Here is a 144,179-nt window from a genome sequence, read left to right on the forward strand (position 1 = left end):
TTTGCAAGACTGGGCATGCTCAGAAAATAGAAAACACAGGGAAAGTTAACCATTACATGACATCACTTCTGCAGTCGGCGGACAAAATTCTTGTGCTGTCCTTGCACTTTTCAGCAGACACCGACATCCCGGGGAGAAAAGAGGAACATTTGTAAGCCGACCATCGGTACGTGTGTACGGGGCTTAAGTGAAAATGTTCAAATTGGGCCCAAAGTGTCACTGGATGGATTTAATGCTCTCCTCCCAGTGAATATCATTTCAGCCTCTCTGCTTGCTTTACTACCCTTTGTGATCATATCTCTGGTACACGCATTTATATTTTTTATGGTGATGGCTGTCTCTATCATTCTTTATGCATAGATTTTTTAAGGGGACACTTTTCCTTTTTTCTTCACTGGACATTTAGAGATACGTTTTAGTTTTGTTACATTTACATCCCCTGGCGGTATTACGCTATATCTTTTTCTTTTGTTTTGGTTGGATCACATACCCACCATCCATAAGAAGTCCTGCCTTCTCTAATGAGGATTCCTACTAAGGATTATGCGATGATTTCAGCTTCCTATTGACATTTAAACTGACCCCCATTGGCTTGCTTGACTTACTTACCATACGGTATTGTAAGGTCACGAATTGTGGTAAGCGCATATTATGAAATATCATCTCTTCCATCGTCTTCCAGTCATTTGAGTGTGACTCTACCAGCAGGAACACCATTGGATGGACTTCTTTTTCTTTAGATTACTCTTTCGGACTCACTAAATTACATGTTATGTCCACCATCTACATATTCACTTTATTGTGTATCACTATTATAGTACTAGTTCTCATTTTGTAGCGCTGCACTTATTTATTTTATTTCTATATCCATGTATCCCATGTTTTATCTTTGCACTGTCATTTGAATAAAGAATCCTTGATTGGATTGTGTATAGCTCCCTCCCTATACTCCAGCGAACAAATATGTATGTATGTGTATGTATGTATCAGTGGCGGAACTACCAGGGTCGCAGCAGTTGCGACGGGGCCCTGGCGTTCCACCACTGTAGGGGGGCCCGCCACCTCCCGGGAGATGGTCATTGCACTCTCTAATCTGCACACACTCCCCGCCCCGTCGAGTGCACTGTCTACACTCCCCACCCCGCTGAGTGCACCGTCTGCACTCCCAGGCACACACTCCCGTCCCACCCATACTCACGGGCACTGACATTCACACAGGCCCCGCCCATTGAGTCCCCTGGAGAAGAGCGATGCAATGTCGGGACTCGGGAGACTCAGGGCAACAGAAAATCAGCTGACCCAGGCCGGCCCAGTGAAGTGAAGGAGCAGGAACCGAGTGATCTGCAAGTGAGTGACACTGATCCCACCTCTCTACTAGCACTGCCACTGATTCCCCCACACCACCCCCCACTGCCCCCCCCCCCCCACACCACCACCGCTGCCACTGATCCCCCCCCTACCACCACCACTGCCACTGTTCCCCCGTACACCACCCCCACTGTCCCCCACTCCTCCATGTCACAACTACTGCTGCCACTCATCCCATTCTCCCACCACCACTACTACTCATCCCCCCTAACCACCACCCTTGCCACTGATCCTATGCCCCCTCACCACTGCCACTCATCCCATTCCTGCCACCACCACTAATCTTATTCCATCCCATCTCCCCACCACAGCTGCCATCATCCCATATCCCCACCACAGCTGCCATCATCCCATATCCCCACCACCATCACTGCCACTGATTCCATCCCCACCCAATTTTTGTTTATTAAAAGTCTTGCAATCAACACGCATAAAATCAATATACATAAATAAATATATACATATTTGCATGAAAAGGGAAAAAAAATACGTAGTAAATTCTGCTCTCACACAAAGAATGGCTTTACAGCAAAAACAAAACTCACATCATGAACATTTCATTACCGGGGAAAATAATCCTAGTAAGACTCACACAACCACACCACCCAACCCCATCCATCCTCACCCAACCACCACTCATCTCAGGGGCATAACTAGAGGGGTCACAATTGCAATGGCCAATGTGTTGCCCCAGTACACCTGGATTGGGGGGGTGGGGCAGATTATAGAGGGAAAATCCCCTCCATTTTTCTACTGCAGCTGCTAAAGGCCAGCTTCTCCTCCTCTCCATCCCATAGGCATTCAGAGACTGCAGGAGGCAAATGGAGGGGGATTTGTTCCTCTATATATCCCCCTACGCCACCCCTCCTATCCAGGTCCTGCTGCCCTCACGCCCGGGATCAATGGGAAGGGGCCTGACCGGGGGACAGGGGCCTTCATGGTTTCTTGCACCAGGGCCCTGAAGGTTCTAGTTACGCCTCTGGTGTGTGTGTGTGTGTGTGTGTGTGTGTGTATATATATATATATATACATACATACATACATACATACATACATACATACACATACACACACACACACAGTGCCTTGCGGCCCCCTTGAACTTTGCGACCTTTTGCCACATTTCAGGCTTCAAACATAAGGATATAAAACTGTAATTTTTGTGAAGAATCAACAAGTGGGACACAATCATGAAGTGGAACGAAATTTATTGGATATTTCAAACTTTAACAAAAAAAAAAAAAAAACTGAAAAATTGAGCGTGCAAAATTATTCAGCCCCTTTACTTTCAGTGCAGCAAACTCTCTCCAGAAGTTCAGTGAGGATCTCATTCTGATGATAAATAGAATCCACCTGTGTGTAATCAAGTCTCCGTATAAATGCACCTGCACTGTGATATTCTCAGAGGTCCGTTTAAAGCGCAGAGAGCATCAAGAACAAGGCACACACGAGGCAGGTCCGAGATACTGTTGTGGTGAAGTTTAAAGCCGGATTTGGATACAAAAAGATTTCCCAAGCTTTAAACATCCCAAGGAGCAGTGCAAGCGATAATATTGAAATGGGAGTATCAGACCACTGCAAATCTACAAAGACCTGGCCATCCCTCTAAACTTTCAGCTCATACAAGGAGAAGACTGAGCAGAGATGCAGCCAAGAGGCCCATGATCACTCTGGATGAACTGCAGAGATCTACAACTGAGGTGGGCGACTCTGTCCATAGGACAACAAATCAGTCATATACGGCACAAATCTGGCCTTTATGGAAGAGTGGCAAGAAGAAAGCCATTTCTTAACCACTTAAGCCCCGGAGGATTTGGCTGCTAAACGACCAGAGGGTATTTTGCGATTCGGCACTGCGTGACTTTAACGGACAATTGCGCGGTCGTGCGACGCTGTACCTAAACGAATTTGGCGTCCTTTTTTTCCCACAAACAGAGCTTTCTTTTGGCGGTATTTGATCACTTGTGCGATTTTTTGATCACGCGCTATAAACAAAAAAAGAGCGTAAATTTTGCAAAAATAGCAATATTTTTCCCTTTTTTTTTATATGAAATTCCCCCAAAAAAAATTGTAAAAATCAAAATTTTTTAATATTTTCGGCCAATTTGTTTTATGCTACCTATGTTTGGTAAAAAAAATCGCAAAAAGCGTATTTTGATTGGTTTGCGCAAAAGTTATTGCGTTTACTAACAAAGGGAAAGATTTTTGTCATTTTTGTTGTTTTTTTTTTAACGCGTAATGGCGGCGATCTGCGATTTTTTTTGCGGTACTGCGACATTGCGGCGGAAAGATCGGACCCTTGACTGACATTTTTGACACTTTTGGGGTTACCAGTGACATGTCTACAGTAATCAGTGCTATATATATGCACTGTTACTGTAAAAATACACTGGTAGTGAAGGGGTTAACTTTATTTGAGAGGGAGGGGCTGTGTGCGTCCCTAGGGGCGTGATTCTAACTGTGATTGGCTGTGGCTTCAACTGTATGCAGAGTGATCAATGGATCTACATAGTAGATCCATGTGATCAGCTCTCATACAGAGAGGAGAATGACAGGCAGCTTGTTTACACAAGCTGCCTGACTTTCTCCCTCTCCCCCGCCGATCGCAGAGTGGCCGGCGGCGATCGGGTCCGCGACCACGCGGGAGCGCGCCTCCGGCGGCGCGCGCTCGCTCCCTAAACCCTCACAGGCGAGCGACGTAGACCTACGTCACTTTGCCTGTGAGGGGCTGACCGCCGCCGTAGATAGTCGTGCGGCGGTCGGCAAGTGGTTAAGGATATCCATAAAAAGTGTTGTTTAAAGTTTGCCACAAGCCACCTGGGAGACACACCAAACATGTGGAAGAAGATGCTCTGGTCAGATGAAACCAAAATCGAACTTTTTGGCAACAATACAAAACGTTATGGTTTGGCGTAAAAGCACCCTGAACACACCATCCCCACTGTCAAACATGGTTGGTGGCAGTATCATGGTTTGGGCCTGCTTTTCTTCAGCAGGGACAGGGAAGATGGTTAAAATTTATGGGAAGATGGATGGAGCCAAATACAGGACCATTCTGAAAAAACCTGATGGAGTCTGCAAAAGACCTGAGACTGGGACGGAGATTTGTCTTCCAACAAGACAATGATCCAAAACATAAAGCAAAATCTACAATGGAATGGTTAACAAAAAAACATATCCAGGTGTTAGAATGGCCAAGTCAAAGTCCAGACCTGAATCCAATCGAGAATCTGTGGAAAGAACTGAAAACTGCTGTTCACAAACGCTCTCCATCCAACCTCACTGAGCTAGAGCTGTTTTGTAAGGAGGAATGGGCAAAAATTTCAGTCTCTTGCTGTGCAAAACTGATGGAGACATAGCCCAAGCGACTTACAGCTGTAATCACAGCAAAAGGTGGCGCTACAAAGTATCAACTTAAAGCAGTTGTAAACCCTAAAAAATAAAAAAAAAAAACCTGCATCGCATACTAGCCCATTATGTGTAACTTACCTTAGAACGAAGCCCCGACACGGACCCCCGGACATCGCTGCAGGCGCTGCCATGATCCCTCGCCGTATCTTCCGGGTTCGGCGGCTACGGCGCGGTGATTGGCCGGAAGAGACGGCTCCGGCGCGATGATTGGCCGGAGTCGCGATGACGTCACTCCCGCGCATGCGCGCGTGAGTGATTTTCCGGCAAACTAATTGAAGGTCCCCCCGGACCTTCAGAGCGCATGCGCCGCTCGCGCAAGCGGCTGCATGCACTGTAAAGATCACCTAAACCATGCCGGTTTAGGAGATATTATTTGTACCTACAGGTAAGCCTTATTATAGGCTTACCTGTAGGTAAAAGTGGCAAAAAGCGGGATACTACCGCTTTAAGGGGACTGTATAATTTTGCACGCCCAATTTTTCAGTTTTTTATTTATTTGTTAAAAAAAGTTTGAAATATCCAATAAATTTCATTCCACTTCATGATTGTGTCCCACTTGTTGATTCTTCACAAAAAAAATTACAGATTTATATCTTTATGTTTGAAGCCTGAAATGTGGCAAAAGGTTGCAAAGTTCAAGGGGGCCAAATACTTTCGCAATGCACTGTACGTGCGGAATAGCAGCTAAGAAGGCCACCTTCTGCGACAAAGTGCGCAGAGGAACTTTTCCTCGGCTGTGTCTGTGTTAAAAAAGGAGAGCTGTTCACCAGCTAGACTGTGGGGATCCGCTTGTCTGAGGATCTCCAGGAGACATATCTGGGAGTTTGCCACAGACCCCTCTTGTGGATATCCCTACAGCTACTATTGGTATCTCCGTTGAAGGGTGAGTGCGACCCCTTGTGGACAATCGGAACACGAGCCCTTGAGATTTTATCACAACGATTTTGTTCACCTATTTTTTTAATACAGCTGGTTTTTGGAACTTTTATCAATTTTATTATTATAATCTGTCAATTCACATTAAATATTTTCACCAGCACTTTGTGTCTTAACTTATCCAGCCATAATTTTATTTGCACGATTTTTATTGATCCAATACACCTTTGCACTGGCACTTGATTTTGCACTATTATTATAGAGTGACACTCAAATGGTCTGGATACATCACTGTTTTATTACATATTTATGAGGTAGCGCCGATTCCAACTACTCCCCCCTTTCTATAGTACCAAATTGAGGTCCCACAGAGGCACCAGGGATCTCACCAACGGAGCCAGATGACAAACTCCCTGCACAAAAAAAGTGTGAACCAAGGACTTCACCGCCAATGGCCTTTGGCTCTGGGCACCATCAAGGGTCAGATTTCCGCTTTGGCCATATTTTTTGAAACGTTGGGCTACACCAGAAACTCCAACAGACGAGACACAGAAAAGGAACATGGAGAAACCCGAGACTCACACCAAGAAATGTACGCCTTCCAAACTATCATAAACCTTCCTGGAAGTAGCTTTCAATGGCATAGGAATCACTAACTGACAGCCCTCTGTCCTTCAGCACCAGGCTTTCAATAGCCAGGCCATTAAAGCCAGCAACTGTAAAGCAGGATGGAAGATTGGTCCCAGAGAGGAAGTTTCTAAGGGACATCTGCTACCCGCCTTACCAGGCCATAATCCCAGATCCAACGTCTGCTGAATGAGATAGTCCACTTTCCAATTCTCTACCCCCGAATGTGCACAGCAGAGAGGGCCGGAACATAGTTTTGCCCACCTCAAGATATCAGCCACTTCTCAGGCACCAAGGTACTCTTTGTGCCCCCTTGATGATTGACATATGCCACAGCCGTAGCATTGTATGATTGTATCCGCACAGGGCATCCCTGCAGACGATCCGTCCATGGAGACAAAGTCTGATCACCCGAATCTCCAGGATGTTGATCGGCAGCCTGAACTCTAGAGTCCAAACTCCTTGGGCTGAGTACACTCCCAAGACAACCCCCCCCCCCCTCCAGACAGACTGGCATTTGTGGTGATTACAGTCCAATACAGGGGAAGAAAGGACTTTCCCAGACAAAGGGCCAGGGAGCAGAGCCACCATAGCAGAGACTTCCTCAATCCCCAACAGGATCAAAATTGTCCAAAAACAGCAGATCCTTGTTCCATTTGGTCAGAATCTCCCTTTGCAGAGGTCTGGTATGAAAATGCTCAAAAAAAACAGAACAGTCTTGAAAGTGGAAACCATCAGACCCAGCACTTGCATGCAAGTCCTGAGCGAGAACCGATGGTTGGACAACAGGAGCCAAACCACATCCTGTAGCTTCAGAAGTTTTGCCCGTGGAAGAAACACCGGGGCTGATCAGTGTCAGACCCAAGTAGTCAAGCTGGGTGAACGGAGTCAGTGCAGATTTCTGAAAATTTAGTGTCCAGCCGAACTCCTGAAAGTTCACACAGTAAAATGTCCAAGTCGGCCTATAGAGCTGAGGAAGACTCTGCACACAGAAGCAGATTGTCCAGGTAACGCAATCCCCCTTCTGTCGTAGCAAGGCCAGAACTGGTGCCAAAACCTTTGAACACCCAAGGAGCTGAGGCGATACCAAAAAGCTAACGCCACAAATTGATAGTGCTCCTCGCCCACAGCAAAACAAAGAAAACGCTGATGCCCGACCTACATTGGAATATGAAGGTGAGTGTCCTTGAGATCGATAGAAGCCAAAAGATCCTCTTGATGAAGGAAAGCTACTACCATGCGGATGGACTCCATCCAAAATTTCTGAACCCGCACAAAGTGGTTCAGAGCCTTGAGAGCCAAGATCGGATGAACCTTGCATTCCTTTCCTGAGAGCCAAGATCGGATGAACCTTGCATTCCTTCCTGGGAACTGTAAACAGATTTGAATAAAATCCTTGAAAACATTAGACTCTGGAACCAGCTCAATAACTCCTTGTGCCAACAGGTCCTGCACTGCCCCGTAGCCGCTCGTGAGACAGGCGTAAGTTAGATGGAAAGAACCATGCCAGAGGCAAGGACTGATACAACTCGTGGACCCATCTGTCCTGAATGGGGACCCATCTGTCCTGAATGAGCAATGTCAACAGATCCAGAAAAAGGCAAAGACATCCCTCCCCATCCCAGATGCAGGTAAGGGCGCCCCTTCAGGCTAGTGAAGGCTTGTCTGCAGAACCAGAAGTGCGCACTTTGGACTTACCATTCCAGGGTCTCTTGAAGCCCCCTGCAAAGTTATGTGTGGATCTCAAACCATTTTCCTGCGATCCAGATGGACAAAAAGGGCCACTTGTGAGCAGAGAAGACCACAAGGTTCCTTGCCTCTAGCTACCTGCAGAAGTAATGTACTCTTACCTCCAATAAGATCGTTAACCCATCTATTTTATAGAGGCCCCGAACAAACAAACAGTCACCTACAAAGGGTAGATCAGTCAGCACCTTTTTAGAAGCCTGCGTCGGCCAACCAGTACTTCAACCATATCATGCAGCGAAGAATCACTGCCGTCACAGATACTATACCCTGCTGGCCAATGGGGCCGCATCCAAAGATGCATCACAGATGTACTGTAGCCCCTGGATCAACGGATCCACCAGCTCAGGAGGGTGTTTAATCCCTTCCAGATCCTGGCATAAAATCTTTGCCCATTCTGTTAAGGTCTGAGATACCAAGGTGATAGCAAACACCGGTCTCAAAATTGACCAAGCCACAGTGAAAAGGTAACAGACCAGAGCCTCAGCTCTCTTGTCCACAAAATCCTTAAAGGATGGAGAAAGTGTGGCCTTCTTTAGAATGGAAACCTGAGTCCACTGACGGTGGAACCATCAGTTTCTTCACAAGAGACTCCTCAAAAGGGATATCTCCTAGCGAAGTGCTTAGGTATTCCAACCATGCATTTCAGGGAACCCCACTGACTAGTGACAATCTCGTCAAAATACGCAGGAAAAAGGTGAACACCTTAGTCACCTTGAAATATTCGCAGAGGTGCCAAAGCATCACTGGTATTGCCAACTCAGTATCCGCTGAGTTTTCAAACTTTAAAGTTTCCTGCACTGACACAATCAGGGCCTCCACCAGCACTTTCATGCACGGCTGCAGAGGAATCATCCTCACTATAAGAGCACTCAGCGTGCATGGACGCAGATCAGTGGGCTGACTCTCGTCCAGAGGGTATGGGGGGGGGGGGCACTTCTTGCTAGGCCTCCTTTGCAGGGCATTATCTACTTTGGATACTAGTGACTCCAGGGCTGCTGCCAGGGCAGACAGACCCAGAGGGTCCCGCAGCTTCCAGGACAGGGTCAGGTGGTGATGCACGCTCCAGAGGCACCATTGCCAACAAAGGGTAAAGCAGAGCTGTGCACAAACAAGAGAAAAGCATTGGGGACGGGGACGGGTCCCCCCCCATGTACCACAAGAATCAGCGCACTGACACTACAGGCATTTATCCTCTATGGGGAAACCAAAAAGATGGCTGCCGAAGCTGGGAATACAGAACCCATGGCAAAATGGCAGCGCTGCATGGGACCTGGGACCCCAGGAAAAAGGTCATGCACCAGGAGGAGACACCCCCCCCACAGCACCCAGGTGTGGCACTCCCAAAAGAGGGGCTGACAGCAGCACCCCACCAGTCTCTAGCCCAATACCAGACAAGCCCCCCTAGCCAAATGCACCCGTGCCCCCCCCAAGGTACTCTGCGACTCCGATCATGACTGCTGTCGTGACCAGGTCTATGCGTCCTCGTCCAGTGGGGCTATGTCACGACCAACCTAGCGCCAAATGAATAGTTGGGTCACACTCGCAGGCCAGACTGGGAAAACCATAAGGATCTACAATATCCAGTGCGTCTCCCCCCAGTCCGGCTGTTGATTGTAGTTCACATAGGAATAAAAATACCGAAAGGAATAAAAATACGGGAAAAAAAGTAAAAAAATTCAATTTAAAAAAGAAAAAAAAAAAAAAAAAAAAAGACTGCAGATCCCACCAGAGAACCAGGTCCTTACTCCTGACTAGGCAGAAAAAAAACTGAAGTCCTATAACAAGAAGTGATTGTTTACCCTCTGGGACTGCCTCAGGAGCGTAACCAAAAAGGTTTTCTGCCTAGTCCTACTCCTAGAGAGCAGCATAAAGCCCAATGGTCTGGAAGACATGGAGCTGTGTCCTCCAGTGAACAAAAAAGAAATGGGATTTTTATCTTACTGCAAAATCCATTTCGGATGTTCATTGGATGGACACATCTCCTGATCTTATTAACCAACCGTTATACTGCCCCCTACAAGAGTAAGACAGCAGAAAAAAAGATGGACTACGCCTATGGGCAGTCCCAGGGCGTCTCAGCAATAGGTGCTCAGTTTTGTTAGTATCAGAAGAATTACAACTCCATAGAGGGGTGGGTGCTGTCAGTCATGGAACTTTAGAGAAATTGATTTTAAAAAGGTAAAGACAAAAACTGGAGCCCATCTGAAACATTGCACCCTAAAAAGGAGGCCCATGAACAGCAGCCTGCAAAACCTTGCGGCCAAAAGAAGCATCCGCAGATGCCAACACATCCACTTTATACGACGCGACCAGGTGGCCGTCTTGCAAACCTGTCACTGGTGACGGATGGCCCAGGAAGCACTGGAGCGCATAAGTAGAGTGCGCCTTGACAGGGAAAGGAAGAACCCAACCCTTGATGGAATAGGCCTGAGTCACCAATCTGTCTGATCCATCGGAAATGGTCACAGAGGAAACGGCAAAAGGATCCTTTTTAGAGGCTCATCCGTGAGCACAAATAGCGAGTTTTTTATTTTTTTTTTAGGAAGTAAGAGACTCCATAGCTGCCAGGTACACCCAAATTGCCCAAACTACATCCAGCGCATTCAAAACAATTTCCTTAGGATGTTTTGGCCAGGAAAACAGGACAGGCAACAATTTCTTTGTTCAATGGAAATCAGACAACCTTTGGAAGGCACAACGGACAGGGGCGAAGCTCCATCTCTGAACCACCAAGGTGACCGACAAGATGTCGCCAAATCGACACCCTACGTGCAGAGGTGATTGCCACCAAAAAGTCCACCTTCTGGGACAGCACAAGCAGGGGAATTTCCCAAAGTTTTTTAAAATGAAGGCTTCTGAACATTGCACCAACTTGAGGTCCCAAGGAGGTAACGAAGACCGCACTGGAGGAGCCAAGTGTCAAACACTCTGAAGACAGATAAGCACCAGGTAGTGCGTGGCCAAAGGTAGTTGAAAAAAACACTGCCAAAGGCCAACACCTGGCCCTTGCTGGTACTCTGAGCCAATTTCTGCTCAACCCCCTGTTGAAGGAAGATCAAGACCCGAACCACCGAGAAAGAGCGAGGGTGAACCCCAAGAGACTCCCCACGAAATGTACATTTTTCCATGTACAATGATAGATCTTCCTAGAGGTAGACTTCCTGGCCTTCAGCAGCCTTGGAATCACCCATGCAAGCAAACACTTATCCAGCACTCGGCACCACAGCCAATGCCTCAAAGCCAGCGACTAAAGCAGGATGAAAGATCAGCCCTTGGGACAGATGATCCTCACTGAGAGGCAGTCTCCAAGGGACGTTGGCGACCAACACCAGCAAGCATCTAAAACGTATGTGCTTCTATTGTTGGAGACTCACAGAAATTAGAGTTAGGTCCACAGAAAATGGGGTGTCTTGCTAGGGCTCTGTGGCTTACGCCAATATTTGCATGCGTGTGCAACTAAACCTGTTTTTAAACGCATACTGTTGGGCAGGTCAATTTGGTTGGTCAGTAAGTTGGCGCTTGGAAAACTGAATTTTTGTAAAATCTTACCTGTAAAATTCCTTTCTCCGAGTCCTCCGACAGTCGCCGCCTCTTCATATTCGTCACTATGGGGACGTCCCAAAGCAGTTTAGACATGAGGGGTGGGAAACGCAGCCACGCCTAAGGCAACGCAGTACCCACATCAGAAAAAAAAGGAACCTTACCAAAGGAAGGAAACCAGCTGGGCAACATGAAAAAATTGCTCAACAGGAGCAACAACCCAGGAAAAAGCAAATAACCTAGGGATAAAAAACATCCCAAACAGCCAAGGGCCCAAAAAGAAGGGACCCTAAGGCACTGCCGCACTAAGAACCTTGCAGCCAAAGGAAGCATCTGCCGATGCCTGAACATCCACTTCGTAGAATTTTGAAAAGGTGTGAACGGACGACCAAGTCTCCGCCTCACACACCCGGGCCACAGAAGCCCGATGATGACAGGCCCAAGACGTACTCAGAGATCTGGTAGAGTGCGCCTTCACAGGCATGGGGGGGGGGGGAACTTCCCCTCCAAAGCATATGCCCGTTCAATGGCCTGTCTGATCCATATGGCGATGGTAGAAGCCGACGCCGCCATGCCCTTCCGAGGTCCCTCAGGAAGGACAAATATAGAATCCGTCTTGCGAAAGGATTCAGTCGATGACAGGTAAACCCTGATCGCCCGAACAACTAAGGAGTGTAAAGCCACCTCCTTTGGGTGTTTAGGCTTCGCGCAAAGCGAAGGCAAGATGATGTCCTCATCAAGGTGAAATACCGAAATCCTTCTTGGAAGAAAAGACGGGTTAGGTCGCAAGACCACCCTATCCAAGTGAATCACCAAATACGGAGATCTGCAGGTTAAAGCTGCCAGCTCCGACACTCTGCGAGTCGAAGCGATCGCCACCAAAAAGGCGACCTCCTTGGACAACAGAGACAACGAGATCTCCCTGTTCTTTTCAAAAGGAGCATGTCGCAACACGGACAGAACAAGGTTCAAGTCCCATGAAGGCAAAGGCTCCCCCCTCGGAGGGACCAGGTGTCGCACTCCTTGAACAATGGTGCTAACCAAGGAACTAGACGCCACAGGGCGTGGAAAAACGGCCAGTGCAGAAATCTGACCCATAATCGTGGCCAACGCCAAGCGCTGGTCCACGCCCGTTTGAAGAAAAGCCAACACTCTAGACACCGGGTATGAGCGAGGGGAATACCCCCTGGACTCACACCAGGCAAAATAGTCCTTCCAAGTACGGTAGTAAACCTTCCCCGAAGAGAACTTTCTAGCCTTGATCAAAGTGTGAATGACCTCAGGGGAGAGACCCCTATCCTTCAGGATCTGGGTTTCAACAGCCAGGCCGTCAAAGCCAGGGACTGTAAAGCAGGATGTAATAATCGGTCCATGAGACAGAAGATCTACACGAAAAGGCAGACGTCACGGAGCGTCGACTGCCAGATTCACGAGATCTGCGTACCAAGACCGGCAAGGCCAGTCTGGCGCCACCAGAATCACCGTGCGCGGTTTCGAGACCAACTTGCGAAGGAACCTGGACAGCAGCTGAATCGGTGGAAATGCATACATCAGTCGATACTGATGCCACGGAGCCACTAACGCGTCTGCCCGAGGATCGCGCGTCCTTGCCACGAACCTTTCCACCTAGTTGTACAGACGAGACGCGAACAGGTCCACATCCGGTGAACCCCACTGCGCGCACAACATCTGGAAGACATCCGGGTGGAGGGACCATTCCCCCTGGTCCAGGGTCTGGCGACTCAGATAATCGCCTGCCAGTTCTCCACCCCCGGAATGTGAACCGCCGTTATCGCCGGGACGTGTGTCTCGGCCCAAGACAGAATGTCGGCCACCACCCGAGCCGCTCGGGCACTCCTGGTGCCCCCTTGGTGGGTGATGTAGGCCACCGCTGTGGCATTGTCCGTCTGCACCCAAACGGACGGCCCTGCAGCCTGTCCGTCCAACGTCTAAGGCAGAGAGTTATCGCTCGCAATTCCAGAATGTTGATCGGAAGAGAGGATTCCCCCTCCGACCAAGTACCCTGGGCGGACAGAAAGCCCAGAACACCACCCCAGCCCGACAGGCTGGCATCCGTGGCGATCACCGACCACGAGAATGGGTGAAAAGACTTGCCCCCCCGACACCGCCGGGGACTGTAGCCACCACAGAAGATCCCTTCTGACGCGATGGCTCAATGAATTCTGGAGATCCAGAGATTGCGGACGCCCGTCCCACCTGGTCAGAATCCCCGCTTGGAGATCCCGCGTGTGAAACTGGGCGAAGGGAATCGCCCCGAAATCCGAGACCATCAATCCCAGACACCTCATGCACGTCCGGAGGAACGAGCACTGAATGTCCCTGAGGGACCTGACTTCTTCCTGAAGTGTCCTGAGCTTGTCGTCCGGCAGGAAGACCCACGCCTGAACAGAGTCCAGGATCATTCCCAGGCAGGGAAGACGAACCGACGGGCACAGCGTAGATTTTGGAAAGTTTATCGTCCAACCAAACTCCAGTAGAGTCTGCATCGCGACGGACAGGTCGTTCACCAGACCCTGACTGGTCGCAGACCGAACCAGAAAGTCGTCCAGATACCCCAGGCCCGAGATGCCCTGGGCTCTCAACAAAGCCAGAACCGGCGCAAACACCTTGGTGAACACCCGCGGAGCCGAAGCGAGACCAAAGGGTAACGCCACGAATTGGTAATGATCCTCCGCAATGGCGAATCGAAGGTACCTCTGGTGACCCCCGAAAACGGGGACGTGAAGGTACGCTCCTTTCTGGGCACAGCGAACAGATTGGAATAGAAACCCCAAAATCTGTCCCGATGAGGCACCGGGACCACCACTCCCTGGACCCACAAGTCCCGCACCGCCAGGTGCAGATCCTGCAAGCGCTCCGGCGATAGCTGAAGATCGGAGGGAAAAAATCTGCTTGCTGGCCGAGAGAGAAACTCAATCTTGTATCCTGATCGAACGAATTCCTGAACCCACCAGTCCCGAACGCGGGCCAGCCAGGGTTGAAGAAAACCGAGCAAACGTCCCCCCACACCAGAACTGGGTGAGGGCGCCCCTTCAGGCCGCAATGTTATGGGCAGCGGACCCGGACTGGCCGGACTTCTGCTTACCCGTCCACGGCTTCTTCTGGGAGCCTTGGCCTTTAAAGGGCTTGCCCTCGTAGTATGACCAAAAGGCACGAAAAGACCCCTGAGAGGGTCGAAATTAGGTAGTTTTCCTACCACGAACAACCTTAGACTTGTGAGTCTGGGGCAAGAGCGTGCTCTCACCCCCGGTAATACCCTTTGTCAGAGTATCCAAGGAGTTGCCAAAAAGGCGAGATCCCGCATAGGGTAAATTAGCTAAAGTCTTGCGAGAAGCTCGGTCAACAGACCAACATTTAAGCCAAATCAGACGGCGTGTCAACACCGCCACACTTTGGACCCGCGCAGCCAAAGGGACTAAATCTAAGTCCGCATCACACAAATACATGACACCCTGATGAATTTGATCCACCATAGTCAATGTTGTCGGCGGGGCAGAGTCAGCCACCAGGATGCGCCTGAGCACCTGCGCCCAATCCGCGACAGCCCAGGCTGCCATAAAGGGAAGCAAAAATAGGTTTCAGCATTGAACCAGTAACCACATAAGTATGGCGAGCAAGAGACTCTAATCTCCTGTCCGTGGGGTCCCGGAACACCGGGGTATCCTCCGCCGGAATTGCAGTGGACTTATTGAAAAACTGCCACCGCATGATCCACCAGATGATCCCATAAGAGGACAGCAAGGCAGGAGGACATGGTTCATCCCACAAATGTAATGCTTGCTTGATAGAAGCAGCCAACTCATCCATGAGTGCAAGCTCTTCAGACGAGCCAGGTGGGGAATTATCAACCACCTCTACCTCAGCCACCCCCTCAGACCCCACAAGGTCAAGAGAGGAACGGGACCCTGAGAAGGGCACTCCAGCCATGGCAGCCCCATCGCCCTCTGATCAGAGGAAATTGATACTCCGGACCTTTTTGTGGAACGATCAGCCACCAGCATCTGCACCTGAGCAGCTAGGTTTGCCACAACAGTAGCCAAATCAGCCCCCCGCGGGGGAAGCAGCAGCCCCCAGACCCCCCACTAAAGTGGGAGGAAACTTGCTTCCTGAGAATCCATGCCCCAGTGAGTTTTTAGAAAAAAAAAAAAGGGGTTAATGTCCCTTTAAGACCGCGGCGAAGCGTCTCCCACCGCACACAAACATACACTGACCCCCACAGGGACAATGAAAAGACACTGGGTAAGGAACACAGAACAAAGGAGAGGTAAAAACCTGGAGATCACACAGGCTTCTGCTGCTGCCGATCGCTGTCCCAGGGCAAAGGAAGTGATGCAATAACTGCCCGCCCCACAAGCCTCATGCAAGGCTACACAAAAATGGCCGCTGAGGAATCCTCATGTAAATGGGGAGTGAGACTGACATGCGGTCCGATCGATGCCAAAATGGCGGCGCTTGGCGCCAAAACTCCGCGCCCTGCTGCACAGGATCGTTACCAACATGTTGTGAAAAAAATGGCGGACCGCCGCATCGGTCGCCGCACGGTATGGCACACACAAGCACCGCATGTCTCACACAGCCTGTCACACAGAACAGAGCAGGAGAGCCCCCCCCCTGCACAGCCCACAGAAAGGCAGCAGTTCCCACAGGAATCTGACAGGGAGCCCAAAAGTGTTCACACACAAACCACAGCATGTCTCACACAGCCTGTCACACAGAGCAGAGCAGGAGAGCCCCCCCCCCCCCTCACAGCCCACAGAAAGGCAGGAGTTCCTACAGGAATCTGACAGGGAGCTCAAAAGCCTTCACAGACATGCAGGGTCACACAGTCCCAGACTGACACCCAATACAGACATGTCCCCACATAGAAATTTACTCACCATCCGGATGGCGTGGGGAGCCTTCCTTTGCGATCAAACCGCTGTACTGAGGACAGGGAGAGTGGCAGCCAGGACGCAGTGAAACTGCGGTGCGAAACCGCAAATGGCGTCTGGTGAGGTAGCCACCTCACCGCAGCATCCCTGCAGCGAACAGGGATGGGTCGTTCAAATGCCAGGAAAACCTGAGCTGAACGCTCAACGGCAGGCTGGGAAGCCACTGGCCCACAACCTGCGACCAAGGGGGGCCAGCACGAGACCCAGCCCGCACGATCATCTTCATCAGAAGAACTAACTAAAGCTGGAAATAAACAGCTAAGTAAAAGAAAGAGAAAAAACTTCAAATAAATTCAAAAAAGAGAAAAGTGGCTGAGACCAAGAGCCCCAGCACAAGGACAGCCTGCACTCCTGAGCTAGGCATATGAAACTGAGTTGGTATGCAAGAAGTGAGGAGGTATTGACTGAGGGGACCACCCCCTGGGGGTGGGATATGCTAAAAGCTTTGATATTAATATATTCTGTTGTCTAGCACTCCTACGGAGCAAAGGTCAATACCCATAGTGACGAATATGAAGAGGCGGCGACTGTCGGAGGACGTAAGAGAAATTTGTTTTTTTTCATATGCGTTAACTTTCCAATGCTCCTTACTGCAGTGACCAGTTACAGGTGAGGGCAGTAACCACTTGTTTGGCGCTTTTTGCTAGCCCACCACCCGGGACACAAAGGACTTCCGTCAGGGCATCAGTGGGTGGCTGCCTGGGGGAAAACCACTTAATCTAGATCAGTGGCCTCCAAACTGCAGCCCGGGGGCCAGATGTAGCCCTTTGCTTGCTTCTATCAGTAGATAAAATAGTGCCCCAACAATGGGACATAATTCCTTGACAATGAAGGGACACAGTTCCTCCCAATGACCCCATTATTGGGGAAAAATTAATTCCAGTGACAACGATAGAGCAATTCCTTCCAATGGCACTAAAGATAGAGTATCGTTTTTGCCCACTGACATCAAGATCTTTTCTACTCAGCGGCCAAAGTCTGGCCCTCCTAGAGTCTGAAGTACAGTAAAGTGACCCTTTGATTAGAAAGTTTAGAGACCCCTAATCTAGATCATGGAGCCTGGAGCCAGTCGCCCAGTCCAGCAGTTGATTGTAGATCTCGCGGGGGGGGGGGGGGGTGGAAGAACCGAGAAAGCAGAGAGCTAGGTCCTTAACTCCTGAATAGGCAGAAAAAAAAAAAAACTGAAGTCCTAAAGCAAGTAGGGAGTATACCACCTGGGACTGCCCATAGGTGTAGCCAAGTCTTTCTTTGTTGTCCTACTCCTGTAGGCGGAAATATAACCATATGTTTCTGAATAATGGAGAATCAGTGTCCGTCAATGAACAAAAGAGAAAAAGCATTTATTCACAGAAATCTGTTTTAACAAAATTACAAAAGATTTATAATCGCAGGACCTTTTCATTTAATTGAAAACAAAAATATAGTGACTTGACAATCCCATATAAGATTACCTGAAAAAAATATCCCTTCATTTTATGATGGCTTCTGCTCATTCCTTTGGTTTATTTTCACGTTCTACAAAAACGGAATTTTTGTAAAATCTTACCTGTAAAATTCCTTTCTCTGAGTCCTCCGACAGTCGCCGCCTCTTCATATTCGTCACATATGGGGTATTAGACTTTGCTCCGAAGGAGTAGCTAGGCAACAGAATATGTTAACATTAAAGCTTTTAACATATCCCACCCTCAAGGGGTGGTCCCCTCAGTCAATACCCTCCTACTTCCTGCAACCATATCTCAGTTTCAGTGGAATAGCAGTAGAGTATACAACCAAACCCCAAAAGAGGGGCGGGGGCGGCGACTGTCGGAGGACTCAGAGAAAGGAATTTTACAGGTAAGATTTTACAAAAATTCCGTTTTCTCTTACGTCCTCCGACAGTCGCCGCCTCTTCATATTCGTCACATATGGGGACGTCCCAAAGCAGTGCAAACATGAGGGGTGGGAAACGCATCCGCGCCGAAAGGCAACGCAGTCTCCGCATCAAAGAAAGGAACCTTACCAAAGGAAGGAAACCAGCTGGGCTACAGGAAAAAAACAAGTGCTCAACAGGAGCAACAACCCAGGAAAAGACAAATAACCAGGGGATAAAAAACTTATCCCAACAGCCAGAGGTCCCCAACAAGGGACCCTAGGGAATTGCCGCACTAAGAACCTTGCGGCCAAAGGAAGCATCCGCCGATGCCTGAACATCTACTTTGTAGAATTTTGTGAAAGTGTGCACGGTCGACCAGGTCGCCGCCTTACACACCTGGGCTACAGAAGCCCCATGACGACAGGCCCAAGACGTACTCGGAGATCTAGTAGAGTGCGCCTTCACAGGCACAGGGGGAACCTTCCCCTGCAAAGCATAGGCCTGTTCAATGGTCTGCCTGATCCATTTGGCGATGGTAGAGGCCGACGCCGCCATGCCCTTCCGAGGACCCTCTGGAAGAACAAACAAGGAGTCCGTCTTTCGAAAAGACTCAGTCGATTTAAGGTAAACCCTTATCGCCCGAACAACATCCAAAGAATGTAATCTCCCCTCCTTTGGATGTTTAGGCTTCGCGCACAGCGAAGGCAAGACAATATCCTCATTAAGATGGAATTCCGAAACTCGCTTCGGAAGAAAAGGATTAGGTCGCAAGACCACCTTATCCAAATGAACAACCAGATACGGAGACTTGCAGGACAAAGCCACCAGCTCCGACACTCTGCGAGCCGAAGTGATCGCAACCAAAAAGGCGACCTTTTTGGACAACATAGACCACGAGATCTTCCTGATCTGTTCAAAAGGAGCACAGATAGAACGAGATTCAAGTCCCAAGGGGGCAGAGGATCCCTCCTAGGAGGAACCAGATGCCGCACTCCCTGAACAAAAGTGCCAACCAAGGAGTTGGAAGCCACGGGACGTTGAAACAGAACGGCCAGCGCAGACACCTGACCCTTTATCGTAGCCAGCGCCAAACGCTGATCGACACCCGTTTGAAGGAAGGACCGCACTCGGGAAACCGAGTACGTGCGGGGTGAAAACCCCCTGGACTCACACCAGGCAAAATAGGCCTTCCAAGTATGGTAATAAACCTTCCCCGAGGAAGACTTCCTCGCGTTGATCAAGGTATGAACGACCTCTGGGGAGAGACCCTTCTCCTTCAGGACCTCGGTCTCAACAGCCAGGCCGTCAAAGCCAGCGACTGTAAAGCAGGATGGTATATCGGTCCTTGAGACAGGAGATCGTCTCGAAGAGGCAGACGCCACGGGGCGTCGACCGCCAGATTCAAGTGGTCTGCGTACCAGGACCGGCGAGGCCAGTCCGGTGCCACAAGAATCACCGTACTGCGTTCCGGTGTAACCTGCGAAGGAACCTGGACAGCAACTGAATCGGTGGAAACGCGTACATCAGCCTGTACTGATGCCACGGGGCCACTAACGCGTCCGACGCGTCTGCCCGAGGGTCAGGCGTCCTTGCCACGAACCTTCTCACCTTGTTGTTGAGACGAACAGGTCCACATCTGGAAGACCCCACTTCGCGCACAACATCTGGAAGACAGCCGGGTGGAGAGACCATTCCCCCTGATCCAGGGTCTGGCGACTCAGATAGTCCGCCTGCCAGTTCCCCACCCCCGGAAAGTGAACCGCCGTTATCGCCGGGACATGAGTCTCGGCCCAAGACAGAATGTCAGCCACTTCTCGAGCCGCTCGGGCACTCCTGGTGCCCCCTTGGTGGTTGATGTAGGCCACCGCCGTGGCATTGTCCGTCTGCACCCGAACCGGGCAGCCCTGCAGCCGGTCCGTCCAGCGATGAAGACAGATTTATCGCACGCAATTCCAGAATGTTGATCGGAAGGGAGGACTCCCCCTCCGACCAAGTTCCCTGGGCGGACAGAACGCCCAGAACACCACCCCAGCCCGACATGCTGGCATCCGTGGTGATCACCGTCCACGAGATAGGACGAAACGACTTGCCCCCGCACACCATCGGGGACTGGAGCCACCACCGAAGGTCTCTTCTGGTGCGATGACTCAACGAGATTTGAAGATCCAGAGATTGAGGTCGCCCGTCCCACATGGACAGGATCTCCGCTTGGAGACCCCGCGTGTGAAACTGGGCGAAGGGAATCGCCTCGAAGGCCGAGACCATCAATCCCAGACATCTCATGCACGTCCGCAGAGACGAGTGCGGAACGTCCCTGAGGGACCTGACTTCCTCCTGAAGAGTTCTGAGTTTGTCTTCCGGCAGGAAGACCTTCGCCTGCACCGAGTCCAGAATCATTCCCAGGTAGGGAAGACGAACCGACGGACTCAGTGTCGACTTTGGAAAATTTATCGTCCAACCAAACTCCTGCAGAGTTTGCATCGTGACAGACAGGTCCTTCTCCAGACCCTGGCTGGTCGCAGACCGAACCAGAATGTCGTCCAGATACCCCAGTACAGAAATGCCCTGGGTCCTCAATAATGCCAGAACCGGTGCAAGCACCTTGGTGAAGACCCACGGAGCCGAGGCAAGACCAAAAGGCAACGCCACAAACTGGTAGTGATCCTCCGCAATGGCAAATCGAAGGTACCTCTGGTGACCCTCGAAAATGGGGATGTGAAGATACGCATCCTTCAGATCGATGGAGGCCATGAATTCCCCCGGAACCAGGGCAGCCACCACCGACCGCAGGGATTCCATGCGGAACTTGCGAACCCGCACAGAGCGGTTCAGAGCCTTCAAGTCCAGAATTGGATGAACCTTGCCCTCCTTTCTGGGCACGGTGAACAGATTGGAATAAAACCCCCGAAATCTGTCCCGATGAGGCACCGGAAACTACCACTCCCTGAGCCCTCAGGTCCCACACCGCCAGGTGCAGGTCCCGTAAACGCTCTGGAGACAGTTGAAGATTTGAGGGAAAAAAATCTGCTCTCCGGCCGAGAGAGAAACTCGATCTTGTAACCAGATCGAACGATCTCCTGAACCCATCTGTCCCGCACGCGGGCCAACCAGGGCTGAAGAAAACCGAGCAAGCGTCCCCCCCACCCCAAAACTGGGTGAGGGCGCCCCTTCAGGCCGCACTGTTATGGGCTGCGGATCCGGATTGACCGGACTTCTGTTTACCAGACCAGGGCTTCTTCTGAGAGCCTTGACCTTTGAACGGTTTGCCCTTGTAGTGCGACCGAAAGGCACGAAAGGACCCCTGAGGGGGCCGAAAATTAGCATGCTTCTTCCCAGAAGCCCCCTTAGCCTTGGGGAAATGGGGCAAGAGAGTGCTCTTACCTCCGGTGATCCCCTTAATCAACACATCCAAGGACTCCCCAAAAAGGCGAGACCCATCATAAGGCAGATTGGCTAAGGTCTTACGTGAAGACTGGTCCACCGACCAACATTTCAACCAAACCAGGCGGCGAGACAACACCGCCACGCTGTGCACACGTGCGGCCAACGGGACTAGGTCCAAGTCCGCATCACACAGATACATGACACACTGGTGGATTTGATCCACCATATCCAGGGTCGCCGGCGAGGCCGAATCAGCCACTAGGACGCACCTAAGCATCTGCGTCCAACTTGCGACCGCCTGGGCCGCCATGAGAGAGGCAAACAGAGCCTTAAGCATAGAACCCGTAACAGAATAAGTATGACGGGCAAGAGACTGGAATCTCCTATCCGTGGCATCACGGAACACAGGGGAATCCTCTGCAGGAATCGCAGTGGATTTGTTTAAAACCGCAATTGCGTGATCCACTGGGGGTGGCACACACCACCTTTCATCAGTGGAAGGCGAGAAAGGATAACGCAGCTTGAACCTACTTGGTACAGCAAAAGGTTTGCGCAGATTGCGCCATTGTTCCTTAACAGCGCGCTGAAAATCATCATTGCAGGGAAAAACCTGCGGCGTCCTGCGTTTTCTCTGCGTCCCATAAGCCGCCAAGGCAGCGGGGGGATACACTTCATCCTGCAAACGCATCGTTTGTTTTATGGAAGCAATCAATTCATCCATGATTGCAAGCTCTTCAGGCGAGCCAGGGGGAGAATTATCAACCCCTTCAACTTCAGCCTCCACCTCGGACCCCACTAGATCCAGGGAGGAGCGGGACCCCGATAAGGAGGCCCCCGCCATAACAGCCCCATCACCTTCACCCTCAGAATCAGAGGAAAGAGAAACTCTGGGTCTTTTAGTAGATTGAGCAGCCACCAGCATCTGCACCTGAGCAGCAAGGCCAGCCACAATAGTGGCTAAATCCCCCCCTGGGGGGGGAAAACAGCGGTCCCCTGGCTTTCCACCAAGGCGGTAGGAAATTTGCCCTCCTGAGAATCCATTGCCCCTATTACAAATGCCGGATAATAAAGGGTTAACTGCAACTTTAACAAGCGCGGCGAGCGCAGCCCACCGCACCACACACAAGCACAATGAGACCCCCACAGGGACAATAAAACTGACACAGGCAATGGATAAGAAGGATATAACCTGAGGAGACCCTCGCCGCTGCTGCTGCCTCGATCGGTGTTCCTGGAGAAGAGGAAGCGATGCTGCCAGGGCACTCTATGAAAGCCTATGGGAGGCTACAAGAAAATGGCCGCCATGCATGTAGAACATGCGGCCGGAGCGAGTGTAGGCAAAATGGCGCCGCTTGGCACCGAAACCGCCGCTACACAGTACAGTAATGCACACATGCCATCCATGTATAAAAAAACATGTCAGATCGCCGCAGCGATCGCTGTATAGTGCCCAAACATGCCCCACAGCACACAGCTTCTCACACTGACAAGGCTGACACACACAGTGTCACACAGCTCCCCCCCCCCTTGCAGCCCACAGCATGCAGCCGAGTGATAGGGAGACAAACAGTGTTAACAGAGGCAGGTTACACAGTCCCAGACTGACACCCCCCCAGACAGACAGGTCCCCACATAGATACACTTAACTCACAATGGCGTGGGGGACCCGCACAGGCGAACAAGCCGCTGCACATGAGGCAGGGAGAGTCGCATACAAGACACACAGAATGGGGGTTAAGAAACCGCACAGCGTCCAGTGAGGTAGCCACCTCACCAATCATCCCTGCACCGAACAGGGATGGGTCGTTCACTGTGCCAGGAGCGTTACCTGGCTGAACGCTCGATGGCAGGCTGGGAAGCCACTGACCCACGACCTGCGACCAGGGGGATCAGCCCGAGACCCAGCCCGCATGATCCTCTTCATCCGAAGAACTAACGCTGACAAAAAACAGCTAAGTAAAAGTAGAGAGAAAACTCAAACAAAAAATCAAAAAAGAAGAAAGTCTGGGACACAAAGCCCCAGCACAGAGAGAGCCAGCCACTCCTGACAAGCTAGACATTGAAACTGAGATATGGTTGCAGGAAGTAGGAGGGTATTGACTGAGGGGACCACCCCTTGAGGGTGGGATATGTTAAAAGCTTTAATGTTAACATATTCTGTTGCCTAGCTACTCCTTCGGAGCAAAGTCTAATACCCCATATGTGACGAATATGAAGAGGCGGCGACTGTCGGAGGACGTAAGAGAAATACATATTCCACATGGTACCATGCTGTCCTCCTCTCTGCCCCTCTGTAAAATGTGACACAAGCTGTGCATATTCACAGGGAATAGTAAATATATGTCACAGAATACAGAAGTAAATGTGAGATTACCCAAGAGTAAATAGAAAGAAAAAAAATTGAAAAAAATATTTTTGACCACTCAAAAGAAAAAAAAAAAAAAAAAAAAGGAAGCAAAATATTTTAAAAGTTTATTAGGAAAGTTCAAACCTGCTCTTACAGTTTAAAAGTATTACGAACACTAAAAATGAGGCAAATATAGAAGCTAAACTATAAAAAAACATGGAACAGCTGTATGTGTATAGAACAAATAGAAACTCTAAAGAGTTCTGTGGAATCACTTATTTTTTTAAATAAGCACAGGTTTTATGCCAGCTTGAAAGCCTAAGAGCCGGTTCACACTGGGGCGACTTGTCAGGCGACCTGGTCGCCTAACAAGTCGCCTGCCATAGATTAGCACAGGACCCGTTCTAATAGGAGCGACACAAGTCGCTCCGACTTAGAAAAAGGGTCCTGTACTACTTTGGGGCGACCTGGAGCGACCTGCATTGACTTCAATGATATGAAGTCCATGCATGTCTCTCCGAGGTCGCGGTGCGCGCTGTGCACCGCGACTTCACAGGTCCCCCCGGCAAGTCGGGTTCGCCTGTATGTGAACCGGCTCTTAAGGTATTACTAATTCTGCCAAGTACATTACGAGGTTTAAAAAGGGTCTTCCTACTAGACCTCCGATTTACTCTTTAAAACACAGTAACACCGATGCCACACAGGCGCTGTATTCAAACCTATCAATTTGTTTTAGGTAGAGTAAGCCAGTGTTAATCTCTTGTCAGTGGTTTACTACCTTCTGTTATCTCCAGTCCTACCCAGACAGCATAGACAATGTGGCCTTAATTCCCTGGTTCCTCACTTCCAAGCATTTACAGACACAAATAATGAATTCAGACCACCAATACCATAAAACTGGTGTCCTCTAGATGATTTTGCATTAGAATATAGAGCGAGTACCAAAAAAGAGGAAGGGGGGGGGGGGGGGGAGAGAATCAGCGTTAAAAATTGCAGTCATTTTAGGCAGAGTTCCAATCTGCACACTGGGACTCACTGATTACACTGGCCCTAGCCATCTAAATACAGTAGGACTCAAAAGTCTCTGAAGACGTCTCAATACCAGACGTCTCAATACCAGTTTTATCTCTTGTATGCAGAGAAGGAGAGAGGAGGTGGGGATGAGACAAGAGCCTGGGGAAAGCAAGGTAATGCTACATGTGCATCAAGCAGAAATCCATGTTAACCGAAAGATGTAATGTAAATACTACTTTTGCCATCTTTGCAGCCAAGTTTAGTCAAACAGAGCAGTAACATACTGTGAATCCAATTACAATTTATTGAGTAAATAAAGCCAACACAGTCTATGTTTGCCTCCCCCCCCCCCCACAACCAAGAGCACCTGCAACAACTGAAATAAATACAATACATTTACATAGAAGAAAGCAGAGATCAATCAGGATACAGAATGGGATCGCCTGAGTTGATGTCAAGTGCAACATTTAGGCTATTGCCACACGTGATTTTACATGTGCACCATGGTATGGTACAGCATAGTATCAGTATCCGATTACACAGAACCAGTTTCAGATATTACTCACAATAGTGTACTCCATATGATATTGCTTTCTGCTACAAAACCAAACCGGGGAGACGAAGGGAAAAAAAAAAAAAAAAACACTGACAAGCCTAGGGTGACTGTTCAAGCACTGATAGAACCTCCTTTTAAGTTACAGTGGTTGGCTGAAATGAGGTTACAATTGAAATATGAAGATGTGGATAAGACTTGTGTGAACTGTCAGTTCTGCCTTCTTCAGTGTGTCACTGTGCTAGGGAGACTATCATGCAGCAGTGACAATGAAAGTCCTCAGTTTCCAAACCAGAATGCATTAGATGCACCAGTGCATGAGGATGGGACTGTCTCAACACCAGACTGGTTGAGAGAACATCAGAAGATAACTTGATTCCACTTCCAAAGCACACAGATTTATTACAGTTTAATAGTAAAAGTCACACAAGATTACAATGATAAAAACAGTTAAGGGGGGGGAGGAAAAAAAAAATATTTATACTCGACAAAACATGCAGCAAAAACACCCTGCTGCTAATATGGTAAGCTGCTGAGCTGACTTGTCTATTATAAACAGAGCAGTGCCACTATTTGGAACAATTTATACAGTGTGTTATTGACCTAGACACACCAGCTCATTTCTCTTCACACCACTGGTTTTCTTTGCGTACCTAGAACACAAACAAAAAGTTAAACATTAGAGAAAAAAATAAAAGGTCTGCACTGTTAGGACCCTGAAATCCAGGAATGTGCAACAAAATTTCTAATCTAAATTAACAACCATTTTGATCACCGACAAGTTAATATCAGCCAGTTAACATATCTCAAGCATTACGTTCTAGGCCCCATTCACCCTTAGGAAAAGGGCTTCTTGGGATCAGATCCAGGAGACCTACAGTGGAAAGGGGCGAGGGAGACTGACTAGCTAGGGGAGGGATGAAGACACATTGAAAGATACCCAGCTACTCACATAAAAGCTCATGAAGCAATTACATGCTGATGATTGGTTCTGGACACAGTCTATGTCCAGGGCTGAGCAAGAACTGTTTGTATAGCTGATGGCAACCAGATTTTCAAGTTCAGAAACATGGACAAATGATGCCTGTAATGGTCGTTCATACTGGGCACATAAATAGCTGTGTGTGGCAGCAATTTTGCTCAGGTCACAAGTCCTCCATGCCATTTTGTCATAAGGCATAGAACAGTGATCTCTATCTCTCTCCAACCCCCCACCCCCCTTACCCTCCTTCGGCTCATACAATCCACAACCTCTTCGTTGCATGCCAGACATCGCTTATCTGCCTGTTAACAGGACTAGAAGAACCTAATCCTAAAAACACATCTCAGGGCCCCTTAATGTCTGACTTGGCACCTTCAGTGACTAGAAAGTTGAGACATAGGGTCATAAATACCTTAGTTGGAAAAACTAAAATACACACATCTGTCTCTTGGTAGTATCCATCATTCCAGCATGTGTCATAACTTCTGAACTCATGACAGCATAGCAAGAAGAAAATCAGTCAGTCATTCACCATCAGTTATTGGTAGTATTCTGAGCCCAAACATCCCTATAGTAGATGTTATGGGGAACCAAGGGAACCCCCTTAGAATCCTAGGTAAAGTTGAAATATAAATAGGACAGGTCTTGGATGTCTAAGTGAATTTCACACTGGACAATAATCTGCACTTCGCAAACTGGAGATATTCAGAAATAGGATTACCTATAGAAAACTGTATCTGAGACGTGGTCATGAATGTGGTAACCTCCCACCCCTTAGACCAGATGGCCTCAGTCAACACCCCCTTGATGTGAAGAAAAGTGGAATGCATCCACATCTTGGGAGTTCTAGTGTACAATCAAGCAAAAGACCTGTTAAGTTATGAGAGCCAACAGATCACAAGAATAAAATGTGCTGAAACAGGACTTGCAAGTATTTTTCACACTTATCTTCTGTGCTTGTCTCCTTACAATTTTTTTTTGTATACATTTCATGCGCACCATTTTTACCTTTTCATTACTAAACTATATTTTGAAAAAAAAAAAAGTGTTAAAAACCTCTCTAATGTGCTACCGCCATCTAAATGAATCCCTGTCTCTTGAAGAGCGCTACTGTAGTATAACTGAATATACCCGTCGTGGTGACAGCATGTGTACAGACGTTTATTTTTAATGATTGCTATTGTTAAGATTGTGAAATTTTCCTGCTTTTCGGTAAAGCAGGTGATCGCAGTTTAAAGGCTCAATTGCCTAATTAACTTAACCCAGTGAAATCACTTGCAGTCTGTTGGCAATTGATTGTGGTCCCGCAAGCTGGAAAATCTTTGTGCCTCTGCTTTGTAGGTACAGGCAAGTGTTATTGCTGCGCAAGTAAAAGCGCAGGGTGAGGTAGACCAATCTGTCACGAGTTGGTGAGAAGAGCAGTGGTCTGGCCCCGCATATCACCACAATGCCCACTATATTTAGTTGGAGAAAAAAAAAAAAAAAAGTCTTACTTGTGCCTCTTCCTCTTCAGTAAAGTCATTTTTTATGTTGAAGGTCTTCCTGATTTCTTCTGGCGTTTTGCCTTTAATCATGTTAGCCACTGTTTTGCAGGTAACATCAAGCAGTCCTTTGATATCCAAATAGTTGGCAGCCTAGAGATGAAGAGGGTTAAAAATGAATCTAATAATCCTAATACTATATCCACACACCATGTGCCATGGGAAGATATAAAGTGAGAAAGTTCTAGCCCAACACATACCAAACCACCTAGTAAATTTACACCATACTCACCAGAATAAGTTCAAAAAGTGTTCCTTGGTCAACTTTAAGAAATTCTTGGTCCCATACAGGAATATCATCTGTTCTCTTTTCCTTATTTTCATCATCCTCGGGTGGAGGGGGGTCATCTTTGTGATGAGTACACCACTGTATAACCTAGAAAAAAAATGGTAAAAATGTTTTTTTTTTTTTAAAAGCTGAATTTTTTGTAAAATCCCTTTCTGAGTCCTCCGACAGTCGCTGCCTCCTCTAAGTCATCACTATTGGGTATTGACTTCCGCTCCGCAGGAGTAGCTAGGCATAAGACTTAGTCAAAAGAACAAAGGCATTTGCATATACACACCCATGGGGGCTGTTCCACTGGTCAATACCCCCCCCTGCAGTGACCACTCCCAACTCAGTTTGGTAGCATAACAGTAGGTAATAACACAACCCCAAAAGAAGGGCAGGGGCGGCGACTGTCGGAGGACTCAGAAAGGAATTTTACAGGTAAGATTTTACAAAAAATTCCGTTTTCTCTTACGTCCTCCAACAGTCGCTGCCTCCTCCAAGTCATCACTATTGGGATGTCCCAAAGCAGTGTAATAATGAGGGGTCGGAGACGCAACCATAGAAAAGGCAACGCAGTACCCACATCAGAGAAAGGAACCTTACCAGCATAGTAAGGGAACCTTCTGGGCAACAGAAAAAACAAGGCTCAACAGGAGCAACAGCCCAGGAAAGCAAACACCAACAGCCAGGGACCCACAAAAAAAAAAACAAAACACAAGGGTCCTTCATGGCACTGCCGCACTGAGAACTTTGCGGACAAAGGAGGCATCAGCTGATGCCAGAACATCTACCTTGTAGAATTTGGAAAAGGTGTGCACCGACGACCAAGTCGCAGCCTTGCACACCTGGGCCACCGAGGCACGATGCCAATAGGCCCAGGACACACTCAAGATCTGGTAGAGTGCGCCTTAACAGGGAAGGGTGGAACCCGTTCCTTCAAAGCATGGAACCCGCTCCTTCAAAGCATAAGCCTGTTCAATGGTCTGTCTGATCCATTTGGCAATAGTCGCTGCAGACGCAGCCATGCCCTTCCGAGGTCCCTCAGGAAGGACAAAGAAGGAATCTGTCCTACGAAAGGATTCCGTAGACGACAGGTAAACCCTGATTGCCCTGACAACATCCAAGGAATGCAAAGCAACCTCCGTAGGATGCTTACGCTTCGTACAAAGCGAAGGCAGGACAATGTCCTCATTAAGGTGAAACTCAGAGACCACCTTAGGAAGAAAAACGGAATGTGGACGCAAGACCACCTTATCCTTGTGAATTACCAAGGAGAGCGGCAGGACAACGCCGCCAGCTCTGATACTCTGCGAGCCGAAGTGATCGCCACTAAAAAGGCAACCTTCTTTAGACAGCAGAGGCAATGATATCTCCTGGATATTTTCAAATGGAGCATGCTGCAACACGGACAGAACCAAGTTCAAGTCCCATGGAGGTAAAGGCTCCTTCCTGTGAGTAGCCAAATGTCACACACCTTGAATGAAGGTGTGAATCAAGGAATGAGACGCCACAGGGCGTTGGAAAAGAACAGCCAGTGCAGACACCTGGCCCTTTATCGTGGCCAGCGCCAGGCGCTGGTCCACCCCAGACTGGAGGAAAGCCAACACTCTCGACACCAAGAGCGAGGGGAGAACCCCCTGGACTCACAACCAGGCGAAATAAGCTTCCAGGTACGGTAATAGATTTTACCAGATGAGGTTTTCCTAGCCTTAATCAGAGTAGGAATGACCTCAGGGGAGAGATCCCTGTCCCTCAAGACCTGGGTCTCAACAGCCAGGCCGTTAAAGCCGGAGACTGTAAAGCAGGATGGAAGATCGGTCCCTGAGACAGTAGATCTTCTCGCATTGGCAGGCGCCACTGCCAGGTGAACCACGTCGGCGTACCAGGACCGGCGCCACCAGAATCACCAGGTGCAGTTCCAAGGCTAACCTGCGGAGGAACCTGGATAACAACTGAATCGGAGGAAAGGCATTCATCAGACGATACTGATGCCAAGGGGCCACCAACGCATCCGAGGTGTCCGCCAGAGGATCGTGCGTTCTTGCCACAAACCTTTCCACCTTTTGGTTTAGCCGAGATGCTAACAGATCCACGTCCGGGAATCCCCACTTCGCACACAGCATTTGGAAGACCTCCGGGTGCAGGGACCATTCCCCCTGGTCCAGGGTCTGGCAGCTCAGATAGTCGGCCTGCCAATTCTCCACACCCGGAATGTGAACTGCTGAAATTGCCGGAATTGTCTCGGCACAAGACAGAATGTCTGTTCACCTCCCGAGCCGCCCGGGCACTCCTGGTGCCCCCTTGGTGGTTGATGCAAGCCACCGCGGTAGCATTGTCCGCCTGTACCCGAACAGGACAGCCCCAAAGTCGGTCCGACCACTGGAAGAGACAGAGCTTGATCGCCCGCAATTCCAGCACATTGATCGGAAGGGAGGATTCCTCCTCCGACCAAGTGCCCTGGGCAGACAGGTTGCCCAAGACTCCACCCCAGCCCGACAGGCTGGCATCCGTGGTAATCACTGTCCACAGTAACGGACGGAAGGACTTGCCTTCAGACACCACAGAAGATCCATTCTGGTCCGGTGACTCAATGAGACACTCAGATCCAGGGACTGAGGTAGTCTGTCCCACCTGGCCAGGATCTCCGCTTGGAGAGACCGTGTGTGAAACTGAGCAAAGGGTATCGCCTCGAAGGCCGAAACCATCAACCCCAGGCCCCACATACAGGTTCTGAGTGATGAGGACGGATTGTGCCTGAGGGACCTGATCTCGTCCTGCAAGGTCCGGAACTTGTCCTCCAGCAAGAACACCTTTGCCTGAACAGAATCCAGGATCATTCCCAGATAGGGAAGACGAACCGATGGAGACGTCGTCGACTTCTGTACGTTGATGGTCCATTCGAACTCCTGGAGCGTCTGTACCGTGGTGGACAGATCGCGCAGGAAGTCCTGGCTGACACTCGACCTTAGTAGGAGATCATCCAGATACCCCAAGACCACAATGCCCCGAGCCCTTAGCAGGCCCAGAACCGGTGCCAGCACTTTATGGTAAAGACCCTTGAAGCCGAAGCGAGACCGAAAGGTAACGCCACAAACTGATAGTGGTCCTCCGCTATTGCAAACCGAAGGTACCTCTGGTGACCCTCGAAAATGTGTAGGTACGCATCCTTCAGTGCTAAAAAGGCCAGGAATTCCCCCGGACTCAGGGGAGGCCACCGAACGAAGAGATTCCATACGGAACTTTCAAACGCGCACTAAGCGGTTCAGTGCTTTCAGGTCCAGAATAGGATGCAATTTGCCCTCCTTTCTGGGCACAGTGAACAGATTGGAAGCCTGTCCCGATGAGGCACTGGGACAATCACCCCTGGGCAAGGAGGTCCTGCACCGCTTGATGCAGGTCCTGCAGACGCCCTGGAGGCAAATGAAGATTTGAGGGAAAAAAAAATCTGTCCGCCGGCCAGGAAAGGAATTCGATCTTGTACCCTGATCGAATGATTTCCTGAACCCACCTGTCTGAAATTCGGAGCAGCCAAGGTTGGAGGAAACCGCGCAAACGTCCCCCACCCCTGAAACGGGTGAGGGCGCCCCTTCAGGCAGAGGCGGGTTGACCCACCGAGCCAGCATTGCCGGACTTCTTGCCAGCCCAGGGCTTCTTCTGGCTACCTTGGCCCTTGAATTGGTTTTGAAAGGCACGAAAGGACCCCTGAGTGGATCGAGAAGTAGAACCCCGCTTGCCACGAAAGGACTTGTTCTTCGGGTTCTGGGGCAGCAAGGTGCTCTTGCCCCCCGTGACGCCTTTTACCAAGGTATCCAAAGCCTCGCCAAAAAGGCGAGAACCAGCATAGGGAAAATCAGCAACTGTTTTCCGAGATGACAGATCAGTCGGCGGTTAAGCACCGCAACACTAGAGAGACGCGCTACCAAAGGGGCCTCATTTAAGGCCGCATCACACAAATACATGACTCCTTGGTGAATTTGATCCACCATAGCCAGCCTGGCAGGTGGAACAGAATCAGACACGAGGTTGCTCCTAAGCACCTTAGTCCAATCAGCCACCGCCTGAGCCACCAAAACGGACGCGAAAACAGGTTTGAGCAAAGAACCCGCCACCGTGTAGAAATGGCGGGCTAGAGACTCCAACCGTGTGTTCGTGGGATCCCGAAAAACCGGGGTCTCCTCAGTAGGAATCAAGGTAGCCTTGTTTAACACGGCCACAGTGTGAACCATCTGTGGAGGCACACACCATTGCGATTCTGTAGCCGGTGCAAAAGGATAAAGCAGTTTAAACCGACTAGGTACCAGGAATGGCCGTTTCAAAGTGCGCCATAGTTCATTAACAGTGTAATGAAACTCAGCGGGGCAGGGAAAAACCTGCGCCGACTTGCGGGTCCTGTGTCCCAAATGAGGACAATTCCCGGAGGATTGGGCTCATCCTCCAAATGTAGGGTTTCCTTAACAGAAACAATCAATTCATCCATGGTCGCGCGTTCTTCAGGCGACCCCGGGGGAGAATCATCAACCCCCTCCACCTCCCCCTCAGACCCCAGCGGATCCAAGAATGAGTGAGACCCTGAAAAGCCGCAGCAGCCATATCACCATTTGAATCAAGAGGAGAGAGATAATCTGGGCCTCTTTCTAGCAGTACATTCAGCCATCAGCACCTCCATTTTGGACACTAAGGACGCCACTACAGCGGCCAAATCAGGCATAACAGGGGCCGCAGCAGGACTGGGGTCCCCCACCAGGGCTGGAAGGAATTTGTTGTCCTGAGAATCCATTGCCCATGGTGAAAAATAGTGCAATAAAAAAGGGAAACTGTCCCTTTAACTCCGCTGCGGAGTGCACAGCCCACCGCTATGTGAACAGTGACAAAAGACCCCCAATAGGAGAAGAAAACTGAGCCAGAAATGACAAAACCGAAGGTTATGGAAGAGACAGTCTGCAGAGCCCACAGAGTGTTACCACCTAGGTCGCTGCTTCAGAGGAAAAGGAAGTGAGGTCATAAGAGGCTGAACTATAAGCTGCAAAGGACTCAGGGAAAATGGCTGCCCATAGAACTGAATGGGAGACTTCGGGAAAATGGCCACCGAACATGTGCAGAACGATCGTTCTGCCACACGCAAGATGGCGCCAAAACAGCATGTAATACAGCCCACAGTGAAGCCAACATGCTTGCCCAAAGTAAAGATGGTGGACCGCGCGGTTTTTCCCCCGCTGCGGCCACCACACACATCGTCTGCACCCCCAGTGAAGTGACACAGGGAAGGGGGCTCCCACAAACACAGCACCATAGCGCAGCGTATGTACAAAAAGACCCCACAGGGATCACAAACAGGGAGGCCCACACCGGCACAGACATGGGGGACACACAGCAACACAGAATTGCCGCCCACACAGAAGTACTTACCTGTACCAGATGGCGTGGGGAGCCTCTCAGAATGGAGAGCCTCTGTCCTCATCTGACAGGGAATGCCGTTAGCCAGGGACAATACACTGCAGCACCGCAGATGTGTCCAGTGAGGTAGCCACCTCACGGCTGCATCCCTGCTGCGAGCAGGGATGGGTCGTTCATAATGCCAGGACGAACTACGGCTGAACGCTCGATGGCGGGCTGGGGTTCCCTCTGCCCTGGCAAACCAGGGCGGTCAGTCCGATTCCCAGCTCCGCATGAATCCATCTTCATCCGAAGAATCGACTAAAACTAAAGCTGACAAAATAAACAGCTAGTAAATCAAAGAAAAAAAACTGACATTTTCAAAGAAAATCAAATAAAAAAGAAGGATTAGAAAGGCTGAGACTGTAGCCCCAGCACAGGGAAGCCCAACTACTCCTGACGCTAGGCAGAAAGAAACTGAGTTGGGAGTGGTCACTGCAGGGGGGTATTGACCAGTGGGACAGCCCCCATGAGTGTGTATATGGAAATGCCTTTGTTCTTTTGACTAAGTCTTATACCTAGCTACTCCTGCGGAGCGGAAGTCAATACCCAATAGTGATGACTTAGAGGAGGCGGCGACTGTCGGAGGACGTAAGAGAACATAGAATTTGTGTAAGAACTTACCGTAAAATTATTTTCTCTGAGTCCTGAGAGTCGCCGCCCAATGGTATTAGCCTTCACTAATGGGTAATGGCGCACTCTGCAGGAGCAGGCTAGGCAGATAATTGATCAGGTTAATACAAAAAAAACTTTGTACCTCAGCACGCCACTAGTGGGCCATCCCTCAGCCATTATTCAGAACCCAATCTGATATTACCTCAGTTTGTAGCAAGCAGTACCGGAAGGCAACAACCCCCACATCCAAAAACCAGAGGGGTGGGGGCGGCGACTGTCAGAGGACTCAAAAGAATTGTACGGTAAGTTCTTACAAAAATTCTATTTTCTCTTACGTCCTCTTGACAGACGCCGCCCGATGGTATTAGCCTTCACTAATGGGACATCCCAAAGCAGTGCAGGTATGGAGGTGTGGGAAAGCAACGCAACCAATTTAGAAGGTAACGCAAATAACCGGGCTAGTAACAACCTGAGCCCACAGGAAAAAAAAACTGGAGCCCACAGGAAAAAAAAACTGGAACAAACACCCCGTAAGGAGGGACAGAAAAATAATGTCCCCTTAAACAACTGCCGCACACAAAACTTTGCAGCCAAAAGAAACATCCGAAGATGCCAAAACGTCTAATTTGTAAAACTTAGTGAAAGTGTGCACGGACGACCAGGTCGCCGCCTTGCACAACTGAGCCACAGACGCCTGATGGCGAAAAGCCCAAGAGGCACTAACGGCTGAAGTAAAATGAGCCTGGAAAAGGAGGAACCTGACCCTTGATGGGTCAGGCCTGAACAATCGTCTGTCTGATCCACTTAGAAATGGTTGCCGCGGAGGCGGCCGATACCTTCCGAGGTCCCTCAGGAAGAACAAAATCGAGAATCAGACTGCCGAATAGACTCCGTGGTGGACAGGTAGACCTTGACCGCCCTGACCACATCCAGAGAATGCAAGGCAAACTCCTTAGGATGCTTGGGTCATGCACACAGTGAAGGCAACACGATATCCTCATTGAGGTGGAATGAAGAAACCACCTTGGGAAAAAAAGATTGACTCGGTCGCAGAACCACCTTATCTCTATGAAGTACCAGATAAGGAGAACGGCAGGACAAGGCCGCCAATTCATACACTCTGCGAGCCGACGTGATTGCCACGAGAAAGGCAACTTTCTGTGACAACACAGACCGAGGAATCTCTCTGATATCCTCGAAAGGAGGTTTTTGTAACACTGACAAAACCAGATTCAGATCCCAGGGAGGCAAAGGAGCCCTCCTCAGGGGAGCCAAATGCCGCACCCCTTGAATGAAGGTGCGGACCAAAGAATGCCACCCCAACGGTCGCTGAAAAAAGATGGCCAAGGCCGACAACCGACCCTTGACCGTAGTCAGCGCCAGACGCTGATCAACGCCCTGCTGCAGGAAGGCCCAGACCTTCGCAACCGAGAAAGAACGAGGATGAAAACCATTCGTTTCGCACCAAGCAATATACGCTTTCCAAGTGCAGTGATAACTCTTCCTTGAAGTGGCTTTGCGAGCCTTTAACCACTTGCCGACCGCCGCACGACTATTTACTGCGGCAGTCAGCCCCCTACAGGCAAACCGACGTAGGGCTACGTCGCTCATTCCCGCCGCTCTGGGGCGCGCTCCCGACACCGCTGATGGCTTGATTGGGTTCAGAACCGATCAGTCATCAGGTCCAGACCAATGATTTTTGGTCTGGACCCATTGATCGGTCCTGCCCAATCAGATTCTATGCTGAGCCTGTGTAATGTAAACACAGGCTCAGAAAAGACCTGCTCTCCCCTCCCATGATCCTTTTTGGATTCATCGAGAGGAGAGAGCACCAAACACACACACACACACACACACACACTTGGATACGCACATTTAACCCCCGATCTCCCCCTACCAGTTAACCCCTGCACCCCCTGTCAACACACACTGTATACTGTATATAGCATTTTCCTATATACCTAGATAAGTGTGATTTGTGACCAGGTGTAGCGCTTGCGGCCATTCCTTTTACATTTAAAATACCCGCCACACCGCCCCAATAAAGATTTAACCCCCTGATCCCCCCGTCACATTGCACACTAACAAACAAGTAATATACTGTTTTACTGTATTTTCTATTTTTCTATTAGTGCGATTGTAACTTGAGTTAGCGCTAGCGACTTAGTTTCTGTTCCAAGGAGGTTTAGGGTCCCCGCCACCCACCCCCAAAAAAGATTTAACCCCCTGATCACCCCTACACCCCCTGTCACAACACACCCTGTATACAGTATATAGAATTTTCCTATATACCCGTACAAGTGTGACTTGTGACCAGGTTTAGCGCTTGCGGTCATTTCTTTTATCCTTAGGATTGGCAACCCACTGATTCTACAGCGCCAGTACTTCCCCCATACACTGCCCAACCTGAAATACACGTGGAGACAGCTGGTTTTACGCCCCTAAACTTTTTTTGAGCTGTTCTTCACGGAAGATCTTTTCAGATCTATTGTGGATCAAATTTATATGCACAATTCATCGCCACCAACCCAAATTCGCCCCTTGCCAGACAATTCGCCTAGAAACCTATAACGGTTCCCGATTTTAAAATCTTTCTGGGCCTTTCCCTCAACATGGGCATAACCAAAAAGAGTGAATTGCGGCTATATTGGTCCACTAGCCCACTTCACCATATGCACGTGTACTCTGCCTCCATGTCCAGGGCGAGATACGAGCAAATTCAGCGATTTATGCATTTCAGCGACAATTAAATTGGTCGTCCTCTGGGAGACCCTGAATATGATCGGCTCCACAAAATTCGGCCCCTCATAGGCCACTTCAATCAGGAGTTTGCAGCCTTGTTGTTGCCCAAACAAGTTGTCTGCGTTGACGAGTCCCTGATTACATTTACTGGCCGCCTTGCTATGAAACAGTACCTCCCCAGCAAGAGTGCCAAATACGGGATCAAGCTGTACAAGCTCTGTGACAGGGCCACAGGCCAGTTAGTTTCCGGGTCTATGAGGGAAAAGATAGCACTGTGGAGCGCGCCCCCCCCCCCCCCCCCAACTGCCCAGACTACATAGGGAGCAGCGGCAAGATAGTTTGGGACTTGGTGTCACCCTTATCCGGAAAGGGGTACCATTTGTACGTGGACAACTTCTACACAAGCGTGCCACTATTTAGTCACCTTCTCGATTTACAAATTGGCGCATGTGGCACCGTGTGACCTAATAGTCGGGGCTTCCCCCAACGGCTTGTAAATTCCCGTCTTAGTTGGGGGCGAGAGCCTGCTTGAAAAAGGACAAATTGCTTGCAATGAAGTGGAGGGATACACGGGATGTTTTTGTTCGGTCCTCCATTCACCCAGACACGACAGTCCAAATTTCTACGGCAACTGGCGTTATGGAGAAACCCCCCTCTGTCCACGAATATAACCTTAATATGGAAGGGGTGGACCTTAATGACCAGCTTTTGGCGCAGTTTTTAGTTGCCCGTAAAGCCAGACGCTGGTACAAAAAAAGTGTCTGTTTATTCCAATTGGCTATGCCTTTATCCTATACAGGACGAACTGGATCCTTCCGAGAATTCCAGGAAGCGATCATTTAAGCCTACCTGTACCCAGGAGGTATGCCTGCCCAACTGCCCCTTTCAGATACAATGAGCCGGCTGCATGAGAGGCATTTTCCGAATGTCCTGCCGCGTACCCCTATTTAAACTCACCCCCCAAAGAAGAGGTCATGTCTGTAGCAGGCGCGGATTTAGGCGCGACACCCATTATTGTCCCACCTGTCCTGACCAACCTGGTCTCTGCATCGGGGACTGTTTCCGTCGCTACCATACACTAGTAGAGTTTTAGTGTAGGGTACACAAACACAGGGTCTCAAAAGATTTTCAATGGCTAATCGACATTTTGAGAGACCAAAGCTGGAAAAATCGCAGTTCACAGAAAAAGTGCTACCAAAAAAAAAAAAAAAATCCAAAAACAGTTGTTGTGTCAGTCATTTTTATGTTCTTCTACTCTTCCTACTGTACTTTGTTTTTCATTCTTTTGTTAACCTCTTGCAGGTACCCGTCGGCTGCCACATTGATTTTATATATTCTGACACAAACAGCGTTTGCGCACAGCATATACGGATACCTCTGATGGCAGCAGCTGTGGTAGGCCGATTTCACCGCTGCAGTTAAAATACCATTAGGTATACATGGAATATTGTCATGTATACCCACCATTAAATCAGTGGGTTTGGCTGTTTGGGCGGTTAATGGTGTGTAATACTACACAATATTCCTGTGGTGATTTCCGTTAGGTTCTCTTTTTTGTTTCGTTCAGCCCACAGGCTGCATGGAAAAAAAAAAAATAAAAATAAAAAAATCGACACTATTTGCCAAACAAGGACCAGCAATGTACTGGTACGTGGCTGGACTTGAGTGGTTATACCAGGATGAGTACCTGTCACTACAGATTGCTATCATAGGGGATATTTAAATTCACTGTGATAACATTAAAAATGATTTAAAAAAAAAAAATCAAGCCCCTCCTGTCCCCCCGTGCAAAGGTGCACGCAAGCGTAGGTCTAGTGTCATATGTAAACTGCAATTGCAGCAAGCATGTGAGGTATCGCCACGAACGCCAGGTCGAGGGCAGTGATTCTTGCAGTAGACCTCCTCTGTAAGTCTAAAGTGGTAAGCTGTAAAGACTTTTAAAAAATGTACGTAGTTTGTTGCCGCTGCACAGGCGTGCACAATTTTTAAAGCATGTCATTTTTGGTATCTATGTACTCGGCATAAGATCATCTTTTAAATTTTACCAAACAATTTGGAATTATATAGTGTATTAAATTTAAAAAAAATTGTATTTTTTTCGCAGAAATTGCATTTGGAAAATCTGTGCACAAATACCGTGTGACAAAAAAAATTTGCAACATCACCATTTTGTTCTATAGGGCCTCGGCTTTAAAGAAATATATGTTTGGGGGTTCAAAGTAAATTTTCAAGTAAAAAAAAATATTTTTTCATGTAAACACAAAAGTCACAGAAAAGGCTTGGTTTTCAAGTGGTTAGTAGGGTGTTGTGTGGCTAAGATTGAGCATAAAATGCCGGGACAGTTCAAACACCCCCCCCCAAATGACCCCTTTTTGAAAAGAAGACACCCAAAGCTATTTGCTGAGAGGCATATTGAGTCCATGGAGTATTTTATATTTTGCCCTAAGTTTCGGGAAGGTGACAATTTTGTTTTTTACAGAAAGTTGTCACTAAATGATCTATTGCTCACGCATGCCATGGGTATATGTGAATTGACACCCCAAAATAGATTCTGCTGCTTCTACTGAGTACAGGGATACCACGTGTGAGACTTTTTGGGAGCCTAGCTGTGTACGGGACCCCGAAAACCAATCCCCATCTTCAGGTTTTCTAATGGCGTAAATTGCTTATTTTACCTCTGCACTACCTGTCACAGTTTCAGAGGCTCTGAAATTTCAAGATAGCACAACCCCCCCTCCCCCCAAACGACTCCATTTTGCAAAGTAGACACTCCAAGCTATTAGCTGAGAGGCATGGTGAGTCCATGGAATAGTTTATATTTTGCCACAGGTTTTGGGAATTTTTTTTTTTCTTTTTTACACAAAGTTGTCAGTAAATGATATAATGCTTACACATGCCATGGGTATATGTGAAATGACACCCCAAAATACATCCTGCTGCTTCTCTCGAGTACAGGGATACCCCCCCCCCCCCCCCCCCATGTGTGAGACTTTGGCAGTCTAGCAGCGTACAGGACCCAGAAATCAAATCTGCACCTTCCGGCTTTCTAAGGGCGTAAATTGTTGATCTCACTCCTTACTACCTATCACACTTTTGAAGGCCATGAAATGCCAAGATGGCCCAAACCCCCCCCCCCCCCCAAATTACCCCATTTTGCAAAGTAGACACTCCAATCTATTTGCTGAGAGGCATGGTGAGTATTTTGCAGCTCATTTATTTTGGAAAATGAATAAAAAACAGGAAAAGGCTTTTCAAATTCCAAAAATTTGTGACAAAAAGTGAGATCTGCAAAACACTCAACATGCCTCTCTGCAAATAGCTTAGGGTGTTAACCCCTTTTCGGAAACTAACTTGGGGGGGGGGGGGGGGGGATTTGTGCTGTCTTGGCATTTCATGGCCTCCGAAACTGTGATAGGTAGTCAGGAGTGAAAACAATTTACGCCCCATGGAAAGCCTGAAAGTGGGGGATTGGTTTTCGGGGTCCTGTACTCAGCTAGACTGCAAAAAAAAATCTCACATGGGGTATCCCTGTACTGAGGAGAAGCAGCAGAATGTATTTTGGGGTGTCATTCCACATATACCTATGGCATGTGTAAGCAATTTATCTTTTAGTGACAACTTTGTAAAAAATAAAAATAAAAATTAATTTTCCCAAAACTTGTGGCAAAATATGAAATATTCCATGGACTCACCATGCCTCTCAGCAAATAGCTTGGGGTGTCTACTTTCCAAAATGGGGTCATTTGGGGGGGGGGGGGGGGGTTGTGGTATCGTGACATTAGGTAGTGAGAAAATGCAATGAAAAATGTACGCCCTTTGAAATTCTGATGGTGGGGATTGGTTTCGGGGTCCCGTACACAGCTAGGCTCCCAAAAAGTCTCACATATGTGGTATCCCTGTACTCAGGAGAAGCAGCAGAATATATTTTGGGGTGTAATTACACATATACACATGGCATGTGTGAGCAATATATCATTTCAATGCCCACTTTGTGTAAAAAAAAAAAAAAAAAAAAAAAAATGTTTTTAGTCATTTTTCAAACACCTGTGACCAAAAAAAAAAAAAAATGGATTTTTGTAAGAACTTACCGTAAAATCCTTTTCTCTTAAGCTCATTGACAGACGTAGTCTTCTTGATTCTCAAGAGCTGGGTTATGTTGTCTCCGCAGGAGTAGGACTAGGCAGAATGACAAAACGTTCTGGCTCCACCCTAGGGGGCAGTCCCTGAGGGTATATCCTCCCTCTCTCTGCTACAGGGAATCAGTTCTGTTTAAAGCAGTACAGAGAAATTAACCCAACCCAACTCAATGATAGAGGGGCGGGTACTACGTCTGTCAATGAGCTTAAGAGAAAAGGATTTTACGGTAAGTTCTTACAAAAATCCATTTTTCTCTATCGCTCATTGACAGACGTAGTCTTCTTGATTCTCAAGAGCTGGGACATCCAGAAGCAGTGCCACAAATGAGGGGTGGGATTGACAAAATCAAATCCAATCTAGAAGGCCCAACCGGTGCCAAACTAGAAGTTTTAAAGGCTCATTATAAACAAAGAATGAGACTAAAGAAAAATTTTCCAACGGAAAAAAAACCCTCGAGGTAGACCACTGGTCTCCTCAAATTGCGGCCTGCAAAACCTTGCGGCCAAACGAGGCATCAGACGATGCCATTACATCAACTTTATAATGTTTAGAGAAGGTATGCACCGACGACCAGGTAGCCGCCTTGCACACCTGGAGCACTGACGCCTGATGGCGAAAGGCCCATGACGCACTAAGTGCCCGAGTGGAGTGCGCCTTAACAGGGAACGGGGGCTCCCGACCCTTAATAGAATAAGCCTGCACTACCGTCTGTCTGATCCATCTGGAAATGGTCGCGGCAGATGCAGGCAACCCCTTTTTGGGTCCATCTGGGATCACAAAAAGTGAATCCGTCTTGCGAAACGAGTCTGTCGTTTTCAAGTATACCCTGATCGCCCGGACCACATCCAAGGAGTGCAAAGCAAATTCCCGAGGATGACTGGGCTTAGGACACAGGGAAGGTAATACAATTTCTTCATTCAGATGAAATTCTGAAACTACTTTTGGTAGGAAGGATGGATTCGGACGAAGAACCACCTTATCTCTATGAACCACCAGATATGGTGAACGACAAGATAATGCGGCCAGTTCTGACACCCTGCGTGCAGAAGTAATAGCCACCAAGAAGGCCACCTTCTGGGACAACGTGGGTAGAGGAATCTCCCTAATATCTTCAAAGGGAGGTTTCTGAAGAACCGACAACACTAAATTAAGATCCCAGGGGGGTAACGGCGCGTGCACTGGCGGAGCCAGATGTCGCACCCCCTGGATGAAATTCCGCACCAAGGAATGAGTAGCCAAAGGCTTCTGAAAGAAGATGGCTAATGCTGAGACCTGACCCTTGATAGTACTCAAGGCCAGTTTCTGCTCAACCCCTTGTTGCAGAAAAGCCAATATTCGACTAATCGAATAAGACCGAGGACGGAACCCCAAAGGTTCACACCATGCAATGTAGGACTTCCATGTGCGATGATAAATCTTTCTGGAAGTCGCTTTCCTTGCTTCAACTAGAGTAGGAATAACTGAAGCTGACAAACCTTTGTCCTTCAGCACCTGGGTCTCAATAGCCAGGCCGTTAAAGCCAGCGATCGTAAAGCAGGATGGAAGATCGGTCCCTGAGACAGTAGATCCTCTCTGAGAGCAAGTCTCCACGGGACGTCCGCCACCAGTCTGACCATGTCGGCGTACCAAGCTCGACGAGGCCAGTCCGGAGCTACCAGGATTACTGGGATTCCTTCCTCCTCTACCCTGCGAAGAAGTCTTGGCAGTAACGCGAGAGGAGGGAAGGCATATATTAGCTGGTATTGCCCCCACGGGGCGATCAGTGCGTCTGCGGTTTCTGCTAGAGGATCGCGGGAGCGAGCCACGAATCTCTGAACTTTCCTGTTGAATCGTGATGCCAACAGATCCACATCCGGGGTGCCCCACCGTAGGCTCAACTGGTGGAAAACGTCTGGATGGAGGGACCATTCCCCCTGATCCAGGGTCTGACGGCTGAGATAATCTGCCTGCCAATTCTCCACCCCCGGAATGAACACCGCAGAGATTGCTGGAACAAATCGTTCCGCCCAGCGAAGAATGCAAGCCACTTCTTTGGCCGCTCGGACACTCTTGGTGCCCCCCTGGTGATTGACATAAGCCACGGCCGTGGCATTGTCCGACTGGATCCGAACCGGGCTGCCCTGGAGCTGCTCGGTCCAGTGAATCAGACAAAGTCTGATCGCTCTCAGTTCCAATACATTTATCGGTAATCTGGATTCTTCCGGGGACCAAAGTCCCTGGGCAGATAATTGACCGAGAATTCCTCCCCATCCGGATAGACTGGCATCCGTGGTCACTATCGTCCAATATATTGGCAGAAATGACTTTCCCTGGCTGAGCATTGGAGACCGAAGCCACCAAACCAGAGACTCTCTGGTCTGTTTGCTCAATCGTATCTGATTGTCCAGGGATTCCGGATTCCGATTCCATCTGAGAAGAATCTCTTGCTGAAGAATTCGGGTATGGGACTGGGCAAATGGGACTGCTTCGAAGGAAGCCACCATCAACCCCAGAACCCTCATGCAAGTCCGAAGGGAAGAACAGCTGTTGGATAGTAACAACTGGACTGCTGATTGAATCTTTCGAAGTTTCCCTACCGGAAGGAAAACTCTCGTCCTGACTGTGTCTAAAATTAGACCCAGATATTCGAGCCTCTGGGTGGGAACCAGAAATGACTTTTGCTGGTTCACCAGCCACCCGAATTCCTGTAAAGAAATCATAGTAATTTCTATGTTTTGTAGCAAGGTCTGAGGAGATTCTGCATGAAGCAGAAGATCGTCTAGGTAACCTAGAATGGATATACCTCTTTGGCGCAGAAGTGCCAACATAGGGGCCAACACCCTTGTGAAGACCCGCGGAGCCGTGGCGAGACCGAAAGGTAACGCCACAAACTGATAGTGGTTCTCCTCTACAGAAAAGCGTAGAAAACGCTGATGTCCTGCGAAAATGGGAATGTGAAGCTAGGCGTCCTTGATGTCTATGGACGCTAGGACATCCCCTGGATGCAGGAAGGCTGCTACCGTGCGAATGGACTCCATTCTGAATCTTCTTATGTTGACGAAAGAATTGAGCGCTCTTAAGTCCAGAATTGGACGCACTTTGCCCTCTTTCCTGGGCATTGTAAACAGGTTTGAATAAAACCCTTGAAACCGTTCTGTCCAAGGAACGTGGACTACCACTCCTTGTTGTAGTAGATCTGTGACTGCTCTCCGCAGATCTTCTAGACGATCCGGAGATAGTCGGATATTGGAAGGGAAGAATCGCGCCGGTGGGAGAGATCGAAACTCGATCTAGTACCCTGACTTTATGACTTCGCAAACCCATTTGTCCGGGATTCTGGAAAGCCATGGATCCGGGAACCGGCGAAGACGTCCCCCCACCCCAGTTATGGGTGGGGGCGCACCTTCAGGCTTTGGATGGTTTATCTTCAGGTCTGGAGGGGGCGGGCTTTTGCTTGCCCGACCAACGACCCCTGACGCCTCCTGTAGGAACCTTGGAGGACTTAGTTTTTTCACCCGCTGGACGAAAAAACCTCTTGTGAGCAGAAAAAGAAGGCCCTCGTCTTTGACGAGTTCCTCTACCTTTAAAATTTTGCGGTAAAAAGGTGCTTTTTCCACCGGTGAGATCCTTAATGATCTCATCTAAGTTGGCTCCAAATAGACGTTCTCCTGAAAAGGGGATATTAGCCAATGCTTTTTTGGAACCTTGGTCGGCTATCCAACCTTTTAGCCACAGTGTACGCCTGAGAACCACTGCTGAGACTGATGCTCGCGCCATTAAAGGAGTGGCGTCTAACGCCGCATCACATACAAAACTGTAACCCCTGTATCATTTGTTCCAACAAATCTGATACCGCCTGAGGGACTTCCCGGCGTAACCACTTGGTCCATTCAGTTACAGCCTGCGAAACCAGACCAATAGCAATTATTGGCCTGAAAGCTGATCCAATCAAGGAAAACATGGTGCGAGACATAGCTTCTATCTTGCGATCCACTGGATCTTTAACCACTTTACTACCAGTCACGTAACCTCTACGTCGGCTGACTTTGAGTGGTTATACCGGGATGATGCCTCTAGCTAGAGGCATCATCCCGGTACCGTTGTTTGAAGCCGACGGTCGGCTTTCCGTCGGTAACGATCGATGCGGCTCGGGAGCCGCTCGATCGTTACCCGGGGGGGGCGGGAGGGGACGTCCCCCCCCCCTCCCGCCGCCTTCCGCGGCTTTGCTCGGGGCTACCGTCCCACCGGGAGCCCCGAGCACCCAGCCGGCACGTCCGCCGGCTGGATGGAGTCCCGATGAATGCCGGAAACGGCATCGATCGGGTCTCCGATGACGTAACCCGGAGGCGGCGTCCATGACGTCACTTCCGGGTTACTGTGCTGCAAAAGGCGGCAGATTTGAAAAACGGCTGTATGCAAAAATGCCGTTTTCGGCGTTTTGCATACAGGGAAGTGTAGTGGAGGGGTCTAGGGTCTTTTAGACCCTCGATCCCTCCATAAAGTGTACCTGTCACGACATATTGGTGTCACCAGGGATGTTTACATTGCTTGTGACAGCAATAAAAGTGATCAGATTTTTTTTTTTTTTTTAAAAACCTGTAATAAAGTTTAAAAAAAAAAAAGAAAAAATAAATAGGAAAAAAAAAAAAAAAAAATTTAGCCGTCCCCGTCACCGTTAGCTCGCGCACAAAAAAAAACGTATACGCAAGTCGAGCCGCAAATGAAATCGCTGTTCAAACCACACATGTGAGGTATCGCCGCGATCGCCAGAGCGTGGGCAATAATTTAAAAAAAAGAGCTACACACTAACTCTAAACTGGTAACCGTTAAATAAATTTAAAGCGTCGCAGATTGAGATCTCTATTGACCGTAGTTTGTCGCCATCCCACGGGGGGGCGCAATTTTAAACCGTAACATGTTTGGTATCTATTTACTCGGCGTGACATCATCTTTCACAATATACAAAAAAAATGGGCTAACTTTACTGTTTAGTATTTTTTAAATGCAGTGAAATGTGATTTTTCAAATTTTTTCCAAAAAAATGGCGTTTTAAAGACCGCTGCGCAAATACCGCGTGACAAAAAATTTTGCAATGACCGACATTTTATTCTCCAGAGTCTTTGCTAAAAAAATATATATAATGTTTGGGGGTTCTAAGTAGTTTTCTAGGAAAAAATACTGGTTTTAACTTGTGAACAAAAAGTGTCCGAAATAGGGCTGGGGCTAAAGTGGTTAAAAGACGGAGCGTCTTCTAAAGGAATAACCGTGGCTTTATTCAATCTAGCAATTGGTGAATCCACCACAGGTGGTTCTGTCCATTTCTTAATAAGGGTTTCCTCAAACGGATAAGGCCTGTCAATGCGTTTGGAAATATTAAAAGTGCGTTTTGGCAGACGCCATTCTTCATCGATTGGATTGCCAAAACATTTGGGCAATGGAAAAACCTTTGCCACTTTGATGCGCTTTTTAGTCCCAAAAGGGATCTCAGTTTCAGCTATTTCTGATGGAATACCCTGTAACCTTAAAGTCTCTTGAACAGATACAATGAGTGCGTTTACCAACGCTTCCTCTCGGGCTATGGCAGATGCCGAAACATCCTCCTCACTGTCTGAAGAGACAGGACCCGAGACACCAATACCAGATGAAGTACCTGCAACTGCAGAAATAGGCTCAGAGTCTGAATCCGAGGTTTCAGATAATAAGGGGTTAGGCGGGGGTCGCTTTCTTGCGCCCTGTCCCTGACAAGCCACTTCCACCCGGGACACAAAAGTTTCCATAATGGCTGACAAAGATTCAATTGTCAATGGGGTGCTGGAGGATCCCGCAGACCCCTCGAGGGGATCCGGAGGAGATACATGAGTGGCAGGGTCCATGTTAATACAGGACACTTTTGCCAGCAATAAACAAAAAAAAAAATTTTTTTTTTTTTTTTTTTGTGTGTCTCCCCCTAGCGCAATAGCGCCCCTCAGAGTACCTGCTTCTCGATCCCAGAGAGAGAGAGAGGGACCCCCAAGGCTCACCAACCGATGCAGTGCAGTTTCCAACAAACTGCAGCCAGCGTCTGTCTTACACAGACTGGAAGGAGCTGTTTGCTTTTTCCCGGGCAGAAGGCGTGGCTCCGCCCCCTGTGTACGCCTTCCGGCGTTCCCAGCCCTCCACGAGGAAGCTGGGCTCACAAAACATGGCCGCCCCCATAGAAGAGACATAAGACTCCAAAAACATGGCGGCCGGCGTGACCTGAGGACATGCATGCATTCGGTCTACGGCAAAATGGCGGCGGACCGCCGATATCGTCTTCCCAGCACATCCACCTGCACTCTGCTGAGAGGTGACATATGGATCTACAGAGATACACTGCACATAAGGTAGGATTATACCTCCTATGTTTGCTGTAATGTTACAGTCTGCTGGGTAGAGTGTTAGCTCTTGAACCAAGTCCACTTCCCACAAACACATGCTGTATTACAAGGGGGACTTGTAAGTGTCAGATATATACTGACCATATATGGAGGGGCCCATAATATATACTGCCTCATAAATGAGGAAAAAAGGGAACGTTTTACTCACCATACCGACCGACAGGCACCCTCTCTTCATAATACCCTCTCCACCGAGGTGGGGGTTTGTGGACGCCTCGACTCTCTGGTCCTGGCGTCCAAGCGAGCTTTTAACTCGCAAAGTCAGTCCCTTTACTGGGACTCCGTCGCGGCCGACTCAGCGCACTGGTCTGCACGCGCTTTTAGGCAGAAACCGGGGTGACCACTGGATCTCACATCCAACCCGTCGCCCGGCCCCGCATACTTACTTGAATATGTCGCGGCCGACCAAGCGCAATGCCTGGTCTGCACGCGCTCGTAGGCCGGCTGGGGTGACCACAAGTGTCGCCCAGTCCGGCATTTTTGCTTGAAGATCTCACAGGAAAAAACACTGGAGAAAACTACCTAAAAAATGTCTTTTTCTTAAAGAAAAAAAGTCTTGCCAGGACCAAAAGATCCCAGCAAGGAGCTTAGGTCCTTACTCCTGACTAGACAGAAAAAACCTGATTCCCTGTAGCAGAGAGAGGGAGGATATACCCTCAGGGACTGCCCCCTAGGGTGGAGCCAGAACGTTTTGTCATTCTGCCTAGTCCTACTCCTGCGGAGACAACATAACCCAGCTCTTGAGAATCAAGAAGACTACGTCTGTCAATGAGCGATAGAGAAAGAAATATTCAATGAGCTCAACATGCCTCTCAGGACATTCCTTAGGATGTCTACTTTGCAAAAAGTGGCAATTTGGGGGGGGGGGGGGGGGGGGTTTGTACTGCCCTGCCATTTTAGCACTTCATGAAATGAGATAGGCAGTCAGAAATTAAAGCTGCGTAAATTCCAGTATTTACACCATAGTTTGTAGAAGCTATAACTTTTGTGCAAACCAATAAAAATACGCTCATTGAGATTTTTTTTTGTCAAAGACATGTAGCTAAATACATTTTGGCCAAAAAATATGACAAATTGAGTATATTGGATATTTTTTAAAAGACAAAGTTGAAAATGTAATTTTTTTCCTCAAACTTTTCGCATTTTTTTATTAATATAGCAAAAAATAAAAAGCGCAGAGGTGATCAAATACCACCCAAAGAAAGCTCTGTTTGTGGGGAAAAAAAAAAAAAAAAAAAAAAGACGTAAATTTTGTTTGGGTACAGCATTGCATGGCCGCGCAATTGTCAGTTAAAGTCACGCAGTGCCAACTTGAAAAAAGGACCTGGCTTTCAACAGTCATGCCGTTAAAGCCGGAGACTGTAAAGCAGGATGGAAGATCGGTCCCTGAGACAGAAGATAGTCTCGCAGCGGAAGCCACCAGGGAGGTGAGACGACCATCTGAACGATGTCCGGGTACCAGGACCGTGGAGGCCACTAGAATGACTGACATCCATTCCGACGCCACCCTGCGAAGGAACCTGCACAGCAGTTAAAATCGGAGGAAAGGCATAAATCAGCCGGTAGCGGTGCCAAAGCACCAGCAACGCATCCGCCAGATCTACGCCCGGGGTCCCCCACCGGGCGCACAGAAGGCGAAATACCTCCGGATTCAGGGACCATTCCCCCTGGTCCAAGGTCTGGCGACTCAGATAGTCCGCCTGCCAGTTTTCCACACCCGGAATGTGAACAGCAGATATCGCTGGTACATGCGATTCGGCCCAAGACAGGATTTCGGCCACTTCCATAGCCGCCCGGGCACTCCTCGTGCCCCTTTGGTGATGTAAGCCACGGCCGTGGCATTGTACGTCTGCACCCGGACCGGACACCCCTGAAGTTGAGATGACCACCGGAATAGACAAAGCTTTATAGCCCAGAGCTCCAGGACATTGATCGGTAGCGCGGTCTCCCTCGCCAACCAGGTCCCCTGGGCACAGAGCGTGCCCAGACGTCCTCCGCAGCCCGATAGGCTGGCATCTGTGGTGAGAATCATCCACAAGAGGCCGGAAAGACTGGCCCTGCATCATAGAGGACTACTGGAGCCACCACAAGAGATCCGACCTCACCAGGCAACTCAAGGAAATTCTCCTTTCCAAGGACTGAGGTGTTCTGTCCCACCTGTCCAGGATTTCTGCTTGCAGAATCCTGGTATGAAATTGAGCAAATGGAACTGCTTCAAAGGCCGAGACCATCAAGCCCAGAACCCGCATGCAGGTCCACAAAGAGGAAAGATAGTTGAGCCTGAGGGCCCTGATCTCTTCCTGTAAAGTCCTGAGTTTGTCCTCCGGAAGGAAGACTCGAGATTGAGCAGAATCCAGGACCATCACCAGGTACTGAAGATGAGTTGAGGGAATCATTGCCGACTTCTGAATTGATGGTCCACCCGAATTCCTGGAGTGTCCGAACTGTCACGACCAGATCGCTCGTCAGGGTCACACATGAGTTTGACCTTAACAAGAGGTAGTCCAGGTAACCCGAGGACCGCAATGCCCCAACAACGCAGTAAAGCTAGAACCAGAGCCAACACCGTGAAGACCCTGGGAGCCGAAGCGAGGTCAAAAGGCAATGCCACGAACTGATAGTGCTCCCCAGCCACCGTGAAACGGAGATATCTCTGATGACCCTTGAAAATAGGGATGTGCAGATACGCATCTTTCATGTCTATTGAAGCCAGGAAGTCCCCGGGTCTCAAGGATGGTACCACCGACCGGATGGATTCCATCCTGAACTTCTGCACCCGCACAGCGGTTCAGAGATCTCAAGTCCAGAATAGGACGCACCTTGCCCTCTTTCCTGGGCACTGTGAACAGGTTGAAGTAAAAACCGCGAAACCGTTCCCGTGAAGGAACGGGTACAATGACTCCTTGGGCAAGCAGATCGTGCACTGCCCCCATGAGATCTATTAGACGATCGGGGGACAGCTGGAGATTGGATGGGAAGAACCTGTCTGCGGGGCAAGATCGAAATTCGATCTTGTACCCTGAACGAATCAGTTCGTGAACCCACCTGTCCTGAATGGCAGACAACCAGGGTTCCTGAAAACAACGCAGACGTCCCCCCACCCCGACAACGGGTGAGGGCGTCCCTTCAGGAAGAGGTGGACTGGGCCACCGAGCCAGACTGTCTGGCTTTTGGCTTACCCGCCCAAGGTTTCTTCTGGCCACCAGGAGGTTGGAAGGGTTTGCCCTTCTCCTGCATCCCGAAAGGAAGTACGTTGAGTCTTGAAGGAGGGTCCTGGCCGTGCGGGGGGGGGGGGGGGGGCTTACCCTTAGTGACCTGGGGCAACAGTACTCTTACCTCCTGTGAACCCCTTAATTAACTCATCCAGAGTTTCCCCAAAAAGACGACCCCCCGCATAGGGAATCTCAGACACCGTCTTTTTGGACGCGTGGTCAGCCGACCAGCTCTTCAACCGGGTAATGCGGCGGATCGGGATCCCCACCGCTGACAACCGGGCGACCAAAGGAGCCCCTTGCCCCATACCGTGAGCGCCTGAGAGGCCATCACCGAGGCAAAAACAGGTTTCAATAGGAAACCTACCGCCATATAAATGTGACGGGAGAGTCTCCACCCGCCTATCCGCCGGATCCTGGAAAACCGGGGAATCCTCTACTGGCATCAAGGTGGACTTATTCAGCCGAGACACAGTGTGATCCACTTTTGGGGACACCGTCCAACGTTTTTCAACCGCCTCCGGCCAACGCTTTTCTACCGCCTCCGCAATAGGATAGCGGACGGAAAAACGCTTGGGCACCACCAACATGTGTTTAATTCGCCGCCACTGGTCATTCACAATCTCGTGAAATTCCCCAGGGCAGGTATAAGCTTGATCAGACTTCTGGGGTCTGTCGAACCAGAAAGCAGACCGCTTACGTAACTGAGATGGCTCATCGTCAAGAACTTCTTTAATGGTGCTAATGAGAGCATCCATCGTAGCATGTTCCCACACTACCGAGGGGGGAAGATTCCTCCTCCTCCTCAGAAGTGGGGGACCAGGACCGCTCAGGGCGGGGGCCATTGTCCGTGGCAATCAATTCTGGCTCAGAGTCCGAGGACTGGGAGGGCACAGGCCATTTTTTGGAGGAGCGTTCCGACATCAGCAGATTCACCTGGGACGCCAAAGTCGCAAGTGCAGCAGATATGGAGGAGGATTCAAGTGTACCCGAAGCCCCCACCAGGTCTGCGGGGAATTTGTTATCCTGGGAGACCATTTTGCCTTAAAATTAAAAGGGACGCTGGCCCTTTAAAATTGGCGGTTCCACGGAGCCCCCCTCCCCCCGCAATCTGCACTAACAGAAAGAGTCCCTTGTGAAAACACACTAGCCACAAGCAAAATTTTATTTGGTTGAAAAATGGCAGAGGAATAAGCCTAAATCCCCCCAGCCTGTCAGTACTTGCCCACCATGCGTCCTGTAGAGGAGACTGAAGGAGGAAGTGACCTCACATCGCTAGAGGCCAGCCCTCGAGCCCAGAGAAAAAGGTGCCTATTGAAAGTCTAAGACAGAAGTCACAGGGTAACTGGCCGTTTGCCCTACTAGGCATGTTGCCCACATCCAAGATGGCGCCCGACCAGGAACCTGTGCAGAATCCAAATATGGCTGCTGTCTTCACACAGAGCTTATAAACGGCACCAATGAAAACATGGCGGGCGCCCCAAACGGCGGCAAAATAAGTGTACAAACACATTCTGGCTTACATAAGGGACCCCAACAGCACCCCGTACAGCGCCCCCAGCGGGAGCAGGGAGGAAGGGAGAACCCACAACCCGGCCAGAAGGGGGAATCCTACAGAGATCACCAGCCCTGCTATCCCCCAAGAGTGGGCCCACAACCCCCCAAACACCCCCAGGGACAAGGGGGTTCAGTACTCACCCGTCCAGAAGTGGGCAACGCTCAGATACGGGAGACCTCCCACCCTAAGTGGGGGTGCCATCAGGCATGGAGGGACACTGGCAACACGCGGGCGATCCGGGTTGAGACATCCTCCGCGAAGCGCAGCTCCGCAGGCTCGTCCCCATATGGAGGGGCACTGTCGTTGCAAGGCCTGGGCATACCAGTAACCTGCGACGCTCGTTGGCAGGCTGGGACTCCAGGATCTATGATACCCAGTTCGAGGCCCAGCTATGCTGTCACTTGTAGTCCTCCAGGAAAGGAATCCCTGACTAACTAGGATAGTGAAAAAATAAAAATCTATTGTGTAAAGAAAAAACACACAAATTCAGAAAAAAAAAAAATATAAAGAAAACCAAAGACTCTAGGTTTGAGCAGGGAAGACCTAGCTCTACTCCCGATGCTAGGCAGCTTCAAACTGAGGCAATATCAGATTGGGTTCTGGATAATGGCTGAGGGATGGCCTCCTAGTGGCGTGCTGAGGTACAAAAGTTTTTTGTATTAACCTGATAATTATTTGCCTAGCCTGCGCCATTACCCATTAGTGAAGGCTAAAACCATCGGGCAGTGACTGTCAGAGGACGCAAGAGAAAACAAATATATTTTCTGCTGACGAATACTGTGAATACCGAAAAGCATGCATCTCAAAGCTGAAGTTAACTTTCCATAGTCAAAGGCTTCTGTAGAACGTACACCAAGCTGAACTTGTGGCATGGACTCCAGAGAAAGATCATTTTGCCCCTGTATCATTAGTAAGACCTCATCTGGAATATGCAGTTCAGTTTTGGGCACCAGTTCTGGCACTGGAAAAAGTACAGAGAAGGGCAACCAAACTGATAAGAGGCATGGATGAGCTCAGCTATGAGAAAAGATTAGAGGAACTGAATTGATTCTCTTGAGAAGAGATTAAGGGGGGATATGATCAACATGTATAAATACATAAGGGGTCCATATAGTGAACTTGGTGTTGACTTTAAGGTATTCACAGAGGACAAGGGGGGCACTCTAAGTCTAGAGGAAAACCGATTTAGTCTCCAAATACAGAAAGGTTTCTTCACCATAAGAGCTGTGAAAATATGGAATAGACTCCCTCCAGAGGTGGTTCTGGCTAGCTCACTAGATTGCTTTAAAAATAGCCTGGATTCTTTCCTGGGTGTACATAATATAAATGGGTACTAATATTTATAGGTAAAGTTGACCCAGGGAATATACGATTGCCTCTGGGGGATGAGGAAGGAATTTTTTTCCCCCTGTTGTAGAAAACTGGATCATGCTTTTTTTTTTTGCCTTCCTCTGGATCAACTGCGGGTATAGGATTGTGTATATGGGATTGTATGTGTAGCACCCTTCTAGCTAGGTGCTAGAGAGAGTATAGTTTTGGCTCTGTCTGCCAGAGGAGCAGCAGGTAAAAGCTTTATTGCACTCTGCTTAATAGAGCAGGATCTGAGTTAGGTCTGCTCAGTGTGTGATGTATCTGGTCTGAGGGAGTGTCCCCACTGTGTCCAATGAGGAGGCACGTTGAACAATGGAGGAAACCTGACCAATGACACAGGCTTTTGATACAGCCCCAGGGATTGGCACAGACAGTTTGTCTCAGTGCATTGTGGGGCAGGGTATAAAAAGCCAGGGGCACATGAGGTAGAGATCTTTGGTGGTAAGCAGAGTCCCAGAAGGAGGGTGGCGGCTGCCTCCTATTCTGCAGCAGTTGGCCTGGTGAACCTACAGAGAAATACAAACAGGAACATATACCCTAGCTTCATTCAAGTGGCAGGATGAAGTAGCATCCTCGCCGCATCCTCAGAAACTGAATAGTTCAAGGTTGGAGTATCCCACTAATCCCTTCTCCCATCCAAATATAAAATAAAAAAACATCTACCCTAGACTGATCATTGACTGAGCCAAGAGCATGAAGGGTTAAGGATTCTGCATGCAGTTGCTACCCAGGGGAATCTAAAAGTGTCAATCACCAGCAGTCCTCTAGGGGGCATGGGATACAAATGGTTGGGTTTTCGTTACTGCCTTTTGTTTTTTTGTTGGTTGAGCCGGATGGACTTGTGTCTTTTTAACCTATGTAATCTCCGTTTACATTTTAGCTCAGTGCCTGTGTGCTGGGGTGACCACGTTTTTTCCCCATGCGTGGGAGGGATCAAGATGGCTGCAGCAACCTCCCCGGAAGAATCTGGTGGGGAGAAGATGCTGGCTAAAAGACCTTGTGGGCTTCAGACCCTTGAAGCAGAAGTGTTGCATACTTTAGATACGCTTTAATATCAAGATGGTGGTTATGCTTTAGGTAACCTTGCGCCTCAAAAAAAAAAAGACAAACAAATGATGAATAAAATGAGGTATGGGCAGGGGCATGGCTTGGACATGGCAGAGTAGAGACGCATGTTCTGAGCTCTGTCCCGTCCCCTACCAGCTTGGCTTGCTTAGCTCTTTCTAGGACATTATGCTCTCAGGCAAAGTGGAGAACGAGAATCTCTACCAAAAGGAACTCCGGACAGCCAGGACATCGGGCGATATTGCTCGCTCCCCCCCCTCCTGAATCCAACATGGCGGCGCCGCGTGGCCTCTGGATTTCCTGACCTGCCCGCTTCGCCAGCACCCTCCTCCGTCTCATAACTGGGATCCGACACGCCAGCTGCCTTCCGCCCAGCGGACCGGGACTTTTCTCAATTGCCTGCTATGCAGAGCTCCGCACTTTCCTCCGGTCTCTGCCCACACGAGAGCCGACATAGAAACTCTCACCGCCAGGCTGTACAGGAGCTCAGGAGGGACGTACAGGCAGCGACGGACCGCTTGACTGCAGGGAAGTGCTCCCTGCTATCCCGGGAGGGTAGGGTCTAGAGAGTCTATGCACTAGAGTCTATGTAGTCATCTCATTCTGACCAGACGTCTTCCCTCCAACTGCACCTGGAAGAGATGGGAGGACCGGAGCCAATGGAATAACCTGTGCATCAGGGGACTCCCAGAGGCCACAGGCTCTAAGGATTTGGCGGCCACGGTGACATTCCAACAGGTAGCGGGAACCGACATGCCTAACAACTTGTCCTTCGACCGCATACACAGAGCCTTGGGACCTTGCTCTCCAGACTTGAATAAGCCCAGAGATGTCATATGTCGAGTACACCACTATACTCACAAGGAGACCATGCTCCAGAAGGCCTGGGAAGGAGATGAAGTGGACTTCGATGGAGCACCTTTAAAGATCCTGCCAGATGTCTCCAAGGCTGCGCTTCAGAAACTAGGTATGCTTAGGCCTCTTCTGGACCGGGCCCACAGCGTGGGCTATACTTCACTCTCCACACCATGTCTGGCCTACCGACTTGTTTTACCTTCCTGGGCACCGAACGAGTGCCAATTTCCAGATTGGCTGAATTTTCTTCCACATCCATCCGGCCGGAATGCATCTCCTATGCCTTGGAGGAATCACCCACCCAGACCACAGCGCAATCGAAGGAGATCTCGCGTCACCTCCCCGGAGGATTCGCGTGAGTCCTGAGTGCTCATCGGCTGTGCTTGCCCTGCATGCTCTGCACCGCTCTCAGAACGGTTTTCTTTTTTGTTTTTTCCATGCCTTGGTGATCATATCTGCCTACAAGCTGACTCGTGGAAAGTGGGGGATCGGATACTGTTACATTTGAGTGTTGTGTTCACTCCTCGCTGGTTACTGGCAGAGCGATTTCTTACCCTGGGTCCTCCAGGGTTGGGGTTTAACCCTGGGGGGAGATCATGGGTAATGCTTGGAGCTGAGGGATGCATTGAGGTCCTGGCGAGCTGTGCCTTTTATCACTGCGCCTTGAATCCGGGGCCCCTCCTTCACTGTTCCCCCTCCTTGCCCCCCTCTCCTCCATCCCCCGATGTGTGTTCCAGAGGGCAAACAGTGGTTGACTCATATCCAAGAAAAGAAAGACTTGCTGCTCCAGGTGAGAAAAAGGAAGCCTGATGATGCCAACAGGTGCCCGCCTCGGCATACAATAATAAAGAATTGGCCGCACTCCAAGCTGCATCCAGATTCGGTTTATTGGACGAACATCCCAAGTGTTACAACAGTGTACAGGTAGATGCGTTTCACACACTAACAGGTGTGCTTATTCATTAACTGTAGTGGTGGATTCATCCTTTTTTCTGTTCTGGTTTCTTTACCTGTACATACGGGTGTGGGTTTTTTTTTTTCTTCTGAGAGTGCTGGGGAGCGACCCCGCTACATATATACAGACTTGACCGCACGGATACTTCACGTGCATGCATTGGTGCACTGCTATTTTTTTTTTTTTTTATTTGGATTTTATGTTATTTATTACAATGTCCTACAGGTGTGATCAGTTATTTACTCTGCTGAGCTGGGGCAGGAAGGAGTCAGGCCTGCTTGGGCTCTCTCCGTCCACATCCCCACCTAGGTCGACACTTTTGGTGCGACATTTGTCGCGGGGCGTGTATTATCACATAAGTTTGTTTCTTTTAGTCCATTTTGGTTTTGTGTCCTTGGTTACTTCTTTACTTTTGTTCCAGATTCTCCTTTCTTTTAAAATTTCTCTTTCCTACCCTTCTCTTCCTATTCCATTTTCTCGCTTTTTTCCCCCTCTTAACCTCTTCACCCCTTTTTCTTTTACCCCCCCCCTTTTTTTTATACTCCAAATGAAGCCCCCCACGATACTCTAGCTGAATGCTAAAGGATTGAATCTTCCTAAAAAACGACATGTTATTTTACATGATGTGCGACGGGCACATGCGGATATTGCTCGTGCACGAGACGCATTTTAGGGATGACAGGATTCCCATCCTGAAAAACAGAATTGATTACCATGCAACTAATGCGGAGGGAAAAATTGAAAGGGTCCTCCATGCTGATCTCGCATAAACTACCGTGGTCCTGCCAGGCCATGTTATTGGACCCCAAAGGGCTATTTTGTCTTCATTCAGGGTCTCATTAGCAACAATTGCATCTGTCTATGCACCCAACTCTCAACAGAATACTTTCTCACTTGATGAACACATTGTTAGAATTCAGAGGGTCAACTGATTGTGGGGGGGTGGCCTTAATGTTCCCTTAAACCCTGCGCTGGATAAGTCGGCAGGCCCCTCTTGGGTTCCTCCCCGCGTTAATAAACGCATAGCCCAAACCCTTCATAATGCTCAATTGGTCGACACGTGGCACTTACTTCACGTGGGGGGAAAGACTACATTTTATTCACCTGTCCATCACACGCATTCCAGGATTGACTACTTTCTGATCCTACATAATCAACTTCATGCAGTTCTCTCTACCTCCATTAGGAATAGGACCTGGTCTGACCATGCACCCATTCGGTTGTCCTACCAACTGACTGAAACCTCCGCGTCAAGATTTTGGAAGTTGAATGAAAGTCTCTTGCAAGACCCGAAAGGTCCTAGCGGACATAACTAAAGAACTCCGGGACCATTTCTGTACAAACGATCAACCTACCTGTGACGTGGGAATACTTTGGGAAGCTCACAAGGCTGTCATTATGGGTATCCCAATCAAGCACGGCTCTAGACTCAAAAGGGAGAGGGAGAAGCAGCTCCAATCACTTCTCGCCACGCTACCGAGAGTGGAAGCATGTCACAAACACGCGCCTTCCTAGACATTGGCCCTGGAGTTGACGAAAACAAACTGTAGATGACCTCCAATATAAGGCTAAAACAGCTCTCCTGCGAAGCCGCAAGATAGGCTACGAGTCGGGTGACAAATGTGGTTAGCGCTTAGCAAGATCAGTCCAAGATGTGAGGGCGGCCTGACGGCCTCCTATATCCCACACGTCACTTCCCCCGACGGCAAAAAGGCATCTCCACAAACAGATCGCAGATACGTTCAAAGAATTTTACGCCTCTCTATACAACTTACGTGATTCTTCCCCTCCCCAGCATCTAATAGAGAAATTCATCCGCTCTTCTCTCTCAACTCAGACGTACCGGAGGAACTCGAGCAACCTATCACTTCTACTGAATTACAACAAGCTCGCTGAAACCTGGGAAGGCCCCTGGCCCAGATGGCCTTACCTCACCTTACTATCAGACTGAGCATGTATGGACTAAAAATCGGGAGCAAACTCTTTAATTCAGCTAGCTCGGGTACAGCTTTCGGCAGGGACACATTGAAGGCTCATATTTCCGTAATCCCTAAGAAAGGTAAAGACCCGACTGCATGTGGTAGTTATAGACCCATTTCACTCCTTAATCTTGACCTTAAGATTTTTACAAAAATTCTTGCAACCAGGCTAGCGCAACCCTTGCCGCATCTCATCCATCTAGACCAAGTAGGCTTCATACCCTCCAGAGAAGCTAGAGACAATACAGTCAAGGTGCTTAACCTGGTCCATGTTGCCAATACCTTCCGTTTACCCAGTGTATTTGTGGGGACAGACGCAGAGAAGGCCTTTGACCGTGTAAACTGGAAGTTTATGTCCGCAGTACTCAAATATATCGGCTTGGGGGAAAATATGACCCACTGGATATAGTCTGTGTACGCTAGCCCCACAGCCCCGGTGAAAGCGAATGGTGTCCTCTGGGCTTCATTCGGATGGGGACGAGACAGGTTTGTCAACTCTCCTCAGAAACATTTCTATGCAGAATGCCCCTGAATCCTGACATCACTGGTATCCCAGTTAGAGACTTGCAGTATAAAATCTCGGCGTATGCTGATGACCTTTTATTCTCCCTCACTAATCCTACTGTTTCTCTTCCCAACCTTCTCCACCAGTTTGAGACCTATGGGAACCTGGAAAACTTAGAATAACTTCAGCAAATCCAGGGTTCATACACATTTTTACCAATAAAATTCCATGACTTCACGTAAATATTCATGACCTAAAGTTTCATGAAATGTCTATGTATACATGTTAAATAAGAAGAAAATCCATGTCACACCCAGCATATTTTTTACTAAAATAAATGACATGCTTTGTAGTGTACAGTACCTCTGCATTTAGGGTTTCGTTTCTGGATACAGCGCGACTCAAAATGGTCCCTTGTTTTACAGTGGATTAGATGGAAGCACCGCTGCCGCAGCTGGGAGCCGGTGTCACTTCAGGCGCACAGGTGAAAAAGCCAGCGATCGGATTGGAAGCTGTCGAGCACGCAGCTGCAGACTGGTGCTTTGCACCTTTTGCGTGGCTAGACAGCGCTGCCTCTCCAAAATGTTCGAAATGTCAAACGTTTTACGACACACACTGTACATTTAGCACGTCCCGGGTCCTGATCTCTCTCCAGCCACCTCTCATACTTTTCATCATGAAGCCATACATTTTAAAGCTGCATTTCCCTGGCATTGCTACCCTGTGAACACACTAACTTTAGCTGAAACTGTTACCCCCATAAAGTTAACTTGTAATTGTAATTTAACCAATATACTGTAACTGGAGAAAGAAGAAGATTAATGGCCGCTCCTGCTTGGGGATAAAGCTTCAGTTCAGGTAGTCATGATGGAGGTGCACCCGGACTGGTATGGATGGCACAGTCCGCTGCACAAAATGCGGCGCTTACTCTTTAGGCCCAAGCCACAGTCCTGATGGAGGTGCAGGTGGACTGGTATGAATGGCACAGATGCGGCGCTTACTCTTGTCTATACTCAGGGGTCAAGTCCTGGGGAAAAAAAAGTGTGGGGCTGCGGACATGGTAGAGGAGATGGTCAGAGAGGGCAGACATGGTAGAGGAGATGGTCAGAGAGGGCAGACATGGTAGAGGAGATGGTCAGAGAGGGCAGACATGGTAGAGGAGATGGTCAGAGAGGGCAGACATGGTGCAAGAGATGGTCAGAGAGTGCAGACATGATGCAAGAGATGGTCAGAGAGTGCAGACATGATGCAAGAGATGGTCAGAGAGTGCAGACATGATGCAAGAGATGGTCAGAGTGCAGACATGATGCAAGAGATGGTCAGAGAGTGCAGACATGATGCAAGAGATGGTCAGAGAGTGCAGACATGATGCAAGAGATGGTCAGAGAGTGCAGACATGATGCAAGAGATGGTCAGAGAGTGCAGACATGATGCAAGAGATGGTCAGAGAGTGCAGACATGATGCAAGAGATGGTCAGAGAGTGCAGACATGATGCAAGAGATGGTCAGAGAGTGCAGACACGATGCAAGAGATGGTCAGAGAGTGCAGACACGAAACAAGAGATGGTCAGAGACTGTGGACACGATACAAGAGATGGTCAGAGACTGTGGACACGATACAAGAGATGGGTCAGAGACTACTGACATGTTACAAGAGAAGGTCAAGAACCGCAGACATGATAGAAGAGCACTAGGGGGGCCGGAGAGCACAGGAGGAGCTGAACGGCAAGGAGGGGGGGGGGGGTTGGAAAGCATTGCAGGGGGGTTGGAAGGCGCAGGGGGGGTGGAGAGCACAGGAGGAGGGGGGGGAACTGGAGAGCACTGAGGGGGGAGCCAGGGAGGTGGAGAGAGATGAAAAGCACTGTGGGGAGCTAAAGAGCACCGGGGGGCTAATAGCACTGAGGGGGGCCAGCAAAGAAAGTTGTATAGGAGGGGGATGGGGCAGCTGCATATCGATGAATTGAACTTTCCATATTCCTCCTGCAGCCGCTGAGAGGAGGAGTAACAAGCATTCAGCGACAGCAGGAGGAATATGTAAAGTTCAATTCATCTATATGCAGCTGGCCCATCCCCCTTCTATCCAGCACACAAAACAAGGCTGCTCAGACACTCTCACTGACCTTCCTGCCGCTGCCTTCTTCACACGGAGATGCGGGCGGCCCGGCGGACACCAGCCTGACACCCCCCCCCCCCGTGTCATCACGTTCCATGCGGCCGGCCCGCCCTCCAGTGACTATGCGCTTCCGCTACCTGATTGGTTGTAATCTCCCGGCTGCTGGCCAGTTACAGTCTCGGGGCAAACCGCGGCCGGCCCTCCCCGCCGCCTGATTGGTTCATCTCCTCGGCTGCTGCTGGCCAGTGACAGTAAGGGCAAACCGCTGACCCGGAAGGACAGACGCTTACACCAATTTAAATATGTGGCAATAAAAATCGATAGGCAATAAAATAATTAGGCAATAAAATTATTAAGCATCCGCTCCCCGGTCCTCCACAGTGGCGAGTTCTCATATTCCATGACTTTTCCAAAACCTAGTGGGGTTTACTCATTTTCCAGGCCTGGAAAGTGTCATGTAAAAAACCCATGACTTTTCCAGGATTTTCATGACCGTACGAACCCTGAAATCAAAGGCCATGGGAGTTGCGCTACCGTCTCCCCCGCCTCCGACAACTTAAGAGTGTCGAGTTTTACGTTTAAATGGACTGACCTTGCTTTGCAGTACTTAGGTACACGTATCCCTCCTGATCTTGCCCACACGTTTAGACTGGAGAGTATCCTTGCGACTGGAGAGTATCCTTGCGACTGGAGAGTATCCTTGCGACTGGAGAGTATCCTTGCGACTGGTAAGTACCCCAGGTTTAGTACCAGGGGAGTTAGAGGTAGTGTAAGTAAGGAAGAGCAGGTCGTTAAAATTATCCCCATAGAGTAGTGGGTAATGTCCGACAGGATTGGGGATGCACTTCTTGCGCCATGTATGATTTTCTTGATGAACCAATCGAGGACGAATACTGCTGTGCAAGATGTGAGCGACTTGTTGCTCTGGAAGCCCACATCGTGGATCTAGAGAACACAGCGACAAGACTGCGTGGCATCTACAACCTGGAAAGGAGCTTGGACATTACCCATCAGGCGCTGGCAGGGGCCAGCATAGAGGGAGGAATAGAGGAGACGCAAGCAGCAGAGGTACGCAGCTGGGTGACCATTAGGAATGTTAGTGGGAGGAGTGTCAGGGAGGCCAGTCCTGAGTTGGTACACCCTAACATATTTGCCGAGTTGCAGGTTGAGGGGGATATCAACTCAGGAGGTGGCAGAGCTGGAGCATGCGCCCTCCCCCAGCTGCCAGGGGAGGGACGGCTCCAGGAAGAAGGGGGGCCGTAACTCAGGAAAGATTAGAAAGGTTGTGGTAGTTGGGGACTCAATTATCAAGAGGACATAGAGGGCAAGCTGTAAAAAAGATCTCGTGAACCGAACAGTATGTTGTTTACCGGGCGCCCGCGTTCGGCACATCGCAGATCTGGCAGACAGATTATTGTGCGGGGCTGGGGATGACCCAGCGGTCATGGTGCATGTGGGCACTAATGACAAAGTTAAAGGTAGGTGGAGGATCCTAAAGAACGATTTCAGGGACTTAGGTAATAGAATGAGGAAAAGGACCTCCAAGGTGGTTTTCTCTGAAATACTGCCTGTACCTCGAGCCACACAGGAGAGGCAGAAGGAGATTAGGGAACTTAACAAGTGGCTGAGGAACTGGTGTAGGAAGGAGGGGGTTTGGGTTCCTGGAGAACTGGGCTGACTTCTTCTCGGTACAGCTCTTTTGGGGAGAAAGATGGCCACCAAGTTGGAGGGGCATTTAAACTAGGAGACGGGGGGGGGGGGGGGGGGGGCTCAGAAGTAGAGTCAGTTAGGAGGGAGCAAAGGACTGAAGGCAGTTGTAGGGTCAGCAGCGACAGTAGGTCCACAACGTCAAATCGGTAGGTCTGTGCAGGAGAACCTCAGACCAAACAGGAATAAACATAACCGCCAATCGCGCTTAACTTCCGTAAAACTAAGAGGGGTATATGCTAATGCCAGGAGCCTAGCTAATAAAATGGATGAGTTGGAAATGTTAGTTCATGAGGAGGACATAGACCTTGTGGGAATAGCGGAGACTTGGTTCGACCCCTCACATGACTGGCTGGCAAATATCCAAGGGTATTCGGTGTACCGGAAGGACAGGGTAGGAAAAGAGGAGGAGGGGTATGTCTCTACGTCAAGAACAATGTAAGGGTGATAGAGAGGAGTGACATTACGGAAGGGATGAGTATGGAGTTAGAATCCGTGTGGGTAGAACTCCTTAGGGAAGGAGTAAAGGGAAAAGTAATTGTGGGGGTTTGCTATAGGCCACCTAAACAAGGGGAGGAGGTAGAGCTGGAATTTTTAGCACTTTTGGGTAAAGTGGCAAAGCTAGGATCAGTCATCATATTGGGGGACTTCAATTATCCCGACATTGACTGGGGAGAGGGGATTACACACTCACATAAGGCCTGTCTATTCACGGAAACCTTACAGGATAATTACATGTCACAGCTGGTGGATTCTCCTACTAGAGAAAACGCAATCCTGGATCTATTGATCACTAATGACCCAGACATAATCTCGGAGGTTGGAGTCAGGGACAACCTGGGCTCTAGCGATCACAGGATGATCACATTTAGTGTAAAACAATAGAACAAGGCAAGTGGGGAACATAAGAACCCTTAACTTCAGAAGGGCAGACATTCCAAAATTGTACTCATTGATGGAAAGGGTAAACTGGGACCGAACCCTAGGATCCCTGACCACAGAGGAAAAATGGGAATGCTTTAGGAACATATTAAGCAAAGGCATCTTGCAGTGCATTCCTATGGGAAATAAATTTAGAAGAGACAAGGCCAAACCTGGCTGGCTAAACCGTAGCGTTAAAAATCTTATTAGGGGAAAAAAATTGGCCTTCAGGAAATATAAATCAGAAGGCACAGTATTGGCTTTCGACCAATACAAGGAGGCAAATAAGAAGTGTAAACACGAAATAAAGATGGCTAAAATAGACTTGAGACAAATAGCGGAGGATAGTAAAAAAAAAAACCCAAAAGAAATTCTTTAAGTATATCAACAGCAAAAAAACTAGGGCAGAGCATATTGCACACATAATTAGCAATGATGGGAGGTTGGTTACAGAGGACACTGAAAAAGCAACGGTGCTGAATGCTTTTTTCTCGTCAGTATTTACACAGGAAACGGAAGGGTACACTGACCATGACTGTTTGGTTAGTAGTAATACACAGGACTTGCCACTATGGCTAACAGAGGGTGAAATCAGGGAAAGGCTGGATAAACTTAACACAAACAAATCACCAGGCCCGGATGGCGTACATCGGAGAGTACTCAAGGAACTCAGTAAGGTTATATCCAGACCACTGTTCCTGATCTTTGCGGACAGTAGATGTACCAGGAGATTGGAGGAAAGCTAACGTGATTCCGATATTAAAAAAGGGTCAGAGGCATATCCCGGGAAATTATAGGCCTGTCAGTTGGACATCGATAGTATGTAAACTTCTGGAGGGGATGACAAGGGACTACATCGTAGAGTTTGCTAAAGACAACAACATCATCAGCAGTAACCAGCACGGGTTTACAAATGGGCGTTCTTGTCAAACCAATCTATTAGCATTCTACGAGGAGGTGAGCTGTGAGCTAGATAGGGGCAGACCAGTGGATGTGGTGTACCTAGATTTCGCTAAGGCGTTTGATACAGTTCCCCATAAGCGCTTAATTTATAAAATAAGGTCTGCAGGTATCGACAGCAGGGTTTGCTTTTGGATACGGAACTGGCTAAAAGGGCACGTCCAAAGGGTGGTAATAAACAGCGCATACTCAGACTGGTCTGAGGTAGCAAGCGGGGTCCCCCAAGGCTCAGTCCTGGGATCAACCTTGTTCAATTTATTCATAAACAGCATTGAGGTCGGGGTCAGTAGTTCAATATCAGTTTTTGCAGATGACACAAAATTGGGCAGGGCAATAACTGCACAGCATGAAGCAGATATCCTACAGGATGACCTGGACAAAATAACGGAGTGGGCAACGACTTGGCAAATGAGGTTTAACGTAGAGAAGTGTAAGGTTTTGCACTTGGGGGGACTAAAAACATAAAAACACAATACACGTTAGGAGGTGAACCCTTGGGGGAATCAAAAATGGAGAAGGATCTGGGAGTCTTGGTTGATGATAGACTAGGCAACAGCATGCAATGTCAAGCGGCAGCTGCCAAAGCTAGCAGAATATTAGCATGCATAAAGAAAGGGATGTATTCCAGAGATAAGACTATAATCCTTCCACTTTATAAAACTCTGGTCCGACCGCATCTGGAGTATTCTGTCCAGTTCTGGTCGCCAGTCCTCAGAAGGGATGTGTTGGAGCTGGAGAAAGTCCAGAGAAGGGCAACTAAACTAATTAGGGGATTGGAGGACCTTGATTATGACGAGCGTCTGCAATCGCTTGATTTATTCTCCCTGGAGAAGAGAGACGCCTGAGGGGGGACATGATAGCAATTTTTAAATATCTCAATGGGGATCTCAGCTTAGAAAAAAAGCTGTTCAGTCGAAGGGATTGCATGAGGACTCGGGGGCATACAATGCGATTAGAGGAGAAGCGTTTTAACCTCAGGCAACGTGGGGGGGTTCTTTACTGTTAGGGCTACAAGATTGTGGAATTCTCTACCACAAGAGGTGGTTTCTGCAGGTAGGATGGTGGCTTTCAAAAGACTATTGGACATGCATCTCAAGGATCAGAACATTCAGGGGTATGTGAGATGATTACAGCCACGTGAGATGATTACAGCCACACACACCTACACAGGTTGAACAGGATGGACTATTGTCTTTATTCAACCTCACCTACTATGTAACTTAACTTCCCACCCCTGTTGGCCTCTAATTGCATCCTTTTGGAGAAATGGAGTGGAGGTCTCCACTCCTGGTTTGGTAGATGTAATCTGATCAAGATGTGCATCTTGCCTAAATATCTCCATCTCCTGCAGACCCTACCCATTCATCTTCCCTCTAAAAACTTAGACAATTACAATCCCTCTTTTCGAAATTAGTTTGGGCCAATAAGAAGCCTCGCCTCCCTCGTCACATTCTATCCCTTCCTAAAGCACTCGGAGGCCTGGTGTTCCCCCGATGTCAAAAAAGTACCATTCAGCAGTTCATCTTGGTAGGATTATCGACTGGTGCCGACATGCTGATTCCAAGCCCTGGGTGACTCTGGAATGAAACCAAATAGGATCCCCCTTACCAGGGCCCTCTGGTGCTATAGCAGCCTACCTCCTGATTTGAAATCACATCCCACGATCGGGTCTACGCTTCGCACCACCTGCGGATATGCAAACAAGTTTCTCTTTAACGCAGACTCCCCACTGTACCCAGTACTGGGGAACCCAGGCTTCTCCTCAAGGTCCCTCATCGCACTCAGAGGCTGGGAATGTTCCAGGCATCGCACTTTGTTGGGCGATGGCTGGCCGTCACCCTGGGCACATACAAACTTCCGTTCTGTAGTGCTCTGCTCTTACACCATTTTTTACACTCCTGGCCCTCGTCACTTCAGTTGTTTGAAGAGTTATGCTCGGAATCAGGAACTCTGCCAAGAGCTCTTTCCAAACTATACAACATACCAATTACTCTGTCGGAGCAACCTCGACTTTCCTGGCTACACAAGTATGTATACTTGCCCTTCCGTTCCGCTCCTTGATCTACACTAAAATTCAAGAGACCAACTTTAAGGTCTCAACAAGGTGGCGCTTCATACCTGCTAAACTTCACAGATGCTTCCCAGACACCTCAGACCGGTGCTGGCACTGCCAGAGACATGAGGGTACTGTATTACATATATTTTGGTCCTGTCCCAACTTGCCCATTTCTAGACAGGGGTCTGCAAGATCACACTAAATTTACAGAACTCACTATCCCATATGACCCTGCTTTCTTTCTCCTATACCTTTCTGAATTACCACCTTCACAGTACAAGAAATCAATTGCCCGACATCTGGTGAACGCTGCTAAATCTTGTATACCTCTACACTGGAAACAATTTTCACCCCCGACCTTAAACGCACTGGTTAGGAAAAGTAGGAGATAAACAGGATTGAGGACCCCCCCCCCCCCTTCACAAGCTTCACTAGCCGTGACAGCCCGTTTGCTCTTCCGTTGCTCCTCCCCCCCCCTCTCGCTCTCCTTTTTCTTTCCACTTTAAAAAAAAAAAACCCTTCTAAAATGGCAAAAACTGCACATACATAGCAAGGCCTTGTCATTACCTGATGTTTAAGTGTCTTGCAGACATTTTTTTTGCCCTGTCTACATTGTTGTTGCAAGTTATTTTGTGGTTGCCACTTTGTGTTCCAATGAAGTTTTTTTTTGCAAAAAAAAAAAAAAAAAAAAAAAAAAAAAGGTACGGGCCAGGGACAAATGATTGAGGAGGAAGGGATAAAGGACACAGGGTTTCCTTCATCCCGGAGCGGAGGTGGGCTCTGTCTTACTGCAGCTTCTAAAATACACTGCAAGAAGCTAAAGCCCCGTACACACGTACTGATCGTCGGCCGAACGATCGGCCGACTTTTGTCCAGGGCTGTCCTGTCTGTTGAAAACTGCAAAAGACTGCACATGAATTTTGTCGGCCAACAACAGCCGACTGCAGAAGTGATGTCATGTGATGGTTAACTTTCCTTGTCTTTTCTTTTATGAGCATGCCCAGTCTTGCTAATCTGCTGTCTGTCGGCCGAAATCTGTACTGACTGGCGAACAATCGGCCGTTCTGGTGACGGCCAACAAATATTTTAATGCCTGCACGACAGATTCTGTTCGGCCGAAAATGCGCTGTCGGCAGCATCATACTACCAAGCCTACAATCGGCCGATCGGTCGTCGGCCAAATATTTACGGCCGACAATCGGTACGTGTGTACGGGGCTTTAGTGTGCAGTGAAGCAATGCTTAGAATTTTCAGTACAAGAGAAGAATCTGAACTGCCATGCAAGACAAAGCCCAGCTCCAGGGCAAGGAAAGAAAAACCCCCAGACATAGCTGCAGCATGTCCCCTGCCAGCAAACTCCAAACACTACCAGACCAGGTAATCTGTCAAGAAGGGGGGGGGGCAAAAGGGGACCCAGCAGGACCAACAACCCCAGAGAGTACCAGCGGCCAGAGAGGGGGGTGGGGGCAATTCTACTTACCAATCCAGCCAAGTGCATGGGGGTAAAGCTCCCATGATAGACCTCCCTCTCCACCAAAGAAGCTCAGACTGGGGTGACCACGGGATCTAGAATAACCAGCCCATCGCCCAGCCCAACTGTTGATAGAAAATCTCTGCCTGAAAAAAATCCCAAAGATCAAGAAAAATAAAAATCCCAAAGATCAAGAAAAATAAAAAAAATAAGAAGGCCGACAAACCCACACGGGAGGCCTCCCCTATATCGCTGGCCGTGGGTCAGCCCATATATTGTGATTGCCAAACTTCTCCTAATGATTGAGCACTTTTGCTCTTGTTGCGCCGTCGCCATTGCTGTATCCTGCTGGGCTCCACGTTTGACATCCACATGGATGGCCACTGCTCCCTCCGATTGTATGGGTTGGACATATTCTATATGTTGATTTTATGAGACACTGGCTAATTTGCTGATTCTTTGTATCATAAATGCTGTCTTTAACTATACTATTTATACAACCCTGAAGAAGGAATTAGTATCCAGAAATGCGTCGGTGTACAGTCATGTTCTATCATGGTTAAAACCGTTTTCATGTAATATATGCAATTTGGTTGGCTCAAATGTGACAGTATATGATTGAGTCTTTAGGGCTAGCCACCCTCCGGTTTCTCGTGTTTTTTTGTAATTAATAAATTGAATACCAAATTTTACTTTTTTGCACTTCTAGCTACAAAACTTTTTTGGGTTATTACCAACTATTAGAATAAAGACCGTTAAAGTCCCACTAGGGAGGTTCCTCTCCTTTGTCTTTAGGCTTGAGTGTAGGGAAGGCGTACATCAGATGATACTGGCCCTTACAGAGCTACCAGAGCATCTGTGGCGTCCGCTAGAGGATCCAGTGACCTTGCCACAGACCTCGGTACCTTTCCGTCGAGCCCAGACGCCAACAGGTTCACCTGGGGGGTGCCCCACTACAGATTGATCAGATGAAATGACCGGATGAAGGGACCACTCCCCTTGGTCCAACGCCTGCCAACAGATGGTCTGCCTGCCAATTTTACACACCTGTAATGTGTATGGCAGAGAGGGCCAGAACGAAGCCTTGTGCCCACCAGAGAATGCCGGCTACCTTCAGAACCACCAACACACTTTGTCCCGCCCTGGTGATTGATATAAACCACTGCCGTGCAATTGTCTGACTGGATCCGTACTGAGAGCCCCCCCGGAGCTGATCCGTCCAGTGATCCAGGCTCAACCGTCCAGTGATCCAGGCTCAACCTGATTGCCCAAAGTTCCAAGACATTGATCGATAGTCTGGATTCCTCTAGCGTCCAGCAACCCTGAGTGGAGCTCAGCCCCAGGACAGCTCCCCACACAGACAGACTGGCATCAGTCGTGACCACTATCCAATACAAGGGGAGAAAAGACTTGACTTCAAAGAGGTACCTCAACGCAAAACATTTAGGAACCACAAAAAAAGGGATGGCTTTGGGCACTCCCAATCTTTGAAAAAAAGTCTTAAAATTCAGATCCCATCTCTCCCCACCACAGCTGCCACTGATCCATACAGGGATGGAGCCTCAAGACAAATCTAAAATGAGCTTTTTCTACTTTGATGTACATTAACTGTTTGTGTGCCAATTCTTGGACACTTACAGCTTGTGATCCGGGAAATATCCAATTGCCTAATTAACTATAAATGGTAATATCAAGTTATATTTGTGCATTTAGGATAGGAACGCATTTCAAGTCATTGTTAAAATAATCTACTGAGCAGCCCTGAACTAGCTTTTGAAAGAGTCAGTCTACTCCACATTTTCACAGCTCTTATGGCGAAGAAGCCTTTCTGTTTTTCCTCCAGATAGCAAAGGGGCATTCTTTATGTCTTTAATGAGCTGAGAGTGAATAACTTGCAGCCCTCTTGGGAAGGTTGAGAAATGACCCTCACCAAATAGGATACCGCTCTAAGAGCAGATGAAAATAAAAAAAACGGAGTTGTGACTTCTTTGGATATCGCGGAACCAAATCGTTGACAGGATAATCATAATGGAATCGCAAGACCAGTGAAGATGTGCACCCCTATTGAGTACTAGGTGATTGCACACAGCAATCAGATGGTAAGAGCACGTGATCACCCAGACACAGCGTTAATGTGATCTGCTGGGTCTGGAGGACACACAGATCACCATGCTCCCAGGAAAGCGCACTGAGAGCCACCGACACAGGCTGATGTCCAGGTATGTTAACCTGTATTGGCGCTGCTTCCGTCTACAGTTTTTAGGCTGTGGGTGGGCAAGAATCGGTTCAGGGCCAAAACTATTTAATTGTTAAGACACGTCACTGATATGAGCTGTGCCAACCAATTGTTTGCCCTCTACACCCATTCAGAAGAGAGAAAAAAAAAGAAAAAAGTGGGCTTTAGCCTTTAAAGCTAAGGGGGGGGGGGTAGATCGGCTTTCAGGTGGTAATGGCCGAAGCGGCTCGGCTGTTTTTGACCGTAGTTTGTCGCCATTCCGTGGGTGTGCAATGTTAAACCGTAAAAGGTTAGGTATCTAGTTACTGGAAGTGACATCTTTCACAAGACAAAAAAATAAAGTAAAAAAAAAAAAAAAATATGGGCTAACTTTAAGGTTTAGTTTTTTTTTTTTTTAAATGCAGTAAAATGTATTTTTTCTAAAAAAAATGGAGTTTGAAAGACCGCTGTGCAAATACTGCGTGCCAAAAAATAATTCAATGAGCGCATTTCATTCTCCAGAGCCCTTGTTAAAAAATAAATAAATACACACACATATAATGTTTGGGGGTTCTAAGTAAATTTCTAGCCAATACAGATTTTAACTTTTAAACGTGTCAAAAATGGGCTTGGTCCAGAAGTGGTTAAAATACCTATATAAAAGAATGCTTTACAATACCTTTTTTAAAATGGCAGCATTTACATTTGGAAGTGGAACAGGATCATCATCACCTTCATCGTCCATCCCCAAGTCTAAAAAAAAAAAAAAAAAAGTTAGAGATAGAGAAATGCAGACATTTAACAATTGGATTGGAGTACCTTAATTATGAAGAGCGTCTGCAATCGCTTGATTTATTCTCCCTGGAAACGAGACGCCTGGGGGGGGGGGGGGGGGGGGGGGACATGATAGCAATCAATTTATAAATATCTCAATGGGGATCTCAGCTTAGAAAAACAGCTATTCAGTAGAAGGGATTGCATGAGGACTCGAGGGCATACAATGCGATTATAGGAGAAGCATTTTAACCTCAGGCAACGTGGGGGGGTTCTTTACTGTTAGGGCTACAAGATTGTGGAATTCTCTACCACAAGAAGTGGTTTCTGCGGGAAGTATGGTGGCTTTCAAAAGACTTAGATGTACATCTCAATGATCAGAACATTCAGGGCTATGTGAGATGATTACAGCCACACACACACCTACACAGGTTGAACTGGATGGACTATTGTCTTTATTCAACCTCACCTACTATGTAACAAGCTACAGTACAAACTTATAACCTTAACCACTTGACTACTGGGCACCTTTACCCCCTTCCTGCCCAGACCAATTTTCTGCAGTCATGTTACACTGGATCCAAATGAAAATTTGTATCACACAAAACAGCGCTTCCCTTTAGTGGTATTTAATCACCACCGGGTTTATTTTTTTTGCTTAAACAAAAAAAAAAAAACACCTTTTTCATAGTTTGTTATAAAATTGTGCAAACTGGTGATTTTTCACCTTCACTGATGGACACTGTTTGGACTGCACTAAGAGGTCCCTTTCACACAAGCCGGTTATCGGCTGCCCTCTCCTCACGCCAACAGCGAAGAACACGATAACCAGCTTGTGTTTACATCGTAATCAACTGTAATTGGAGAGTAAATTATGTGATCATTTGCTTAGCATTACCCTTTACCAAGACAAAATGAAAGCTATCATTTCAAACCACTTATTCTTAAAAAAAAAAAAAAAAAAAAAAAAAAAGCTAGCAGCCTTGTAGTCACACTTATTCGGTGTCTTCTAAACTTTGCACAACCTACAACCTACATGTAAGCCAGGAGTTCTGACTTCAGTGACTGTGGCTGCTGAATGCTTGCTCCAACTTCGTGACATATGGCTCAGTGACATATGGCTCAGAGGCATGTATATTATGCACAAGCTGTTTATTCATCCGCAGTAGCATGAAGCTGCAAGCAGACAGCCCATGTTAATGTCAATTGGGTTGCAGCAGTTGTATAAACGTACCCACACACGAGTTTGACAGAAATGATACGTGAAGGGTCATAAAGGTTTTAAGTAGGGATGCATCGAAATGAAAATTCTGGGCCGAAACCGAAAATGCAGGATGCCCTTGGCCGAAAATTACTTTTTCCCCCAAATTTTTTTTAAAATAGATAGAAGAGGGGCATACACTAAAAACAGGTAGAGACGTACACCTGTCGCTGCCACCCTGTCACAGTATATGTACTGTGATGGGTTGGCAAGAGATTCATTTAATTACCAATGGTATTAGTATTATGCAGCATGAGGGGGGTTAATGTATTGCCACTGCTGGTCACTCATCTATTAGTGACCGACCAGTGGCAGTTAAAGAGGTTGTACACCGAGAAAAAAAAAAATTTCTCTTCTTTACATCCTGAAAGAGAAACACATAATGCATCGCATACTAGCTCATTATGAAATACTTACCTTAGAAGGAGCCCCCGCCGTGCCGTCCGCTTACCTGTATGACGGGCGACATGTATAGTGTGATGCATCAGTGACCAGCAGTGACACCCTCATGCTGCATAATTAATACCAATACCATTGGTAAGCTGCCTCAGCTCCACCCCCCCCCCCCCCCACTGCCTCAGCGTCCCCTCGGCAGTACACCCTCCCCCCCCCCCCTCTGGCTCAGGGTCCCTCCCCATCCCAACGATTCAATCTCCTTACTGTCACTCTGCTGAGTGCTCCTCCGGTGTCCTTCATTCAAAAGAAGCTCCTCTGGCTGGCGGCCTGCCTCCCTGTGATGTCACTACTACGATCTGTGTATGAATGAACTGGCACACCGGGCGGGAGGGCAGGCGAGCGGCCGCTAATAGCTATAACTATGTGAGCCTTCACTTCCCTGTCATGCGGGTATCTCCTCTGACAGGGAAGTGAAGGCTCACATAGTTACAGCTATTAGCGGCCGCACGCCTGCCCTCCCGCCCGGTGTGTCACTTCATTCATACACAGATCGTAGTAGTAGGGACATCATTGAGAGGCGGGACTTTTCAAACATGCGCTGTGCCCTCCTTTCTCACGGCGGCCATTAATTTCGGCATTGTTAACCCATTATCAGCCAAAATGGGATAGACTCATTTTCGGCCGATAATTTCGGTGGCCGAAATCTCGGTGCATCCCTAGTTTTAAGTTTTGAATTGAAAAGGTTTAGGGAGGAGGCAATTGATGTTCTTGGGAAGAGAATTCCAGAGCATAACATGGATGATGGTTGATGATGGATGATGATTGATTAGGATGATGAGGGAGTAGAGTAAAAAAAGTGCACTGACAGGGACTCCCTGATGCAAAGGAAAGACCACGGATAGGGCTCCCAAGCGAGAGGGAGGAGGAAATTTAAAGCAAAATAAAATGAAGCACAGTTCAACATCAAAGTGGGAGTAAACTCCCTAGAAGGCTTACCTATAGGTACAGTAAATCTAAAAACATGCACCGTTTAGGAAAAGAACGGAATTTTAGAAAATCTTACCTTAAAATTCCTTTCTCTTGAGTCCTCCGACAGTCGCCGCCCACTCACACAGTCTTCACCAATGGAACTAGGCATAAGACTTGTTATAAAACAAAGCATTTACATAGACACACCCATGGAGGCTGTCCCACTGGTCCAATACCCTCCCCGCAATCAGCCATCCCAACTCAGTTTCGTAGCGAGCAGTTAAGTGTATAAGAACCCCAAAAGAGGGGCGGGGGCGGCGACTGTCGGAGGACTCAAAGGAATTTTACGGTAAGATTTTACACAAATTCCGTTTTCTCTTATGTCCTCCGACAGTCACCACCCACTCCTACAGTCTTCACCAATGGGGATGTCCCAAAGCAGTGTAGACATGAGGGGTGGGAAACGCAACAGTCAGAAAGGCAACGCAGTACCCACAACAGAGAAAATAACCTTACCAGAACCACAAGGTGATCCTCTGGGTAACAAAAAAAGCTCAACAGGAGCAACAACCCAGGAAAGCAAATAACCAAGGGGATAAACAACCCCAACAGCTAAGGACCCGCATGAAAACCAGGGTCCCTTTACGGTACTGCCGCACAGAGAACTTTGCGGCCAAAGGAGGCATCAGCTGATGCCAGAACATCAATTTTGTAGAATTTTGAAAAGGTGTGCACTGACGACCAAGTCGCAGCCTTGCACACCTGGGCCACCGAAGCCTGATGCCGGAAGGCCCAGGACGCACTCAGCACTCGGTAGAGTGCGCCTTGACAGGGAATGGAGGAACCAGTTCCCTAATCGAATAGGCCTGTACAATTGTCTGTCTGATCCATTTTGAAATGGTCGCCGCAGACGCAGCCATACCATTCAGACGACAGGTAAACCCTGATCGCCCTGACAACATCCAAGGAATGCAGAGCAACCTTCTTAGGATGCTTAGACTTCGCACAGAGCGAAGGCAAAACAATGTCCTCATTAAGGTGAAATTCAGAAACCACCTTAGGGAGAAAGGATGGGTTAGGACGCAATACCACCTTATCCCTATGAACCACCAGGTAAGGGGAGCGGCAAGACAAAGCCGCCAACTCAGACAGACACTCTGCGAGCAGAAGTGATCGCCACAAGAAAGGCAACCTTTTTAGACAGCAGAGTCAACGAGATTTCCCTGATATTATCAAACGGGGAACGTTGTAACACGGACAGAACCAAGTTCAAGTCCCATGGGAGGTAAAGGCTCTTCAATGAAGGTGCAAATCAAGGAATTAGACGCCACAGGGCGCTGGAAAAGAACAGCCAGGGCAGATGCCTGGCCCTTAATCGTGGCCAACGCAAGGCGCTGGTCCACACCAGACTGAAGGAAAGTCAACACTCTCACCACCGAGTATGAACGAGGAGAGAAACCCCAGGACTCACACCAGGCAAAATAAGCTTTCCATGTATGGTAAGAAACTTTACCAGACGAGGCTTTTCTAGCCTTGATCAAGGTAGGAATGACCTCTGAAGAGAGGCCCCTGTCCTTCAGGAACTGGCTTTCAACAGCCATGCCGTTAAAGCAGGATGGAAGATCGGTCCCTGAGACAGTAGATCTTCTCGCATTGGCAGCCGCCAAGGAGGTTCGACTGCTAGGTGAACGATGTCCGCGTACCAGGACCGGCGTGGCCAGTCCGGTGCCACCAGAATCACCAAGTTCGGTTCCGAGGCCAACCTGCGAAGGAACCTGGACAACAGCTGAATCGGAGGAAAGGCATATATCAGATGATACTGATGCCAAGGCACCACTAGTGCATCCGAGGCGTCTGCCCGAGGATCGCATGTTCTTGCCACGAACCTATCCACCTTGTTATTTAGTCGTGACGCGAACAGATCCACATCTGGGGATCCCCATTTCGCACACAGCATTCGAAACGCCTCCGGGCGCAGGGACCATTCCCCCTGGTCCAGGGTCTGGCGGCTTAGATAATCGGCCTGCCAATTCTCCACACCCGGAATGTGAACTGACGAAATCGCGGGGACGCGAGTCTCGGCCCAAGACAGAATTTCGGTCACTTCCTGGGCCGCCCGGGCACTCCTGGTGCCCCCTTGGTGATTGACGTAAGCCACCGCAGTGGCATTGTCCGTCTGCAACCGCACAGGACGACCCTGAAGACGATCCGACCATTGGAGCAGGCACAGCCTGATCGCTCTCAATTCCAGTATGTTTATGGGGAGGGAAGATTCCTCCACCGACCAAGCGCCCTGGGCAGACAGATTACCCAGGACGCCACCCCAGCCTGAAGGCTGGCATCCGTGGTAATGGCTGTCCACAGTAACGGCCGGAAGGATTTTCCCTCCACCACCGCCAGGGACTGGAGCCACCACAACAGATTCAATCTTGTTTGGCGACTCAGAGACACGCTCAGGTCCAAGGACTGAGGCAGCCTGTCCCACCTGGCCAGGATCTCCGCCTGGAGAGACCATGTGTGAAACTGTGCAAATGGTATCGCCTCGAAGGCCGACACCATCAATCCCAGGGACCGCATACAGGTCCTGAGTGACGAGGATTCGTTGTCCCTGAGAGACCCGACCTCGTTCTGCAGGGTCCAGAGCTTGCCCTCCGACAGGAACACCTTTGCCTGAGCAGAGTGCAGAACCATTCCCAAATATGGGAGGCGAACCAAAGGAGACAAGGTCGACTTCTGAAAGTTGATGGTCCATCCGAACTCCTGAAGCGTCTGAACTGTAGTGGACAGATCACGCAGCAGGCTCTGACTGGCACTCGATCTTAACAGGAGATCGTCCAGATATCCCAAGACCGCAATGCCCTGTGCCCTCAACAGGCCCAGAACAGGAGCCAGCACTTTGGTAAACACCCTTGGAGCCGAAGCGAGACCGAAAGGTAAACGCCACAAACTGATAATGGTCCTCCGCGATAGCGAATCGGAGGTACCTCTGATGACCCTCGAAAATGGGGATGTGTAAATATGCATCCTTCAGATCGATAGAGGCCAGGAATTCTCCTGGAATCAGGGAGGCCACCACCGAGCGAAGCGATTCCATGCGGGCACTTTTGAACGCGCACGAAGCGGTTCAGAGCTTTAAAGGCCAGAATCAGACGCACCTTGCCCTCCTTTCTGGGCACAGTGAACAGATTCGAGTAAAACCCCTGAAACCTGTCCCGATGAGGCACCGGGACGATTACCCCCTGGGCGAGAAGATCCTGTACCGCTCGATGCAGGTCTTGTAACTGCCCTGGGATCAAATGAAGATTTGTGGGAAAGAATCTGTCCGCCGGCCGTGAAAGGAATTCGATCTTGTACCCCGATCAAATTATTTCCTGAACCCACCTGTCCGGAATTCGGAGCAGCCAAGGTTGGAGGAAAACGTGCAAACGTCCCCCCACCCCTGAAATGGGTGAGGGCGCCCCTTCAGGCAGAGGCAGACTGAGCCGTCGCGGCTGGATTTTGGTTTGCCCGCCCAGGGCTGTCTCTGGCCACTTGTTCTGTGTCTTGAAGGCACGAAAGGACCCCTAATTTGGTTTAAAAGGAAGGGCCCCGCTTACCGCGGAAAAAAAAAAAAAAAAAAAAAAAAAACTTACCCTTATGGTTCTGGGGCACCAGAGTGCTTTTGCCCCCAGTGACCTCGTTCACCAATTCATCCAGGGATTCACCAAAAAGGCGAGACCCCGCATAAGGGATGTCAGTCACCGTTTTCCTTCAAGTCTGGTCAGCCGACCAGCTTTTCAACCATATCAGGCGACGGTTAAGCACCGCGATACTAGACAGGCGCGCAGCTAATGGGGCCTCATTCAAGGCCGCATCGCACAAATACATGACCCCCTGATAAATCTGGTCCACCATCTCCACGGTAGCAGGGGGGGGCAGAATCAGCCACGAGAGTGCGTCTAAGCATCTTCGTTCCAATCTGCCACAGCCTGAGCTGCGATGACAGAGGCAAAAATAGGCAAAAATAGGTTTCAACATGGAACCGGCCACCATGTAAGCATGGCGGGCAAGTGATTCCATCCTCCTATCCGTAGGATCCCTAAATACTGGGTGATCTTCGGTGGGAACCAGAGTAGCCTTGTTCAATCTGGCCACAGTGTGATCCACTTGAGGAGCCACACACCAGCGTGAATCCGTAGGAGACGCGAAAGGGTAAAGTAGTTGAAACCTCTTTGGCACCACAAAAGTGCGTTTTAAACTGCGCCATTGCTCATTCACTGTAGCATGGAACTCAGCGGGGCAAGGGAAGGCCTGCGCCACCTTGTGGGTCCTGTGTGTACCAAAAGAGGACACAATGCCTGGAGGATTGGGCTCATCCTCTAAATGGAGTGTTTCTTTAATGGCAGAAATCAGTGCATCCATAGCTGCGCATTCCTCGGGCGTCCCAGGGGGGGAATCATCCACCCCTGCAACCTCAGACAGAGAAGAGCGAGACCCTGAAAGAGGCACGCCACCCACGGCAACCAATTTAGATTCAGAATCAGAAGAAAAGGAAATCCTTGGCCTTTTTCTATCCGCTCGTTCAGTCATCAGAATATCCACCTTTTGACACCAAAGACGCCACTGCAGCAGACAAAGTAGTCAGGGTAGAAGATTCAGAGGAACCTGAATCACCCACCAAAGCTGGAGGGAATTTGCTGTCCTGAGATTCCATGTCAAAAGAAAAGTTTTTTCTTTTTTGAGAAGTACTGGCCATTTAAGCGCGCCGCGGACCCCCACAGCGCACCGCTACACTAATTGAACACAGACCCCTAAGCAGGATAAACTGATACCCAGGAGTGTTACCACCGCAGCCGAGTTCTTCTGAGAGAAGGAGGAAGTGATGTCACAGCAATAGACTGAACTGAGACTTTAGGCTAAGGAAAAATGTTTGCCAATAGAAAGTAATGGGAGGCTTCGGTAAAATGGCCGCCGACATGTGCGCAGAACGAACGTTTTGCACACACAAGATGGCGCCGCAAGGCGCCAAAAACACCATATACATGCTGTATAAGCGCCCATAGTGAAGCCAGACATGCTGCCCACACCTAAAATGGCGGACCGGCTGTGTTTAACCGCGCAGCGGTCGCCACACGTGTCTGTACCTCCAAAGCACCCTAAAGTGACACAGGAGAGGGACCCCAGAAAACCACACAGCGCACTGACTGACAGAAAGCCCCCACAGGGATCGGGATCAGGGAGCTCAAAAACGCCCCAGACAGAGGCCCCACACAGAATGTACTTACCTGTACCCGATGGCGTGGGGTGCCTCTCGACGGGAAACCGCCCACCCTCAGATGGCAGGGATGCCGTCAGCCAAAAACGCAGGACGCCAAATAGTGCACGGATAACCGTGGATGAGGCGTCCGGGTGAGGTAGCCACCTCACAGGCTGCATCCCTGAGGACAGCGATGGGTCATTTGCGAGGCCAGGGGGAACACAGCCTGCTAAACGCTCGATGGCAGGCTGGGATTCCATCTGACCCTCTGTCCTGGAGAACCAGGACGACCAGTCCAACTCCCAGCTCCGCAAACGCAGTCTTCATCCGAAGATCCGACTAACGCTGACAAAACAAACAGCCAGTAATGCAAAGAAAAAAAATGACATTTACAGAAAATAAAAATCATAAAATAGGCTGAGACTGTAGCCCCAGCACAGGGAAGCCTATCTACTCCTTAACTAGGCAGAAGACAAACTGAGTTGGGATGGCTGATTGCAGGGGGGCATTGGACCATTTGGGACAGCCCCTATGGGTGTGTCTATGTAAATGTTTGTTTTTTAACAAGTCTTATGCCTAGTTACTCCTGTGGAGATGAAGTCAATACCCCATTGGTGAAGACTGTATGAGTGGGCGGCGACTGTCGGAGGACGTAAGAGAAATTAACTTTAGATGCAGCTGGTGACATTACCGGCGCACGTGCTCTGAAGGAACAGTATACTCGTGCCGTTCCATCAGAGCCGTGCTGTAAACCGTGACATCTCAGCTCGGCTATTCATACCGCCTTAGCCCACAAACCCAGAAAAAAGATGGTTTGAAGACGGCAGCGCCTTCGGTGGTGACAGCACACCGCTCGAGGTCTTCATTTTCAAGTAAGAACAAGAAAATGTCCCCAGCACACCAAGGATCTCCAGAATGGGTCCAAAGCCTTAATCATCAATAACACCGTTACAGCAGATTGCTGGTGACATTTTCTTGCTCTGACTAGACAGGGTTCCAGCCAGTGTGTGTTGGGCAATTGACAGACTTGCCTGAAAACGACCAGTGTTTTTTTTTTTTTTGCCACTTTTTTTTTTTTTTTTTTAATGAAAAAAATGAGTCAAATGCATGAAAAAAATAAATAAAATAAACCACCACCACTTTGACCCACAAATTTGAGAACATATACAATGTGACACTGGAGCTAGTCAGGATTCAAGCAGCAGAATTTTGGCTTTGTAGCAAGTAGAGCAGAGGAAGGCAACTATAAAGAAGAGGTGGTGATCTACCTGAACATGGGAGAAGTCAAGATCACTGGGCACAGTGTCGCCTCCTCACACCCGATTTCAACCTCTAATTGCCGTACTACTGTGCCACAATCATGAACATTGCAAGGCAGTCATGGGTTTAAGGCAGGAGGTGTGGAGGCAACATATTCTGAAAGCACACCAAAACTACGGCTTTCAGAAAGTGCTCCAAATCTGCAGGATATAATAGAAGTCTATTGCCAAGTGCAACAAACACGCAGGAAAGCTGCAGGTACACTGCATTGCATCCCTGGTGTGGGTAAACCGTGGCACATCAGTGTGAAAGCATCCCTATCCTATTATGCCCTGTGTATTGCTTCAGACTGGCCTGACGATCTCTTTTCTGCTGCTGGTGGTACCACTCTGGAGACCGCTAGACGGGATCAGAGGTGGAGTGCAGTTGGTATCCCTCTGCATGGGACAGGAACCAGCACTACAGAAGAGACATTGGCTTATGCGGTCTACTAAAGCTCCAACTTTACAAGTCCCTCTGCATTGCACCCTGATGCTCTGGGATGGCGGGTCAGCACGCTCAGACCAGGATCTACCAGGTCACCTGGCCACAATCTACTGGTAGATCGCAATCTACAGGTTGCCGACCCTCTGAAGTAGAGCATTAATATCAGCCAAGTCGGAGAACACAAAATGCACTGATCAGCTTTTCAGCTGCAGTGTAACATAAGGCGTACTCAAGTGATGATGTTGCTCAAGTAGGGAAGAAAACAAACAAAAACACCCCCAGAATTTTCAACTTAGGACTGAGCCCCCGTTCACACTGGGGCGACCTGTTAGGTCGCCTTGCATTGAGAAGCTATGGACCCGTTCTAATAGGAGCGACACATGTCGCATGCCCAGAAGCTGTTTAGGAGGGAATGGCGCGCGCGCCCCGGAACGGACGTCGGTGCAGGCGCAATGATTCCTGGGAGCGATGACGTTCAGCTCCCAGGAATCATTGCAAAGCCAGGAAGTGACGACGGGCCCCTGCCGAGGAAGGAGGAAGTAGGAAGTAAGGTAAGTATATTTTCTTCTCTACGGGGTAAGTAAAAAAAAAAAAAAAAAAAAAAAAATGCGATTATCCATTTGTTTTTCAGGTGACCCGGAGCGAGAAGATGGAGGTAAGTATAAAATTAGGGTGGAACTCCACTTTAACTTAGATGACCAACATAAAAACACTAATATACAAAACACACACGGCTTGTTTTTTGCAACTTACCCTCCAACATTGTTTTAATAGTCACAGACTGTTTTGCTATTTCAACGTCTACCTCGAAAATCTCACCATCAGAACTCTGCAGCTTTATTGAAGGCATCTAAAATAAAAAAAAATAAATAAAAAATGTAGTTACATTAAAAGGGAAATCACGATTTACAGGTAACTTTCTCTTATAGTTCAGGCCACAACAGCCCCTCTATATAAAAAACAAAAACCACCACACCCTCCTAAAGGACCAGAGCAGTTTTTACATTTTTGTGATGGAGCGGTTTGGTAATAGTTTAAGATAGCGAAGAAAATTTTTTTGAGCTTATATTTAGTCGTATTCAATCACTACCGTTTTTTTTTTTTTGACTACACAAAAACAGAAAAAAAAAAAAAAATTAAAAAAAAAAAAAAAGTATCTGAAAATTAGAGAGTAAACTATGAGATAGATACACTATTACCAAAAATTGGGATGCCTGCCTTTACATGCACACGAGCTGTAATGGCATCTCTTAATCTGTAGGGTCCAAAATTATTGAGTTGGCCCACCCTTTGCAGCTATAACAGCTTCAACTCCTCTGGGAAGCCTTTGCACAAGGTTTAGGTATGGGAATGTTTGACAAATTTTCCAGAAGTGCATTAATGAGGTCAAGCACCGATGTTTGACGAGAAGGCCTGGCTCACGGTCTTCACTTGAGTTCATCCCAAAAGTGTTCTATTGGTTTGAGGTCAAGGACTCTGCAGGCCAGTCAAGTTCCTCCACCCCAAACTCACTCACCCACGGGGGGGGGGGGGGAGGGGAAGAGATTATGGTGCGGGGTTGGGCTTAGCCCCTTAGTTCCAAGTAAAGGCAACTCTAAGTGGTTGTAAAATGGGATTTTTGACACCTTAAAATCCATTTATCTGATGTTCATTAACGGACACAGCTCCAATTCTTCATAACCATTGGGTTATACTTCCCCCTACAGGAGTAGGACACTAGGCAGGAGAAAAACAAAAAGTCTGGCTACACCCTATGGGCAGTCCCAGGGGGTATACTCCCTCTCTCTGCTATAGGTACTCCATTTTGTTACAAGCAGTGTCAGAAAAATTACAAATCCACAGAGGGGTGGGTGCGGTGTCCGTCAATGAACATTAGAGAAATGGATTGTACGGTAAGTCAAAAATCCCATTTTCTCTTTGGTTCATTGATGGACACAGCTCCTAATCTTCTTAACCATTGGACGTCCCAAATGCAGGTGTTAAACATGAGGGGTGGGAAACTCCCAAGGCCAACTATCGCCAACAGGAAAACAGGAGCTCATCTGAAAAAACAAACACAATACACCCTCAAAAGAAGACCAGGTCCTCAAACAGCAGCCGGCAAAAACCTTGCGGCCAAAGGAAGCATTCCCAGATGCCAACACATCCACTTTATAGAACTAAAAAATTGTGCGCTGACGACCAGGTGGCCGCTTGCAAACCTCCGTCACTGATGCCTGATGACAGAAGGCCCAGGGGGCAGTCTGACTTCCTAAAAGACGACTCCGTTGCTGCCAGGTACACCCTAATTGCCGGACAACATCCAAGGCATGCAAAGCAATTTCAATGTTTTGGCCTGGGACACCGGGAAGGCAACCGTCTTCATTCAAAAGAAAAATCAGAAAACCTGAGGAAGGAACAGAGGCGAAGAACCACCTTCTCTCTGAACCAAGGTGAACGCCAATTCTGACACCTTGCTTCCAGAGGCGATAGCTAACAAAAAGGCCACTTTCTGCGACAGCATAAGCAGGAGAATCTCCCGAAGATTATCAAAAAGTTGGCTTCTGGAAGACTGAGCACCAAATTGAGGTCCCAAGGCAGCAACAGAGACCGCACTGGAGGGGTTAAGTGCCTAACTCCCTGAAGAAAAGTACCTACCAGGGAGTACGTGGCCAAAGGCCTCTGAAAGAAGACTGCTAAGGCCGACACCTGACCCTTGATAGTATTCAAGGCCAGTTTCCGTTCAACCCCCTGTTGAAGGAAGGTCAAGATCCGAGCCACCAAAAAAGAGCTAGGATGAACCCCAAGAGACTCACACCATGCAATGTACGTCTTCCACGTATAATGGTACATCTTCCTAGAAGTAGATTTCCTAGCTTTTAACAGCATTGGAATCACCAACTCAGACAAAACCTCTATATCAGCACCTGTCGTTCAACAGCCAAGCCATCTATTGTAAAAAGCAGTATTGAAGATCGGTCCTTGGGATAGCAGATCCTCCCAGAGAGGACGCTTCCAAGGAACGTCGGCAACCAGCTGCACCAGAACTTAGTACCAAGCCCGGGGAGGCCAGTCCAGGGCCACTAAGATGACCTGAATCCCTTCTGCCTCGATCCCGTCTTGGCAGAAGCTTGAGAGGGAAGGCCCCACCTGAGACAACTGATGAAACCCCTCCGGATGAAAAGGACCACTCTCCTTGGTCCAACACCTACCGACTGAGGTAATCTGCCTGCCAGTTTTCCACCCCTGGAATGTGTATGAATGAACCGTTCTTCCTACCTTCGAATGCCAGCTACCTCCAAAGCTGCCAAGACACTTTGTGCCCCCCCCGGTGATTGATACAAGCCACAGCCATGCCACTGTCCGATTTAATGCGCACTGGACATCCCTGAAGATGATCCATCCAATGTTCCAGGCTAAAGTATGATCACTCTGAGTTCTAGGACATTGATCAGTAGCCTGGACTTTTCCAGCATCCAGATCCCGAGCAGAATGCTTGCCAAGGACACCTGCCCAGCCAGACAGGCTGGCATCTGTGGTGACCACTGCCCAATACAAGTGGAGGAAGGATTTGCCCAGCCAAAGCGCTGAAGAACGAAGCCACTATATCAGGGACTCCTTCACTTCCCAACTCAGCCGAATCAGATTGTTCAGAGATTGCAGAGTCTTGTCCCATTTGGTCAGAATCTCCCTTTGCAGGGACCTTGTATGGAACTGTGCAAACAGAACCGTCTCGAAGGTAGACACCATCAGGCCCAGCAACCGCATGCAAGTCCAGAGGGATGACCATCTGCTGGACAGCAGTTTCTGGAGTTTGTTCAGAAGAAGGAGCACTCTGGCTAAGGCCAAGTCCAGAGTCCGACCCAAATGCAGTCTCGGCAAAGCACTTTTTTCCAGGCGGATGAGAACTTTTGTTTGCACGAGGCACATTTTTTTTTTTGGAACTTACCCTGGGACCACTCATCTTTATCTTCGCGGCTCTTGCCCTGCAAGGCACAAGTGAACACTATGCGGTAAAGAAATTGCCAGGTGCAAAAACCGACCACCACACAAGGGAGAGAGGAAGACCACCAGTGACCCTCACACGTTGCCAGCTAAAGCAGTGTACCTAACCCACAGCTATCACTAGTGCCCTGCACAAGTTTCAGGTAACCAAGCTAATGACCATCCATCACTCGCTTACCTTAGGGCCAGGCTCCGCATGCGTACCCAGATCCACCTCCTCCGCAGGAGCCACCTCCATTGAGGTGCAGGGAGTCTGGGTTTGCAGCGTCCTCAAGTGCCTAACCGTTTGCTGGCACTGCCCCTTTCTCTGTCTGTTCTTGAAGGTTCCGGATCGGCTCTGGATTTGGAAGCCTGTTCAGTGCTGCAGCATCTGTCCATATTTTGTGGCCGGTTCCCCCACACGCTGGCGGGCCAAAATCCAACTGGCCGATGTTACGCTTCTGCCACACCCCTTGAGGCCGGAAATTACATGGCTTCAGTGTACCCAGCCCCCCCCCCACCCAAAACTCGGCCTAATAATGGCGCTGCACAGGAACTGCAACCATTCAGGGTAGGCCCCCACTGTGGCTCCCCATAAAAAGGATGTTAAAGAGGGGGGGGGGGGTGGTTCCCTCCACCCCAGAGTTACCCCGTCTACACTCCCCCAGAACACTGCCCCAGTTTAGGAGAGGCCAGGGCCAGGAGGCTCCTGCCACCTAGCACAGAGGCCTAACAGCATGAAGTTTACGCTTGAAGTGATCCTGCCTGGCTGAGGAAACAATACTGAGGGTCTATGTCTCACCTGTATTTAAACTAATGTCAATTGGGTTTCCTGTGCTAGGTGGGAGGAGCCCCTCTCCTGGAAGAGGACTGGGGAAAAAAGTGGAGCTTAATGTCAACCTGTAGCCGCACATTATGATTTCTAGGATGTACGGACTTGAGGTCACTAAAGCCCGCTGTGGGAGAAAGGTCCCGGGTGGGAGGGCCCAAGAGTGGGACTTTGCGGGTGCTTAGAGGATAAAAGAGAAGATGCCTCAAAAAGCAGTGGGTAGGACATAAGGTTGGGGTGGAGGAGGTAACTCCCTCCCGTCTCTGCTGCTTTTGGCCTGGGAAAAAAAAAATGTGTGTGTGTATGTATATTATATATATATATATATATATATATATATATATATATATATATATATATATATATATATATATATATATATATATATATATATATATATATACACACACACACACACACACACACACATACACATACATATATATATATATACACACACATACACATACATAAACAGTAATCCCCCGCTCCATCGCGGTTCCGTTTTTGCGGTCCCGGTAATTTGCGTTTTTTTTTGTAATGTTATTTTACTATATAAATCATTAGAAATGAAATATTTTTGTGTTTTCCATAGCTCTTGCTATGTCTCTTAGTATCTTTTATGTGTTTAAATGAGTTTCTATTGTTTTAAAAGTGTGTTTAAAGACCTTAAAATGCTTCTACACGTACAGTGACCGTAAAATAAACATGCCTACAATGCATTTTAATAGGGTTTTTCTATTTCGCGGAATTTCACTTTTCGCGGCTGTGTCCGGAACGTAACCCCCGCAATGGAGGGGGTTTACTATAATATATATATATATATATATATATATATATATATATATATATATATATATATATATATATATATATATATATTCTTGCCACCTGCCTTTTTCTTTACCTCCTGGAAAGCCATATTTCTATCCTAAATACGCTCCATAGCCTCCTGTAGGCCAGGGCCAAACACAAGATCCCTGGAAATAGTCAGCGGGATTGACTCCGATGTCCCCCCGTGAGGCAGGTACAGATTTAACAACTGGTCCCTTATTCATTACCACTTTCTCTAATCAGCATATGGTTATCAAAAAAAAAAAAAAATCATCCAACGACACTGGCACATTTTGAATAATGATTCAATCTTAAAAACAAGTCATGCCTGAGAAACCGCGTGTCATTTTCAAGGGAACCCTGAATTTACGGGATTTGATAATGTCATAGAACCACCCTCAAGGCCCCCTACTTTCCTTGAGCAGCTTAAAGGTTTTTTTAAATGTAATAGGTGCCAGGTTTGCCATCGGAATAGTGTTAAACAAAAGAATACCAAGTTTCTCTTCCACTAGTAACGGCAAGACCTTTAAAATCAACCCCTTTATTTCCTGCACGAGCACTGGAGTGGTTTATCTCTTCCAGTGCTCGTGTGGGTTCCAATATATTGGAAGGAAAAAACGCCCCTTAAATGTTCAACTAAATGAACACATTGCGAACATCCGAAAGGGCTTTAAATACCATTCTGTCTCAAAGCATTTTTTGATAACACATAATAAGGACCCCAGTAATATCACATTTTTGGGGATTGATAAGTTTTCTCCTAACTGGCGGGGGGAAGCTCTAGTACGTGGATTATCCAGAATGGAGATGGCCTGGATTCATAGGGCCAAAACTTATACGCCTTTCGGGCTCAATATTGACACTGATGTCAATGCTTTCATTGATAATGCTTGAGGGCATTTCAGCCTTTACCTCCCTTTTATCCCTCTTTTCTCCCTTCCCCTCCCTCCCTCTTTCTCTTTTCTTCCTTTTTCTTTTTTCAGAATGATATTTTTAATGGTATGTCATTCAATATCGTATACATTTATTGTGAGATTCACACCCAACAGGGCCTTTCAATGGCATTTTAATATATTTTATCTTATTTATCGATATTTAATTTTTAACATGTGATCATGCATAGGGGTCAGTGTTCTGTAAGCCTGTTGGGACTTAATTCAATGTATTACAGTAATCTTAACATACTTTATTTTTTATTTGTTTGCAGTAATGTATCTGTCCACAAGGGGGTAATGTCCCATGTGATTAGTGATTCCCACACAAGTTAATGCTGCCTTGTTTGTTAACCACAGTCTAACACTGACTGGTGGGATGAAATAAGGCACATCGGATGTTTTACTTAATAATATCTGGATTTGGCCTGAATAAGGTTGGGACAGTGTTGATATAATCTACACAGTTCGATGGTGGCCTTTACTTTAGGGCTGTTGTTGAAACTTAGTCCCCATAGTTTTGACTATAGCTTTAGTCCAGCTAAGATACTGGAGATAACCTTTGGGCAAAACTTTGCATTATACCTCTTTAAAGATGGCCGCTTGGAATCCTGGAGGTCACATGGGGCGGAACTTTGCAAGGTAGTGTATACAAGCGGTGTCGTCAGCACGCCGCCTGTACCTTGAAAACGTCTGATTGGACGAAACGTACGTCGGTCACGGCGTGCTGATGTCACCACTACGAGTTGAGGACGGGCGGAAGAGTCGGCCGGCCGGCGGCTCACTAAACACAGATGCTCTTGACTCATTTATTTCTGCAAGTTGCTCTCTATTATCTACAATAAATATGTTGATGGTTTTACACTATGGGGCACTTTTTTGTTGTTTCCACATAATACATGATTGAACCTATGTGGGGATTCCTTTGGAGCCATCTGACATCAGATCAACCTTACAGGAATCGGATGACTGATCTTTGGCTCATTATTACATGCTTCTGGTAAGCAGCAGTGGTGTCGGTGGTGGCTCTTTCAAGTTTGGTTCATTCAGGCTGTTATCCTGTTGGTCACATTTTATGATATTACCTGCATGAATTATTTTATATCTGGTAAGCAGAGATGTATAGTAACTAAGTAGAACTACTTAAGTACCGAAAGGCGGTATCTGTACTTTCCTAGAGTAGAATTTTTTTCTCCTACTTCCACTTTTGGTGTCCTTTTATGAAACGGAGATGAGCAGTGATCCTGCTGATCACAGCTCATTTCCGATCATTCTCAGTTTATGAAACAGAAATGATCGGGGGAGAACATGTTCTCCGCTGATCATCTCTTCACATGGGAATCTGTCATTGACTGACACAGAAACAGCCAGGCTATGAAGCTGCGATCCCCGCACTTCACTGGCGATCTGGGTCAGAATTCACACTCCCGGGTTCACCAGCCTGGAGCTTGTGAAGCGGGGAGTGAAGACAGAATCGGGGGAGAACTGAGGGGGAAAAAGGAAGATTATGGACTTCCTTCTTCCTCGTTCAGACCCCCCAACACAGTAATCATGTCCCCCTGCCATATTATATATATATATATATATATATATATATATATATATACACATACACACACACGTAGATATATATTTAATGTGTATATTATATATATATATATATATATATATATATATATATATATATATATATATATATATATATATATATATATATATATATATATATATATATATACACACACATATACACACACATACACATACACATACACACACAATGTATGTGTGTGTAATATAAGGGGACTATTATTAACCTCGTGTACTCAGCAGTGATAATTTATCACTGCTTGTTAAAGCGCACCAGGGATTTTCATACTACAGTAATCTCGCTTTGTCTCACGAGATTACAGACGCCCCATTGACTTCTACACAGATCTCCGAGAAAACCGTTCTCCTCTGATCACCCTGGGCGAACTGAAGTTCTCCGATTCATAAAATGGGTGCCAGATGTGATCATTTTCCCCGGAGAACTGTAGAGAAGCCAACAGAGAAAAAAAATTCACCCGTTCATAAAAGTACACCTTTACTTCACTACATTTTTTCGACGATTTCAATACTTCTACTCCGATATTTTTTTTTTTTGTGCTGCATAGTTACTCGTTACAATTCTAAAAATTACCACTGCCAGAACAGTAGATGACAGGTTTCATGAAGCTCAAACGTGTATTATCAGCGCATACGAAAATAAATGCTACTGTATTAATAATTAAAAGCTGCATTTGAAATAAAAACAATACGATGTTCAAACTTTTGACTTCTTTCTTTAATAACTACATAACACAGTACTTGTACTTTTAGTACTTGAGTAGCAATTTTTTTTTCAAAACTACTGGTACTTTTACTTTCAGTACTTGAGTAGCAAAATTTTTAAAAAAACTACTTGCAATACTTGAGTACAAAAAATGTTGAATACTTTAGTACTTCTACTCAAGTCACTTTTTGATCGAGCACTTCCACTTCTACTCAAGTCACTTTTTGATCGAGCACTTGTACTTTTACTCAAGTATGGGTTTCGAGTACTTTATACAACTCTGCTGGTAAGCAGATTGTGCTTATGGGGGATGGTCTTCCAATTCCTCTTCACACACCCCTTCTCTTTTTGGTTGAATACATTTTTTTGGTAGTAGCCTGGATTTGGTGGAGGTTTCTCTGACAGCACTTTTTCTATAGGAACTGCACATGGGTGTATATTCACAACTCTATATACAGTATTATGCTATGGGATCTGTCATTTTATTTTTCGTGCATTTGGGCCGAGTTTGCTGAGTTTCCTGGTCCAAAAGGAGCTTCCCAATTGGTCCTGCTGTGAAGGAAGTCTACTTTTGAATTGGGCACTTGATGTTATACATTCTGGTAAGAAGTTTGTACAGCTAATGGTCTTCTCCCAGATCCAATAGAGGCACATCTGTATTCACTAAAGGATTGCATATACAGAGACTTTTTGGACTTGTTGCTCATAAACAATACAAGTTTCTTCTATTTTGAACTTTATTGGTACACGATTCATGAATCACCATATTCATACATGTAGCACTATTTTTCACTGGTCATAAGGGTGATACTTAATATTTAGCGCAACTTACTTTTTATTAATTGCTGTATAAGCAATTATTTCTGACAGTTCACAGCTGCATTCCTGCAACCCTTTGAGAATTACTGTGATAAGCTGCGATTGACTACAGCTATCACATGACACAAAGAGGCAGTTCTTTGCCTTGTGCCATGTGATCACTGTGACAATAGTTCTGAATAGCTATATGAATGGCTGCCATATTTACTATTGGACATGCAATTGCTTTGATTGATCACAGGGTACCAGGGCAGAGCATCAGTACGCAGTACTTTGATCGGTGACCAGCTATGTCTTGTGGACACAGCAGTCACATAATTGCACAAGTCACAAATCTAGGACACCGCAAGAGTACGTCCCCCCTCAGATCAACACTTCATACACCTGTCCATTTGTATGCAGTGGCTGGACAGGAAGATGTTAAACCAAAAAAAAATGTAATATCTGTAGCACTGCCCCCTAGAGGGTTGCTGAATATTACACTTTAGGTATTCCCCTGGGTTACCCGTAGCAACTGTTTGCAGACAACTTAACACTAAGTTCTTGGCTCAATCAAAGATCAGTCCAGGGGATGTTTTTGTGGTTTTATTTAGATTGTGATGGGAGAAGGGATGAGTGGGATACGCTGTTTTAACTTATTCACAATGCTGAGGACTTCTAACTTAAGAATGAGGCAAGGCCGCTACTTAATCCTGCCACTTGAATGAAGATGAGGTAAGTGTTCCTATAGTATTTCTCTTCAAGTCACTCCCCTAGTACCATCTTTCTGGGCTAGTTGACACCCATCCACTGACTCTACACTCCAGATTGGTCCCCTTCCTGGGCAAGTTCCTCTGTACTCACGATACGGTTTCCAGATTCTCCAATGACCCAATTCCTGTAGTCAGCTCTCCTGGACCTCTGGGTTCAGCCTCACACTACGGGAACACCAGGCTGACCGCCTGTCACCACCAACAACTGCTGCAGAAGAGGAGGCAGCCACCTACCTCCTTCTAGGACCTGGCTTCCCGCCCAAAGACCTCTACCTCAAGTGCCCGGGGCTTTTTATACCCTGTCCCATAATGCACCACTGTCTGTGCCAACCCCTGGGACAGTACCAAAAGCCTGTGCGTCATTGGTCAGGTTTCCTTCAGCATTCAATATGCCTCCCCATCGGATCAGCTGGGGACACTCCCTGAGCCCAGATAAATCACACACTGGGCACACTGAGTAGACCCAACTACCAATCCTGCTCCCTGATAAGCAGAGGGCACAAATATTTTGCCTATTGCTCTTCTGGTAAGCAGAGAGCCAAAACTACACTCTTCTCTCTTACCTAGCACCTGACTAGGAGGACGTTACACATCACTAATCCTTAGATGGGATAGTTGTTTTAGGCTTTTTTTCATCTGTGATCCAGCCAAATTTCCTATGCTAGGGTGTCCACTCCATCTATGGAGAAGTACCATGGCCACAACTAGACCTAAGCACGGAGGGGGCAGCATTAAAAAAGTTTTAATCACTTATGTAAAGTCTTAGAGCCGATCCACACTAGCGTGACTTGTCAGGCAACTTGTCAGCCTGACAAGTTGCGCTCCCTCGCGGTCCATTGACTGCTACAGGACCCGTTCTAATAGGAGCGACACAAGTCGCTCCGACTTAGAAAAAGGGTCCTGTACTACTTCGGGCGACCTCGGAGCGACTTGCATAGACTTCCATTATGTGAAGTCCATGCAAGTCGCTCCGAAGTCGTGGTGCATGGCAATGCACAAATCGCCCCCGAAGTAGTAGAGTCGTGTCGCCCCAGTGTGAACCGACTCTTACTCCACCTAACAATTTTTATCCCTAAAGGAAAAAAACCGTTGAGGCACCCCTGTCAGTGGTAAATGGTTTGTCTCAACCCTGTTAGGTTTAGTAAGGGTCCATGTACACGGGACGCTGGAAATGGTCGTTTAGGAGCAGTTGGGCGTTTTTTTCAGAAGCCCCTGAACCCATCTAAATTTTATCTTATCTGTCCATGTACACCAGGTCGTTTACAGGCAGTTGCGTTCAGGGACTTTTTTTAGAACGCAATTATTTGCATTCGAATGTGTGTTTCCCGGCGTTCCAAATGCACAAACGCGTCCGAGCGCGATGACCCGCGTTTAGCGTTCCCGTTTTTCCATTTTAAAGGGGAATAATTTTTTTGACCTCTAGGAACGCTTCTAAACGCAAACGCCGCTAAACGCGGGTACAAAACGTGACCGAACGGACGTTTCAAACGTCCTAAAAATTCCAGCATTCAAAGGGACTTTTAACAACGTCCCGTGTACATGGAGCCTAAAAGGGATTAGAAAAAAAAAATGACAACTCGTATCACCAAGTGAAAATAAAGGGCATAGAGTAATATATATATTAGGGATGCACCGAAATGAAATTCTTGGCCGAAGCCGAATAATAATGAAATGCTTGCCCGAAGGCCGAATACCGAACGCGGTGTTTCGCATTTTTTCCATTTATTTTGCCAATTTTTAGGGGGCACGCTGATAGGCACATGTTATGTTAGGGGGCACGCTGATGGGCAAAACAAAACATTTAAATCAGCGTTGCTCTTAACAAAATATGCCCATCAGAGTGCCCCTTAACATAAAATATGCTCATCAGCATGTCCCTTAGCATAAAATAAGGGGCACGCTGATGGCCACATTTTATGTCAAGGGAGCACTCTGTTGGGCACATTTTTTTTCTTTTTTTTTTTAAGGGGCACTTTATAGGGCACTCTAATGAGCATGGCAAGTGGCAAGATATGGCAAAATATGCCAGTCTGCACACTAATGCTTGTGCAGCTACTGTATTCTCCCCCAAATGTGCTCCACATACCTGAACTGCAGCCAGGTCGGAGCCAAAAGCCGCGAACAGGGGGGCGGGGCGTGCACATAGTGTCACGCTCGCTGGACCTAGTGTGAAGGAGCTGCAGTCAGGAGCAGGGGGCGGGACGCGCACGTGACGTCACACCCCCTACTCGCGGCCGGACAGGACACCGGCGGCGTGTGAGCAGGGAGCCGCAATGAGGAAGGGGACTGAAGGACTCCTAGGTAGCGGGCTCGCGGTCCGGGCGGAAGCATCGTGTGGGCCGCCATTTAGTGACCGCAGCTGACATTGTTCGGCACAAATTTATTCGGCCGAACACCGAAAGTGCTATTTTTTCTATTTTCGGCCGCCGAACATTCGGTGCATCCCTAATATATATATATATTATATATATATATATATATATATATATATATATATATATATATAAAATTTTTAAACCTCAAAACGAATTTAAAAGATGCAAGAACAGGTTGATGGCGCTGCCAGTATATACCTGCTAATACGTTCGCTTTCTAATGATGCTAAAATAAATGTTAGGTATAGAATTGATAAAGTGTCTTGTGCTTCATAAATAAATATTGAATATGAAATAAAGTGTCAGGTGCTTCATACTAATGAAAAAAATCTGGGGTTAAGTGCAAGAAATAGGTGATCCAATTCTGTGAAAAATGTACAATCGTACTGGTGCAAGTTCCAAATATAAATAAATAAATTGGTTCCTAAGTGAGTGAACCTTAAAAATGAGTAAGCCAACCTAAAAAGGATTGATAAAAATATATTGAATCAACCTAAAATCATATATTATTACATGCGTGAACTGTGAAATCTTTAAAAAGTGAAAACCCTAAAAAGTGCAAGCTCTACAATAAGAAGCATCAAATATTAAAACGCAGGTATATAAATAAGACGCTAAAAATGTAACATCAGAACTACAGGTACTGGTAAGTCCGTAATGGCTAAAAGTCCTAGAAGAGAGGTGAGTCCCACTATGGTGAAACACTCCCTGGATTAGGGGTGCAAAAAGTGACTGGTGCAGGTGCTCTGGCAGAAATTATGGTGATGCTCGAGTGCCGGTGACCATTCAGTGCTCCCCGCACCCCTTGGACCGCACTCACCAGATTTGATCACCCCTGCAGGGGTATCAAGCCTTGGATAAATAATCCTGGGGGTCCCCTTATTACTGTATCGCTAGTATGGTCCAATGTCCTGCCCGAGTCCTCCGTATCGGGGTCCTTACAGTTAGGGTCCACGGGTATATATGTGGGGGAAGAAGGCTTCACATGGAGTAGTACCGTTTTTGTCAAAAGGCTTTATTACATCAAAAAATGGGTACTTACAAACGTGATGGGTAAATAGGCAGGTAAAAACAATAGTCGTTGCGGACTTCCGGGACGCCGTGCGAGCCACGGTCCGTATGTGCGTTCCACTTGGGCGGATGTGGCGTGATGACGCTCTACATACGTTTCGTCGATTGACGTCTTCAGGAGTAGCATCATCACGCCATCTCCGCCTCTTATAGCAACATGGTAAACGGGACTTACAAAGCACTCCAATCAAAAACTGGTATTTGCGAACATCCAATAGAAAAAGAGTATGTCGTAAACTGTTGCCGGGTAGAATTTGTATGCTGTTCACCTATGTACGGCTGCTTAACTTAACTTCCGGGGACTGGCATATCGTAACTTAGTATTTGGGAAAAGAATATGCAGCGTTGTGTGTCTTATAGGACAAAGAAAAAAATAGTAAAAAAATTATTAAAAAAAGAGGATATGCTCTTGCTTTTAATCAATATAATGTCTTTAGTGGATGGAATTTAGATCGAGTCCTAGTTACCATATTGTTGACAAACACATAATGGCTTCTTATTGCACATAATGCTCTAGAAAATACACACCATGAGGTGATAAGCTACAAAAAATAATAATAATTAGTTACCCTAAGCAGTAAGATACATATTAGGGCAGCGGAATAAAATATCATACCTAATCAAAAGGTCTGTCTTTTAAACACTAAAATAAGCATAATGTATATATTGCCTTTAATAAAATAAAAAAATATATATTTGAAAAATATATATATGGTAATTTAAATGTACAATGGATAAAAAACTAAAATAAAAATATTAATATTAGGTATCCAAAATTCCGATGTGGGCCATAATAAACCATACCCCACTGCTTAAGGTCATCATTACTGATGGATAGACAGTACATATAGACAAACTATTTTTCTTACATGAGGGACTATAGATGTTAGGAGATTAAATTAAGGAGCAGGTTCCTATATTATGTCATTAATAAAGAACTGTTATACATACAAGATTATAGGAAGGCTCACGGCATTATACATCTAATAAAATAATCACTGATTCCTGATTATAGAGAATATAGTAGCACATAGACGATAGTTGAGGGGGTCAGACTACCCTTTGGGATAAAGTCCGTATAGGGGAATAGATAAGAAGATAATATATTAAAGGTAATTTAGGGAAGATATCAATCTATTGGGAGAAATCTGTCCAGATGGAATGTAAATAAAAGAGGTAATTGTAAGGAAGGACACCCTGATGAGAGAGGAAACCGTCCAGTGGACATCTAAGAAACGACTTGGTAAGTGTGTCCGAAATACTGAGAGAATAATGATCCTCCCAGATGTGTAGTGTCAAAAGGACACACATTTATACCGAAAGAAGGCCAAATGGCCAATTTTAAAATATAAATATGCTGAATTTTAAAAATTTGAGATAAAACAATTCAAGTCTATATCAAGGTTAAGTCCCTTGGGTCCTTGACCTCTAGGAACGCTTCTAAACGCAAACGCCCGCAAACGCCGCTAAACGCGGGTACAAACGTGACCGAACGGACGTTTCAAACGTCCTAAAAATTCCAGCATTCAAAGGGACTTTTAACAACGTCCCGTGTACATGGAGCCTAAAAGGGATTAGAAAAAAAAATGACAACTCGTATCACCAAGTGAAAATAAAGGGCATAGAGTAATATATATATTAGGGATGCACCGAGATGAAATTCTTGGCCGAAGCCGAATAATAATGAAATGCTTGCCCGAAGGCCGAATACCGAACGCGGTGTTTCGCATTTTTTCCATTTATTTTGCCAATTTTTAGGGGGCATGCTGATGGGCACATTTTATGTTAGGGGGCACGCTGATGGGCACATTTTATGTTAGGGGGCACGCTGATGGGCAAAACAAAACATTAAATCAGCGTTGCTCTTAACATAAAATATGCCCATCAGAGTGCCCCTTAACATAAAATATGCTCATCAGCATGTCCCTTAGCATAAAATAAGGGGCACACTGATGGCCACATTTTATTTTAAGGGAGCACTCTGTTGGGCACTCTGTTGGGCACATTTTTCTTTTTTTTTTTAAGGGGCACTTTATAGGGCACTCTAATGAGCATGGCAAGTGGCAAGATATGGCAAAATATGCCAGTCTGCACACTAATGCTTGTGCAGCTACCGTATTCTCCCCCAAATGTGCTCCACATACCTGAACTGCAGCCAGGTCGGAGCCAAAAGCCGCGAACAGGGGGGCAGGGCGTGCACATAGTGTCACGCTCGCTGGACCTAGTGTGAAGGAGCTGCAGTCAGGAGTAGGGGGCGGGACGCGCGCGTGACGTCACACCCCCTACTCGCGGCCGGACAGGACACCGGCGGCGTGTGAGCAGGGAGCCGCAATGAGGAAGGGGACTGAAGGACTCCTAGGTAGCGGGCTCGCGGTCCGGGCGGAAGCATTGCGCGGGCCGCCATTTAGTGACCGCAGATGACATTGTTCGGCACAAATTTATTTGGCCGAACACCGAAAGTGCTATTTTTTCTATTTTCGGCCGCCGAACATTCGGTGCATCCCTAATTATATATATATATATATATATATATATATATATATATATATATATATATGTGTATATGTATATATATATATATATAAAATGTTTAAACCTCAAAACGAATTTAGCCAACACATACAATGAATGATCAGTAAACTACAATGCATTAATATATAAACTTTTGGGTTTAGCTACAAATGAAGTTAAAAAAATAAATAAAAAAAATAAAAAAGATAGCTATAACGTGGCTTTTTTTAACCTATGCAACTAATGTGGTATATCCTACCTTAATGATCACAGCAGGAGTATACTATACTCATGATAAACAGAAAATCAGCACGAACAGGCCTTAGTGACCCCAAAATCTCTCTACCGGACCTGACAGGAACATGCAGTAGTACGTCGAGAACAAAACACTGCTAAGGTACGTGCTTCACCATTATCACAAAAAAAAAACAATGAATCTATATTAAACACACATTTACCGCGACCACGAACGTCCACAGAGACCAGGCCTCAGCTTCTCGACTTTCAGCCGGCCGCACCGCTCCTCCTCTGACAACTGCGTCACCTAATCGAAGGAGCGGTTCGACGTAACATAAGAAATGTCAATTGCTAGAGCTAAAACTCTGGCTAACCCTCCTTGTCTCCGCTGAAAAACACTTCTGTAGGCAGTTTACGTTACAGAAGCCCCTGAGTATTCGGTCTACTAGAAAATGGAAGAGACAGAAGGAAACACGCTTCCTGCTGCTAGGGCGTAGCTGGGCATACATACCGTTCGAGGCGCATCGAGTCCCAGTGATGAGAGCCAATTAGATGACAGGATATATTTACGTAACGTTGTAAAGACCAATGAGGAAGAAGCGCGGTTGGAGAGCATTTGTTGCGGTGGAATCGCCTAACGACGGCGGGAGGGTGTGGGGAAACAGGTGAAAGTGCGGCTGAACATGTTTAAAATGTTAGTGAGTGGAAAGGATTAGGGTGATGTGCCTAAGATAACGCTACCATATGAAAGCTCTTCAGGGAAGAAAATGAAAAACATAGTTGGTACTAGTGCAATGCAGAGAAACTTGTACACGAAGAGTCTTGACGCTTTTGGGAGTGTCCGATTCCTGGTCCTATGCAGTCTTCTGAGCGTCCCACTCAGGCTAAATTCACATTACGTCAGGGCAGTAACATGCAAAATTGCACGTGTTCCCTACCCATAGTCAAACACTTGCTATTTAGCAGGCATATGGGGGTGCCATTAAATTTCAATGGCTCATTAACACATTGTTTTTGTGCATGTAAAACTGCATGGTGCCGCAGCACCATTCTGTGCAGTGCAATTTTAAAGTGTAAAGCTCAGATCTAAAATATGAACAAAGCACATCAGTCTATAGTGTGTACTTGTCTCAAGAGCACTAGGGCCACACATGGGCTGGGATTCATTGGTGTCCACCAGCTCAGTGGGGAATCTGTCCACTAAGCAGGTCCACTTATGCAGAGCGTGCACATATGCAGTCTGCTTTCCTCTATCGGCGGTCAGATGTATACAGACTTTCCGTTTCCACCCTACTGGGATCTGATCTGCCAGATAGATGGGGAATGGATTTCCATCGGTCTGTTTTTATCAGATGTTGGCAAGTGTCTCCATTAGGCCCTGACTGGCCATAGGGCAGAGCGGGCATATTCCCGGTGGGCCGAGGCCTCTGCGGCACAGGGGACTCATCACATCAAGAAACACACATTTACCGCCGGCTTCTCCGCGTCCAGCTCCGTGGCCGATTCTGCGGAGAGGGCCACATCTGGCCGGCTATATGCTCCCCAGTCCCCCCCTGCCCACTCCCAACTTAATAGGCAGGCAGTGGCACTGTCAGCCGGGCTGATGCTGAGCCCAGCTCCGCGGCCAATTAATCCTGCACAGGCCTCAGGGGGTGGTAACGAAGAGGTGAGAGGTCAGACTCAGCTCAGGACAGGTGACATCACTGATGACTCTCTGGGGGTGGAGCAGAGCAGAGGGACCCCCTTCTGCTTGATATCGTGATGTGAAGAAGCGGGGAACACTTAACTGTTGAGACTTGACTTGTCCCTCACTGTGGCCGGCTCTGCGGCCAATCAGCCTTCTGCTCAGGGGGGTGTGACTTACAGTCCAATGTTCCTGCTTCTTCACGTCGATATCAAGCAGAAGTGGGTCCTCTCTAGCTCGCTCGCTCTGCCAGCCAGGCTTTGGCCCCAGGTGCAAACTTTAGAGGGGCTCCGTCCCAAGTGTGTTGGCCTTGATGTCATGTCAGGCTCCGTGGCGGCAGGAGCATGACACCGCGGCATCCTCTGGGTGCAGGTATCTATCTCCAGGCAGCAAGTAAGCAGCCCTGCTGTCAGAGGCCACGTAGAAGATGAACACTGGACCTGGGACCCCAGGAGGAAGAACAGCACCCGACACCTCACAAAGCCTAGACACCGTCTCTTTCAACATCCTCTCTGTTCCAACATCACTACATCAGCAATGAGGACAAGAACAGGCTGGAGACACCAGCTGCCAGGGAGCAACTGAAAGGAGCAAAGCACCCCCAGATCAAGGAGACTGACATTGAAGGTACTAGCATCATCATACATTGATACAGACATACCTGCAGACACATACTAGGATAGGGGGGCAGAAGAGGGACTGCAGATGGGGACAGGGCTAGGGGTCTCTCTATCATCTCACCCCTCTCTCTATCAGCCCTCCTCTCTCTCTCAGCCACACCTCTCTTCCAGCCCCCTTCTCTCAGCCCTTCTCTCTTTCTTACCCCCCCCCCACATTTCAGTCCCCTTCTCTTTCTCAGCCCCCCTCTTTCTCTCAGCCCCCCTCTCTCTCACTCTCACCTCTTCCCTCTTTCAGCCCTCCTCTCTCTTTCTTACCCCCCGCCTCTCAATCCCCTACTCTCTCTCACTCACCTCCTCCCTCTCTCAGCTCCCCCCTCTCTTTCAGTGTCCCCTCTCTCTCTTGCTCCCTCACTCCCCTCTCTCCCCCAACCATTAAAGTGCAGCAAGAAGTGGGTTAATGTTCTGCCACTGGTCACTGGTGCATTAGTGACCGTTATTTAACCCCTTTGTGTTGCATTAGTGACACCTGTGTCAGTGTTAATTAACCCCTTTATGAAGGGGTTAAAAAACACTGCTAGTGGCCACTAATGCAGCACAACGGGTTTTAATTAACTCCACCAATACCCACCAATGGGGAGGGATTAAAATAGAATTTACAGTTTAAAGCGAAGCAGCCTTACAAAATTCTCCCATCCCCTCTCCTAACGCCTATTCTGGCTAACCTGTGTAGAAAAGATGTATACCCCTATGTTCAGGCTGCTCCAGTCCAGTCACATTATCTCCTGTGTGAGCCTGTGGTGTATGCAGGGGAGAGGAGACAGCACCAAAAACAGATGGGACATAGGAACCTATGGGTGACATCACCGCTCCAGGCTTTACCCGTTCATTGTCAAGCGCTATCTACTCTCCCCTGCAGCCACCACTGACTAACACAAGGGATCATGTGACCAGACAGGAGCAAACTGAGAAAAGGAAAGTCCATGGATTAGGGGGCACAAATGATCTGCCTTGCCCAGGGTGCTGAGAACCCATGCTACGCCACTGGCTCTGGGCACTTCTCTCTCTCAGCAGCGGTGTGCCTGGTTCAGGCTGAAGCCAGGGAAGACCGTTCTACCCAGAAAAGTTGACTATGGATGAAACATTTAACATGCTTTGTAAGCACTACTAAAAGTAATACTCAAAAAGCCAGTTATAAAGCAATAAGCACTGTGAGTGATGTTTTATAATTGACATTGCAGTATTAACAAAGCCAGTTGTAAAGTATTACTCACAAAGCCAGTTTTAAAACATTACAGAGCCAGTTATAAAGGAGTTTTTCTTAATAACTGGCTTTGTCAGTACTCTATTATATCTTGTTTTGGCCCTAAAAAACCCCAAATCCCATCACCAACGCCCCCCCCCCGAAAGACTGCCCTCCCTCAAACCCCCACCCCGGGCTGCTCAGTCTAAAATGCCCGGGCCTATTTTTGGTCCCAGTCCGGGCCTGGTCTCCATAGAGGAGACAGGAGGGTCCACCTTGAAGACTGACTGGGGGACTCGACCAGTCCGCTAGTGTGAAAGGGGCCTTAGTATCATCTGTCTGCTGCTTCATTCTGCTTCATTTTTTACTATCAACATAAAGCTTTTCTTACATGTTTTTTCTGAAATCAAGAGGAAAAAAAGGTGACATGGAAGGGACCACCAGCTGATTGACAGCCTCAGCTATGTTCCTGTGTGCTTTGTGAAGTGATGTGTGCCTCTTCCCTCCAATCAGCTGTCAAAGCTCTCTTCACTGAGCTCTGCAGTGTGTAATTTTAGGTCTTTGCCCCCTTTTTTTTCCCCAAGAGCTGTAAAAAATCTGGACTGGCTCCTTTCACATGGGCATTTCATAATTTCAGTCAATTTAAATATTTAAAGTTTTGGTTTACATAATTAACCACTTTAAGACAGGAAGGATTTGCCCCCTTGATGACCAGGCCCTATTTTGAGATTCGGCACTGTGTTACTTTAACCACTTTACCACCGGAGGATTTTGCTGTCTTGCGTCCAGGCCACTTTTTGCGATTTGGCGCTGTGCGAATTTAACTGACAATTGCGCGGTCATGCAACGCCATACCCAAACGAAATTTACGTCCTTTTTTTTCCCACAAACAGAGCTTTCTTTTGGTGGTATTTGATCACCTCTGCGCTTTTTATTTTTTGCGATGTTAATAAAAAAATGTGAAAATTTTGAAAAAATAACAATATTTTTCTACTTTGACAGTTAAAAAAATATCCAATATATTAAATTTTTGTCATATATTTAGGCCAAAATGTATTTAGCTACATGTCTTTGACAAAAAAATTGTCAATGAGCGTATTTTTAACTGCTTTAAGACCAGAAGATTTTACCCCCTTCCTGACCAGGCCATATTTTGCGATTCGGCACTGCGTTATTTTAACGGACAATTGCGCGGTCGTGCGATGCTGTACCCAAATTAAATGTATGTCCTTTTTTTTCCCCACAAATAGAGCTTTCTTTTGGTGGCATTTGATCACCTGTGCGATTTTTACTTTTTGCGCTATATACAAAAAAAAAGAGCGACAAATTTGAAAAAATAACTTTTTTATATGAAATTCCCTCCAAAAAAATGTAAAAATCAAAATGTTTTTAACTTTTTTTGCCAATTTGTTTTCTGCTACATATTTTTGGTAAAAAAAATTGCAATAAGCGTATTTTGATTGGTTCGCGCAAAAGTTATCGCAGCTACTACCTACGGGAAATTTATGTCATTTTTATTGTTGTTTTTTTTTTCTTAACAAGTAATGGCGGCGATCTGCGATTTTTTTTTTTTTTGCGGGACTGTGACATTGCGGCGGACAGATTGGACCCTTGACTGACATTTTTAAAAACTTTTGGGGGTACCAGTGACATTACTACAGTAATCAGTGCTATAAATATGCACTGTTACTGTAAAAATGACACTGGCAGGGAAGGGGTTAATTTTTATTGGTGATCAAGGGGTTAATGTATGCCTGGTGCTTACTGACGTGTGTGGGGGGAGGGGACTATGTGACACAGGGACAGATCGCAGGTTCAGCTATGCTGAATCCTGCAATCTGACCCTGCCTGTCACTTAGGAGATCCGCCCGCTTTGTTTACACAAGCGGGCGGATCTCCACACTCGATCCCCGACGATCGGGGAAGAGCAGCGGTGATCACTGCCACTCCTCCCCTGGCCCGACTCCCGCTGTAACTGGGAGGAGTCCAGCGACGTAGGTCTATGTCGCTGGACGGAATCAAACCTCTTTGCCGCAGTAGCACCAATGTGAGCGGTCGGCAAGTGGTTAAAGGACAATTGCGCAGTCGTGCGACACTGTACCCAAATAGAATTTGTCCTTTTTTTCCCCACAAATAGAGCTTTCTTTTGGTGGTATTTGATCACCCTTAAAATTCAACTTTTGGTAAGAGGCTAAGCTGGTGGTGGGACCTTGCACCTTCCAATCACAGTTTACATCTTCCTGAGTTTGAAGTTTGTCACCACATTTGCACCTTTATTTATGGACTTTTAATATGGACGTTTATTGCACATTGGTGTTTCACCAGTCACATTTCGGACTATTTTGTTAGCACGATTTGTATTGTTTCTTTATTTATTCCATAATAGTATATTTTTTACACTATTGTTGTATTTCCATATACACATTTGGGTAGCGCACCTGATTTTTTACACATTCTGCTATATGACATTCTCAAAAAAAAAATTGTAAAATCAAAATTTTTTTAACATTTTAGGCCAATTTGTTTTCTGCTACATGTTTTTGGTAAAAACAAAATTGCAATAAGAGTATTTTGATTGGTTTGCACAAAAATTTTCGCGTCTACTAACTACGGGAAAGATTTGTCCTTTTTTTTTTTTTAATTTTTTTTGCGGGACTGCGACATTTGTGGCGGACAGATCAGACCCCTGACTGATATTTTTGATACTTTTGGGGGGACCAGTGACATTACTATAGTAATCAGAGCTAAAAATATGCACAGTTACTGTAATAATGACACTGGCAGGGAAGGGGTTAACATTATGGGTGATCAAGGGGTTAATTGTGAGCCTAGGGGAGTGATTCTAACTGTGGGGGGGGGGGGCAGGGCTTCTGAAATGACCATAGAGACATATGATCCTATATAGATGGATCACATGGGCTCTATGATCATTCAAGGGAGAAGAACGGTCAGCTGTGTTTACAACAGCTGACCATTCTTCTCTCTCAGCGGGGAATGATCGCGGGTGTCAGGCGGCAATCGGAGCCGCCTGATACACGCATCGGCGGCGCGCGCTTGCCCCCTAGCCTTCTGAGAGCGAGTGACGTATACCTACGTCACTTTGCCCAGGAGCGGCTGCCTGCCGCAGTATATCTGCGGTGGGCGGTCGTAAAGTGGTTAACCACTTGCCGAAAACCCCACGCAGATATACTGTGGCAGGGAGGCTCGGCTGCGCATAACCATGTAGATCTACCTGATAATTTGCATGCTGCCGGAGCTGCGCTCCCGCTGTGATTAGACAATCTAGCCAGACCGCGGGAGGAGCGGGCTCGATCACTGCAGGCCTCCCGCGATCTTCAGAGAAACTGACAGGGGAGCCGCTTGCCTATTTAAACAAAGCAGGCAGCTCTCCTGTCACACAGGCACAGTGAGAGCTGAAACACTGATCTGTGTGTCTGTCACAGAGCCCTACCCCCCCCCCCCCAGTTAGCAAGCACATTTAACCCCTTGATCACCCCAAGTATTAACCCCTTCCCTGCCAGTGTCATTTATACAGTAACAGTGCATATTATTTAGCACTGATTACTGTATTAATGTCACTGGTCCCCAAAAAGTGTTACTTGGTGTCAGATTTTGTCCGCCGCAATGTCGCAGTCCTGCCAAAAATCGCTGATCGCCCCCATTACTAATAACACAAAAAAAGTCCAAAAATCTTTTTCAAAGTTTGTAAACGGGATAACATTTGCGCAAACAAATTAAAATATGTAGCAGAGTACAAATTGGCCTAAACTGATAAAAAAAAATTAGATTTTTAAAAAATTTTTTTATTGGGAATGTTTCATAGCAGAAAGTAAAAAAAATATTGTATTTTTCTCAAGTCGTCTTCCAGGACAGCCCATGAGACCTAGGGCTCCTCCTACCAGGACAGGAAACACGTTAAATCCAATCAAATAAAAGGCGGTCCTCTAGTCCTCACACTTCAGTATTAGTGTTTCCTCCGGACAGTGGGTAACATGTTTCCTGGAACCTGGTTCTCCTGGTCTCATGGTCTGTCCTTTGGAGACTTGAAAGAATTGTTTACTTATCTTCTCTTTCCCAAGTGTGATATCTCTGCTTACAGGTCAGTAGGTGGCTGCTTGTCTCCTTACCTCGATGCCTGGAGAAGGCCAGACCGCGCCTGATGTCAGGAGGGCAGGGGGGAGTCTCTTCCATGCTGGAGGGTGATCCTTGGATCAGCGAGGCTGTATTCCCTGTGAACACTGCTGATTCAGGGCTTTTTCCCGGAAATCGGCTCCACGTGTAGGGTGGAAGGGGCGGAGCTCCTGCATTCCACACTGGCCCCAGGAAGTGACGTCATTAGCAGGCGCCAAAAATGCTGGTTCCTGTTTCCAGAAGGCATGAACAGGAGATTACTGGGCAGCTGGTGTTAAGCTGGAGACCCAGCAGAGGCTGTGGGATACCAGCAGAGCAGGATGGATTCCTCTGCAGCAACCGCTCAAGTGGTGGATGCAGGCTCTGGCACCGACACCTCTCAGATAAGCCTGGGGAGTCTTCCTGCTTGCAAATTCTGTGGAGTTTCCATTTTCCTTCCCTCCATAATAGCGTGGGGGCTGGTGAAGGGGGCACTTTTACTCGCTCCTGCATGGTGTGTTTGGGGATTGTTTTTGGGGGTCTTAATCTCAAGATATGGTGTCCTTCTTTTTTTTTTTTTTTTTATAGACCAAGGCACAGAATGTTTAGTTAAGGGTGATCCAGCTATATCCTCCCAGAGGATGCTGACTTCAGTTAGAGATGAACTATCCTCTACCTTTAGCTCTTTTAAAAACCTTATAGATAAGATGCAGACTCCTGTTCAGTCTCAAGCCTCAAGATCTATTTCTACTCAACACAGAGTGTATGTTGTGATGACACAAGGGAGGAGTTGGAGTCCCCCATTCTTCATTTGAGGTATCTGGATCAGGGGAAGAGCCTAAGGATAGGGGAATCCAGCAGGGGCTTTAGGTACAAATTGTCACTAGATGATGTGGATGATTTGCTTAAAGCTGTCTGTTACACTAGAAATTGGGGAGGGGAAGGTTCAATCATCTAAGCATGATCTTATGTATGAAATGCATAAGAAAAAGGCCAGGGTTTTCCCTGCACACAGCTCCCTTCTAGACACAATTAAGTTGGAATGAGAGAGTCCTGAATGGAAACCATTTTTTTCTAGTAACTTAAAAAGAAGATTTCCTTATAAGGACACAGCGCAGCCGTGGAACAAATTTCTTAAATTAGATGCCCCTCTTTCAAAAATTTCCAAAAATATGGATCTGGCCTTTGATGACATGGGCACACTTAAAGATCCAATGGATAAAAGTAGGGATATTTTGTTGCGCAGGGCCTGGGAAGCGTCAGTTATGAGTATGAAACCGGCCTTTGCATCCACTTGTAAAGCCAGACATCTTGAGTTATGGCTCTCACAGATACAGTCTCGCCTATCTGTCAGGATACCAAGAGATCAGATTATTAAATCTTTCCCACTTTTTTCCCTAAAACGTCTTTCAGGACAGCACCTTGGAGAGATGGCTCCTCCCTCTCCTCATCAGGAAACACCCCATCTACCAGATTTTAAAAGGAGGCTTCTCCCACGATTCGTCAGTTTTTGTTTCCTCCGGCCGAGGAACACCTCTGTGGGAGCTGGGCTCTTAAGGTGCTATCCTGAGAGACCGGGCTTCCTACGTCCACCTACCCTTTTTTGGAGACAATTGCTTCTCCCATTCACGCAGTGCATGGGCTCCTTCTTCCTCTTCAGTGCTCTAGGCTGAGTCAGGACCCCGCAGAGCACAGCCCTGGGAAGGCATCTTGGAGGAGCGGAACGATTTTTCTTAGACTTCCGCGGCCTTTTCCGCCAGACGCAGAGGAAGAGGGGAGGAGCAAGCTGGTGCCTTGTTCCGGTCCAGTGCAGGTGCGCTTTGGTCTCCGGAACCGGTACCGAAGCCACGGGTGATACCGCTGCCAAGCGATGGAAGCTTCATCAGCGAGTGGGACAGGCACCAGTAAGGCCCAGGTAAGGGGTATCTTTTATTATGGCCCATCTTACTGTGGGGTCTCTCTCCATCCCTTTTTATCTTTCCCCCCGGTGGCTGGGGGCCTGTCAGGGCACATGGGGCTTCCCTTAAAATGTCTTCCTGTGCACCTTGGTGGCCCTGAGAATCAGGCTGACTCTTAAGAAGCATGTGTATGTTTTCCCATTCATGTTTTCCAGGCTAAAGGCTCTGAAACTGTTTTCAAGAGAAAGTGTCCTTCATGCAAAGCAAAGTTGTCCGAAAGCTGGAAAAAGACACTTTGCCAGGGGTGTATTGATGCACTAGTAAAAGAAGAAGCATCTGCAGTTTGTGGCGACTTAGTCGCATCTGTGAGGAAGGAATTGGATGCTACCATCCAATCCTTTCGGTCATCCCTACAGGATCCTGCCCTGAGTCAGCCATCAGCCTCACTTTCCTCTCAGGGTTCACAATTGGTTCCTTCGGTGGGGACAGAAGGGGTTCCTTCCACCCAAGGAGATCATTCCCCCTCACATTCCAAAGAGGATTCAGAGGAGGGAGGGGCACAAAGTAGGCCCACTAAATACAAACTATCCTTAGAGCAAGTAGATGGTCTCCTGAGGGCAGTTTACATCACCCTGGGTCTAGAAGAGGATAAGAAGGAACTGTCCCTGCATGATAAAATGTATGCAGGCTTGGAAGAGCCTAAGGGCCGTATCTTTCCAGTGCATCAGACCATCTCAGATGCAATAAAACATGAGTGGACTGATCCGGAAAAGAAAACCTTCTTCCCTAAAGCCTTTAAAAGGCGATTTCCTTTTGATGAGGACCCAGGAGCTCCCTGGAATAAGATGCCAAAGATTGATGCAGCCTTCTCCCAGGTTTCTAGGTCAACAGACCTAGCATTTGAAGACATGGGAGTCCTGAGGGATCCCATGGATAAGAAGATGGACCAGCAACTTAAGAGATCCTGGCAAACCATCATGGGGAATCTGAAACCTGCCATGGCAGTAACCTGTGTGTCCAGGAATCTGGAATACTGGCTTAGCCAGCTAAAAGCACACATCACAGCAGATTCACCTAAACAGGAAATTTTAGATTCCTTCTCCACGCTCTCCACGGCCATAGCCTTCATTGCTGACGCTTCAGCAGAGTCAGTGAAGACGACAGCAAGATCTGCAGCTTTATCCAACTCAGCCAGAAGGGCTCTTTGGTTAAAGACATGGCCTGGGGATACGGCTTCTAAAAATAAGCTGTGTGGACTTCCTTTTCAAGGGGATCTACTATTCGGGCCTGGGCTAGACTCTGTTCTAGACAGAACAGCGGACAAAAAGAAGTATTTTCCTGTGAAGAAGAAACAGGCAGCAAAAAAGCTTTTTCGACCTCAAAAAGCTCAGCAAAATAGCAGACCCCAGGAGAAAAGAAGAAACTGGTCGACACAAAAACCCAAAGGGAAAGGAGGTGTTCTCTTCCATCCTCCTGTGTCAACCAACAAAACACAATGACAATGACAAATCATTGCCGGTGGGAGGAAGATTGAGGGAATTCCTCCCCTATTGGGCAGCCATGACAGAAAATCAATACATTCTGGATATGCTGTCACAAGGCTACAACATAGAGTTTGCAGAGACGCCACCCGAAAGGTTCTTTGTCACAAGCCTCCCAAGAGATGCAGAAAAAGCCCTGGCTATGATGGACCTGCTAAAGGAGGCGACAGGGAGTTGTCTGTCCAGTACCAGTGGAGGAACAACATCAGGGATTTTATTCCCACATATTTTTGATAAAGAAACCATCAGGGGATTTTCGTCTTATTAAATCTGAAACCACTAAACAGGTCAGTTCTGTACAAAAAGTTTCGAATGGACTCAATTCTTACAGTCAGAACCCTGTTAACAAAAGGATGCTTCATGGCATCAATCGACTTAAGGGATGCTTACCTACATATCCCTATTGCCCCTCGCTCACAGAAATTCCTAAGGTTGGCAGTAAATCTTGGAAAGGAAATGCTTCACATCCAATTCAAAGCACTCCCTTTCGGGCTATCATCCTCCCCTCGTATTTTTACGAAGGTTATGGCAGAGTGTTTAGCTCCCCTCCGCCTTCAGGGAATCTCTGTGGTGCCCTACCTGGACGACCTGCTTTTCTTTGCCCTGTCAAAGGAAAAACTTCAAGAGGACCTGCACAAGGCAAGAGGTCATCTAGAGTCTCTGGGATGGATAGTAAATATCAAGAAGTCTAATCTCACACCGGCTCAACGGGTTCAGTTCCTAGGGTTTCAGATATGCTCTGTGGAACAAAGAATCTTCCTACCAGAAGACAAACGGGTCAAAATACAAAATTTGGTAGCAAGGCTGCAAACAAATCAGTGGTGGTCGATCAGAGAGATCATGTCAGTCCTTGGAAACCATCAATTCCAGCCGTCCAATGGGCAAGGCTTCATTTTCGACCACTCCAATATTTCCTCCTCAGAATCTGGGATCACAATCCAGAGACTTTGGACTTAAAGGTAATGATCCCCACCAAGGTCAAGAGGTCCCTTTGGTGGTGGAGAAATCAGATAACCTTGTCCCAGGGATTGGCCTGGTCCTTCCCAGCAGACCAGAGGTTAACAACGGATGCCAGCAGATGGGGGTGGGGAGCCCACTGGAACCAAAACCTGGCACAGAGGGTTTGGTCTCGCACCGAGACAAGGAAATCCTCAAATTGGAAGGAGTTGAAGGCAGTCGGCCTAGCCCTAGCTGCCTTCTCTCAAAATCTTCAGGGGACTCATGTTCAAGTCCTTTCAGACAACGCCATTACAGTGGCATATCTAAACAAGCAAGGGGGCACAAGAAGCAAAACCCTACAGCTTTTGGCAACCGAAATTCTGCAATGGGTGGAAAGTCAGTTACTTTCCTTGTCAGCAATCCACCTAAAAGGTACACTAAACAGTGTGGCGGATTATTTAAGCAGGCAGAAGATCCGAGAAGCAGAATGGAGCTTGAACCCAGAAGTCTTTATGTTGATAACCAAGACTTGGGGAAAGCCAGAGGTGGATCTGTTTGCAACGAAAGAAAACGCAAAACTTCCACTTTACTTCTCACTCCACAGAAACGACAACTCTCTGGAAGTAGATTCCCTGGCACATCCCTGGAGGTTCAGGTTGGGGTATGCCTTCTCTCCCTTCCAGCTCATTCCGTTGGTATTGAGAAAAATCCAAATGGAAAGAGCCTCAGTGATCCTGAACACTCCTTATTGGCCCAAAAGGGTTTGGTTTTCGACTGTCCTTCAACTATCAGTCAAACCTGCCTTTCAGCTCCCTCTTCGTCAAGACCTACTGCTTCAAGGTCCAGTCTATCATCCAGAAGTGGAAAAGCTAAAGCTCACCGCCTGGTATCTGAGGAGCAACTGCTGAAAAGGAAAGTATTTTCAGATGCATTAATTGCGACTCTACTTTCCAGTAGGAAAAAAGTCACAAGGAATATATATGCAAAGGTTTGGAAAACCTATAATACCTGGTGTGAATAGAAAGATCAAAAATTGGACAGTATTGTTTCAATTTTGGAGTTCCTACAGGAGGGCGCAGGAAAAGGTTTGGCAGTAAGTACCCTCAAGGTACAAGTAACAGCCCTGGGGGTATTCTTGGAAAGGCCCATTTCTTCAGAATCTCTAATCATCAGATTCTTCAGGGCCCTTACCCGCTCCAGACCAGTGCCTATCAGAAGCTTCCCCAAATGGGACTTGTCGTGGTCCTTCAGGCCTTCACAAAGGAACCTTTTGAACCACTGGAAACGGTTACACTAAAAAACCTTACCCTCAAGACGGTCTTCTTGGTGGCAATAACATCAGCAAGAAGAATCAGTGAATTACATGCTTTATCAGCTATCGAACCTTTCTTGTCCATATATCCAGATAGGATAATTCTCAAGACGGATCCAGGGTTTCTCCCAAAAGTAGCTTCAACGAGAAACTGATCACAAGAAATTGTGTTACCTACCTTCTGTCCTAATCCATCAGGAGATGAGGAAGAAAGCTTTCACTACCTAGATGTAAGAAGGGTTCTTGTACACTACTTGGAGGTTACTAAAGAGTTTAGATCATCAAACTCTCTTTTTGTTCTTTTCTCTGGCAACAAAAAAGGTCGCCAGGCATCAAAAGGATCAATAGCCAGATGGCTCAGATCCGCTATTTCAGAGGCTTACTCCCAAATGAAATTGTCTCCCCCCACAGGGGATCAGAGCTCACTCTACTAGAGCGCTACCCACTACATGGGCAGAGAAAGCTGGTGCTACTCCAGATCAAATCTGCAAAGCGGCTACGTGGTCAAGCTACTTTACATTTGCAAGACACTATAGGTTGGACCTTTTTGGCAGCTGAAGATCAGGCTTTTGGCAGAAAGGTCCTGCAAGCTGTGGTCTCTCCCTAAATTGAGTAAGTCTCGATAATCCTCTCTAAGGTGCTGTCCTGAAAGACGTTTTAGGGAAAATTCAAGTTAGACTTACCGGTAACTTGTTTTCCAATAGTCTTTCGGGACAGCAGGAGGATCCCGCCCTATTGTATAAAATGTATTGCTGTGATTAACCATATCTGTTTATGTGTTCCAGCATGGGCCGGAGGTACTCTTCTACAAACTGACGAATGGTGGGAGAAGCCTCCTTTTAAAATCTGGTGGATGGGGTGTTTCCTGATGAGGAGAGGGAGGAGCCTTCTCTCTAAGGTGCTGTCCTGAAAGACTATTGGAAAACAAGTTACCGGTAAGTCTAACTTGAATTTTTTTTTTTTTTTTTCAGGCAGTAGGATTTCTGGCTGATTCCTCCGCTGAGTCGGTCAGAATAACAGCCAGAACCTCGACGTTGGTTAATTCAGCCAAAAGAAGTCTCTGGCTTAAGACGTCAGGAGACTGTGCTTCAAAATTGCACCTGTGTAGTCTTCCCTTTACAGGCGACCATCTCTTTGGCCCCGGGTTAGAAGAAGCTATGGAACGTACTGCTGATAAAAAGTCGCTTCCAGATAAGAAACCATCCCCGTATCCTCTGAAGTTTTTTCAGGGGAGGGGCAGACAACAGGGCTTGCGTGAGAAGCAGGCCAGACCCAAGAAGCATTTAACTTGTCACAAAGGCAAGGGTAGGGGGCGGGTGGGTCCTGTTTAACACCCCACCAAGCTGCAAGGGCTCCTTTCACAGAGGATCACTTCAAGCCCTTTTATTTTGGACCTGGTATCCAGGGGACACAGACTGGTATTCGATTCCCTGCCCTCTGAGAGATTAATTACCAGACTGCCCAGAGAGCGAGTGACAGCAACTGGCTCTTAAGCCCCGTACACACGTACCAATTGTCGGCCGCAAATATTCGGCCGCCGACCGATCGGCCGATTGTAGGCTTGTTAGTATGATTCTTCCGACAGCACATTTTCGGCCGAACAGAATCTGTCGTGCAGGCATTAAAATTTTTGTAGGCCGACAACAGAACGCCCGATTGTGCGTCAGTCAGTACAGATTTCGGCCGACAATCAGCAGATTTGCAAGACTGGGCATGCTCAGAGAAGAAAAAAGACACGGAAAGTTAACCATCACATGACATCACTTCTGCAGTCGGCTGTTGTTAGCTGACAAAACTCGTGTGCAGTCTTTTGCACTTTTCAGCGGACAGGACAGCCCTGGACAAAAGACGGCCGATCGTTCGGCCGACGATCGGTACATTTGTACGGGGCTTAAGTCTTCAAATCTGAGACTTTGTAGACCAGAACGTTTTGGTACCGGTTCCAAGGATGGCACAGGGCAGGGGGTTTTACTCCCACATTTTTGGATAAAGAAGCCATCGAGAAGTTATTGTTTAATACTGAATCTACATACTCTAAATCACTTGATAAAATACAACCATTTTCGCATGGAATCAGTGCTTTCCATAGGAAATCTACTATAGCCAGAATGTTTCATGGCAACACTGGACCTAAAGGATGTTTTTCACATCCTCATTCACCTAGCTTACCAAATGTTTTTACGACTAGCAGTAAAGCTAGGGTCGGAAGTCTGACATTTTAGTTCCAAGCACTGTCCTTCGGGTTATCTTCAGCCCCACGCATCTTTACAAAGGTCTTGGGGGAAACATTGGTCCCTGTTAAGACAAAAAATAATTCTGATCATCCCCTACCTGGACGACCTCCTAATAGTGGCAGACTCCGGTCAGAAACTAAAAAGGGATCTCCAGACAGTTCAGGAGTTCCTCAGGTCACTAGGCTGGATGATCAACAAAGAACAGTCTTCTCTGACACCTTCCCTGTCACTTACAAAAAGCACAACACACAAAATCGCTGTGTTAGCAGAGTCAGGCCTGATCCCTGCTAGTATTAGAAGTTTTTTTTTGGTAGCGTTTGAAATAGTCCTTGACAACCAGGTGCTTTTATTACCTTTTATTACCTGTGAGTCACACTACTATACCGGTAAATTTAGTTACTAAAATGACCAAACGTTGGTACAGTAGTGCAGGAGCTTACAGTATACTGACCATGTCAGATGAGAGCGATGGGGAAGCCAACAGAATCAGGGTCAGTATACGAACCTAAAGAGAGCAGCGGCTCCCTGACAGCTCCAACGACGATGGGTCCCTGTTAGACTCTGGCGTACCCGACCCCATTCTGGAGTTGCTGAGATGCAGAAATCGCAGCGTGCTCTTATGGAGCAGAGTGTCGGTACTAGTGCCGCTAATCCTTCTGGTGGCCTGGCAAGCGCCAGCGACCTAGTACACCCTGGACCTAGTACAACCAGCACTGCAGTAACACTTGGTGACGTGGCGAGTCCCATAAGTGCAGTTGAAGCTGGTACGGTGGCTAGCATGAGTAGTGGCCCGCAGCCACCGCGTATTTGAAGACAGGCCCGTAGAGCCTATAGTGCCCTCCCTGATATCCCAATTGGTAACCCACTGATACTACAGTGCCAGTACTTCCCCCCATTCACTGCCCAACCTGGAATCCACGTGGAAACATCCAATTTTATGCCCCTGGATTTTTATGAGCTGTTCTTCACGGAAGATCTTTTCAGATCTATTGTGGATCAAACAAATTTATACGCACTGGCGTTATGGAGAAACCCTTCTGTGTCCATTACTACAAATATACTTAATATGGGAGGGGTGGACCTTAACGACCAGCTATTGGCGCCGTATTTAGTTGCCCGTAAAGCCAGACGCTGGAACAAAAAAGTGTCTGTTTATTTATTCCAATTGGCTATGCTGAACGCCTTTGTCCTATACAGGGCGTCAGGACGAACCGAATCCTTCCTAGAATTCCAGGAAGCGATCATCAATGCCTACCTGTACCCAGGAGGTGTTCCTGTCCAACTTCCCCTTCCAGATGCAGTGAGCCGGCTGCATGAGAGGCATTTTCCACATATCCTCCCGAGTACCCCTACCCAAAGACTGCCCCAAAGAAGATGATTTAGGTGTGACACCCGCTATTATTGTCCCAGATGTCCTGACCAACCTGGTCTCTGCATCGGGGAATGTTTCGAGCGCTACCACACACTAGTAGAGTATTAGTGTAGGGTACAGCACAACACAGTGTAGGGCACACAAACACAGGGTCTCGAAAGATGTTCGATGACTATCGACATTTTGAGAGACCCAAGCTTGAAAATTGACAGAAAAAAACATGTTAAAAAATAAATAAAAAAGCCAAAAACAGTTGTCAGTTATTTTTATGTTCTTCTACTCTTCCTACTGTACTTTTACTGTACTTTGTTTTTCATTCTTTTCTTAACCTGTTTCTCTTGCAGGTACCCGTCAGCTGTCACACTGATTTTATATATTCTGACACAAACAGCGTTTGCGCTCAGCATATATGGATACTTCTGATGGCACCAGCTGTGGTAGGCTGATTTCACCACTGCAGTTAAAATACCTTTAGGTATACATGGAATATTGTCATGTATACCCACCATTAAATCAGCGGGTTTGGTTGTTGGGCGGTTAATGGTGTGTAATACTACACAATATTCCTGTGGTGATTTCTGTTAGGTTCTCCCTTTTTTTTTTTTTTTTTTTTTTTTCCCCATTCAGCCCACAGGCTGCATGGGAAAAAAAAAAAAACCTACACTATATGCCAAACAAGGACCAGCAATGTACTGGTACATTGGTGGAATTTGAGTGGTTATACCAGGATGATGCCTGCAGATTTAGGCATCACCTTGGTATCGTTTTTTTACAGCCAGCGGTCTGCTTACATGTAAAAGCAATCCTAGTGGATAATTGCCCACTAGACTGCTTTTACATGCAGTGGGAGGGGACTCCCCGCAGTGGGAGGGGACTCAGGGGACTCCGGGGACCCCCCCCCTCCCGCCGCCTTCTGTGGTGGTTCTTGGGCTCTCCTGTCCCACCGGTTAACCTGAGTGCAGCCGGTGGTTCAATTATCTAACCATAGAGCTGATTGGAGATGAGAATGGCTCCAATCATCTCTATGGCCTAAGATACCGGAAGCTACGAGCATTTTATGACTTCGGTTTCGCCAGAAATAAACAGCGCCATTGGGAAATTGGGGAAGCATCTTATCGCACCAATTTTCAAGGTCAAGGTCAGAGGAGAGATCTAGAGTCTAAAAGACCCCAATTCTTTTAAAAAAGAGTACCTGTCACTATAGATAGCTAGCTATCATAGGGGATATTTAAATTCACTGTGATAACAATAAAAATGATAAAAAAAAACAAAATTAAAGGAAAGGTGTCAAAATAACATAAAAAAGCAAAAAAAAAATCAAGTCCCCCCGTGCTTGCGCGCAAAGGCGCACGCAAGCGTTTTTTTAGTGTCATATGTAAACCGCAATTTCAGCATGCATGTGAGGTATTGCCGCGAACACCAGGTCGAGGGCAGTAATTCTTGCAGTAGACCTCCTCTGTACGTCTAAAGTGGTAACCTGTAAAGACTTTTTTAAAGGCTTTTAAAAATGTATGTAGTTTGTTGCCGCTGCACGGGCGTGCGCAATTTGTAAAGCATGTTATGTTTGGTGTCTATGTACTCAGCATAAGATCATCTTTTAAATTTTACCAAACAATTTGGAATCGTATAGTGTATTTGTGCATTAAGTTTAAAAAAAAATGCATTTTCTCTTACGTCCTCCGACAGACGCCGCCCACTCACAAGTCTTCACCAATGGGTATTGACCTTTGCTCCGCAGGAGTAGCTAGGCACAAGATTTGTTAATAACAAAAGCTTTTATCATAGACACACCCCTAGGGGCTGTCCCCTTAGTCAATACCTCCCTGCACCAGCATTCCCAACTCAGTTTGATCTTGCCTAGCTTAGGAGTAGCAGGCTTTCCTGTGCTGGGGCTTCAGTCTCAGCCTTCTACCCTTTTTTTGATTTTATTTCAAGTATTTTTCTTTTCTTTACTAGCTGTTATTTTGTCAGCTTTAGTTTAGGGATCTTCGGATGAAGATGATCATGCGGAGCTGGGTCTCGGACTGGCCGCCCTGGATCCCAGGGCTGAGGGCCAGATGGATCCCCAGCCTGCCATCGAGCGTTCAGCTACGGTTCGCCCTGGCGCCATGAACGACCCATCCCTGCTCGCTGCAGGGATGCTGCCTGTGAGGTGGCTACCTCACTGGACGCCATTCTGCGGTCTTGTGCTGCAGTCCACAGCCTCCTGGCTGTGGCACTCCCTGTCGTCTTGATAGCGGTTTGTCGCTGGAGACGGCTCCCCACTCCATCCGGTACGGTAAGCACCTTCTGTGTGGGGACCATCTGTGTGGGTGTCAGTCTGTGGCTGTGTGTACCCCCATGTCTGTATGAAGTGCGGGCTCCCTGTCAGATCCCTGTATGGGTTAGCATGCCTTTTGTGGGCTGCGAGGTGGGGGGCCCTCCCGCTCTGCTGTGAGTTCTGTCTGGGGCGGATTGGGTGCAGACATGCTTGAGCAGCTGCTGCTGTTGCGGCCCGCCATTTTTTTGCAGAAATGCTATGGACGGCCCTGTCTCTGTACAGCGCTTTTGTTTTGGCGCCACTCGCCACCATTTTGGCGGGCCGCGCTCGTTCGAGCACATGTCGGCGCCATTTTCTTGTAGCCTCTATCCCTCAGCCGAGCGGCCATTTTTGCGGAGCCTTGATAGGCTATATCAGTCAGCCGGTTATTGCATCACTTCCTCTCTCTCTCTCTGGAACAGCGATCGGTGGCAGCAGCCTGTTTGTGCTCTCTCCAGGTTTTTCCTTCATTGTCCTGTCATTCCTTGCTCAGTGTTCTCTATCCCTGCGGGATCGGTGCATACAGTAGTGTACGGTGGGCTGCGCTTGCCGTGGTGTTAAAGGGCCAGTACCTTTTTTTTCCTTTCCTTGCTGTGGGCATGGATTCTCAGGATAGCAAGTTTCCCCCCACCCTGGTGGGGGACAAGGGGGGCTGCTGCTCCCCCCGAGGGGGCTGATCTGGCCACGGTAGTGGCGTCCTTAGTTTCTCAGATGCATGTGCTGATGGCTGAACGATCCGCAAAAAGGGCCAGGTTATCCATTTCCTCTGATTCAGAGGGCGATGTGGCTGCTGTGGCTGGCGTGCCCTTCTCAGGGTCTTGCTCATCTCTGGACCTTATGGGGTCTGAGGGGGAGGCGGAGGTGGAAGGGGTTGATGTTTCTCCCCCTGGCTCGCCTGAAGAGCTTGCACTCATGGATGAGCTGATTGCCTCCATTAAGGATACGTTGCACCTGGAGGAGGAGCCCACTCCTCCTGCTAGGGTGTCCTTTGGGACGCAAAGAACCCGCAAATCAGCGCAGGTTTTTCCCTGCCCTGCAGAATTTCATCATACTGTTAATGAGCAGTGGCGCAATTTAAAGAAGCCCTTTACAGTGCCGAATAAGTTTAAACTGCTTTATCCGTTTGCGCCCTCCACCGACGAGCGTTGGTGTGTGGCGCCTCAGGTGGATCACGCGGTAGCCGTTTTAAACAAAGCTACTGCGGTTCCTTCTGAGGATACCCCGGTTTTCCGGGACCCTACGGACAGGAGGTTGGAGTCTCTTGCCCGTCATGCCTATATGGTTGCTGGTTCTATGCTAAAACTTATTTTTGCTTCGGTTATGGCGGCCCAGGCGGTTGCCGATTGGACGAAGGTGCTCAGGCGCACCCTGGTGGCTGATTCGGCTCCGCCTACCACGTTGGCTATGGTGGATCAAATCCATCAAGGAGTCATGTACTTGTGTGATGCGGACTTGAATTTAGCTCCTTTGGCTGCACGCCTGTCCAGCGTGGCGGTGCTGAACCGTCTGATATGGCTGAAAAGTTGGTCGGTCGACCAATCTTCTCGCAAGACGTTGGCGTCTCGCCTTTTTGGCGAGGCTTTGGATACTCTGATCAAAGGAGTTACGGGGGGCAAGAGTACTCTCTTACCCCAGAATCCCAAGCACAAATCTTTCCGTGGCAAACGGAACTCCTCGTTTAGGCCCTCTCAGGGGTCCTTTCGTGCCTTTCAGTCGCAATCCAAGGGCAAGCCCTTCAAAGGCCAAGGCTCCCAGAAGAAGCCGTGGGCGGGTAAGCAAAAATACGGCCAGTCCGGTTCGTCAACCCACGCCAATTCCGCCTGAAGGGGCGCCCTCACCCGTTTCTGGGGTGGGGGGACGTCTGCGCTTTTTCCTCCAACCTTGGCTGTTCCGCATTCAGGACAGATGGGTTCAGGAAATCGTTCGATCTGGTTACAAGATCGAATTTCTCTCTCGGCCGGCGGGCAGATTTTTTCCCTCAAATCATCAGCTGTCTCCGGAGCGCTTGCAGGATCTGCACCTGGCAGTGTGGGCCCAAGGAGTGGTTGTTCCGGTGCCTCATCGGGACAGATTTCGGGGGTTTTACTCCAATCTGTTCACTGTGCCCAGAAAGGAGGGCAAGGTGCGTCCGATTCTGGACTTGAAAGCTCTGAACTGCTTTGTGCGGGTTTGCAAGTTCCGCATGAAATCCCTGCGCTCATTGGTGGCTGCCCTGAGTCCGGGGGAATTCATGGCCTCCATCGATTTGAAGGATGCGTACCTGCACATCCCCATTTTCGAGGGTCACCAAAGGTACCTACGATTCGCCATTGCGGAGGATCACTACCAATTCGTGGCGTTACCTTTCGGTCTCGCTTCGGCTCCACGGGTTTTTACCAAGGTGCTGGCGCCGGTTCTGGCCCTGTTGCGAGCACAGGGCATTGCTGTCTTGGGGTATCTGGACGATCTCCTGATAAGGTCAAATGCCAGCCAGAGTCTGGTGACCGACCTGTCCACCACGGTGCAGACACTGCAAGAGTTCGGTTGGACAATAAACTTTCCGAAGTCGACTCTGTGTCCTTCGGTTCGGCTTCCCTATCTGGGGATGGTTCTGGATTCTGTTCATGCGAGGGTCTTCCTGCCGGCAGACAAGCTCCGGACACTTCGGGACGAGGTCGGGTCCCTCAGGACCAACCAATACTCGTCTCTCCGAACATGCATGAGATGTCTGGGTTTGATGGTCTCGACTTTCGAAGCGATCCCTTTTGCCCAGTTTCACACGCGGGGTCTCCAGGCGGAGATTCTTGCCGAGTGGGACGGGCGACCGCAGTCCCTGGATCTGCGGATCTCATTGAGCCAACGCACCAGAAGGGATCTTCTGTGGTGGCTCCAGTCCCCGGCGGTGTCGGGGGGGCAAATCTTTTCGTCCATTGTTGTGGACGGTGATCATTACGGATGCCAGCCTGGCGGGCTGGGGTGGTGTTCTGGGCTTTCTGTCCGCCCAGAGAACTTGGTCGGAGGAGGAGTCCTCCCTTCCGATCAACATTCTGGAATTGCGAGCGATAAAGCTTTGCCTTCTGCAATGGTCGGAACGGCTTCAGGGCCGTCAGGTTCGGGTTCAGACGGACAATGCCACCGTGGTGGCCTACATCAACCATCAAGGGGGCACCAGGAGTGCCCAAGCGGCTCGGGGAAGTGGCCGACATTCTGTCTTGGGCCGAGACGCACGTCCCGGTGATAACGGCAGTTCACATTCCGGGGGTGGAGAACTGGCAGGCGGATTATCTGAGCCGCCAGACCCTGGACCAGGGGGAATGGTCCCTTCATCCGGATGTCTTCCAGATGTTGTGCGCGAAGTGGGGTTCCCCAGATGTGGACCTGTTCGCGTCTCGTCTAAACAACAAGGTGGAAAGGTTCATGGCAAGGACGCGCGATCCTCAGGCGGACGCCTCGGACGCGTTAGTGGCGCCCTGGCATCGGTATCGTCTGATGTATGCCTTTCCACCGATTCAGCTGCTGTCCAGGCTCCTTCGCAGGTTAGCCTCGGAACCGCATGCGGTGATTCTGGTGGCACCGGACTGACCTCGCCTGTCTTGGTACGCAGACCTACAATTGGTGTGCTCATGGGAGATCACTCCAAAGAGTGCCACATCCCAAATGTAAACAACAAAGTGGAAATTCCCCTTGGGGTGGGACTTTTAAGGCACGTGGATAAATACAAAAAGAATATAATAATAATAATAATTAATTTATTGAAAATGATAACATATACATATACAGATACAAATTATTAAAAGCAGTTGGCAAGCTTGATACAATTCATACAGTCAATAGACAAGGGGATACCGCTGTAATGAGGTAAATGCCCGACGCGTTTCAAAGATATAAGTCACAACTCCTTCTTCAGGGGCAACCTTAAAATAGCGGTCTGTAAATGATCAACCATATAGATAGTTAATATATGGAAAGTATTTACAAATATGTAGATTGTACAAAAAATCATACAGTACTGTGGTAGACATTCATTACAAAGTAAAGCCATCCAAATAAGGTGTCTATATGTCAAAAAAGGTTCAAAAACACTTACAGGGTCTGCCGTATGGCTGTTTAGAGTGTATGCCTGCCAATGATATTAAAAACAGATGGCTGGGTAGGTCTCATCGCTGCATTGGGGTACTTCGTTGGAGAAAGTAGGCAATTTAGGAGGTAAAGATATTCTTGTAAGCACCTTCCAATTGTGTGTGCCCATCAGCTGTGAAGCTGACTGGGGACAGCTGAAACCCAAAAAGAATGGGAGATCTGCCAGATGAGGAAAAAAGAGTGGGTTGTATGGGGTTGTACAATTGAAATTGTTTGATAGCGAAACAGCTAATTGCTCTGCTGAAAATCAAATCTGCCAAGGTTTGCTGTGCATGCCTGTCCTATGAAATAAAGGGTAGATGGTCCTTAATCATAGTTGTCTCCAATGCTGGTATTCTTAAATAGTAAAAATGCATAAGAATATACCATTCATTAGGCATGGCCCATTTGTAATGGCTTGTATAGCCGCTAGATGAAGCTAATGCCGATTTAAAAAGAAAAATTGAAACCGTATTTAAACAACAAACCAAGTGACTCGGGCAGGCACAGCGGTATTGACAGATAGATAACAGAGCAGGCAGTTTCAAAAAATAAATCCAAGTTTTGTTACCTTATTGGTTTGATGAGCTGATATAAAGTTGTGCAGCGAGCTTCCACCTTCAGCGAGTGAATGATGTGTTTCACTGTTTGAAGGGGAGCTGTTATAAGAGGGCTGGTAATTGAGTTTAATACAGATCAGCTGGTTGTACTTACTTGGTATTCATCAAGCTGGTAGCTCCCTGTTGGATTTCCTGGTGCGCAGCCGCCGTGCAGGTTCCCCACTGCACATGCGCACATCTATGGTGCAGCGGAAGCCCGCACACCTGACTTGTCAATTATCAACCTTTCGAGCTACAAACTTTCTAAGGACGAAGCTGAGGTTCTATCTAAGGGCCTCCGCTTCTGCCCAAACGCCAAACTGGACAAATTTGATTTCACAAAAGATTTACATCTTTTTGCTCGGAAACTCAACTTTAAAGTCCTTTTTGACAAACAAAGTTCCACACAATACTCTACAAAAAAAAGACCCAGCCCTCGACACTCTAATATCATTACTCGAGGAGAATGAAGATCTTATAGACAAAATAGATTTACCAGCATTATTAGCAGATGCAGATTCTGACAGGCCAAGTCTCACTGCTCAGACAGCGTTGCTAAAGAAAAAGTCAGATAAATTCCCTAACACATCCAATGCCAACATTGCCGCCTTTGTCAAGCTTGTTTCCAAAGAGGTGGACAAATTGCATATTCGTTCATCATCCAAATCAAATATCACATTTCTACAAAAACAAGCCATTAAAAAATTGGCGGACAATCAGTCAATCATAATCAAGCAGGCTGACAAAGGCGGCAATGTTGTCATTATGGACAGTAACTAATACATTTCCATGTGTCACAATATTCTAAAAAAACACAATTGGTACCGTAAGATCACCTCTGATATTGTGATTAAATACCAACAGACCTTTTACCAATTAATAGATGCCGCGTATTTAAACGGCACTATTCCCAAGCACACATGGGAGTTTATCCGCATAACATTCCCAGTTACTCCAACCTTTTACGCACTCCCGAAAATCCACAAACACGCCACTAATCCACCAGGGCGACCCATTATCTCGGGGAGAGGGTCAATCTCGGAAAAATGCGAGTAAATTAGTGGATACATACTTGAAACCTTTCGTGACTGCTCTACCCTCACATATACGCGATACAATTCATTTCTTACAAATAATTGAAAACATCATTACTCCTGAAGATTGTCTATTGGTTACTATAGATGTAGAAGCCCTATACAGCTCGATCCCACATGATCGTGGGATCTCCGCTGTTAAACACACACTTATGCAAAGTGGCAATTTTGATGCCTATGGGGAGTTTATGGTGTCTTTTACACTATATACTCCGCCATAATGTGTTCTCATTTAATGGCTCCCACTACCTCCAGGTGCAAGGCGTAGCGATGGGCACCTGTTGTGCCCCATCCTACGCCAACTTGTACCTGGGGGAGTGGGAGCAATTCTTCCTCCACGACGACTCAACGTCTATGTATACGGACCACATTGTCATGTGGGTCCGTTACATAGATGACATTTTCATGCTATGGCAAGGTCCAACGGAACTACTGCATAATTGTTTGCTCAGAATGAATAAAAATGAATTTTAACCTTACGTTCACTATGAACTTTGATCCAAAGTCTGTTACATTCTTGGATGTGGAGGTTCATAGGGACAGTGATGGTGCTCTCCGCAGTGGTCTTTATTGGAAGCCCACTGCGGGGAACACTATCCTACATGCCTCAAGCTTTCACCCTGAGACCCTCATTCGTTCGATTCCATTCGGACAGTACCTGAGGATCAGGCGCAACTGCAAAGATTTACAAAGTTTTCAGCTTGCTGCAAATAATCTAAGAGATAGACTCCTTCTTAGGGGCTATACAAAAACCACCCTAAAAAAAGCCTACAAAAAAGCAGTTGCATCTGATAGGAAGGCCTTGTTGGCCCCTCGGACCTCCAAGGAACCTGACAATACCCTGAGAATCATTATGAAATATTCTGAGCAACATCAAAATGTTAGACAAATTGTCTCAAAATATTGGCATGTACTAACCCTGGACCCCACAGTGGGGAAATATGTTCCAGACTGCCCCCAATTCACTTTCAGAAAGGTGCCAGCCTTGAAAGACTGGTTCAAAGTGAATTCAAAATGCATAAAAATCAAGATCCCTGTAAATTAAAGGGTACCTATATCTGTGGCAATTGCAATTATTGTCGATACATGTTAACTACAAAAAACCCAATACTACCTAATGGCCAAACCTTTTTTCCGAAACATTTTGCAAACTGCCGCACCCACGGAGTGGTATACTTACTCCTCTGTGGGTGCGGCTGCTTCTACGTTGGCAAAACCAAATGCCATTCTCTAAACGTGCGAATAGACATGTGAAAAGCATGAAAACTTGTAACCCTGACTTACCTTTAGGACGTCATACCAGCCTTGTACACGCAGGAAAGTTTCCAAAGATCAAGTTCTTGATTTTAGATAGAATTCACCCCAGTCCCCGAGGAGGGGACTGGAATAAAATTCTTCTACAGATGGAACTTCGGTGGATCTATTCTTTAAGAGCTACAGATCCACCAGGACAAAACGAAATGGTTTCTTATAAACCCTTCTTAGAGGGGTTCACATCAGGAGGCAACAATGGAACAATAGGCCTTTTTCTGACATCTTTTTGTCTATTTCCTACTCATTCACAATTTTCCTCCTCTTTCTTCTCCTCCATCAGGAGCCAGTTTACTGTTCACCATTTATCGAATCCAAAATCCTCAAACCTGCCTTATACTTTCTTGGTATGCAGATATGAAACAATGAATGTTTATTACTGAGTGTTATTCGATATAATGATGTTTTTTGCTTTACACTATTAAACATTATAATTTGTCATATTTTCTTTTTTCTGCTATCTCTCTAGGTTTCCTTTAAACCTTATTATATAGACCAAGGGAGGATTCGTTTGTTCTGTACTTTTGCTACATATGGCTGGCTGGCTATCATCCCTGTCTGGGTTTATTACTTTCTTGGGAAATTTTTCCTAAATTGAATTACACTCATTCCATTATATCTTTTTCCCTGCAAATATTTCAAAAGATTGTTATTATTCTTTTTGGAGTTATCTAAATGTTCTATATTTTGGCAACTAAGTATCATCTCCCATGTGTACATTATGCCCGGGGGACATGCCCGGCACGGGGGGCGGACACCCATGTGGTAGTCCGCCTCCTGGACGTAGACTATTGGCTCTCTTTGAGATCCTCCTGACTCGCCCATTCACTTCCGCTTGCGACCCACGCTGGCGGAAGTGACCGTGCCGGTGGAACGCATCGGCCGTGCGGGCTTCCGCTGCACCATAGATGTGCGCATGTGCAGTGGGTAACCTGCACGGCGGCTGCGCACCAGGAAATCCAACAGGGAGCTACCAGCTTGATGAATACCAAGTAAGTACAACCAGCTGATCTGTATTAAACTCAATTACCAGCCCTCTTATAACAGCTCCCCTTCAAACAGTGAAACACATCATTCACTCGCTGAAGGTGGAAGCTCGCTGCACAACTTTATATCAGCTCATCAAACCAATAAGGTAACAAAACTTGGATTTATTTTTTGAAACTGCCTGCTCTGTTATCTATCTGTCAATACCGCTGTGCCTGCCCGAGTCACTTGGTTTGTTGTTTAAATACGGTTTCAATTTTTCTTTTTAAATCGGCATTAGCTTCATCTAGCGGCTATACAAGCCATTACAAATGGGCCATGCCTAATGAATGGTATATTCTTATGCATTTTTACTATTTAAGAATACCAGCATTGGAGACAACTATGATTAACCACCTCCCACCCGGGCCATAGTACATATACGGCCGGGTGGGAGTCGCGTCCTTCTGAATGGACGTTCCGGAACATCCTTCAGAAGGAGAGAGATCGCGCCGCCGCGGGCACGCGCAGCGGCGCGATCTCGATGTGCCTGTGTCCCTAGGACACAGAGCAACAAGCCTCGGCAGGAGGGCCCTGTGATTGGCCCTCCTGATCACATGACGGCTGTGACCAATCACAGCCGTCATGTAATGTCAATACAGCCGTTGTAACGGCTTCGATCTCTTCTCCTCCTGACAGATCCTGTCAGTGAGGAGAAGAGAAGAGGATCAATTCTGCAGCTGGGGTGATCAGTGAGTATTTCTAATTACTCACTGATCACAGGGGGGGTCTGTGCTGGTAATCAGATGATTGATTACCAGTGCAGCCCTGGGGGGAGGGGATGCCACTAGAGCCACCAGGGATGCCCACCCATGACCACCAGGGATGCCCACCATGGCCACCAGGGATGGCAAACAGGGCTCAGAGAGCCTGCCAGTGGTGCCCCCCTATCAGTGCTGCCCACCAATGCCATCTATCAGTGCTGCCCACCAGTGCCCGTTATTGCCATCTATCAGTGCCGCCCACCAGTGCCCATTATTGCCCACCAGTGCTGCCCATCAGTGCCCGTCAGTGCCCCCCATCAGTGCCGATCAGTGCTGCCCATCAGTGCTGCCCATCAGTGCCGCCTATCAGTGCCCATCAGTGCTGCCCATCAGTGCCCACCAGCGCTGCATATCAGTGCTATCTATCAGTGCCACATATCAGTGCTGCATATCAGTGCCCATCAGTGCTGCATATCAGTGCCACCCCATCAGTGTCTCCTCATCAGTGCCTGTCAGTGCGGCGTCATCAGTGCTCATCAGTGCAGGAAAAAACGTATCTATTTACAAAATTTTATAACCTAAACAAAAAACTTTTTTTTTTTTTTTCAAACTTTTCGGCCTTTTTTTATTTGTGCACCAAAAAAGAAAAAACCTGGCGGTGATCAAATGCCACCAAAAGAAAGCTCTATTTGTGGGGAAAAAATGACATAAATTTGGTTTAGGTACAGTGTTGCATGACCGCGCAATTGTCATTCAAAATGCAACAGCGCTAAAAGCTGAAAATTGGTCTGGGAAGGAAGGGGGTTTAAGTGCCCTGTATTGAGGTGGTTAAGGACCATCTACCCTTTATTTCATAGGACATTTTTTATAGGTCAGGCATGCACAGCAAACCTTGGCAGATTTGATTTTCAGCAGAGCAATTAGCTGTTTTGCTATCAAACAATTTCTATTGTACAACCCCATACAACCCACTCTTTTTTCCTCATCTGGCAGATCTCCCATTCTTTTTGGGTTTCAGCTGTCCCCAGTCAGATTCACAGCTGATGGGCACACACCATTGGAAGGTGCTTACAAGAATATCTTTACCTCCTAAATTGCCTACTTTCTCCAACGAAGTACCCCAATGCAGCGATGAGACCTACCCAGCCATCTGTTTTTAATATCATTGGCAGGCATACACTCTAAACAGCCATACGGCAGACCCTGTAAGTGTTTTTGAACCTTTTTTGACATATAGACACCTTATTTGGATGGCTTTACTTTGTAATGAATGTCTACCACAGTACCGTATGATTTTTTGTACAATCTACATATTTGTAAATACTTTCCATATATTAACTATCTATATGGTTGATCATTTACAGACCGCTATTTTAAGGTTGCCCCTGAAGAAGGAGTTGTGACTTATATCTTTGAAACGCGTCGGGCATTTACCTCATTACAGCGGTATCCCCTTGTCTATTGACTGTATGAATTGTATCAAGCTTGCCAACTGCTTTTAATAATTTGTATCTGTATATGTATATGTTATCATTTTCAATAAATTAATTATTATATTTTTTTTGTATTTATCCACGTGCCTTAAAAGTCCCACCCCAAGGGGAATTTCCACTTTGTTGGTACGCAGACCTCGTCAATCTGGCAGTCGACGCTCCGTGGCGCCTGCCGCTTCGGAAAGACCTTCTGTCTCAAGGGCCGATATTCCATCCTGCTTTACATTCCCTGGCTTTAACGGCCTGGCTGTAGAAGGCCAGGTCCTGAAGGATAGGGGTCTCTCCCCTGAGGTCATTCTCACTTTGATCAAGGCTAGAAAAGCCTCTTCGGGGAAGATTTACTACCGTACTTGGAAAGCATACTTTGCCTGGTTTGAGTCCAGGGGGTATTCCCCTCGCTCGTACTCGGTGTCGAGAGTGTTGGCTTTCCTCCAAACTGGAGTGGACCAGCGTTTGGCGCTGGCCACGATTTAAGGGCCAGATTTCTGCGCTGGCCGTACTTTTTCAGCGCCCTGTGGCGTCAAATTCATTGGTCCGCACCTTTGTTCAGGGGGTGCGACATTTGGCCCCTCCTAGGAGGGAGCCTTTGCCTCCATGGGACTTGAACCTAGTTCTGTCCGTGTTGCAACATGCTCCCTTTGAAAAGATCAGGGAGATCTCGTTGCCTCTGTTGTCCAAAAAGGTGGCTTTTTTGGTGGCGATCACTTCGGCTCGCAGGGTGTCGGAGCTGGCGGCTTTGTCCTGCAGCTCTCCCTACTTGGTGGTTCACAAGGATAAGGTGGTCTTGCGACCTAACCCGTCCTTTCTGCCGAAAGTGATCTCGGATTTTCACCTTAATGAGGAAATTGTCTTGCCTTCGCTCTGCGCAAAGCCGAATCATCCTAAGGAGGTTGCCTTACATTCCTTGGATGTTGTCCGGGCGATCAGGGTTTACCTGTCGTCTACTAAGTCTTTTCGCAAGTTGGATTCCCTCTTTGTCCTTCCTGAGGGACCTCGGAAGGGCATGGCGGCGTCGGCTGCGACTATCGCCAAATGGATTAGGCAAACCATTGTTCAGGCCTATGCCTTGAAGGAGAGGGTTCCTCCCTTCCCTGTAAAAGCGCACTCTACCAGGTCGTTGAGTACGTCTTGGGCTTTCCGGCATCAGGCTTCTGTGGCTCAGGTGTGTAAGGCGGCGACTTGTTCGTCCGTTCACACCTTCTCAAAGTTTTATAAGGTGGATGTTCAGGCATTGGCCGATGCCTCCTTTGGCCGTAAAGTTCTCAGTGCGGCAGTGCCTTAGGGACCCTTGTTTTGGGTCCTTGGCTGTTGGGGTGTTTTACCCCTGGGTTACTTGTTTTTCCTGGGTTGTTGCTCCTGTTGAGCATGTTTTTCCTGTTGCCCAGTTGGTTCTCTTACTGTGTGTAAGGTTCCTTTCTCTGGTGTGGGTACCGCGTTGCTTTTTTTGCGGCTGCGTCTCCCACTCCTCAGGTCTACACTGCTTTGGGACATCCCATTGGTGAAGACTTGTGAGTGGGCGGCGACTGTCGGAGGACGTAAGAGAAAACTGAATTTTTGTAAAATCTTACCGTAAAATTCCTTTCTCTGAGTCCTCCGACAGTCGCCGCCCCCCGCCCCTCTTTTGGGGTTTTTGTGTACTCTTACTGCTATGCTACCAAACTGAGTTGGGAATGCTGGTGCAGGGAGGTATTGACTAAGGGGACAGCCCCTAGGGGTGTGTCTATGCTAAAAGCTTTTGTTATTAACAAATCTTGTGCCTAGCTACTCCTGCGGAGAAAAGGTCAATACCCATTGGTGAAGACTTGTGAGTGGGCGGCGACTGTCGGAGGACTCAGAGAAAGGAATTTTACGGTAAGATTTTACAAAAATTCATTTTTTTTTCGCAGAAATTGCGTTTGGAAAATCTGTGCGCAAATACCGTGTGACAAAAAAATTTGCAACATCCACCATTTTGTTCTATAGGGCCTCTTCTTTAAAGAAATATATAACGTTTGGGGTTCAAAGTAATTTTCTAGTAAAACAAAAATCACAGAAAAGGATTGGTTTTCAAGTGGTTAGAAGAGTGGGTGATGTGTGGCTAAGATTGAGCATAAAATGCCGGGACAGTTCAAACAACCCCCAAATGACCCCTTTTTGAAAAGTAGACACCCAAAGCTATTTGCTGAGAGGCATATTGAGTCCATGGAGTATTTTATATTTTGACCTAAGTTTTGGGAATGTGACTTTTTTTTTTTTTTTTTTTTTTTTTTTTTTTACAGAAAATTGTCACTAAATGATATATTGCTCAGGCATGCCATGGGTATATGTGAAATGACACCCCAAAATACATTCTGCTGCTTCTCTTGAGTACAGGGATACCACATGTGTGAGACTTTTTGGGAGCCTAGCTGTGTACGGGACCCCGAAAACCAATCCCCATCTTCAGGTTTTCTAATGGCGTAATTGCTTATTTTACCCCTGCGCTACCTGTCACCGTTTCAGAGGCCCTGAAATTTCAAGATAGCACAAACCCCCCCCCCCCCCAAATTAACCCCATTTTGCAAAGTAGACACTCTAAGCTATTTGCTGAGAGGCATCGTGAGTCCATGGAATATTTTATATTTTGCCACAAGTTTCGGGAAAATTTCTTTTTTTTTTTTTTTTTTTTTTTTTTTTTTTTTTTTTTTTTTTTTTACACAAAGTTGTCACTAAATGATATATTGCTTACACATGCCATGGGTATATGTGAAATGACACCCCAAAATACATTCTGCTGCTTCTCCTGAGTAAAGGGATACCCCATGTGTCAGACTTTTTGGCAGTCTAGCCGCGTACAGGACCCCGAAAACCAATCCGCACCTTCTGGCTTTCTAAGGGCGTAAATTGTTGATCTCACTCCTCACTACTTATCACACTTTTGAAGGCCATGAAATGCCAAGATGGCACAAACCCCCCCCCCCCCCCCAAATTACCCCATTTTGCAAAGTAGACACTCCAATCTATGGATCTATGCTGAGAGGCATGGTGAGTATTTTGCAGCTCTCAATTTTTTTGGAAAATGAAGAAAAAACAGGAAAATGCATTTTTTTTTTTTCCTCTTTTTTTTTCAATTTCCAAAACTTTGTGACAAAAAGCGAGATCTGCAAAACACTCAACATGCCTCTCTTCAAATAGCTTAGGGTGTCTACTTTCCAAAAAGGGGTCATTTGGGGGGGTTTTTTGCTGTCTTGGTGTTTCATGACCTCCGAAACTGTGATAGGTAGTCAGGAGTGAAATCAACGATTTACGCCCTTGGAAAGCCTGAAAGTGGGTATTGGTTTTCGGGGGCATGTACTCGGCTAGACTGCAAAAAAGTCTCACACATGGGGTATCCCTGTACTCAGGAGAAGCAGCAAATTGTATTTTGGAGTGTCATTTCACATATACCCATGGCATGTGTGAGCAATATATAATTTAGCGACAACTTTGTGTAAAAAAAAATAATATATTTCTCTGAACTTGTGTCAAAATATAAAATATTCCATGGACTCACCATGCCTCTCAGCAAATAGCTTGGGGTGTCTACTTTCCAAAATGGGGTCATTTGGGCGGGGTTTGTGCTATCTTGGAATTTTAGGGCCTCCGAAACTGTGATAGGTAGTGCGGAGGTGAAATGCACAATTTACGCCATTAGAAAACCTGAGAGTGTTGATTGATTTTCGGGGTCCCGTACATAGCTAGGCTCCCAAAAAGTCTCACACATGGGGTATCCCCATACTCAGGAGAAGTGGCAGAATGTATTTTGGGGTGTCATTCCACATATACCCATGGCATGTGTGAGCAATTTATATTTTAGTGACAACTTTGAGATAAAAAAAATGTAATTTGCCCGAAACTTGTGGCAAAATATAAAATATTCCATGGACTCACCATGCCTCTCAGCAAATGGCATGGGGTGTCTACTTTCCAAAATGGGGTCATTTGGGGGCGGGGGGGGTTTGTGCTATCTTGAAATTTCAGGGCCTCCGAAATTGTGATGGGTAGTGAGGAGTAAAATCAAAAATTTACGCCATTAGAAAACCTGAGAGTGTTGATTGATTTTCGAGGTCCCGTACACAGCTAGGTTCCCAAAAAGTCTCACACATGGGGTATCCCCATACTCAGGAGAAGTGTCAGAATGTATTTTGGGGTGTCATTCCACATATACCTGTGTTAAAAATTTTTTTTAAAAAATTGTAATTTTTCCAAAACTTGTGGCAAAATATAAAATATTCCATGGACGCACCATGCCTTTTAGGAAATAGCTTGGGGTGTCTACTTTCCAAAATTGGGTCATTTGGGGGGGGGGGGGTTGTGGTATCTTGACATTTCCGGGCTTCTTAAACCATTATAGGTAGTGAGAAAATGCAATGAAAAATGTACGCCCTTTGAAATTCTGATGGTGGGGATTGGTTTTCGGCATCCCATACACAGCTAGGCTCCCGAAAAGTCACATATACCCATGGCATGTGTGAGCAATATATTATTTCAATTACATCTTAGTGTAAAAAAAAAAAAAAAAATAATATTTTTTTAGTCATTTTTGAAACACCTGTGACAAAAAAATGAAATATTCGGGGGCGTGGTCAAGCAGGGCATGTGACGGATGTGCATCAGGGAGCTCACGCACTTTACCCTCTCACCGATCCTTCCTCCGGTCACCGATCTGCCGCTACCTGCAGTTGACTTCTTCCTCATCTTCTGGGGAACCGCCAGATACGCTTAGTCTGCAGCACATTGATTACTAACCAAAATATTACATAATAATTGTATAGAGAATTGCTTGAGTGATATTTTATTATGAACATTGTGTTCTCAGTACACACTTTAATGGCATCTATATTCATTTGATGTTATGCTCTATCTTTGATCAATATGGTGGAGGCTGTGACATCGCTGTCCCCCCTGAGCGCTTTCCTTGCTGATCCTTTCTGCCAACTAAATGCATCTTGCAGGAAGTCTGGCGCTTGTCTGATTCTAGGACAGCGTCATCGCCAATGTTGATACAGCGTGAGATCGTCACTTCCAGTTTCTCGGACCGGTAGGCGGGAACATCCTCCCGTACGTCCATCTAGGACGTATTTGGCAGGCGGATGTGGGGGGCGAGAGACGTGGGAGGGGGGTGGGTTTGGCGCCATTTCTCCAGGCTATAAGATCAGAACTCAACACAGGCAATTAGATAAGGTCATATCTCAGCTGGAAAGATGGAAACTGCTTTGGAAAACAAGCTTTGATTTCAGCAGCTTGCAGATTGGTAAGCAACATTATAGCCTCTCCTCTGTTTGGTGGTTTGTAGACTTTTGTCTGTATACTTGTAGCCTGTTACTTACAAATACTTCATGGAGTTGATCTGTTCTGATAGACTCTATATACACGGACTTGTCTGCCCCTATTACACTTGTTATCTCAGTATTATCACTTTATACCTTTTTCACTGATTGTATATCAGTGTAATAGCACAATTGAAGTTTTTTTCTCCTTTCCCACATCCAATACAATAACAATTTGTGCATATATATAGGGTGAGTTCTATAATCCTCAGTTATTCATTTTTTATTTAAACACTTCACATATACATTTAACACTTGGTGTGCGGCTCTCACCGGTTGCTTATGTTTTTTTCTTTTCACCTATCTAAATCACGGATATCTGGGTGATGCAATGTATTTTGGTTCGGACAGATTGCCAAATAATCTATCCTTGAAATAATTGGTTGTGGCATCTTTCTCCATCCTTTATATGAGGATCCTGCACTGTTGCTCTGCATACCCTTGGTTTCTTATTTTCTTTTTCCTTCATCGGTTTCCTCCCCCTTCTTTTTTTTTCTTTTTCCCCCTCTTTTGCTTCCCTTCCTTTTTCGCCCCCTCCCTTTTTCCTTCCTTCCCCTTCCCCTCCCCTCCTTCTCTTCCTCCCCGCTTTCCTCCTTCCTTTCCCTGTTCCCCTTCCTTCTCCCTCTCTGTTCTTTTCTTCCTTCTTTTTTTCTTTTTTCGCTTTCACTGGATAACACTGAAATAACCACACATATTATATATATATATATATATATATATATATATATATATATATATATATATATTCCCCTTTTTTGTTCAAACCATCCAGGATCTAATGGCAGATTCCTCCATTTGATTTTAAAAACGCATATATAAATTCTACATTATCTATCCTGACCACCAAACAAGGGTAAGACTACCATTTATAAAAAATCTTTTTTTATATTCTTAAAAAAGTTTTCTCGCAGGCTATTGTTTATATCTGGTCTTCTTGCCTGGTTTAATTTCTGCGCCAATTGTCTTCTCCACCTTTTTGCCCTTCCCCCTCCCAACTTGGTATGTCCCCTCTGGGTTGTTTTTACACCCTGTGGATGACCTGGTCTTTCAATATGCCCCCCCTTTGGGCTGTCTGATGATTCATTCTTCACATTTGCCATGTGGTTTGTTCTCTCTTCTTACCCTAACACATTCTTTCTCCCCTTTTTTTTTTTTTTTTTTTTTTCCCCCTCTCCCCCTTCGCCCACTGGTCCGTAATGTGTTCACAGTGTATATGTTCCTTTGTACAAAAAAAATACATTTAGACCCATTGTGATTCCTAAGAAATAATAATCAGACCTCTCTTTTTTACCAGAATAGAAAGAAATTACAGGTATCTTTGATGTGAAGTCTCAGATATAATAAAGTAATGTAGAACAGACTTAAGACATTTCTGAATTATAAATCAGGATTAAAACTACCTCATATTATATGGCTGTTTGGATGTATTGTTTTCTATATCTCCAATCACTGTATTATGTATCCTTAGATCATTGTAACTTGCTCAATATGACTGTATGTAAACACTTTGCTGGACCCTGAGGAAGCATCCATTGAGAAACGCGTAGCTCCAGCAACGGTTATGCATCATTGTTCACCCTTTTTGGGATATTTCAAATATAATGATCTGTTTTGATCACACATTGTAGATTTTATTATCATTATATGTAATTTGTATGTTATTATATTTAAATAAAATATTGTGATACTTTTTAATCAGTTTTCTTGTTACCTGTGATACATACGCATATACAAGTATCTCAGAGGCACACTTAACTTCCCCTTGGTACAGTTCTACCGAATCCGGTCGATCTGTAACCCCCCTCTTTTTTTACATATTCATACCATATGGGGGAAGGTGCCAATATATCTTTCGGATTTTTTTAGGCCATGATCTCCCCCTCCACAATCGACTAGATTTTTCCTCATCTTCTGGGAATCGCCAGATACGCTTAGCACCCCGATCTGAGCCATGATGACCCGGAAAGGCCGGGAAGGTGGTGCGGCTCAGGAGGCCCAACATGGTGCCGCGGCCGGCGTTGAAGGGGACACCACGCACCTCGGACAAGGGCAAAGAACAGGGCAGTAAGACTGGCAAAACTCGCAAGGAGGGCACTAAAGACATGCTATACTATGCTCAGCTCACGTATGCCCAGGTGACCAATGCTCATAATGGCAGGGAGGAGGGAAGCGATGCCACGCTGTCTATGGAAGCAGGCATGGATGCTGACTCAGCTCTTAGTGCTCCCCCTGAAGGCATGGACATTGGTGTTGAGGGGGACATACTGGAGGGAGACCCTTAGCCTACCCTGAGCCAAATACTGGCAGCGGTGCAGCAATGCACAGCCTTGGTCAACACAGTGAAGGAGAGGCTGGGGGGGGGGGGCTTACAGAGGTCTCCATGCTGCGACATCATCTTCATAAAATGCGGGAACGCACTACAGCTGTTGAAGGGCGCATTGGTGAGGTGGAGGATAGACTGCCCTCTATCACTGAGGCCCGTGCTACAACATCCCTGGCCAGGGCCATTCAGGATAAAACCGATGACATTGAAAACCGCCTTTGGCGCAACAATATCAGAACTGTGGGGCTTCCTGAGAAGGTGGAGGGGAGGGACCCCATGGAGTTAGTTGAAAACTGGCTCCTGGAGACTTTTTGCAGGGAGGCTTTTTCCCCTCTATTTGCTGTGGAGTGGGCCCACCGTACCCCTACGGGGGCTATTCTTGGCAATGCACCCCGCCCTATGCTGGCACGTTTGCTGCACTACCGTGACCGTGAAAAGGCCCTGCGGCTAGCTAGGGAAAAGGCTGTGCTTAAGTACAATGGAGTTCGGGTGTCTATATATCCAGACTTCTCAGCGGAGGTGCAGGTCAAACAATGCCAACAGAGGGTGCAATTGCCCTACGCCATGCTTTACCCTGCCTGCTTGCAGGTTACTGCACGGGGTCAAACCCACTTCTTCAATACGGCTGGAGAGGCTGCGGACTGGTTGGATGTAAAACGAGCCGTCCCTGAGGATGCGGCAGCGTGAGGTGGCGGACCCCTGAAGATCCTAGATGTCGCCACCTGTGTGCTTGATATCAGTTTGGCTTTTTACCTGCATACCCTCATCCCGGGGGTGTCCTTTTTTACTTTTCCGGAGACTCTTACAGTTTGCCTATTAAGGTTGGATGGCGCCACCTAGAATGTGATGGTGGTATCTAAATCTGCTCCGCAGCACCTAGCGTGTTGCTTGAAGGAGTTCACCCACAAGATGACTGAACTGTGGATGAATTTTTTGCCCCGTTGGCACTGTTTTGTTTGTGCTCTGACATACCTCTACTTTGCCCCAGATGTCCGGAGTCCGGGACTTTTTGTTTCTATCCTTTTTTTTTTTTTTTAGCTTTGCTTCAATTTTTGCTGATCACACTTCCCAGAGGAGGACAGAACCCTGATGTGGTTGTGGACCGGGGCATCCTGTCCCCTTGCACCCCTGGGGGTTGCTTTTTTGCTTTCCTTACTCTGCATATGATTAAGAACTGTGTGGACTATGTCTAACCTGCCCTTGGTTTCATGGAATGTCCGGGGGTTGGGGGATCCCTTGAAAAGGGCTATGGTGAACTCTGTCCTGCGCAAGTACCACCCTGCCATCATTGGTCTCCAGGAGACTCATCTCACTACAGACACGGTCTGATGTGACCGGTATACTTGGGCACAACAGATCTACCACTCCACGCATACCTCCTTTTCTAGGGGGGTGTGTGTATTGATTCATAGGTCTGTGGATTTTTAAGAACTGTCGAAACTGTGTGACCCAGAGGGCAGATTTATATTCTTGCATTGCACCCTGTATTCATGTATATGTGTGCTGGCCAGGGTATACAGTGCCTTGCGAAGTATTCGGCCCCCTTGAACTTTGCGACCTTTTGCCACATTTCAGGCTTCAAACATAAAGATTTAAAACTGTAATTTTTTGTGAAGAATCAACAAGTGGGACACAATCGTGATGTGGAAAGAAATTTATTACACATTTCAAACTTTTTTAACAAATAAAAAACTGAAAAATTTGGAGCGTGCAAAATTATTCAGCCCCTTTTACTTTCAGTGCAGCAAACTCTCTCTAGAAGTTCAGCGAGGATCTCTGAATGATCCAATGTTGACCTAAATGACTAATGATGATAAATAGAATCCACCTGTGTGTAATCAAGTCTCTGTATAAATGCACCTGCACTGTGATAGTCTCAGAGGTCCGTTCAGTCCCCGTTCACACCGACCAGGTCGCCTCACAGGTCGCCTTCCATAGGGAAGCTGCGGACCCGTTCTAATAGGAGCGACACAAGTCGCTCCGACTTAGAAAAAGGGTCCGGAGCTTCTTTGGGGCGACCCGGAGCGACCGTCATAGACTTCAATGTTATGAAGTCCGTGCCGGCCGCTCCGAGGTCGCGGGGCGAGCAGCGCGCCGTGACCTCGGAGGTCGCCCCGGGAAGTAGTGTCGCTGCTATGGGAACGGGGCCTTAAAGTGCAGAGAGCATCATGAAGAACAAGAAACACACCAGGCAGGTCCGAGATACTGTTATGGAGAAGTTTAAAGCCGGATTTGGATACAAAAAGATTTCCCAAGCTTTAAACATCCCAAGGAGCACTGTGCAAGCGATAATATTGAAATGGAAGGAGTATCGGACCACTGCAAATCTAGGAAGACCTGGCCGTCCCTCTAAACTTTCAGCTCATACCAGGAGAAGACTGATCAGAGATGCAGCCAAGAGGCCCATGATCACTGGATGAACTGCAGAGATCTACAGCTGAGGTGGGAGACTCTGTCCATAGGACAACAATCAGTCGTATATTGCACAAATCTGGCCTTTATGGAAGAGTGGCAAGAAGAAAGCCATTTCTTAAAGATATCCATAAAGTGTTGTTTAAAGTTTGCCACAAGCCACCTGGGAGACGCACCAAACATGTGGAAGAAGGTGCTCTGGTCAGATGAAACCAAAATCAAACTTTTTGGCAACAATGCAAAACGTTATGTTTGGCGTAAAAGCAACACAGCTCATCACCCTGAACACACCATCCCCACTGTCAAACATGGTGGTGGCAGCATCATGGTTTGGGCCTGCTTTTCTTCAGCAGGGACAGGGAAGATGGTTAAAATTGATGGGAAGATGGATGGAGCCAAATACAGGACCATTCTGGAAGAAAACCTCATGGAGTCTGCAAAAGACCTGAGACTGGCACAGAGATTTGTCTTCCAACAAGACAATGATCCAAAACATAAAGCAAAATCTACAATGGAATGGTTCACAAATATCCAGGTGTTAGAATGGCCGAGTCAAAGTCCAGACCTGAATCCAATCGAGAATCTGTGGAAAGAACTGAAAACTGCTGTTCACAAACGCTCTCCATCCAACCTCACTGAGCTCGAGCTGTTTTGCAAGGAGGAATGGGCAAAAATTTCAGTCTCTCGCTGTGCAAAACTGATAGAGACATACCAAAAAGTATTAACTTAAGGGGGCTGAATAATTTTGTACGCCCAATTTTTCAGTTTTTTATTTGTTAAAGTTTGAAATATCCAATAAATTTCGTTCCACTTCATGATTGTGTCCCACTTGTTGATTCTTCACAAAAAAATTACAGTTTTATATCTTGGTTTTGAAGCCTGAAATGTGGTAAAAGGTTGAAAAGTTCAAGGGGGCCGAATACTTTCGCAAGGCACTGTATATCCCACCTCCCTTCTCACTGTTTGTGTTGAGGGAGCTGGTGAAGTTTACGTTGGACAAACCTCATGCATTGTTGTATGTTCTGGGGGATTTCAATGGGGTGCTGGACCCCTCCAAGGATAGGGCACAGATTAGGGCCAGTGCCTCGGTGGTGGGCTTTCAGTACGGGACCTTGCATGAAAAGATATTATTGTATGCTGATATGCTGCTGCTCCTGGGAGACACGGGACCCTCTTTACGAGCAGTGATGCATATCATTACCGCTTTTGGTGGCTTCTCTGGTCTTACCATCAACTGGTCTAAGTCGGCCTTGTTGCCACTGGACCAGGGGCTGGATCCCCAGTTGACCACCTTTTGCCCTGTACTGGTGGTGCAGCAATTTTAAATACCTAGGTGTAGTGATCTCGGCTACGATTACTGACTATTGTCGCTTGAATATTTTCCCACTCCTGACGCGGTTAAGAGACAAGGTCGCTATCTGGTCTAAACTATGGGTCTCGGTAGCTGGGTGGGCACATTTGGTGAAAATGATCTTAATGCCCCAACTGCTGTATTTTCTCCATAATACACTGGTGGTCATTCCGCTGAAACTATTTCGGCAGGTGAACTCAATCCTCCGTTCCTTGCTGTGACGGTCGGGCTTTGCTAGAATTCGGTTAGAGCAACTGTATAGGCCCAAGGATAGGGGAGGGCTTGCTTTCCCTAACCCCTGGATTTACTATCTGGCGGCACAGATGCAGCACCTACTGGGGGCCCTCAAGATGCGAGACCGGGGAACCGGAGATTCTACCCTTGGAGTCCTGCTTCGTGAGGTTGCCGCAGACACCATCCCTGGGGCCCTGGAATCACAATCGTTTCTGAAGTCCAACAAACTGTTTCCCACTTATAAATTAATACATAAAATCTGGGCTAAGGTAAAACAGCTCCAGAGGGTTGCTGGCTTTACAGAATACAGTCCGCTCTGGAATAACCAAACCTATCCGGAATTGGCTAAGTTGCAGTGTGTGGCTCAGTGGAAGGCGAGGGGGGTTACTCATCTTAGACATGTGTTTGAACGTGGCCGGCTGCTGGACTTTGAACAGCTGCGGGCCATGTATAACCTACCCCCGGGCATGCTATTTTCTTACCTGCAGTTGAGGCGTGCAGTGCGGGCCCAGCCCTCTTTGCTGTGTCCGGAACTGTCCCCGACTCAGGTTTTTTCCATGATGAGACACTATGATTCTACGAAGGGGTTCATTTCTGAGTGCTATTCCATGCTATTAAGTGACGATTTGGATAAATTTCCAAGCCCGGTTAAAACGCATTGGGAGACAGATGTTGGGGCCCTTACCGACGATCAGTGGGACGAAGCGCTAGAGTCGGTGCGACATTGCTCTTTCACCGTTGCGCAATGGCTCTCGCAACTGTACATACTCCTCAGGGTGCATCGCACCCCCCTCTGACTTCATAGAAGGGGCCTAAGGACGGACTCGCTGTGTACCAGGTGTAACCGGGATTGCGGGAATCTCATTTACCTCCTGTGGCGCTGCCCCAAGCTCCACAGGTACTGGACGGCGGTGGTCCGGACCATTAATGCTGCATTTCTCCTGTCTGTAATGGTAGATTCAAAGCCGTGCCTTCTTGGTATGGTGGAGGAATATTCGCCAGACGTCAACATTCAAATGGCAGTGAATAGGGCACTGTTTCATGCCCGAAAGGTTATTCTGCAGCACTGGACATCCCCATCCTCCCCTACGCTGGAGCTGTGGGTGCATGCCATGGGTGCTACTTTGCGATGTGAATGCATGATTTATCAACATAGAGGTGTACCGCTCAGATATGAAAAAATTTAGGGTGGGTGGCTGGCACAGCCGGGTTTGGCCCCCGCAGACTTGATTCTTGACCGTCTGCTACAGTAACGCCTTGCATTAATTGCTGTTGGGGGGGGGGGACGGGGGAAGGGGATTACTTGGTATGCCCTGGAACTCTAAAAACGTTGCTGAATGTATTTTGCTGGAGATGAGTTCTTTTGGGAGTGCTTTACTCTTGCTATTTGACTGTCTATTCTCTTTTTGCAGAGGAATATGTTTAAGTTTTTGTTTTCTTTAATAAACTTTGTTTCTGATTAAAAAAAAAATGAAATATTCAATGAGCTCAACATGCCTCTCAGGACATTCCTTAGGATGTCTACTTTCCAAAAAGTGGTAATTTGGGGGGGGGGGGGGGGGGTTTGTACTGTCCTGCCATTTTAGCACTTCATGAAATGAGATAGGCAGTCAGAAATTAAAGCTGTGTAAATTCCAGTGTTTACACCATAGTTTGTAGACGCTATAACCTTTTGCGCAAACCAATAAAAATACGCTCATTGAAATTTTTTTTGTCAAAGACATGTAGCTTTTTTTTTTTTCAATTGAAAGTGTTTATTTTGTTTGCATTTACAATTTACATATATCTCACATAGATAAACAAAAAGAAAATTCCTTAAAAGGAAGATTCCAAAAAAAATACATAGACTTATTATAGATATGCAACACTCATTAATTGTAAAATTTTAATACTTTATCCCTTTAACAACCCTTATCCCCCCCCCCCCCCACAACTTCCGTCCCTTCTCTACCCATGTGTTGCCTTCTTCCTCCTGTTATCCCCACTACCGCAGAATTTAGACATTCATTTCAGTATACTTAGTTGATTTTTTTAAATTTTATCCATTTTCCCCATGTTTCTTTCATATTAATTGGTGTCTCCTCTTGCGAATTGCTTAAGTATTCCATATGAAAGATATTCTTTATCATGTCGCACCAATCCTTTAGTTTTAGGCTATCCATCTCTCTCCACTTTTTTGGTATTGTTCCCTTTGCTGTGTTTAATAAGGTTGGGACCAGTGTTGTTTTATATTTTTTTAGTGGCATCTTTGTTTTATGAAATAGACAAACCCAAGGGTCATTTGGGATCATTATTCCTGTAATTTCACCTATAAATTGTCGGACCCTAGTCCAAAATTCTCTAATCTTTGGGCAGTCCCAGAACATGTGATACATTGTTCCGGTGCTTCCACCCAACATTTATCTGTCTTATCCGGTTGATATTTGTTTGTTAATTATGGTGTAATATACCATCTTGACGAACATTTAGGCCCCGTTCACACAGGGGCGATCCGACTTGGGGGGGGCGACCTCCGAGGTCGCGGTGCGAGCAGCACGCCGCGACCTCGGAGCGGCCGGCACGGACTTCATAACTTTGAAGTCTATGACGGTCGCTCCGGGTCGCCCCAAAGAAGCTCCGGACCCTTTTTCTAAGTCGGAGCGACTTGTGTCGCTCCTATTAGAACGGGTCCGCAGCTTCCCTATGGAAGGCGACCTGTGAGGCGACCAGGTCGCCTTAGTGTGAACGGGGACTTATAGTTTAATTCTGTTGTGTTAACATCTATGGCTACAGATCCAACCACCTTTAATACTACCTCCGATTCCTGTTTTGACAGTTGTGCCCCTATTTCTTTCTCCCATTTTACCATGACCGGAGGGTTCTCCAAACTGTGCCACTGTCAACATTTTATATATTTGTGATACTCCATGCTTTTGGGTGGAGGTATAACTTAATTTCTCGATGATATTAAAACATTTTTCCGATCTAATCGGTTGTGGTAATGACTTTATAAAGTGGCTCAGTTGGAGATATCTCCATTCATCTAATTTCATATTTTTATTGTTTTATTTTAAATTTTGAAGTGTATTAATGTGACCTTTTTGTGAAGTTGTTGAGTGTTTCCTATCCATTTTCCGGATTTTTCCTCATTCCCTGGTGGGAAATATTTTGTGCCATTTAGTGATATCATTGGTGAATTGTATTCCCATTTCAATTGTTTATTTATCTTATCCCATACTTTATAAACTACCCTAGTTAATTCATGTGCTCATTGTGATTCTCTGCATTTTGGTGGTATCCATATAGTTTTGTGTAGGTGTGTGTTATTTTGTGCACATTCTATCTCCACCCAACTTTTCCCCGTTACCTCTCTTGTCCAATCAATCATTCGTGTGATAATTACTGCCTTATAGTACCTTTCTATGTCTGGGATTGCTAATCCACCTTGTGTTTTATCCCTTGTGAGTATCTTATATTGCACTCTAGGTTTTTTCCGTTGCCATATAATGTTAATAGGGTTTTTATTACTCTGAAAAAAGTTGCGGGGGTATTTATTGGTAATAAAGAAAATTTATACAAGATCTTTGGTAATATGAACATCCTAACGACGTTTATTCTTCCGACCCATGAGATTTGATTATTTGATCTTTCTTAAATCTATTTTTATTTCATTTAGTAGAGGTATATAATTAGCTTGATATAGTTTTCCAATTTGTGGTGTTATATGTATCCCTTGATATTTTAATTTTTCTTTTGCCCAGATATATGGGAAATATGTTTTTAATATTTGTTCTTCTTGAATATTTAAACTGATGTTAAGAATTTCCGATTTTATTGGGTTTATTTTGAAATTTGATAGTTTTCCATACTCTTTTAATTCTTTTTGGATATTTGGGAGTGTGATCCTAGGTAAAAAGTGGTAATTTGGGGGATTGGGGTGGGGGGGTTGTACTGTCCTGCCATTTTAGCACTTCATGAAATGAGATAGGCAGTCAGAAATTAAAGCTGTGTAAATTCCAGTATTTACACCATAGTTTGTAGACTCTATAACTATTGCGCAAACCAATGAAAATACTCATTGAGATTTTTTTTTTTCAAAGACATGTAGCTAAACACATTTTGGCCAACATATATGACATAAATTGAGTATATTGGATATTTTTTAAAAAAAAAAAGTTGAAAATGTCATTTTTTTTCTTTTTTTTTTTTTTTTTTTTTTCTCAAAATTTTCGCTTTTTTTATTAATATCACAAAAAATAAAAAGAGCAGAGGTGATCAAATACCACCAAAAGAAAGCTCTGTTTGTGGGAAAAAAATGGACGTAAATTTCGTTTTGGGTACAGCATTGCATGACCACGCAATTGTTAGTTAAAGTCACGCAGTGCCAAGTTGAAAAAAGGGCCCTGGTCTTTGAGCAGCCAAATCCTCTGGGGCTTAGGTGGTTAAAATTGCACACGCCCATGCAGCAGCAACAGGCTACGTACATTTTTTAAAAGCCTTTACGGATTACCACTTTGGACTTACAGAGGAGGTCTACTGCAAGAATGACTGACCTCGACCTGGCGTTCGCGGCAATACCTCACATGCATGCTGCAATTACTGTTTACATATGACACTAGAGAGATGCTTGCGTCAGCCTTTGTACGCAAGCACAGGGGGACAGGGGTGCTTGAATTTCTATTTTTTTTTATAAATTATTTTAGATTTTTTATGTTGTTTTGACACCTTCCCTTCCATTTATTTATTTTTTTAATCATTTGTATTATCACAGTGAATTTAAATATCCCCTATGACAGCAATCTGTAGTGACAGGTACTCTTTTTAAAAAAATTGGGGTCTTTTAGACTCTAGATCTCTCCTCTGCCCTTAAAGCATCTGACCACACCAAGATTGGTGTGATAAGATGCTTTCCCAATTTCCTAATGGTGCTGTTTATTTCTGGCAAAACCAAAGCCATGAAATGCTTGTAGCTTCCGGTATCTTAGGCCATAGAGATGATTTGAGCCATTCTCGTCTCCAATCAGCTCTATGGTTAGATAATTGAACCACCGGCTGCACTCTCTGGTTACCCAGTAGGACAGGAGAGCCCAAGAAAAGCCGCGGAAGGCGGTGGGAGGGGGGAGTCCCACTGCTTGTAAAAGCAGTCTAGCGGCTAATTATCCACTAGGATCACTTTTACATGTAAGCCGACCGCTGGCTATTAAAAACGATACCAAAATGTTCCC

At 47.1% G+C, this 144,179-nt stretch overlaps 1 protein-coding gene across 1 annotated transcript; it reads right to left on the minus strand.

The window, feature by feature from the left end:
• Window positions 1-26,160: 26,160 nt before the first annotated feature.
• On the minus strand, window positions 26,161-81,979 carry SKP1 (S-phase kinase associated protein 1). Its single transcript, XM_082252645.1, has 5 exons — window positions 81,871-81,979; window positions 71,415-71,488; window positions 28,429-28,572; window positions 28,149-28,289; window positions 26,161-26,326 (listed from the first exon to the last, which is right to left on the minus strand). Exons 1-5 carry the CDS (start codon window positions 81,965-81,967, stop codon window positions 26,291-26,293), a joined length of 492 nt encoding a protein of 163 aa, XP_082108771.1. The 5' UTR covers window positions 81,968-81,979; the 3' UTR covers window positions 26,161-26,290.
• Window positions 81,980-144,179: the final 62,200 nt, after the last annotated feature.

Source organism: Pelophylax lessonae (assembly GCF_965119305.1).
Source record: "Pelophylax lessonae genome assembly, chromosome: 4".
Classification (NCBI taxonomy): domain Eukaryota; kingdom Metazoa; phylum Chordata; class Amphibia; order Anura; family Ranidae; genus Pelophylax; species Pelophylax lessonae.

Coding starts and splice junctions, on each gene's coding strand:
- SKP1 (XM_082252645.1), bottom strand. CDS start 81,967: ATGCCTTCAATAAAGCTGCAGAGTTCTGATGGTGAGATTTTCGAGGTA. Junction 28,573..71,414: donor ATGCTGCCATTTTAAAAAAG/GTATTGTAAAGC, acceptor TTTTTTTTCTAG/GTTATACAGTGGTGTACTCA. Junction 26,327..28,148: donor CTGAAGAGGAAGAGGCACAA/GTAAGACTTTTT, acceptor TTTGTGTTCTAG/GTACGCAAAGAAAACCAGTG.